The sequence below is a fragment of the Canis aureus genome, chromosome 5 (genome assembly GCF_053574225.1).
Source record: "Canis aureus isolate CA01 chromosome 5, VMU_Caureus_v.1.0, whole genome shotgun sequence".
Taxonomy (NCBI): Eukaryota; Metazoa; Chordata; class Mammalia; order Carnivora; family Canidae; genus Canis; species Canis aureus.
In genome coordinates this window covers 32,354,997-32,499,175 of record NC_135615.1, presented here as the reverse complement: position 1 = coordinate 32,499,175, position 144,179 = coordinate 32,354,997, and the positions used below count along the sequence as shown (strand labels likewise).

The following is a 144,179-nucleotide window of genomic DNA, read 5'->3' as shown; positions in this document are numbered from 1 at the left end:
ATGCTGAGTGAAGTAAGTCAGTCGGAGAAGGACAAACATTATATGTTCTCATTCATTTGGGGAATATAAATAATAGTGAAAGGGAATATAAGGGAAGGGAGAAGAAATGTGTGGGAAATATCAGAAAGGGAGACAGAACGTAAAGACTCCTAACTCTGGGAAACGAACTAGGGGTGGTAGAAGGGGAGTAGGGCGGGGGGTGGGAGTGAATGGGTGACGGGCACTGGGGGTTATTCTGTATGTTAGTAAATTGAACACCAATAAAAAATAAATTAAAATTTGCAAGTTTCACTATAAAAAAAAATAAAAAAAACTAAACACAAAATAAAGGCAGATAATGTGGAGTTTGATAAGAGTGAAGCTGGGGGAATACAAGAAAAATATAAAAAGATACAAGAAGTTTGCAATGGCAGGTGAGAATCAGGGCGACTTCTCTGGGAGAGAGAAGACTGTGGGTGTCATGGGCTTGCAGGTGGGTCTGCAGCTAGGGGCATCAATGTGGTGAGAGAAAGTGTAAGGCAAGGTGAAGGCACTTGGCTGCTGCAGCAGGAGGAGGTGAAGGTGGGCAGCAGAGGTACAGCATGTCACTCTCCCAAAGGCTCTGCCCGGAAGAGCCTCACAGGAGTGGGGTCTGCATCAAGGGGGCAGCATACCTTAGGATGGGGCGGTGGAGAGCAGACTGTGCAGGAATGACCCTCGGATGGAAGGGTAGACCAAGGGCAGGGAGACGATGGACTTCGGTTGTAGACACCAAGTGTGCACACTGGGAAGAAGCTGAGATCTAGTCCAGCCTGGCTGCCGCAGGAGCCCCCATCTCGTCCTTCTCAGCAGGAGGGCAGCACGCAGGCTGGGAGGGTCGTGGGAAGATGAGGATGTTCCTTTGTGGCCGCTTCATGCTGTGAGTCAAGGGGGATGTGCACTTGGGGATGAGACACAAAGCAGTGCTCTGTCTGCAGCTTTTTGGAAAATCTCTTTATTAAGTTTTTGGTATGTGTGGTATTTCCCTGGGTGTTCAATCAAGGTCTGACTTTCTTTTTCACTGAGGGACATCTATCCCTGTCCGTGGCTATGCAACATCCTGATGGCTGATGGCTCACAGTGGCTATATGCTCCCAGCTGGAAAATTCTTTCCCTGAGGCCTTGAAAGCCAGACTCGGGTCTTTCCCCCAGAATGTAAAGAATGGTCTTCCTGTTTCTCAGTAAAGATACCTGGAGTTGCTTCTGGAGAAACTCTGAGCAGAGCACTGGTGAGCAACAGTCAGCTCAGATCCATGGGCCTCAGGGAGTGTGGGAGCTCTGTGGAGTTCGGGCCAGCCTCTGCGGGGGCTGGGGGCCGTGTGTGCCTGTAGCAACAGCATTCTGTTTCTCAAGTCCAATGTACCTGCACAAGGTAAGTCTTTTCTTTCTTTCTTTCTTCTTCTTCTTCTTCTTCTTCTTCTTCTTCTTCTTCTTCTTCTTCTTCTTCTTCTTTAATAAAGAGGTAATATGGTTAAAAAAAAAAAAAAAAAGAGGTGACTTTGAAATATCCGAGTTCTGTCCCACTTGTATCACCTTCTGACCAAAACCTCTGGAACATGTTACCCACCCCTCCAAGTCTGTAATGTCTTCTTGTATAGAGAATGTACCTCTAAGCATTGATCCACACGAGGCAATGAGAAATAAGAGTTGTCTTCCTTTTTCCATCAGCTCTGCCTGTCAATAGAACATTGGTAAATTTGTTTAGAGACAAGTGCTTTTTAAATCTTAAATATAGTTCAGAAGACGTGAACAGACATTTCTCCAAAGAAGACATCCAAATGGCCAACAGACAAGTGAAAAGACACTCAACATCACACATCACCAGGGAAATGCAAATCAAAACTATGAGGAGGTACCACCTCAAACTTGTCAGAACAGCTCAAATCAACAACACAAGAAACAACAGATGTTGGGGAGGATGCGGAACAAAGAGAACCCTCGTGCACTGCTGGTGGGAATACAAACTGATGTAGCCACTTTGGAAAACAGTATGGAGGGGCCTCAAGAGGTTAAAAATTGAACTACTCTATGATCCAGGAGTTCGACTGTTAGATATTTACTCAGAGAAAATGAAAACACTAAATTGAAGGGATACATGTACCCCTATGTTTATTGCAGCATTATTTACAATAGTGAAATTATGGAAGCAGCCCAAGTGCCCACTGACTGATAAAGAAGATGGGGTATGTACACACAATGCAATATTACTTAGCCATAAAAAAGGAATGAAATCTTGCCATTAGTTCCATGGAGGGAGCCAGAGAGTGTTACGTTACGTGAAATGAGTCAGTCACTGAAAGACAAATACCATGTGATCTCATGCACATGTGGAATTTAAGAAACAAAACAAGCAAACAAAGGAAAAAGAGACAAACCAAGAAACAGACTCTTCAGCTCTAGATAGCAGAGGGGAGGGGGATGAAGGGTGGGTGAAACAGGTAATGGGGATTAATAGGACACCTATTCATGAACGGCGCTGAGTAATATATGGAAGTATTGAATCACTACGTTGTACACCTGAAACTAATATAACACTGCTGTTAACTATACTGGAATTAAAATAAAAATAAGAATAAAAATAAAAATAATCAAATACAGTGTAAATTAAGGAAAGAAGATTCATATTTCACCATGAACACACTTCAAACATGAAGTAATTAATGAGTTAAGTTAAAAGAATTGAACATACCTTCAACAAAGCATACAATCACAAGTGCAAGATTCTGTCCCCATTCCAATAACAATTTTCATTCCTGGAGGATAAACCATGGCTTATAGTTTCTTGCTTTGTCCACAGAGGAGGGAGATAATGTGTACATTTATTTATGCATCGGTTCATATATTATCTCCCTGTGCCAAAATAAGTACTGGTCTTCTAAATTTAAGAATATATGTGTTTGAAAAAAACAAATTTGCAAGACTCAGACTGCCTGATTTCTAGATGTATGAAGCTACCAAATCAACACAGCATGGTATTGGCAAAAGGTTAAAAAGTAGATTATAGAAACATAGTAGAAATTCCAGAAACAGACCCTCACAAAGGCAGCTTGACAGTGCAATGTGGAAAGAAAAATCTTTCAAGAAACAGTGCTGAGTAACTGGATCAGCACAATCATGGGAGAATGAACCTCAGATGTTAGCTCATCCCATGGAGAAAAACATACAAGCAAAAACCTAAAGCTTCTGGAAGAAAACATGAGAGAATAACTTCACAACTTTGGGATAGGCAAAGATTTCTTAGACGGGACACAGACGTACCAACTTTGAAAGAAAAAAATAATAAATTTCATCATAATTTTAATCTAGGTATCAAAGGTTAAGAAAATGAAAAAGTAAGAGGAGACTATATGGTGATACATATATCTGCAAAAGGACTTGGCTTCATATATATAGAGAGCTCTTCCATACTAGTAATAAGACCAAATAAATAATACCGAAAAAAACAAAACAAAAAAAAGGGGGGGGCAAATTTTTGAAAAAAATAAAAGCAAATATCTAACAAATGCTTTAAAAGGCTTTCTACATCATTAGCCAGCGGAGAAATGTAAAATAAAATTTATCGAGTTACGACCTTAGTAAAATAGAATGCTGCTCTCAAGAGCCAAGGCAGAGGATGAGGAACAGGGGATTCTTACAGTGACGATGAGTATGTCAAACGGTACAACCACTTTGGAAAAACGGCATTTTCTTACAAAATTAAACACGTTTCTACCTTATGACTCTGCAATTTCATTTGTAGGTATTAACTCAAGAGAAATGAAAACAATGTCCACAAAAACACTTGCACAAGACTGTTTTTAGAATTTTTCATTCCTAATAGCCCCAAACTGAGAACAATCCAAATTTCATAAACAGGGGAACAGATTAACTTTTCGTAATCATCTCATGGAACTCGGATCAGCAATAAAATGAGTAAATTGCTGATACATGCAACAACATGGATGAATCACAGAGACACATTGCCCTAGGAAGCTGGACACAAATGGAAATGTTCTGTGTGATCTCATTTATAGGAACTTCGAGAACAGACAAAACTAATTGTGATGATAGAAATCAAAATAGTTGTTGCCAAAAGGGAATGGGAATTTACTGGAAGGGGCCAGAGGAGGAGTTTCTGGGATGATGACAATGTCTCATATCTTGACTGAGTTACTGGCCCTGGGCATATGTATTCATCAAAATACGTGAAATAAGGGGCACCTGGCTGGCTCAGTCGACAGAGCAGGAGACTCTTGATCCTAGGTTGAGTCCACGACCCATATTGGGCATAGAGTTTACTTTAAAAATAGTACATAGAATTATACATTTAGGATCTGTGCATTTCTTTTTACATATTTTAAAAGTCAATTTAAAAAATACATCAGATAAATCTTTCCATATCCTGACAAATACATTGCACTTTTTTTAAGGGGTAGGGGGAGAGGAGCACGGGGAGAGACAGAGAATCTTAAGCAGGCTCCACGCCCAACACCGAGCCTGACTCAGGGCTCGATCTCATGACCCTGAGATCATGACCTGAACCGAAACCAAGAGTCAGGCACATACCTGACTGTGCCACCCGGGTGCCCCCGTTAAAACATGTTTTAAAGCACCGTCTAATATTAATAACAAGAGGTTGGCTTAGAATCAGGTTGGTACAAGTCCTCTCCAAATCTCATCCCATTACTTTCCATGTTATACTCCACTGATGCCTTCAGAGCATGTGATGGCCTCTGATTTCTGTGACCATACAGTAATACATCCTGCAAAGATACGCCTCAATTCTTAAATCGGTTGCCTCCATAGAATCTGGCAAATACACAGAAGGGAAATATGTAAATTCAATTTGTTTGCACATCCTTCATCTTATTTGATACTTCTGATTTGGCTTCAGGAAGGTACTGGAAGATTCATGCAAGTGTACATTAAGTATTCTTTCTAGAAAAAAATGTGATGTGATATGTAGGATGAAATGGACAGAAAACAACAAAATTAATTACTTGAGTAAGTTAGCCACCCAAATAAAAGGTTTTGGAGGAGGATGGCTGCTGGCCTGCCTTTCATGCTAAATTTTTAGGGGTAGAGATTTACTTAATTTCAGGTGGTTGAGGTGAAAAATGCATGAAAGACCCAGAGAAGACTTATAAAATTGAAAACAAAATAGAAAATGCAGAGTCAGGGCCAGATGCTTGCCAGTATGAATGGAATCACAGTAATCATTTGGATGAGTTGGGAGTCCAAAGATAAAAGCACAATAAATTCCCAGAAAACTAGATTACAGAAAGAACCATTCAAAATTAAAAAGCTACAGAAATCACAAATTGGGAATAAAGGGCATTTTATTTTATTAAACTTATACATTGCATCTATTGCATTTATTTTAAGGCCCTCACTTAAAGAAAAACAAGAAACTTTTATATATACACACATATGTGTGTGTGCATACATACATATATACACACATATAATTTTAAATTCTCGTAAAATTATGCTCAATTTTTTTTATTTTTCCAACTGTTTTCTCTCCCAGTGTGTTTAGTGGTTTTGTTGCCATGACAACATGTTGTAGGATAACTCCTGTTTATGTGTGCGAGGGAGAGAGACAGTGTTGTACTAAGGGTTTGTTGAGAAGCTATGGTGAAGCCCGTCTTCCATTTGGTTACACACATCCATTTCCCTTTAGGTCTCAGGGATTTTTCAAAGCCCATCACAGGTTAACGGGATTGCAGTGACAGGAACCTCACAGCTGTGTGACGTTTTTATTGATGCGGGAGCTTTCCTCGGAAACATTTCCTGAGTGAATGGATGACAAGGCCTTCGCTGCTAGCGAGTTAAAAATGCTGCAACTATCTCCTTTATGACAGAACGGTACCCGAAGGGAAAGAACACTTTTCAGTTGAGCCAGCAGATCAGCGTTTGGTACAAGTCGAGGACGTTTCTGGACAATTCCATTATCTGGGTGAGTGACAAAGGCAGCGGTTGAATAAAATGAGAGAATGATCATATTCTCACATCTCAATATCTTCTCTCTGAATCTGAGATATGATTCCATAAAGAAGAGGTGAAAAAAAAAACAGATTATTTAATGGGAGATGGCTATTTGCCAATTCATCCTGGAAAACAAAAAAACACTTCTATCTCCAATGCTGTCATTTTTCATAAGCCCCAGTGATGGATCAGAAGGCTGCAACTGGATTTAACTGACCAGTAATTATAAAATCAAAATGGCTGGCGATGCCTGGGTGGCCCAGCGGTTTAATGCCTCCCTTCAGCCCAGGGCGTGATCCTGGAGACCTGGGATCAAGGCCCACGTCAGGCTCCCTGCATGGAGCCTGCTTCGCCCTCTTCCTGTGTCTCTGCCTCTCTCTCTCTCTGTGTGTGTCTCTCAGGAATAAATAAATAAAATATTTTTAAAAAATCAAAATGGCTGAACTGGAGCATTTTAAGTCTTCCTACAGAAAGACCTCTAGACAACAGTAAATGGAACATTAAGATATACCACAAACAAAGAGTATCACCATGAAATCTCCGGTAGAAATGCAAATCCATTGAATCTGGCCTTGCCTCATGCTCTGTGTTATGAAGGTTTTACAGAATATCTTGGGAAACATTCCAAATTTGCCTTCAGTAAGTGCGATGTTAGGGAATTCATAATAACCATGTGCATTTCAACATTTTCCAAACTTGCAAAATGTGGTTTGTTTTATTACAAAAAGGAACATATCGCAGTTTATAATGCATCTCTTTTGCTAAAGTTCTGCTCCATGCTAATGAATCAAAATATACTCCAATATGTTTTGAAATTTAAAGTGCCAAGTTGCTGTGTTATATTCCCAAGTTCCAAAGATAGGAGAAAGTGAGTAAACACCAAACTCTAGTTAATGTACAGAACTAGTTTTTTACCTCTTATTGCTGCGGTTGGGTAAATCAGATCTTCTGATGGATCATGCTTTCTGCTACATGAAAAATACTTTAATATTTCCATAGGTTTGGTTTCATTAGGAAATGAAATCATTACATGATAACAATAAGAGGGAAAAATGCCACAGAGCCAGACTGAGATGCATCATGATAGAAACATTCCAGAAGTCCAAATGTCTTCCATTGTGTCACCTACCTCTGTTTGATCATAGGACACAAGGACATACAGCTTGGGAGGGTGAAGAAGACAATGCAGTCCTAGTGGATTTTGTGGGTATCTGAGAGAGGAAAACAGACCACAAAAGCCAGGGCCTTCAATGACAAATTGCCTCCTTTTCTTCACATCTAGGACCAGCACTGCCTTTGGATGACACATCAGTGGCAATCACCCCTTCCTTGCTGACCTCTGGGTATCATAAATCACCATCTAGTCATGCTATTAAAATCTACCCAAATATTTCAGGGACCCTACTTAAATATTTCCTCCTCTCCCTGCTCCCATTTCTTCTAGTCCAGAGCACTCAAACAACTGTGTATCTTGAAGGAAATGATTCTTAACCAGGCTATGAGGACAACGATGCCATCAGAGACGTGCTTAAACCATGGTCATATATGCCAATAAATCTCTGGGATCCGAGGGCTCTCCAATAGTTACTCCTTAGCTGGACTTCTTTATGTATGAATTTGCAAACGCAAACACAGGATACTGAATTTAATTCCTTATATTAAGCCTCATTTTCAACAAATAACAGAAACTCAATCTTGGCCAGTTCAGGATGATCTCAGCCAATTTTGGCTGGGTTTGTGCCCACATTTCAGGGACACAGGACTGCCAAAGTCTGGGGTGGGGAGGGAGGAATCTGGTCATGGGACAAGTCTTCCCATCCACACTAATACCTTATGAGATGCCTAAGATCCACTGTGTCTCCAGCCATTGGGTCCCACACATGGTTGTCCTTGTCCCTGCAAATGCAAAGTGTCTGCTTTATAAATATTTGCCTGTCCCTCCTGGATACCAAAGAAATACTGGCTGCTCTCTGCAGTTTACTGGGTACAGTGTATAATCTAGGATCTCCTTGGATGACCCTCACCTGAGACTCAGGCCAAGATCGGGGTGTGGGGTGAAGGCCCTATCTCTGGAACACCTACAAATATCTAACTCTCCTCCCTTCCCTCTCCCAATTCCTCCCTCTTCCCTCTCCTTCTCTTTCCTTCCCTGTGGAACAAGGAGGATTTAGAATCATTATTGAAACTGGTTCTAAATAACCAGGTACTCATATATCTTTTAAATGTCATAAATCTTGACTTCCTAACAATGTTTTCTTACTTTATTAAGATTTTTTTTAAAGATTTTATTTATTTGAGAGAGAGAGAGAGAGAGCACAGGCAGGGTGAGTGGGAGGCAGAGGAACAGGGAGAAGCAGGCTTCCTGTGGAGCAGGGAGCCTGATAGGGGGCTGGATCCCAGTGCCCTGAGATCATGACCTGAGCAGAAGGCAGACATTTAACCAACTGAGCCACCCAAGTGCCCTTATTTTATTAAATTTTACTAATATTTTAAGAGATAAATACACAGATGAGTAGGATACTGTGAAGAAAGTATTAAGGAGCCACTAAGATACTACCCAGGACTATCTCTAGTGATGCTCCTTATCTTTAATCCAGGGCCCCAGGTAATACTCAGTGCCTGCCACTGTCACCAAAGCAGTGAATCCCCACTGAATCTTGTCTAATAATGCACCAATAAAGGAGACTGTTTGCAAAACCCCCACTGAATCTTGTCTAATAATGCACCAATAAAGGAGACTGTTTGCAAAACCACTAGTGTATCCAAGCGTGGCCCCCTTCTGAGAATCCTCTGGTCTCCATCTTCAGAGATGCCCAGGCAAAATTTTAGCACGTGAGGTCTCTCCACGGGAGAGAATACTAGGTCTGGTTCACCCTTCCACACGGAGCAGGCCAGTGTCCTCACCTATGTCCAGGCCCTTTGCAAGCACCCCAGGCCTCCCCTGCTGGGACAGATTCGAGTGCCTGGGTTTGATGGCAGACAGTAGAGTCCCTCAGTAGGCTTGGTAGTCGTGTTTTCCTCTTGTGGAAATTCCTTTGTAGCAAAAGCTCAGTGGTACCGGTTACCCTCATGCACAGACCCTAAGAGGGCGTCCAGGCCAGCTTCTTGATCCTCCACAGAACACTCTTTAAATCTCAAAATGTAAAGCATCCAGCAGTATTTTTTGAGCTCACCTTCAGGTAGTCCCCTCATTTTTCTTCTGTGTCCCTGGTTGTGCAAGTGGTCATGAACACTGTCTGAATACTGACTCTAATTCTAGTCCAAGTTTTCATTAGCTACGGACCAACATGGTTCCAAAAAGAACCAGAGAGATCCCAGGTGACATGAGTAATAGGCCATTAAATTCAGGCATGGGAGAAATTTCTTATTTTTCCCTGAAATTAAGTTTAGTTTCTGTTTAGAGTCCCTGCTCCTTCAGAGATGGAAACCACCTCCAGCCTCGACTCATAGCATGCCCTAGGACTCCTATGACCTAGACGCAATGTGAGGGAAGGCATTCAGCAATCTCCACTATAGTTGGCGGAGAAACATACATAAGTCGGATAAAACTCTCCTGGAGAGGGGATCCCTGGGTGGCGCAGTGGTTTAGCGCCTGCCTTTGGCCCAGGGCGTGATTCTGGAGACCCGGGATCGAATCCCATGTCGGGCTCCCGGGGCATGGAGCCTGCCTATGTCTCTGCCTCTCTCTCTCTCTCCCTCTCTCTGTGACTATCATAAATAAATAATAATTTAAAAAAAACTCTCCTGGAGAAAAAATAAGGAAGAGAAATTTGTTTCCATTCTATTGACATGTAGTGAGCTACTTGAGATATTTTTTAAACAAAATGGGGATTAGACATGGGGGCGGTTCTGTCAACATGAGCTAATTCCCATGCCCGCTGAACAATCTGAAAGCTATATGTGGGGAAATCACGGAATATATTAAATACATAAGCTATGTGGAACATTTTAACCTCCTGGGTGAATGGTTATTAATAGGAAAATAGTAAATCATGACCAAAATAATTAGAATAGATTACTGCTATAACACGGATCATTATTGCATCGACAAATTCATAATGCAGGTCAAATCACAGAGCCTGAAGGATAACAGCTATGAATAGAAATAACCAAACATAATTCTGTGAAGCTATAAGTTGAGCGTTCAACTACCATAGTGCTGTAGAGGTCTTGTGAACCTGTATTTGCCGATGATGTTAGGCTATAGGGTACTAGAGGAACTAAGCCAGACATGGTCAGCACCTGCTGGGAACCGATAAAATCTATAGGCTCTATAGATAAAATCTATAGCTTCACCTGGAGGAGGCAGGGGATGAAGATGGAGACATTGTGAGGCTGCCTGGGTGACAGGTTGTTGAAAGCCAAGGGAGATACAAACATGGGATTACCTTCAACAGTCTCCACTAACCACATTATATATTTTTCCCCAAAGTATTTTCCTGTGTACAACTAAGCCCCGTAAGATTCCCCTTAGAAAGAGACTACATGGTCAAACCTACCCAGGAAGCACTGACGACAATGTCCCCATAACCCCAAGCAGAGCTGCTGGGCTGCATTGTTCAACCCAGTATTTGCCAGAGTGATGGGCACACACAGCCTTGCATGACCTTTTGCTCTTTTTGCTAGCATCCTGTACATGTGATATCCTGAGCACCACATCAGAAATGCTGGTCTTAATTCCTATCCCAGATGGATAGGCACATCTTTTCCTTTTTTTTTTTTCCAGCAAATTTACAGATTTGACCTCTACACAGCATGCAGTTTTATTTCTAAAATTTTGAGTGCAAAGAGGCCCAATGATGTGATATCACCAGGAGGTAGACTTCATCTCAACATCAGAAAATCCGCATAGCAATTTGAACACCCGATTCTGCTGTTATTCTGCTAGAAAGCTGCCAACTCTGGTTCTCGATTCTGTATTCCAGGTCCTTTATTCTGGTGTAGCTCTCAGGGACCAATCTGTCCTCACCTCCAGTTAATGTCCTTTGTGCTAGGGGCTTCTTGTGCGGAAAATAAAATTATTATTTAAAACCGTAGCTGCTTCTGCTTCCTAAGAAAACTGCAATATGTCAAGGGAGAGAGGAAACATCCATCCTGTTCCTTCCCCTGTTCTGACACTGGGTGGGACAGCAGGTTGAAGTGTGGGGCAGATACTCCCTTGCAGAGGTGAGTGCATCAGGCGCAGAAGAGCAGCAACCTGGAGCTGTTTGAGGTATGGAGTGCATGGGCACCATTTTCCAAATCTAGAAATACAGGAAGAAAATTATGGAGGGGAGATGAGAGATTTGAAAAGAGGGTGCTGACCAAGGAAAGTAATGAAGGGCTGAAAGGCCTTTTAGAACGGGGTGGCATGATATTCTCCTTAATTTGTTTATACTTTCACAGTGTAATGTCCTCCCCAGCTCTTCCTATGATGCTCTCCAAGCTACATCAACAGCCTGTGTGTACGCCTCAGAGAGCACACACATAGCTAGAGGTGGGATGCTCATTCCTCATTTGAGTTTGTGTGCATAGAACCCAAGAAATCCAAAGAGGCTGGAACTCGAGCCAGAAGTGAACAAGTTAAACACATGGACCTTCATGTCTAGGTGGCCTGGGTGAAGCTCTCTCCGTCCTGACTGAGGCCTCAAAGGACCAGCTGATGGTTCTCTGGTGTGAACAGGCCGATAAAAGTTGAACGTGGTCCTGACAATCAATGGAAGGTGCTAATAAAGTGAGATTTTATTTTTCACTTAACAAACTGGAGAACATTTTTTTAAAGTTTATTTATTTAGAGTAGTTCTAGGTTAACAGGAAAATAGAGGAAAGATACAGAGAGTTTCCATACAGAGACACCCTCTGACCCACATCCTTCACCAAATGGTACATTTGTTGTACCAAATGAACAATGGTACATTGTTCATCTAACCGATGAAGCTACACGGACGCACAGTGATCATTAAAAGCCCATAGTTTACATTAGAGTTCATTCTTAGTGATGTACATGCCATGGGTTTAGACAAATGTATAATGAATGACATGTGTCCATAATTTTGGTATCACACAGACTACTCTTCTCTCTATATAACACACAGGCTGTCATAAAAATCCTCTGTGCTCATCCTATCCATCCTTCCCTCCCTCCTATCCCCTTGGAATTACTGGTCCTTTCACTGTCTCCATAGTTGTGCCTTTTCTAGAGTGTCACAAAATTGGAGTCACACATGTATGTATGCAGCCTTTTCAGATCGGCTCCTTTCACTTAGTACTGCTTCCTGCATATTTTTTCATGGACTGATAGGTCCTTTCTTTTTAGTGCTGAATAATAGTCCATTGTCTGGATGTATCACAGTTTGTTTACCCATTCACCTACTGGAGGGCATCTTCATCTCTTCTTGTATGGCGAAAACATCCACATGCAGGTTTTTGGTGGATATAAATTCTCAGCTGCTTTGGGTAAATACCAAGAGCATGATTACTGGATCATATGATAGGAGTATATCTAGTTTTGTAAGAAAATTGCCAAACTTTCTTCCGAAGTGGGTACACCATTTTGCATTCCCAGCAGCAGAGAATGAGAGTTCCTGTTGCTCTACATTCTCACCAGCATCCGGTATTATCAGTGGTCAGATATTGGCCACCCAAATAGGTGTGTAAGAGAACATTTTTGATGATAATATCCAGGATGGGAGTGAGTAGTGAGTAGGAGGGGGAAAGAGCCTTTTCCTATTTGCCTGGTACAAGGGGACACTGGTACAGCCTTTGTACAAGGAATGTGGCAAGGTGCACCCAAACATGACTTACTCATATGTGTTGACTCAAGAACTCCATCCCTAGGAAATCAACTACAGGAACAGAGGTTCCTTGAAAATCTGGAGACATATATTTTACACAATTATTAATAAAAGCAAAAGATGAATATACTCTAAACTTTTAATAAAGGAGATTGACTTAAATATCTATTATACAATGACACAACAAAATTTGGACCGCCATTACGAGACACACTGTGGAAGGATGTTTAATCATATAGTTAACAGGATAGGTTCTCTTCTAGAATGGCTGTGAATATATTATAGGACATGATTATCTCCAGATGATGAGATAAGGAAGATTTTTGTTTTTCCCATCTTTTTTTCCTATATTTTCCAAATTTTCAACAACATGTATGAAATTAAACAAGCACATCGCTGAAGCCCACGCATCAGAAAGGATATACAACACTTTTGCTGATCTTACCGCCTACTTAACTGCTTAAACACACACACACACACACACACACACACACAATTCTTTTGATGGTTTTTGTCATGTTTAGAGGTCCATTTTTTATTCCCTGATGGAAGAATGGGTTACAAAGCTTGAAAGAAAAGTGACGTTTTGGTTTGGTCGGCCCAGTACAAGACCAGCTCAAACTCAGGTTTTGAGCTGATGTATCGTGTTTTAGGACAGTATATACAGTGTCAACAAGCAAAACAAAAACAAGAAGAATGCAAGTAAACTTTACTGTAGATACATTTCCTATTCCACATATAATGTGTTTGGGTCATACTAGCATCAGGCTGCATAATAAAAAAAGAAATACAAGAATATAAAGTAATCTCTATTTTTCTGTAATCAAAATAATCTCCATTTCATTTCAGCCTGCCATAACCCAGCTAAAATGCACAGCTTCCCATGGAAAACCCCGGAAACGGGAGAAGAGAAGAAGCAAGGCCTTCCTTAGGATTAAAGAATAAGGGAAACAAAAACAGAAACAAAAGTCTGTGCCTCTTCTTCCCCAGCAAGCGCCTCCTTCAGCTCTCAGCTAACATCTAACTACAAGTATGTAAAGGCAGGTGATCTCCATTTGATCCCTCCTCCCTCTAGAATGTTTCTCTTCTAGAATCTCATTAAATCACATGACCAGCAGCACCAAGTTGTTATGGCAACAGGAATTTTAAGAGTAAATTAATTTTGCTACAAGGTGTTATTAAGACCAGGTGAGGATGGCCTTGAATCACAATGGCTCCTCTCTGCCAGCAAGAGCACCATGGCTCCCAGGGGCTTGCCAGAGCTTCTCCCAGAAGGAAACACCCCAGATTTACGATCATCCCTAACAATTCTCACAGGAAAGGTGATCATAAATTGTGTTAGTTTTATTACAAATTTGTATATTCCATTTTAATCCTCCATAAAATGATAAAGGAAAGATAGATGAAACTCTGTTGAACTCAAACAGGAAAAGAAGGGATAGTTCAGACAGTTTCCCTTGGAGGAGGTTACAATATATTCTTAAAGGGAAAATGTTGACCTTCCAATTTCAGAGATAAGAGTTAGAAAATGTCTGGGACATAAATTAACATAGGGGCTGAGCTATCACACAGATGGGCACACAACACAGCACAGGCTTCCCGTTGCAGTCGGGGGAGACGGTTCTAGTGCTCCCCGCTACAAATCCCGTATAACCCTGGTAATTCTGGATTCTCCAGACTTCTGTTTCCCACAGTGGCATTTAAAAAAACCAAAAAACAAAACAAACAAACACTATTCCTAAAAAAGTATTCTGTGGTCAAATAATTATGAGTTATAGGTCCATAATAGAGCCCCCCACTCCCCCGCCTCAACCCTTAGAGAGTCATGAAGCAATCCAGCAGATTAGCAGTACTGCCAAGCCCTGCAGAAAAGAACCCATTTCATAAGGATTTTTTTTTTGTCATTGAAACTATTTTTAAATATTTCCTCAGTTTTTAGTTACATTAACATCAGGTAGACACACTTTGAGAAATGGTCCTTAGGGGCACATGGGTGGCTCAGTTGGTTAAGCGTTCCACTCTCGATTTCAGCTCAGGTCAGGATTTCAAGGCCTGCATTGGGCCTGTGCACTGGCATGGAGCCTGCTTTAAATTTTCCCTCTCCCTCTGCTCCTCCCTCCACCTTTCTCTGAAGAAAGAAGGAAAGAAAGAAAAGAAAGAAAGAAAGAAAGAAAAGAAAGAAAGAAAGAAAGAAAGAAAGAAAGAAAGAAAGAAAGAAAGAAAGAAAGAAAGAAAGAAAGAAAGAAAGATCCTCCTTAGATTAAAAATTTGAGGTGGAAATGAGTGATAACTATATAGGACTACTGCATTCAAAAGGCTACTCCAAATTTAGAAATGTTTCCTTTTATTAATTTCTAGTGCCAGTAGAACCATTACCTGTCCCTTTCTCCTTTTAAAAATATTTGTGATGTGCCAGACAGTGACCTTGTAGCTTCACGCTCTTCTGCGTTGGTACAGAATGCACATTCTATGTCCTCGAATGCACAGGGACACACACACGTGCACAGGCACCCATGTAATCACACTCGTGCACACACATACTTCATGAGAAGGCAAAGCAATCAAGGAAGGAGCCACCTGAAATTCCATTCTCAAGCATTATGTGTCAGGATAAAGACTGGAAGGTGGGTTTAGACAACAACAACCTGGATTTCTGAGTGACATTGCAAAAGAAAGAGTAGCAGAGGAATGGGGTGGCCGAGATGCGGAGCCCAGGAGGTGGACGGATGAAAGCCTACCGATCTCCTTTCTCTGCCAAGGACCCGCAAGGCACATGGAACTGGCTGGGAGAGACGATACACTTTACAGGTTTGTAAGCTGCCATAAAAGTATCAGCAGCAAGAATCTACCAAAAAAAAAAAAAAATAGAAAAGAAAAAGAAAAATGTATATGTGTGTGTAGACGCGCACGTGCGCAAGTGCCACTTTACTTCCCTAATGAATGTGCGGCTTCAAGTTTTCTCATCCGTTTTCCTACGAGTCTACCCTGGTCACCTGTCCTTGTTGAAATTTATACTCAGAACCGTATAAATCTGAAATCAAAGCTAATTTGAAATGACTTGAAAAAACACCAGACCGAGAGCAGAAAGAGAGATTTCCCACCCGCATCTGTGCGCATTTCATCAGTCCATACAATTATACTACTCTCCCCACACCCACTCCTTCTGAGGCCCCCGGGAAGCATTTAAAAACCGTCTAACAAGAGGCATAGAGAAGAGTGGCTTTGGGCTGGGATAGCCGGGCCGGGCTGCACCCTCTGGACGTGCCACGAGTGGCATCAGCATCGGGGATGCGGGCAGCATCGCGGCGTCCAGCAGGGAGGAGCAGCCCCGCAGGGCCAGGCCCATGGGCGTGGGGACAGAGTGTGAGCCAGGCAGGGGCCAGTCTCTGCAGCGCAGGGTCGCAGAAGGCCAGTGTCGGGGGGCTGGCTGTCCACAAGTCTGGCCGGAGTGGAAGGATGCACAGAGCTGGAAGGACAACTGCCTGGCCTACGGAAAGGACACCCGGCGACAGCCCCGCCGCAGCAGAGCCCCAGACACCCCGCTCATCTGCAGCAGCAGCTCAGAAGCCGAGAGGACGCTCTGCTGGGCAGGCAGGGGTGTTTTCTCCATCCTCTGCCAAACATCATCCAAGGAAGGGACCTTTACAATCTGAGTTAATGGATGGCATCGAGGATCTTGCTCACAGAGAGTTGGCCCAAGGCACCTACACGGATTGGGGGGCTGTCGTCAGAGGGGCAGCAAGGAGAGGGCAGGGTGGCGGGGTCTCGGGGCCCGGCCCAGCACGGCGCTGGTGCTGCTGGAAATGGCTCTTCTGGCCTTGTGGAGTTTATGCACAAAAGAAACTTATTGCTATCCCCCCTTCCTACAGTCCAATTTTTCTACTACATCACTGCTTGGGTTAGACATTATATGGCTTGTAATGAGAACGGTAAAATGCCTTGTTCTTATTATGGCAATTTGAATAACAAATATGGAATGACACAACAAAACAGCCCAGACGATAAAAATAATTGTTAACCCATTTTACCATAGCGCGGTGGCCAAATTATATTTTTATAAATTACAGTGCCGACGGAGGTAAATGTGCTCACAGGTTCCTTGCTAACAAGGTCACCGGTTTAATTTGAATATTTTCCACAGCTGTTGCTCTCACACCTAAAGAGGGAAGCAGCGCCAGCTATGTAGGGCAAGCGACCGGGAATGCTAATGAGTCTAACAGATGGGTTAAAATAGAAGCAAAACCCTTCAGTTCATGAGGACACGACGGTTACGAAACCAAAGCCGGGGAGAAGCGATCTGTGTTGAGGAATTCAACGCTGCGGCATTGCTGGAATTTTTGACATAGTTCCTGGGCCAGGCTTGGCAAACATGTGTGCACCATAAATAGAGGGACAGGGAGAAAGGTTACAAGACACCACACAATCCCATGAACATGAACGTCAGTCTCTGAAGACTCAACAAAGACCCCATTGAGCACATGCATCGGGTCCTCTCTCCCGGAGAGAAATCCTACGTAGAGAGTCCCCCGAGCAGCGCTACCACGTGTTCAAGGACACAGTTGACATTGGGAGTGGCAAGGACACGAGGGGCGTTGAGTAACGAGAACAACCCAAAGTCTAACTGGAGGGTAAGGATAAGCCATCCTAGTCTGTGTGTGTGTGTTTTCTGTGTGTCTAAGTAACTTCAATAACACTCCCAGGTGATAAACTCCACGCAGTTATGCTCTTGCCCTTCCCCGTGGGTTGAGGTACTGCTCATGAGAACTCGCACAGGGCACCCAATGGGATGGGCTGCAGCCCTGGGCACAGGAGGGCATCTCCACCACCACGGCTTCCGGGGGTGGTCCTGACATGGCGTGGAAGGCCAGGGGCTCTCAGGGCCAGACTTGAAAGCACGCGTCCCAGCGTGAGGAACACGCCACTGAACCCCCACAATCATGCAGTGTGCGCGTGTGCACGTGGTAGGGATGCGGGCATGGACTCTGTGCGCCTCCCTCAATGTCTAACCCTTGGGAATTGTTGCAAGATGCTGACTCTCCAACGATTCCCTGCTCTTCAGGGGAGGGAGGAAAGGGTTTTTCCAATCACTCCAGGGAACAGACTTGAGATGGTAAACGTCCTAGAGCCAGCTGTGACCCTTCACATGGGTTTCTCAGGACTCCTGGCTGGTGTGTGAGTCTACTTGAGGAAAGGCAGGTACTTAGATCCTGTCACTCTTTCAGACCACTAAATTTGCATTTTAAAAAATCAGCCTAGAGGCTTGTGAACGAGAATGAGAGGGACAAATGGAGATTATCCCTTAATGACCTAAGGGAAGCATAAAGAGATAAATTATTCTGAAATACAAGTGATGATTTACCTAATTAGTCTTTGACAGCTTGAAATGTGTCCTAAAGAAAAAGGTAATGCAGCAATCTGGGAGTAGTTTGTGCTTAAGAAAAGCGAGATTAATTAATTGTAAATACAAAAACAGCATCCATTGGATTATATGATTTCCTCTGAGTGATTTTAATTACTTGGTATTTCAGAACCTTCGGGAAATTCCTTAAGCTAAAATTCTTTTTATTTTTAAGAAAACTCACCTTGACTTTTGTATCATAAAAAATAATTGACTTATCAAGCCGCACCCCCCCTTTTTTTATTATAAGGCTTTTTTTTTTTCTTTCCTGATTTGGTAGCAGGGGTAAAGTCAGCTAAAAGAACATCGAGAAATCCTTTCACCATTTGTTTCAATTTAACACTCAACAAGGGAGAGATTTGTTTCCTCTGCAGATTTTAAGAGATTTAAATAGGGCCGTTTATGTTCAGCTCAATTAAGCTACTGATCATTCCACTCTTTAAGGAGCAAAGTGTCCTCAACCCATTATGACTTTAGAACAATAAAATAGCCTGGGCTGTCCAAGCCCTCCTCCTCCACCACGCAGGAGACCCCATGTCTACAGTTGGTGACTATTAATGGGATGATGAATGTGTACCTACAGTTCTGGCTCTGCTAGGTAATGGTGAGTGAGGCTGATGATCTGCAGACTTGCTCCTTGAGCAACACAAAGCCAGCCAGGTCACGAGGAGCAGAGAGGGAAAATCCACATAAGGAAAGAGACATCAAGAACTGAACAATTTCAGTCTTGGGACATAGAGAACGCTAGACAGAGCTGCTGGTGGCATCCTAGGAGAATCCTTCTACCCAGCTGAAGACGGTAGCTGACGTCCATCACTCGCCAGAATGATGAGTCTTGTCTTGCCATTTACCTGAGGTAGCAGCCCAGGTAAATGGCAGTGTGAGGTGGGTGTGCTTGGAGTCTGCAGTGGGTTATGCTTGGAGTCTGCAGTGGGTTAATTCATCTCCATCTGGCCAGTATTTATTCTGCTTCTTAGGACAAAGAAGGCAAGTGTGAAATGAGGCATGTCCAGTCCTCCAGAACTCTCAAGTTAGGACTTTCTGCCATGGGCGCCTGGGTGGCTCAGTCAGTTAAGCACCTGACTCTTGATTTTGGCTCAGGTCGTAATGGGGGGGGAGGTTGTGGTACGGAGCTCCGCGTTGGTGGCCACACTCAGCAGGGGCGGGGTCTGCTTGAGATTGTCTGCCCCTCCCCTTGCTCTCTCTCAATATACAAATGAATAAAATCTTTAAAAATATATTTATTTTTCTGCCAAAACAGTGAGAGTTCTTCTTCAGGCAATTACCCAACTATCTGGTTTCTGACCTGCCTTCCAACTCAAAACAATGAGGCACACTATGAAATATATATATATATATATATATATATATATATATATATATATATATATATAATAAAAAGCTAAAAAAATAATAAAAAAATAAAAAGCTGATGGAAGATATTGTAAATCTACCAAGGTAGGATCTCCCAATTTCACAAATAAAAATACAGGACATAGTTAAATTTGAGTTTCAGATAAGCAATGAGTACTTTAAAAAAAAATTATGTATTTAAGAGAGAGACAGTGATAGTGAAAGAAAGCACGAGCAGGGAGGACAGGGAGAAGCAGGCTCCTCATCGAGCAGGAAGCCAGGACCCCAGGATCACATCTCGAGCCAAAGGCAGCCGCCTAACTGACTGAGCCACAAGGTGCCCCAGCAACCAGCAATTTTTGATCAAAGTATGTCTCTGCAATCCTTAGGGCATACTTACACTAAACGTATTTATTGTTTCCCTGACATTCAGATGTCATGAGGCATCCTATGATATTATATATCTACATTTTTACCAGGATGCCTTTAAATAAGACACTGACAATAACAGGTGGAGGCCAGGATGAGAAGCAGCTGGAACTCTGCCTTTCGGATTGTAAATTGGTTCGAGTACTATGGGAAACATATTGGCGCTATCTGCAAGGTTCCAACACGCACATCCTGTGACCCAGCAATTCCACACTTGGGCATATACTCAGTAGAATGTGCACATATGTCACCAAAAGACAGATACAAGGATGCCTGCAGCAACATTTCTCATAACAGCCCCCAGATGGAGACAGCTCAAATGTCCATCAGGAACAGACACGTAGAACCCTACGCAGCCCTGAAGTGAACACGCTGCAAAAGCGCACGGCAATGTGAGAAACACGAGCATGATGCTGGGCGTGAGAAGCCAGATGGAAAGGTCTATGTGCTCTATGGTTCTGTTCACACAACTTCAAAATGGTAGCAACTAAAAACAGTGCTAGAGGTGGGAACAGAGGTCGCTTTGGGGACCCAGGGGAAGTGAATGGTGAGAAGGGGGCATTCGTCTCCTGTGGTTATGCTCTGTCTCAAGCCAGAAAGCAGCTATACTGGTTCACTCACATTGGGATCATTCATCAGCCTGTATGCGTAGGATTTGGGCATGTTTTTCTGTACATTTTGATGTTATTCATTTTAAAGAGTATTCTTAAGTGCTTAAAAATGAGTTTTAGGGGATCCCTGGGTGGCTCAATGGTTTAGCCCCTGTCTTCGGCCCAGGGTGTGATCCTGGAGTCCCCGGATGGAGTCCCACGTCGGGCTCCCTGCATGGAGCCTGCTTCTCCCTCTGCCTGTGTCTCTGCCTCTCTCTCTTTCTCTCTCTATGTCTCTCATGAATTAATAAATAAAATCTTTAAAAAAAAAAGAGTTTTACTTATCTGTTAAAAAAAAAACCCCACTTCTGAGAGATGCAGGAATTGTGAGGTATTACCACGGTATTAGGGTTCTCCAGAGAAACCAAACCAATAGGATCAATAAGATACAAATTTCATATGAATTATAAACTATTAAATATATGATTTGATACCTCATTGGTTATAAGGAATTGACTCACAGAATTATGGAGGCTGGCAAGTTCAAATCTGTAGTGTGAGTCAACGGGCAGAGAGACCTAGGAGAATAAGCGGTGCAGATTGAGGCCAAAGGCTGCCTGCTGACAGAGTTCCCTCTGGCCTGAGGATGCCCATCTTTTTAGTTTACTCAGATCTTCAACAGATTGGGTAAAGCCCACTCCCACTGGGGAGGGCAATCTGCTTACTCAGAGTCCACAGATTTAAAGGTCAATCCATCCATAAACACTCTCCAAGACGCCACGCACAGTTACCCATCACAATACACCATTAATAAAGAAAGAAAATAACCCGATGGTATGGTGGGCATCGGGAAGGACTGATGCTTACAGACTTCAAGATAATCTTCAGCAATAATCCGTCCAAACCAAGTCCTTCATAGAGATGCACAGCTTTCATATGCCAACCAGTAGTTCCCGAGTTCTGTTTACTGAAGTGAATGTAGTGGTCACCCCTCATTTGTCCATGCACAATATAGAAAGGTTAACTCACACCTACTGCACTGTGCAACACTGCAGCCCTGCCCGAATTCTGGTTTGACCCTACTAGACTGGGTCTCTTTGTTACGAGTCCACTGCACACACCGTAATCAGAACACTCTTTCCAAATCTAAGTCCACATTTTTCACGTTGGTTGTGAGTGGAAAGTCTCTCCTCAGCAACCCACTGCCCAGAGGCAAAAGCTCCCAAACTCCAGAGAGGATCCTTTAAATCCCTCCTTTTCCTTCATACCAGCTGCTCGCACACCACCTGCTCTACGTTCTGGGCTCACTTCCCTTCCCATTTTCATGTATTCTACATATTATGCTACCTGCTTCTTCCACTCAGTGGGTGCTGGGCATGCTCTCCGCTTTCCAATCTCCATGCTTGCAGTCATGGTGTTTCGGCTGTTTCCAAATCCTGAAACTAAGAATTCCTGGTCTGTCCCCCTCTCTGCCGGATGGTTGGTGTGGGGAAGAGGCCTAGACCGAGCATAAAGACCCCTCTCCAGCTCAGCAACTGAGCTACCTGACCCTGAGCAAACTACATCTCCTCCCAAGCCCTAAACATGTGCCTCAAAGGAGGGAACACACCGAGATGCGGTCATCGAACACTTCTCCTCATGGTCTGTCTGCTTCATAAAACTCTTGTCTTTAAAAATGCAAATGTGCATAAATATACACAATAAAAACTTCCCTTCTCCACCCTGTCCTCCTTTCCAGAAGCAACCAACATCAACAGATTCTCATTTAATGTTTCCAAGCCATATTATCCACATACAAGAAGACATGAGGTTTTTTTTTTTTTTCCTCCTCTTGCACAAGTGCAGACAGACCATGTGGACTACTTTGCATACTGCTTTTTTTTTTTTCACTTAACAGTATAAAGAGATAATTCCATCTTTTTACAAAAAGAGTCCTATCCGTTCTTGACAGCCACCTAACATCCCACTGTGTGGATTTTCATAACTTGTTTAACTACCAACCTAGTGATGGGCATTTATATTATTTCAGTGTTTTGCTATCAGTTATAATGCTGTAATAAGTGGCCCATTAGAAAATCTATTTTACACATATGTGGATTACATCTATGGGGTATATTCTTAAAAGAGAAAATGCCCGGAAAACGGCGTCCACACTCTGCAACTTCTATGCTCGTGGTAACTCTCACTTCCTAGAGGTGTATCCGTCTGATGTAAGGGACTTTCTATGATGTTACACGTTTGCCAACGGAATGTGCATTCCACCCTTTGTGCTCTAACAATAGGATTGGCAGAAAATAGCTCCGGGAGGTTTAAATCTGCACTTCTCACTTATTTAAAATCTATTTCTATTTCCTATCCTTCAACTGATCACAAAATGTGCCCTTTCATCTATTGAGTTCTAGGCATTTTCTTATTGATGTTAGGAGCTTTTCATATATTGATAGAAAGAGCCCTTTGTAATAGAAGTCGCAAATGTAGTTGACTATGGCAATTTTCCACATATAGTTTTGATTTATGGAGCACAATTTAACAGTCTTTCTTACCCCCTTTTTTTTCACAGCTTTTGGGTTATAGGCCATATTAAAAAGTCTTCCTTGTTCTAAGATTATTTACTTATTTATATAGAGACAGGGGACAGAGGGAGAGGGAAGGAGAGAGAATCTTAAGCCCCCTCCATACCCAGCACTGAGCCTGACACAGGGCTCAATCTTACAACCCTGAGATCATGACCCAAGCTGAAATCAAAAGTCAGTTGCCTATTGACTGAACCACTCAGGCGCCCCCAAGATTATTTTTAAAAATATTTTCCTCTGGCTTTTTATCATAGACTTACTTATATTTTACATTTAGGTCTTAGATTCATCTGAAATTTGTTCTGCTCCAAGGCATGAGATATGAATTCAAATTTACATGTCGAGGCTCAAAAATCTCATGGGCCGACTCATGAGAGCAGTTACATTTTTTTTGCAATTGTAATTGTCATTTGGAAAAAAAAATGTAATTTCCAAATTCAGCTATAAACTTTATACAGCACTTTTAAGTGTAAAGAGGAGAGGAATCCACACCTGTGAGATAATTATCACATATGGATTTGTGGTTTCCTGTTTATAACACAATGCACTCCCTTCTCCCCCCGGCCATTATTCCCTTATAACCACCAGGCATTTGGAACCCACAGGCTGGCGAACCCTGTCACAGCCTCTTGTACACCAAATTGTGATTCTAAATCTCTCCCTTCACTTGCCATCATCCTATCATCTTAAACACGATTTATGGTAATATAAAAGGCAACCCTCATTGTTATTTTATCCTGCATTTAGAATTAGAAGGTGAAAAGGTATTTGAAGCCAGATTATTCAAGAAAAGCATTGACCCAGTGGCATCATCAAACCTCCCGGAAGAAACTTAATTATATCCCATTAAAAAGCTCAATGCTCTCTTGTGATTTGAGCATATTAATGCAATTCAAGGTTCTTTATGCAAAACTCACCTCTAAAAACCCAAATGGAGCTCGTGGCCATTTCTTCACTTGGAATGCCCAATTGGCATAAATAACGTCTTCTGTTATTTTTGGAGAGGGGCTCTCACTGCAAAATTTTTACTCTCTTGATACAAATTGTCAGCGTTATACCCTTTCCACTTCAATCACCATGTATTATGGCTTTGTGAGTTTTCATTTCATTCCGCCTTAGTTTGACATACATTTTTTTTCTAAAAATTTCTAACACTTTCAGTGCATATAATCTTAATTTCTCCTTAAAGATATGTATATGGTGGTTGAAAGAAGATATGAAATCAAGGACACTTTGGCTTTTACTGTAGATAAGGGAAATGAAGAAAAATGCAGAAGTGATTTGGAGGCAGAGAATAGAAACTAAGAGTTGGAATATCATTCCTGAGATGTTTGTTAGTCATGGGAGAGGACGTGTCCAAAAGGAAGCCAGGAGTGCCCAGACTAGAGATAGAGACTGGGAGATCATCCGCACAGAGAAAACAGTATGAAATCCCTTAGAAAAAAAGTGAAGGCAGAAAAGAGGAAAGACCATGCTCTGGGGCTGGTAGAGGAGAACATCTCCAGGAGGGAGAGAAGAGCCAGGTGCTGTGGGACTCCAGATAGGGAGGTGGTGACCACAGTGGTCGATGTGGTGATGGCCCTAGTAAGTGAACATGGCATGGGGAGGTTTCAGGGATAACGACGGCACAGGGCTGATTGGACTGGAAGGTGATTTGGAGACATCAGCAAGAAATTGGAGACAGCAAGATCAGACAACCAATTCCCAAATAACCGAGTGATTGGGTGGGAAGAGGGATGGGCCAGAAGGAAGAAACAAGCAAGGAAAGGTCATGTGATTTGTAAGACCTTCTCGACTAGAAGGCAAATATTAGGAAAACAAACCAGGACTGCTAGTTGATAGGAAGTCCCCACTTGGGATTTGTGGGTGTAAATTTACACAGAAGCCTGGTGTGATTTTGTGCATCGGGGATCAGCTGCTGCTGGGCAGAGAAGGAGAAAGGCGATGATTGGCCTTACCCAGAAACACGGCTGCCCAGGTGAAGAGCCAATCTTCAGCGCGAGAGAGAAATGTTGTGGCAGATGGTGTCATGTACCTCAAAGAAACAGAGGGTTTTGAGGGAGAAAGAGGGATGGAGTCTCATGCCTTCCTCTTTCTTGCAAACAGGAACACATCTGAGGAAGGCGATGCTACGCCACCCTGAGTGGTGGGACCTCTCGTGCGCTTCCGCTCCCCATCCACCACACCTGATTCCCCTCTTGCCTATTCTGACAGCCTCTCAAATGTGAGTAAGGGAGACGCAGTTTCTACGTGAAGGTGGAATGGCAAATTCTGCGACCCAGCTGACGGTAAAAATTTCATCCTGAGTTTTCCAGACAGTCCTCTAGGTAAACTATCATTTGGAAGAAAGTAGATCATTAAATTCCCCAGTTTGGAAACTGCGATTGTACTATTCAAATGAGTCAGGTATGTGGTGGGCGTTGGTGGGAGGACCTTCCAAGATTTTGATACATGAAGTAACTGATTTACCTGATAACTCACACGCCTTAGAAATGAGCAGTTGAGCTCTCTGCCAAATTTCAGTCCTAAATCATGATCCAGTGATTCAATTGTGCATTTATAAAAGTGGAGGGAGACAGCATGATGCATTGGAGCCTGTTTATTGCCATGGGCGTTAAGACGCGAGAGGGAACAGGAAGAAAAAGAAAAAACCATCAGATCCTGGGAAGCATTCAAGCCAGAGGCTCCACTGAATATGCTTTCTATAAAAAAAAAAAAAAAAAAAAAAAAAAAAAAAAATCATAGTAAAAAACAAACAGAAAACAAAAGAAACCAATCTAAATCTTCTAAATCACCTCCTATTTGTTCAAGTGTCCTTTCTTCCACTTATGCAAAAGAGTGTTGCCTCCTAAATTCTGACCCCACCCTCCAGACTTTGAGGAGGATATTCTTGAAAGTTTTAGCCAATGTTTCCAAGGAATAATGTCAGGTTGGCTGCCTCAAAGTCTCCTCAGGAACTTTGGAAAAATAGAGATTCTAGAGTCCTGTCCCAAAAATCCCTATTCCGTGTGCTGTAGGTAGGGCCTGAGAGTCTGTAATTAAAAACAGACTTGCCCCACTGACTATGATAACCAGCCAGGCTGAAGAATCACTACTCTAGACTTCTTAATGAATAGTACCAACAGGTAATTTTAGGTTATGTGTGTAATAAAACAGATCAAATTAATAAAGTTAGAAATGCTAAACTTCTGTTCCTCCGGGCTGTGCTATTTCAAGGGTGGTTTCAAGGATGATGCATCCCATCAAGAGCGATGGCTGTACCATCCCTCGGACTCCAACAGGGAAGGCGGAATATTGAGTTTCAGGCAGCATGAGTCTGGGGGCCTTTCTCCATATTCCCGGAAAGAACAGGTTGTTCCACCTCCTGGCTGCCGAGAAATATATTTTGTACCTGTATTTTATAAAATGGTTCTTAAGGGTTAGGCCGTTCATGAGGATGCTCGACATCTATTTATCTTGAGCTAGAGTTTCTAACAGTATCTATGAAGGAAACTTCAAATTATCAGTGGAATTTCCACTGTCAATTACTGTTTGAATCATCACCACAATCAACAAAGGGACAATTATCTATTTAGGTCCTAAGCAGTTGAGATAAACATGAATTCTTGATCTTCTGGGTAAATCAAGAATCCCTGAAGATCAGGAAATCAATTTGTGCTACTAGCCACGCACCATCTTCATTCTGGAAAGAGAAAGGTGCTGGTGGGTCTGTTCTTTAAAAAATATTTCTTAAATTAATAAATCACCTTAAGTGATTTTATTTATTATTTTTTTACATAATTTTTATATTTTTAAAAATTTTATTGATTTATTCATGAGAGAGACATAGAGAGACAGTCTGGCAGACAGAGAGAGGCATAGACACAGGCAGAGGGAGAAGCAGGCATCATGCAGGGAACCTGATGTGGGATTCCATCCCGGGTCTCCAGGATCACGTCCTGGGCTGAAGGCGGCGCTAAACTGTTGAGCCACCCGGGCTGCCCTATGTCTTTTTTTAAGATTTTATTTATTTATTCATGAGAGACACACACAGTGAGAGGCAGAGACACAGGCAGAGGGAGAAGCAGGCTCCCTGCAGGGAGCCAGATGTGGGATTCGATCCCAGGACCCCGGGGTCACAACCTGAGCCAAAGCCAGATGTTCAACTGCTGGGCCACCCAGGCGTCCTTATTTAAGTGATTTTTAAATATTGGCGATCAAATTCATTAATCAAGGATTATGGGTATCTATTTGAGTGTATCATCTATCTTACAGAGCAAATGAATGGGTCACTTCACATTAGGCGTATCATCACATTCACTGCCCTACACTCAATGGGCAATCTCGGTGTGTCGATACCTAAGCTAATCAGGCATATAGATCCAATTGACTGAAGGATTTTGGAGGCTCTGCTGAAGCTCTATTTAGTTGTTCCTCAATATTTGTGCCTTCTTTTTTTAGTAATAGACCTTCTGATTTTCAAGGAACTCCAGAGCCACTTGGAATAAAGACCACATTCCAGCCAGGGGTAGGAGGCCAGGTGACCAAGGGCCACCCCCTTGGATGAGTTCCAGTGATTGCCTCAAGGGTGGGGGCTGAGCATCCCCCTTCCTTCCCCGTCTGCTTTTCAGCTGGAGGAGTTCCAGGGGTGGCAACCCAGGTGTCCAGCTAGCAGGGTGCAGGAGGGCATCTCCCGGTGTCCTGGTGTCCATATGTAGATAATTAATAGTTGTCTGGAGCAGGTAACCGAAGCCGGGTTGATAAAGCCAGAGGCGAGTTACCTCCACGGGGAACGTGTGTCTGCTGAGGAGCAAGGTGGAGTGGAAACCCTGATGTAGTTGATGAAAGGCACTCCGCAGGTCTAAAATATTATTACACACCATTACTAATGGGAATGGTTTGTAGCAAAGACAGTTTCTTGGAGGCGACTGCCTATAGACTCCCTTGTTTTTTAATAACATATGTGTCAGCCAAACAGACATATGCCTTAGCAGCTTTTAATTATTTCTACTGTTTGCTTCCTTCTCTGCATTAAACACGGCTTTGGTCGTTTGCATATTCATCCGAAATCGCCATGCCCTGATCCTCAGTAATCACTTGTTTAATAATCGCTGCCAGGTCTGTGGGGATTTTTGTGAAAACAATCAGCCTTTCTTTAAGCTGAAACCGTTCCATTTACCTTGAAGTTCTTCTTCTTCTCCTTCTCCTTCTTCTTCTTCTTCTTCTTTTTTTTTTTTCTACTCATAGTTTCTGCTGATCTTTCCTGGCAGAAGGGAAGTTTCGATTGCTCCCGCACTGACTTGTTTTCTTACCTGCGGTTCAAGTATAACCCTGTTTTACAGCCATCCCCCGGCAGCTTCACGTTGCAAGGTGTGTCTCTGGGCAAGAGGAAGTTGTCCCTGGGACAGGAGCTGTAACTCTGGTTATTTCATAGGGGATTTTGAAAAGGGCCTGTAGCGTTTACTATGACTCTGCTGGTTTGAATTTAATGGGAGGTATGTGTCACGGGGGGAAGGACGAGAGCTGGCTGATGTGGTTTCCCACTGAGTTACATCAGGATAACCCAGATGACCAATTCCAAAGCCACCCCCCAGCAACTACAGGCTCAGCCTAGTGTCGCCCACAAAACAAGCACTGATTTGAGCAGCAGAGGAAAAGTTGGCCTTGCTGCCTCGGCCAAAAATTGCCCTATATGGAAGCTCAGCCCTCTCCGTGAGTAATCCAGACGCGTGATGAGATGCGTAATGCATAAACCTGATACAGGGGCCCCTGAGTGAAGGGGACATGGCAATGACAGAGGAAGCATCTTGAGATTCTTTTTTCAGGACACCTGAGAGAATGGCAGGCGGGCTGCCAAGCAGCCAGGAGTGAGCAATCCCTTGCATATTTTTCAGAGTGCGTCAAATGCTTGTCCTACCCAGGCACATCTCTTCCCATCAGGCAGGGCCGTGTCTCATGTCCCTTGGGCTTCAGTGGATAATCTGGCAGTGCTGTGAGTGTGGCCACAGGACACTTGATCACATCCCTACACGTGCACACATGGCTGGGTCTTCCAGCCAGCCAGCTCCCCCTGCTCTGACTTCTCCCCGCTTTCCTTCTCTAGATGGGCACAGAACTAGCACTGGGTTCTGAGGGGTTTTATACAAATTAGAGATATCAGATAAAATTCAAGATTCCCAGTTAAAGCTGAATTTCAGGTACACCCCTATTTTTTTAGTGTTCTGTTTCACGTAGTCACTATTGCCTACTTACCTAAAGTTGAAGTTGAAGTGGACATGGTGTGTTATTTATTTGCCAAGTCTGGCAACCTTCATCCAAATTCAATTTCAGCCACTGACTCAAATGCAGCATTGAATGTCAGAGGCTCTCAGTTTCTTTGTGGCCAGAAGGCAGGGGGTGAGGCTTCCGTGAGGTGGGAAGAGATGGCACGCCCCTTACCTGGCTCCGTGCTCGTCGGTTCAACGTATGTTCGTTTGGCAGATTCTTATTTCATATCTCCCATGTGCCGAGCAATGTCTTCTGCAGAAGTCATCAAAGATGAATAAGACATGGGTCTCAGCAATTAACTGCAGCACCCCCTCTTACCTCTGTAGTAATCCTGCGACAAAACAGTTATTTCTATTCTACGCACGAGGAAAAGGAAACACAGGGAATTTGTCACAGAACAAGTTGCTAAGGGAGTTGGATATTGATGTGATTCCAAAGCTGAACACTTTCCCTTATTCCATTCTGCTTCCACACGGCTCTCGAATTACAAGGCAGAATGAAGTCTCAGCACTGAAAACACTTCGACTCTGCAACGGGTTCGCTCCGTGTTGCTTCATCTTCCCTGTGGATGCTTCACAGCTTGCTGCTATTCCATTTTAAGAGAGCTCTTTTTAATCATGCTGTGTCCAAATGCCACACTATGAAATGTCAGCAGAGAACATGTTATCAGTAAGACAACTGGATTCTTTTTTCTCTCGCTGACCTTCCCCCGGCAATCATCCTTAGATGGGATTCGGGGAGTTTTAGGAAGGGTTGAGCCCATGGGGAGAGGAGAGGATGTTTGTTGAGCACATTACGTGGAATAAAAATAGCTGAACGCTTAATGATATCTTTTTTAGGTCGTGTCAAAATGTCCCTGGGCTCAACGGTGGTAGCAAAAGAGTTGTATGAAAACATAATGTTCGCCCAGCTGAGGAGATGACAAGGGTATGCCTAATTGTTCATGCACCACCTTCTAAGAGAGGCCATAGCCTTCTGGGTGTGTTATGACCAGGAGCTGCAAAAGGGGCCAGAGCTCCCCCATGATCAACTGACCTATAGCTCCCCAAAGGGACTTCTATGATTGTGTGCAGTCTTACAAGTTGTCCACGTGATGCAAATGTTTTGCTGGTTTGGTTCCTATTTATATATTTTTAAAAATAGCTTATGGTTTAAAAATGTTTTAAAAATGATTCTTACAAAGTTTATCAGGAAAATAACAGTATCCCAACATCCTCCCCTATTTCTCAGAGTAACCAAACTCAATCTATTTTGTGTGTTTGTTTCCACTTTTTTAAAAAATAAGATGGTTATATTGCTACTAGCCACTCTGGAAACCAGGATTTAGCTTTCTTTCATCATACTGTTCGAGCATCAAAAGCACCCTAACTGTCCTCCCTCCTCCTAATATAGTGGATTTTGGTTTTATCAATCTTCTGTTTCTGTTGTTTTAACTATATGAACACTAGCCACAGGTGAGGCAAGTAGTATAACATGATGGCCTTTCTTTTCCTGTACATTTTATTATCTTTGTTTTAATAATTTTTTTAAATTTTTTTTTCATTTATTTATGATAGTCACAGAGAGAGAGAGAGGCAGAGACACAGGCAGAGGGAGAAGCAGGCTCCATGCCCCGGGAGCCTGACGTGGGATTCGATCCCGGGTCTCCAGGATCGCGCCCTGGGCCAAAGGCAGGCGCTAAACCGCTGCGCCACCCAGGGATCCCTTTGTTTTAATAATTAATCATTATCTCCACTTTCATTGCTTAGCTATCTATATTTTCCATAGATTTAACCCCAAACAGTCTGCTCATTGTCTAAATCTCCTCCCAACAGTGTCAGATGTATCAGGTATCTTGTCAGTTTGGGCTTTTTGAAGGACAGCTCCTGGAGCCCTCTGACCCAGCCCTGGCCATACTCTGGGTCTGGTCACTCTCTGGTTCCCTCACCAGCATCCTGGGAACCACTGATGCATTGGAAACCTTATTTTTGATTTATGCCTCCTTCTTTTTTGTGGGTAGTGTGCTCTTCAGTACCTCTTCAGAAAGGATTCTTGAAGATAAATACCAAGAACTTGCATATTTAAACATGAATATGTTTATTCTAACTTCATTCTTAATCAACAGTTGGGCTGGGTATAAAACTTTAGTTCAAGGTCACTTTCCTTTAGGATTTTGAAGGTATTTTCTATCATCATTCAGCTTCCACTGTTTTGGTTGAGAACTTTGAATATTTTCCACCTTGTTGCTTTATGTTGACCTGCTTGTTTTCTCTCTGGAAACTAGTCGGATTTTCTCTTTGTTCCTAGTGTGATGGCCATGTTAATATTATAATCATAGTTAAGATTTATTTGCTTAATAAATATGCAATTATATCAACTATTTGCTGGACATTGTGCTGGATGTCAGGAAGTCCCTTAAAACAGGACAGTCTCCAGGCAGCTCTTGGACTCAAAGAGGCAGAGTGTAGTGAGAACCAGAGATGCAGCTTTCTAACTCAGACATTTTTGTGGATTTAGACAAATACTAGGAATTTGCAGAGAATTTTGGCTCCTATAGCATCATACTTTGCATTTGCAAAAGCCATTTCCTGCTAACACATACACTTGGATTAAAACCAACGTGGAGTAGAGAAATATAGATCAGCTATGCCAGCCATAAAGCAAGGCTTGGCAACCAGATTACAAGACAGTTTCCTAATATCAAGAAGGGAAATGATTAAAAAAAAAAAAAACTTCTTGCCTTTATCTTATGACAACAAACTAAGACATAAATTTGCTACTGGTGAAAGCAAATAAAGGTAGGATCTAATTCTGTAAGGTCATTGCTCTTTTTAAATTGTTTACCGATGCTTTCTTCCAGAGTTGAATACAATTCTCAATAATAAGCAGGAATGCTGCTTCTTCATTACTTCATTAGTAGACTAAGCAACTGCTGATGCCAATAGGAAGCATAGTCATAAACACGTAGTTACATAGACAAAACCCCGTAGGCACCTCTGTCTCCACAGCCAAAGCTTCCAGACACATTAATAAACCCAGTAAGGGAGGTGATGCCAGAGCATTTAGCCCACCTTCTGACTCATCAGTTTGTCCACCAGAAGTAAATTTTTTACAGTTAAAAATAGGAGACACGTTTGAGGAATTATAAAGTTTGGAAATCAATGTGATAGAGGAAGAGTTAACCATGAAAATAAAAGTGTAAAAAGAGAAAACCTGAGGTTAACCTCAAACATTTAATCTTTGCATGGGATGAGCAGGTGTGAAATGCAGCATCAGAAGATGGCAAGGAATCCAGGCAATCCCCATAGCCTGGGTTTTTAAACTATTCAAATGTTCATACACATCTGAATCTCCAAAGGGGCTTGTTAAGGAAGATAAATGGTGGCTCCTATCCCAGACATACTCTATTAGAAATTGACATTTAGGGGGTTTTGGCTGGCTCAGTCAGTAGAGCATGTGATTCTTAATCTTGTGATCATGAGTTCAAGCCCCACGCTGGGCATAGAGCTTCAGAAAGCAAGAAAGCAAGAAAGCAAGAAAGAAATCTGCATTTTAATGTACTTCCCAGATGATCCAGATAAGTATGGAAGTTTCGGAATGACTGTTTGATCTTGACTTATGATGGGGGGGAACAGAGACAAATACACCACTTACCTGGAGGGGAAGAGAGTTTCCATATCACATCTGTGGCTCTTGTTCAAACAAGGTTAAGGGCCAGCATCTAGTCTTTTCCTTGTTTCCTATCCCCCCCATCCCCACAGATAGACTTTAGGATGCCATGCTCTTATTCTTCCCAATCTAAAGCTGCTTTCAACATTCATTTATAAAGACTTATTTATATGAGAGGGGGGAGGGAGATAAACTTCAAGGAGATTCCCCCCTTAGTGGGAAGCCTGACATGGAGCTCGATCTCACGACTCATGAGATCATGACCTGAGCTGAAACCAAGAGTCAGATGTTCAACTGACTGAGCCACCCAGGTGCCCTTCGAAGTTCATTTTAACCTGCTTCTATTGTTGTAGAGTTAAGAGAATGTGCACATGTGTCTCATGCATGCTTGCCTGCCTACATGTGTGCATGCATGTGTATGCTTGGTGAGGTACCAAAGTAACTGGGAGCAAATTATCTTAGTCTTGGTGAATAAGAAAAGAAATAAGAAATGAAACTTTTAAAAATATTTTATTTACTTATTTGAGAGACAGAGAGCAAGAGAGAGAGAGAGTATGGGTGGGGTGGAGAGCAAAAGAAGAAGCAGACTCCCTGCTGAGCAGGGAGCCTGATGCAGGTCTCAATCCCAGGACCCTGAGATTGTGACCTGAGCTGAAGGCCGATGTTCAACCACTGAGCCACGCAGGTGCCCCCCAAAAGACTTTTATTTCATGACAGGAGGTACATTTATTTTATTTATTTATTTATTTATTTATTTATTTATTTATTTATTTCATTTATAATTTTCTTTTAGAGAACTTGGAAGATTGACCTGGGGCTGGGATGGTAGGACAGGTTTGACCGACAACCATATAACAAGTTGAAAGATGTCCCTTTGTGGCTACCAGTGCTCTGGGCCAGATTGCAGGTGAGCCACTATGCTCCCTCCCCCAATGTCCAGGAAACTCTAGCCCACTAGGTGTGCTGGGTGCTGAAACTGGGTTCACAGTAACAGCTCTCACTTGTGCTTCCTCCACTAACTGTAGAGCTGTGCCTGAGAACCAAGACAAGAAGGTCACATTCCAACACCGCCCAGGGTCCAGCCAGGATGCTGACTGGAAGGGATAAAAATCCAACTCAAACTACATAACTAGTAATGGGATTTGATTTCTCTGTGGCTGAGATAACTAGACATGGAGCTGGCCTGGCTATTTAGGGAAAGAGGCACCTCTGGTCTTGTCTTCCCTCTTTTTGCAGCCCTGTGGCAGAAGAAGCCAGGCTCCTGCAGGCTTTGGGGTAGGACCCACTCTGTTTACCTTGCCTCAGCCTGACGACTCCACCAGAAAGAGAACACAGGCCTTTCTCAGTGGCTATTTCTACGATCCCAGGGAAGGCCTGTTTCACAGAGTGTTTCACTGGGCTCACTTATCCATCTTCAGACCAACTGCTATGTCTGGAAAGAACACAGAATTGGCCAGTCCTTGAGGCTATGCCCACCCATGGATTTGGGGTGGTCCCTTTATTCAGAAGCCCCACAGGGCTGACAGAGGCCATTCCCCACATTAAGAGATGACATTAGCAGAAGGTGAGGGAGAGAACAGGTACAAATATCCATCACTGTCATTCACTGACTTTGTGACTTCTGCAAATTAATGAATTCCTCTATGCTGCCTAGGGTTGTTATACGACTTAAAGGAGATAAATTATGTCAAACCCTTGGCAAAACCCTGTAGATAATCAATACACAGTTATTATTGCTGCCAACCATTTTCCTTCTTAAGAATTTACAAGCCATGTAAGTATATAAGCTTAATTAAACCCAACTTTATTTATATGATTGAAAATCCCCGAGAATTCTAATTTGATCGTTTTACAAGAAGGTGTTGGAGGCGAGACTGGCACCTCCCTTGCAAGCTAAACGGCAAGTAAATCAGTCCAATTGGCCTGTTGTCCAATAGAATTGCTATGTATCCGAGTCACAATGCAGATCGTTAAACAAATTAAATCTGGAGAAGATTCTTCGCACTCATCTAGTCTAATAGTTGTATATCACAGATTAGGACACCTGCTGGAGAGAGAGAGAGAGAGAGAGAGAGGTCTAAGAGCCCAGACTTTGTTAGAGGGAAATGGATCATCCTACCGGACTGCTGGCTCCCCACGACTCCTCCTTCTACATCCTGAACTGAGAGCAGGCAAAGGTACCAAGGGGCAGCCACTCAGGTCATTTCAGCACCTCAACCAGAGGACCACCAAGGTCAGCAGAAGAGGAGGTATCTGCAAGCTCCACACCCCTCAGCAGTTGCTGGCCTCAGGGCAGCTGGTTTTCCATGGAAGCCAATGTCTGCCTCACCGGCCCCCCGCTGCAGCACACCCTCCAGGACTCAGCACCACAGCCGGACACTGAGCAGGTGTCGGCACCTTCCCCTGCAGGTTCTCCCTGCCTGCTCCTCCTCCAAGGGCTCCACTCTGCGGCCAGGCCTACCCCAAGGCACTCGTGCCTCCCTCGCTTCTGAAAGGATGCAAAATGTGCCCTGTCTGCTGGTCTGCTGTTTGTCCCTAAAGCCTCATAAACTCCCACCCTGTTCCCTAAATCTACTGACCTCATTCACTTGATTCCTACAAACTATTTCCTCCCATAAAACCCTCCTGAATATTCTCTTGGATCAATACAACATACACAACAACAACAACAACAACAACAACAAAATATTAATTGTGCAGGCACAGCGTAGCAAAGACCTGGGGATGCAGAAAAGGAGATTGATTTGGGTCAACTGGTTCTAGAAATCTGTTACAGGTGCGCTGCCCCTGCCCTCCAAAAAGGACCGGCCTACTGCTATTCGGGTTTGCATGATTATTTCAGGATACCTGGCTTGCCTTTGTTGATAACGTGAAAGACTGTGGCTTCTCCGGCCCCTTAGCTTCTGATCTTAGAATACCTGAGGATGGCTTCCCCTTGAACACCCCCAGGCACTCAGGTGTGCCAACGTGCAGCCAAGTTTGAGAACCACTGTCATAAGACACATGCCCTCTCCATTGTTAAGGGTGATGATTTGCACACTCCTGACTTCTGCTTCCTGGCTCCAGCTCAGCAGTTTGCAAACTTAAGCATATACTGGAATTCACTGGGAGACCAGTTACGATGGATTTAGGGGCCTCACTCATGGGGTTCTGATTCTGTAGGCCAGGAACCAGAAGTTTGCATATCTATTAAGTTCCCAGAAGATGGGAGGCTGCTGTATGGGAGCTACGGTTTGGGACCTGCCACTCTAGCTGGCCCTGCTTTCTCAGTTTGGCCACAGAATAGCCTAGGAGGGAAGGTTCTAGTGCCGGAAAAGAGGTAAAACTGACCCCAACTTCCCTTGGCTCCCATAAGCATACACTACCATTATAGCTACCATGATAGCTGTAGCATTGGCTAAATTAGATGAGGTGTGTGTGTTGGAGAACGCCATCGATCATTCTCACGGACTCGAGAATCAGAACTACCAAGTCTGAATCCTGATTCTGGAACTACTAGTTACCTAGCCATAGGGACATAAGGCATGCCCCTCCCCACCACCCCCAAATCTGATTTCAGAATTATAAAGTAGGCATTAAAATGCATCCCAGGGACATTACCACATAAAGTTAAATGAGATAAATTGAGTGTCACGCACAGCACGTAAGAAGTGCCTTGTAAATGTGTGGCAGTAACTCCAATCAAGGAAAGAAAGGACGTGCGAGTTGCCAGGGGACACTTCGGAGGGCCCGCTCACGCTGCACCGGGCATTGCTGAATCAGGACCCAGAAGGATCTTAAAAAGTGAGTGCATCCTGCAAGACGTCAGAAGAGGCTTCCGGGCAGAGGCATCGAAGCCTGGAAGTTCATGTTCTAATACTATCGTAAAAATAGTGAACATACAGAAAATAAAGATAACGCAGTCGGGATGCTACCGGAGTGTTCGGGGAGGGACGGTGAGGTATGAGGCTGGGCCGGCAGGATTAGCGGCCTGGAGATGGGCCTTCTGCGTGATGGTGGGAATGTGGGCTTCATTATGTGAGCAGGTGGGACAGCCAAGGGGCCGCTTGGCCAACAATGACATGCCACAGTGCTCTTGAGTCCAGGTCTGTCCATAAACAGTAGAAGGAAGGAAGGCTTCTCTGTCTTCACGGTTTCCTTACATGGTGACACTTTGTTAAGTGTTCTTATTACAACCCCTGTGACGTAGCATGGATCCTTTGGTCTTTTTCTTCGATGAGCCTAGTTTTTCCTTTCCATCTGGGAAGTGTGTAACCGTAACACCTTGTGAGGGACCCTGCTCTGCCTTGGGGGTTCAACAAGAGCAGGAGATGACCACAGATACCTCCCCCAGGTATGACCTGGGGTCTCCGCAGGTTCAACCACTCACTGCTTTTCAGTATCTCCTGATGGCTGGGGACTTTGAATGTAGATTTGTTTGGATCTGAATCTTTTCACTGTCACATCTACCCTGTAGGAACTTGGACAGGTCACTTAACCACTCTGAGCCTAAGTCTCCTTTTATGAAAAGCTGTCCTACTAATGCCCATGTTTTAGGACTACTGTTAAATAAAGTTTTACATGCTCTGGATATATAACAAAAGGACAAGAAAGGGTGCTTTATATTATGCAAGCATCTTCCTTTTTTATTGTTGAGCACTGCATCCACCATGGTTCTCTTGGTAGAGAGTAAATGTCCTCACGATGAACCCCCTGCTGACATGTTCCATCACTGATAACTGGATAACGACCTGCTATGTTATGAAACAGGAGACTAGTTTTCAGGGACTAGAACCCAGGTAACATTTTAGAGGGGGATCTGTAGATGCTTTTCTGGAGGTCAGAGGACATCAGAACCCAGAGAAAGCAGAGTCCTGGAGGAATTTTCAAAGGGATGAAGGAGACCAAGGAGGAAGAGGTGGGCTAGTAGGGAGCTAACATAGGGGGGGTCAAGTGACCCTCAATGCCCTGGGTCATAGCCCACTCCTGGGACAGTCAGATAAACACAGTATGAGGGCCACAAAGGTGAAAAAGTAGAAACTTTAACTGTCTGTGCCAAATCCGTTCATCCTGGCCACTGGCCAGCCACTCTCCAAACCACTGCCACCTCCTGTTCTTTCCATCTTGTTAGAGGAGGAATCAGCGCTCCATTGTTACTAGAAGCTTCTTTTTATGCTGACAAGTATTATAGGCTCATGCACTTAAAATATTGATGGGCAGACAGGATATATGATAGTTGAGTGATGTTGCGATACTTGTCCTTCCAAGTATGGAAGACGCTAAGTTATGATATTATAAAGGAAGGGCTGAATTATTGGCTAGTCTTTAGGAAAGAAGGAAGTCATAAAATAATTTCTATATGAAAGAAAATTTATTTTCAAGAAGGAATAGTGTTTTCAGACTTCCAAAGAGGCTAATAATAAAGCCCTGAATCTGCTGATAAATGCACTTTTTTTTGGTAAGTTGTGCTATATCTCAATAGAAGGTTCACATCCAAAATCACTTATTAGGGGATCCCTGGTGGGTCAGCGGTTTGGCGCCTGCCTTTGGCCCAGGGCGTGATCCTGGAGACCTGGGATCGAGTCCTACGTTGGACTCCCTGCATGGAGCCTGCTTCTCCCTCTGCCTGTGTCTCTGCCTCTCTCTCTCTCTGTGTCTCTCATGAATAAATAAATAAAATCTTAAAAAAAAAAATCACCTAGTTAGATATCACATCATCTTCGTAAGAACACCCAGCCCTTTCTGTTACGAAAAAATTCTCTCTGAGGCGCGAGCAGCTCACCGCTGGAACTATTCTGGGGAACCCCCTGATTCCGACCCAGAGCTGAGGCATATGTAAAAATAACCTTGGCAAATTTAATTTTACTAAGTGGTTTCTGTACCAGAAGATTCACCTGCTCCTTCCAAGTTGCCTGTCCACACGAAGGCCTGTAAGTAGATCTTAGGATGCTCTTGAAATAGCACATCCTGCCGAGAGCAGGTGAGGAGTGGGGGAACACTCTCCCAGCGTGAAGCCTGTGTCCTACTTAATCAGATGTGATTAAAAAGAAATCCAAGTTTAGTTGCTGCTCTGCTTAGCCAGGAGAAAAAGGCTCATGGAAGTGCCCAGGTCCTCTTAAGACCGTGCTGTTGCAACCCTAAGCCAGGAGACTCAACGCCGGGCAGTGCCAATTCCCACCGCACCTCAGAGGAGTCGATCTTTGGGATTAAAGCCTGCCTGTGGAGCCAGCCTCAGTGTGCACACACTGTGCACATACACATGGACGCGTGCACGCACACGCGGGGGCATCAAGCGTCCACTGAGGCTACTGCATGGTGCCACGGCTAGAAGAACAAGTGCCACTCGCCGCCAGCAGCAGCATTGTGATCCCAGGACACATGAGCCCACGGGAAACTAGGTCAGCCACGGTTCTTAAGGGATTAACACTGGATCTTCCTACCAACTCTCCAGGATGAACATGACGCAACATTAAGGACCTGCAAGCTTCCATCTCTCCTGATTATTTTACTTGCTTCAACTTAACCACTTTATGGGGGAATACATTGCGATCATCTTTAATTTTATTCTATATCATACATTTGACTGCTGGGGGATCTAAATTCAGTGGACATAAGGCTCACGTTGTGGTTTAAATAAAAATAAAGAAATAGGATACTTTTCAGACTTTTTGCTCGCTTATTTTTTCCTTAAATTTGGAAACTAGCCTTTCTCCATGTTGCTGAATTCAAATCTACCTATCCCTAAATGACACCGTTACACACACACATAGACACACACACACACAGTCTTTCTTTCCCAAATTAATGACTGGTAAATACATTTATGGTCTTTATCTCCAGTTCTTAGAGTGCTGATCCTAAAACCCTTGGTATCTCATGAAGTGATGTGCATCTTTTGCATACTAATGAGATGACCGATAGCTGGGAAGCCCTTGATCATTTCAGAGGAGGGCTGGTCACCAGAAAGGCCTAATCACACCCACACGATCGGAACTTCCAACCCCCTACAGAGAGGAGGGGGGCTGGAGAGTTCAACCACCACTGGGCTGTGATTGAATCAATTGTGCCCATGTAAGGAAATCTCCATAAATACTCCTACAGGATGACAGTCAGACAGCTTCTGGTTGGTGAACACAGCCAGGTACCAGGAGGGTGGTGCAGAGGGCCTGGAAGCTCTGGGCCTCGTCCCCCCATTCCTTGGTGTAGATGTCACCTCCACTTGGCTCTTCCTGAGCTCTGCCCATTTATAATAAACCAGCAATAGTAAGTAAAGTGCTTTTGTGGAGTTTTGAGGGCCTTTCTAGCCAATTCAGGGACCTGAAAGAGGGGATGTTGTGGGCATGCCCGACTGGCAGCCATGTCGGATGGAAACGCATGGGCACCCAACACTTGACGACTGGCATCTGAGGTGGGGGACAGTCTTGCAGGGCTGAGTCCTTACCCTGTGGGGTCAGAGCTGAGTCCTGGTGATTAATGTCAGGATTGAATTGAATTACAGGACACATCGTTGGTGTCCAGACAGCTGGAGAATTGCTTGGTGTGGGAAACCCACACATTTGGGGTCAGAAGTGTTGTGAAGCATAAAAACACTTTCAATTCCTTCTCCCCTCCCCAGGGAGCCTTCCCCAGGCTGACTCTTCCAGGTCCCCAGCATCAGCAGTCATATCCTCCGCTCCCTTTTATACAGCATCTTTTTTTTAGTCCACTGTTAATTTTAGTAGTAACTAATGATAATGAAAATAGGAAAAAAAAAAACAAACAAACAGAAAACAGGGCACTGGGGTAGCTCTGTGGTTGAACATCTGCCTTTGGCTCAGAGCGTGATCTCGAGGTCCTGGGATCAAGTCCTGCATTGGGCTTCCCACGGGGAGCCTGCTTCTCCTCCTCTGCCTGTGTTTCTGCCTCTCCCCGTGTCTCTCATAAATAAAGAAATAAAATATTTAAAAAACCCAGAAAACTAATAAAAATAGAAACAGAAATGTATGACTTACTACCTACTGGGCACTTTATTATGTGTTTTATAAACACTACCTGGAGTTAAGCTTCACAAATGTCCCTGAAGCTGGATATAATCACCCCCCATTTATAAAAGAAAAACTCAGCTTTATTGTCAGTCTACCACCCAGAGTCTCCCTTCTCTCAGCCTGTTTTAGATCAGAGCTGGGTCTCCTTGTCCACTTTCCTCATCAGCCACTCACCCTTCAACCCCTCCCATTCTGTCTTCTTTCACAAAAGGTCGCCATCGATGTCGGAATTGTCAGTTCAACACCTTCTCTTTGATTGTCATCCTCTATAATTGTTTTTTCTTATTTCTAATTGTAACCCACTTCCACCCCCTTGAAACCCTTGTGCTCTTAGCCTTTGAGTCTCCACTTTCTCATTTCCCCCTGGCCTCTCAGATCTTCCTTCTGACTCTCACATTGTCTTCTATCCTCCCTTAGAGGGATGCCTTCCCCCACTTTCTGCCTTCTCTTTCTCTTTTTCAACCTTTCCTGAACATTCTCAACAACTTCTAAGGTGCTGAGAATCATCTGTGTTGCTAGGACTGAAGTCTCTCCTCAAACCCACACCATATTTTCATCTGCACACAAGATATGGCCCAATGGATATTCCACATGTGCCAGTTTTCCTTTCTGGTCTGTTTTAGCAAGGCACCAACCACCAAGTTACCAGGCATCTCCGTGGGATCATTTATTTATTCTTTTTGACAAATGTCCTAGTACAGCTCACCATCAAATCCCATCAATACCAGCTCATTCTGCTGTTCCCATTGCCATTTTTCCAACTCAAGCCTCCAACACCTCTGGCCAAAATAGCTCCTTGAATGCCCCAAAACTTTCTGCCACTTTGGTAAACCCTTATATCACCACCACCAAAGACTTCTCTATCTCATTTCTCCTATTTTAAAACTCCTGTATATTACCCTTACTCATCGAAGAAAATTGATGTGTCCCAATATGGCATTCAAGATTCACCTCATTTACCTCAAAGGTAAGATTTTTACCAACTTTTTGTGCCCCCTGCCCTCTTGACCCTATCATGTAGCTAAAATAGACTTAGGTGTTCTTGATCTCTCTTATTAGACTTCCTTGCTATTCACTCAACGGACTATAGGTATGGCTCTGAGATGAGAGTTCAAAACAATGATTTAACTTTAAAGCTGCTTAAGTGACTTATGAATATTAGCATCATTTTATTTCTTACTACAGCCTAGAAGAAACTAAAAGGAAGTCTTTTTAACACATACAGGTACACTCTACTTATATGATCCACTTAGCCTTGTTATCCGGTGCTGTTGTTGAATACCGTAGCCTTTGTTGTACTTGAGATAACTTACCTGAAGAGTACTGGCTCCTTGCTTCTAAGGGAAGAGGAGCCCAGCTGATTCTTAGAAGGCACCCCCTAAATGGTGAATGGTGGCATTAGAATGGGTTAATGAGGTCAATTTATGACCTTAATGGTATCTTTATATATATTTTTAAATTGCAATATAAAAAAAAAAAGTGTTTCGTGTCAATAATTCCATGTGTTTAAAGTGGTATCATCGTCACCGAAATACTGAGTTTCCTTGTGAGGAAACAGAAATAAAAATGGGGAGGGGGGGATATTATATTGTATATGTTATATATTAAACAAATATAAATATGTGTTGTATAATTACATAATATGTTGTTATAATTATATAGACACACACATACACAGATTTATTATAGGAATTTGCTGGCATAATTATGGAGGCCAGGAGGGCTCATGATCTTCTTCTGCATCTTGGATAGCCACCAAAGCCAGGGGTGTAATCTAATCTGAGTCCAAAGGCCTAAGCCCTAGGAACACTGATGTCTAAGTCAGGAGAAGACACATGCCCAAGTTCAGCTTGAGCAAGAAAAAAATAAAATAAATAATAATAAATTTGCCTATCCTTTCCCTTTCTGTTCTATTCAGGCCCTCAACTACTCAGATGAGGCCCACCCACACTGGGAAGGGCCATCTTCCTCATTAGTCTATTGATTCAAATGCTCATCTCTTTCAGAAACTCCCTCGCAGACACATCTAAACAGAATGTTTTACCAACTATAAGAGCATCCTTTAGCCCAGTCAAGCTGACACACAAAATTAACCATCACGGAAGTAACAAAGTACTCATGTCAAAAGGAATAAGGATCTATAAAACTTACCAAAAGTGCAACCAAACAGAAAGATTAAATTGACTTATTGAATTACTTTCATTCACCTAGAAAATTTACCAGTGTTACTCCTTTCACGTTAATAAGAAAATAATCATAAATTTGTTCTGACCAAATGACTGTGATTAGGTGATTCTTTGAAAAGATGTATTTCCACACAGTGGGAAGGAAGGCCTGATTGCTCAGTATTTCGTGATCAATAATTCTTTCAATATCTTCATCTGTGAAAGGGAAGTTCAACAAAATAAGCAGAGCTATAGAGTATGATGATGAGCTTGTAGCAGGAGCTGGGGAGGCAGAACACACAAAATTCCTCCAAAATAGACATTCACATTTTAATTTAATATGAGCATGCTGGTTGTTCACAGAAGCTATTTAAGAATTACTAAAGTAGACAGAAGACGGGAGGAGCTTCCTGAAGGCTGGTTCCCTCTGGCCCTCCATGTTGGCCTTAGACGGCGACATCATCTATAAATTAGGCAAACCAACTGACTTAACCAAGATCTGATGGGCATAACGTTGAGCAGATGGGGATGCGCAAGACCTGGAGGCCATCTAGCAAACAGGCATTTGGGGAAGGGGTTCAGGCAAACACAGTGACTCTTTGCTGAGAGGAGACTGGAGGAGGAAACGCAAGGTGTGCCACTGCAGTGAAGCTCAACTAAAACAGAGTTGCCAAGGCCCAAGATAGAGGCCAGGTGAGGGGGAAACAGAGCCTCAGTTGTTGGTATCCTTGGGACAGAGTCAAAGTGGGCACAACACAGGTAGATACATATGCACACCCATTCACCTGAGATGCTTTCCCTTGTAAAGCAGGTATGTCCTGAGTCCACAGATATGCTCTGAGTTTACAAGTTCAGTCCATCCTGGGATAGCCAAGGGCAGAAAGTCAAGCAGGTAGATGTAACACCACGGCTCTTAACAGAGACTTTCCTTTGCCTGTGGCTTCCCTGAAAATATAGGAAATATCATTAAGGGCTTTGGTTTAAAACCTCTTTCCTTTTATGTTTCACAAGTCTGAAAACTACATAGGAATAAAACAAAATGGTGACAATATCCACAATAAATAAATAAATAAATAAATAAATAAATAAATAAATAAATTCACAAAAAGGAGTAGATACCATCATCTGGAAGGCTAAAATGACATTTATGACAATCTCCAGGTCGCTCTTGGAGCTAATATAGGACTGTCCTCAGGTACCTACCACCCAAATATGGAGGATAGAGGGAAAGTTGCAGAATGCTTTAAGTTTTCCTCTGAAATATCATCTCACTACTACGATGATGTTTGCAGGGAAGATGTGAAGAGAGAGCTCTTTTGCTTTCTAACTGGAATTTATTTCCAATTCTAACTTCAAAGTTTCCGAGTGAAGCATTTGTTAGGAATAGTATTTTGCCATAAGGACTAACCCTTGAATCATAAGGGAAATTCAAGGAAGTGGAATACAGTGTTTTCCAACTGTTATTAATTTTTGCTTACTCATCCAGTCCTTCTCTTTGCTATGGAAGAAGTGACATTTCCCTGCTGGAATAAGGATCCTGCTGTGTAAGAGCCCTGAATCTAATTGTAATAGTTGGATTTGTTTTTGTTGTTGTTTTGTGTGTGTGTGTGTGTGTGTGTGTGTGTGTGTGTTTAGACTGTTGATCATTATTTTTGTATTTTTTTCTGCTGCCCTTATCACGGTGAAATACTCCTTTCTAGAATTCTCTCCCCCATATCTTTGCAACATGTATTACGTTTGGATTATTTCCCTTTGCTACTTATATTGCCAAATTCTTAGAGACCATCTACATGTCTTGGCAATGTAAGGAGTGGTTCAAACTGCCATTTGTTTTGCCCTAACTGGCCCGAGTCAGCTGATGGGAATTCTGATTATATGCACTTAGGCCAAGATGTGAAGTTGGTTTGGAAAACTTTTGGAAATATCAATCCAAGAACATTTCTTTCCTATTTATGTCTATCAGTCACTTTATTTCCTACTGAGACTTATTTATATCACTCAGAATTTCCAACTACAGAACATGACTTTGAAATCCCATAGTTTCCAGAAATCTCTTAGAAGTAAAAGGAGATGAAATGAACCCGTAATCACACAGATGAATTTCTTTCTCTGCTCTTTGAAAAGCAAACATTTTCTTTTCTTTCTTACAACCCTTCCTTCTCGCTTCTATCCTATTCATATTTTATATTTTATGATTCTTCTAAGTTTACATATGATCAGGATATTGATTGAAAGATGGTCTTAACATACCACACACACAAAATAGCCCAGGAAGTTGTCATGCAGTTATCTGCGTATGTGTGTGTGCATACACGTAAAGAGTGGGACAGATATGATAAATATGATCAAGCTAGGGATCATCTCTTTGACAAAAGCTGAACATCAGTGAAGTTTGTTCTTCTCTCTTACATTTAATCCAATCCAAGATTCCACTGAAACCGAAGAAATAGTCATTAATATATCTACTCCTCTATACCTGGATTGAGCCCCTAATAAGAATCGGACACTGTTCTAGACTCTAGGGATGCCACAATGAGTAAGCAGACAAGTCTATCTCAAGGAGCTTCCACCAGAAGGGAGAGAGTTGGACCACACACACAAATGAAACCTTTAACATCAGATGGAGAGGAGTGGCCTGATTACAACAAACCAGGGCAATGTGAGGATGATTCAGCAGGCTATGTAAGATTGTGTCCTCAGAAGGCACCTCTCTGAGAAGTGATGTTCATGCTAAGACGTGAAAGACAAGAGTGTGTGTGAAAATACGTAAAAAAAAAAGAAATTAAAAATTTTAAAAATCACTTAAAGAGGAGGAAGTGACTCATTTAAGGGCTCTAAGGCAGGAACAAGCTTGAGTTGTTTGGGAAACATCAGAAGTCCCAGGGTGATGGGGTAGGATGAACAATAAGGTAGGAAGGAGCAGTGGAAACACAGATGGGTGACAGTGGCCACCATACAGACCTCTCAGGTTAGGCAAGGAGAAGCAATTGCATGGTATGAAAGGAATCGATACTACCTCATTATAATTTTTCATGGCTCACCCCCTCTGCTTTGTGGAGAGTAATACAGGAGGCATAGGAATGGAGAAGGAAGACCACACAGGGAGCTGACCTGATGGTTCAGGCAGACGATGATGTGCTAGCAGAGCACAGATTTGAGACATGCTTTGGAAGCAGGCTTTGTAGCAGGAACTACAGATATGGATGCATTTTCTGAGATGGGACAACTGAGAGGCAATAATACTGTAGGGTTCAGATTGGCCACGTAGGCAACTGGATATAAGCATGTGGAGAAAAGGTTGGAGTAGAGATATCTGAGAATCGTAAACTCCTGGAGTACTTAAAACTATAGAATTAGATGCATTTATAAGTGGTGCATGGAGATAAATGCGGATCCCAGATCCATGACCTGTGATGCTCCAACATTTCCAGTCAGGGCGAGGAGGAAACAGGCACAGAGAAGGGGAGGCTTGCGTGGGAGCATGGCAGGAAGGGATACCAAAGAACACTGTTCTTTTTCTCAAACCTTTCAGAAGTCATTGAAATCAATACGTAATGAATGCTCCTCCCCCTTTTTTTGGGCAGGGGCCTAGGTGGAGATCATATGTGTATTTTGTTTAATTAATCCGGAAGGTAATACAGGCAGAAAAATTCAGCGAATTTAGGTAGCTGGGTAATATGCTTACAAAGTATTGGTGGAGTTATCTTCTCCTCTTTATAGTGAACTAAAAATTTTTTTCTGTTTTTTTTTTTTTCTTAGATCTTATTTATTTTGAGAGTGAGCGAGAGAGCAAGAGAGAGTGCAGACAGGGGGAGTGGGAGGGAGAGAAGCAGACTTCTCACTGAGCAGGGAGTCTGATGATGCAGAGCTCCATCCCAGGACCCTGAGATCATGACCTGAGGCAAAGGCAGATGCTCCATCCACTGAGCCACTTGGGCGGGGTGGGGGGGGGCGGGGGGGTGCCCTACCTAACACTTTTTCATGTACTAAAGTCTACAAAGATCTTGCCAGGAAAGGGACAATGGTGAACCCAGCCACAAGGAGGTGGAGGTGACGAGCAGAGTGGTGATAAGCAGGTCATCACCCACACTCTACAGGCACTCTGGACCTGTGGAAGTTTAAAATCCAGAGAACAATAAATAAATAAATAAATAAATAAATAAATAAATAAATAAATAAAATCCAAGGAACAAATGAAAAAATACAGTCGAAATTTAGAGGACAGGGAGTGGAAAACTGATTTTTATGGTAGTCCATGAGAATGCGTCTCCTTCTCTAAGAAAGAAATCGGCCCCGGGGCCAATGAACTACGATTAAAACACAGTCCAAACTACACAGGTGCTTGCATATAGAGTCACCCGTTAATTTAATTGCAGAATGCCAATTTGGTTTTCAAAAAATATATATAAAAAAATCATTTATTGACCGATGTGGTCTCACATCGGCTTTAGTCCAGAAGGTCATGCTGGTTGAGGACCGAAGTCATCTCTGGGAAGATGCTAAGACACCACACCTCAAAGCTGGGCTTCCACAAAGGTCTGGGTTTCTGTCCTGAAAACATTTTTCGAGACCGATATGTTATGTTCTTAGATTTAAAACTTTCCATTGACTGATTCCTTACGGAGAATCTTGAGTCTCCGTAGCTAGCTTGCAAAATGTGAAGATGTCATGCCTCCTTAGTGGTGACATGTCATGATCTTACCAAAATGGAATAAAATGGATACGTGATAATCTGGAACAGTTTCAAACTGCTTCACTTTTCCTGTCAGCAAAGTTTATCTGCAGTCATACACATTTGTGATTCTTTACTCGATGTAAATATTGAGCGAGCAGGACTGTGCACATGGGCTTGGGCCATGGTCTGGGCGATAGTGTTTAACAACCAGCTCTGGGGGCGCCCGGGTGGCTCAGTCGGTGAAGCACCTGCCTTCGGCTCAGGTCATGATCTCAGGGTCCTGGGATCGAGCCCCACGTTGGGCTCCCTGCTCAATGAGGAGTCTGCTTCTCCCTCTTCCTCTGCCCCTCCCCCTGCTTGTGCTGTTTCTCAAATAAATAAATAAAATATCTTCAAACAACCACCGGCTCTGGGAGTGATGATAGAGCCCTCGCTGTAGTGTTTGCCGATGTCTATGATGTGAAGCTCCCAACAGGGCCAGTTTCAGGCTCCCAATTCCACACTATTCCCCTGAACACAGATTTGCTCATCACACCCACACTGGGTCCTCCAGAGCCCATGGGGGCCAGTTCAGCCAGAGGCCAGAAGCTGGGCAGACAGGACAGGTCACTGAAGAAACCAGACCTGGTCTCCATGCTTCGCAAAGTCAAGAATAGCTTACTGAGCAAGATCGTTCGAACAATGCCTTGTTTTCTTTTAAAAACAAGGTTTTTATGATGATGGGTGTGCACACAGAAGTTCATCAAAAGAACGGAGAAAAAAAATGTGACCTACATGGACTGGAAAGCGTTTTTAGATGTGAATGAAAGCCGTGTGCATGTGTGTGTGCGATTAAGTAAATTTAGCATGAAAACAATTGATAATTCCTGGAATACTTATTTTTAGGTGTCGCACTTCTGCGGAACCCTTTCTTTGGCAGTAGGTCATTTCAATAGGACCTCCCTCTTCCTCACTTCAGAAAACGATGGTAATAAAATCACAAACCTGGAGCATCGGAGCCTGGACAGGCTCTGTAAGAGATTTTTCCATAGCCTGGGCCTCCATGGCACAAAAATCGACGAGGACCATCACACGTAGGCAGGGCTCATAAGCAGAGACCTGTTGGGATCAGAACCGGCCCTTGGGTGCAGTCCTGAATGTGAATCCACATTTGTAGAGACTTAACCCTTTCTCAGACCCAACCTCTGTGTCTCATTTTCTTGTGTTTAACTAATTCCCTTTGTCTTGCCTTAAATGAGGCAATTATCCTGCCACCTTTACAGATAATTAAAGATCCTGAAAAACCTGATGATTTCAGGCCCCACTAATTCACAAACTGTGATCAATCCCACAAGGCCTAGATGGCAAAAATAATTAGATGAGCCAACGTAGGGTAAACACATAGGATAATGGGTGCATTGCTGAGCCTGCGTGGGGGAAAGTGCATCCGAGGCCTTGTAAACCTGCCGGAAGGACAGGCCTCCTACAAAACAGGCCGGCGGCAGACCTCTGAATGGGCTCCACGAGCAGACCTCACAGGCAGAGGCCCTGTGAAGAGCCCCGGAGAACCTCGCTCAGGGATCATGAGGAGGGCTGGGGGCTCCAGGGGGCCGGGACACAGTGAAGGTAATCAGAGTGCATTGACCGAAATATTTCTCTAGAAGTCAAGCCTTTTGTGACTTATGCAATGACCTCCATTCCTTATCATGGTAACCCGCATTTTGTGGGCCTCCTTCATCCCCTTAGACGTCATCCACTGGCAGCCCACTGGGCTGCTCCCCAAAGAGAGGGTGAAAACTCAAACTATATGCAGTTCTTTTCATTCAACTTTTCAACAATTAAGTCACGTTTAGCACTAGCAGGCATGGTTTTGAGCCTGTTACAAATAGTGACTCATCCGGTAACGTTCCTCGGCGAGCTCACGGTTTGGTGCAGAAGACAGTTTATCACAAAGGAGATGCGAGGCAACGCCTCCTACCAGCAGCTTGGAGGGTCCGGGGTCCCAGCTGAAAGTGCCCTAAAGGATAAAGGGGAGAGTTTTTAACTGAAGCAGAGGGTAGGTGGGGGTTGGTGAGGTCAGAGATGCAGGCCGGGGTAGCCTGGCATCCTCAAGCTCCTCTGGAGGCACAAAGGATGAGAGGAAGATCTTGGTGGGTTTCCAGCCCCCATTTCAGGTGGCTGTGAGGAAGCTGGATCGAAGACCAGCATCAGCAAGCATTCGGTCAGCCGTCACTTATGGAAACCCAGGAGGGAGGAGATGGGTGTGCGCAACGTTTACACACTTAGGCCAATGATGCATGAGCAGGAGGGTGTTCGGCTTCAAGGGCTAACTCTTGCAGTATGAGAGCATTGGGCAGTCCCAAGGGTTACCTAAGAAATGATTGCAATATACTCCAGCATTTTGTTTTTTATGCAAGAGCAAGGTATCATTCATAAGGCTAGGTACTTGCTACGATTTACTCAGTAACTAGGTAGCACCTACTTTGTGCCAGGCCCTGCATGAGATTTGAGTGGAAATGAGAAGAAGTAAACAGGCATAAGAGCCCGGACTCAGGGGACAGGCCCAGGCTGTTGACAGGTGGCCTTCGTCAGTCCGGGACGGTACTGAAAGCTTGTGTTGTCCCAGGTCCTCACGCGGGCTTCCCTCCGGGCACACCTGTCTCCTAACCTGTTATAAACACAACGGTCACACCCCACGAGGACCCACCAGAGGACCTCGTTTAACTTAACTTCCTCCTTGAAGACCCTCTCTCCAAAGACAGGTCCTGCCCGAGAGCCTGGGCTTGGGGCTTCAGCAGGTGGATTTGGAGGGAACCTGCTTCAGCCCTAAGGGCCACCCACAGCCCAGCTGAAGTCCCGGCCAGCGGCCAGCATCCGCTAGGATCCGTGGGAAAGGCGTCGGGCCACGTCTCCCAGACCCTCACACTGAGGCCCAGAGGAGAGCTGGCCGCTCTGGCTACGTCATCCCCTGATCCACAGACTCCGTGGACCCCGGACGCGTGTTTTACTCACTGAGTTCTGGGGTCCCTCATGGCTCGTTCCTTAATAGTAGTGACTGAAGACGTCACGTACCATCTTGCTCTTTGCGTCTACCAGATGCACATCCTATGGTTTGCAAGCTGAGGCCTACAGGATCTCCAGCTGCAGGGTTCAAGTGCCCCAGCTGCAATGGGGCCCTTGAACCCAGGCGGACTGACCACCCGCTCCCCGCCGGCCTCCCTGGGGGCTGGTCTGGGAGGATGCACAGACCCTCAGTGCCAGTGGCTGGACTGGTTTTGTCAGGCCAGTCCTGGTCTTCCCTGGATTCAGTGCCCTGCACGCCTGGGCAGCTCACCAGATGCCTGACCAGCTCAGAGGATGCCCAGCAAGGTCGTGGCCCATGGCTGATGCGCACACGTGTGGCACACGCTGCGGCAGCAGCCAGAGCCCCCAGAACAGCGACACCTGAGCAGCTACGAGGCTTCCTGGGAGCCTGGCTGGCTCTCCACAGCTGTGTGCATGTTTGGAGAGGCCTGGGGAGCCCTGAGTGCAGGGGCCTGAGGATGCACTTAGGGACACGTGTGCAGCAGGGTGCAGGCGGGCACCCCCCCATGCAGCCCACACAGAGCCCCGACGTGGTCTCCTGACCTTATTTCCCAACCAGATGGGCCACGTACAGGGCTCACTGGTAAAAAGGAACAACGCCACTCCCTGGTCTTTTTATTCTAAAGGGTTGGTTTCTACTGACATGAGCAGCAGCAAGACACAGGGAGACCCCAGCTGAAGTTTATTTTTAACCACGCTAGCCTGCTGGCCCGGTTTGTTTTGTATTAAGAGAAATGGATCCAGCATCCTTCCCCTTTGCTCTCTCCCTCTCAAAAACATCCAAAGGCTACAAGACTTCTATTCCGGTGCTCCCTCTGGAGGAAAAAAAAAATCTTCATTTTCACCTCTTGCAGTGGTAAACCCGGGTTAGACGCACGGTGCCCCATCTCCACGCCGCTCACTGGGGGGCCCCTTCCCGGCAGGAACAGCACTGGGGGTTGGTGGGAGGCGGATGCTGTGGATTCTCTGTACATCGCTACCGAATGCTCCAGCAACCGCAGAGGTGATGTCCACTTAGGTGGGGAGCTTTCAGCTCCCTGCTCGGAGCCCCCCCCACTGCTGCTGCTTCCCTGGGCTCTGTATTTGGAACCCGTCCCTTGCAGGGGCAGGAGAGGACCACCTTCAATCACATAATCCTATATTGGACCCCATGTTCCTGGTCTAGAGCATTGGATCCGAGTTTGACCTACATTACGGAGCGAAACAGCCACCAGCGCACCCGGGATGGAGACGAATTGATTTTTCTGGCTCTCTTGATGTCAAGGGGGATCTACTGCAATGATTAATAATTTATCTGATAAAAGCTTTCGCTGTGGTCTTTGTTACACTGGAGATGCCAAGATTTTACTGTCCCAGGTTTGAGCACTAACCGGGGAGGAGTTCACACTTAGAGCTTGGATAAAAACCCGCAACAGAGGATCGTAGTTGTGTTTCTACGTGTCCCCAAAGAAGAGCAACAAAGGCTGGGGCTGGGGCATACAGCAAATCAGATATTTTTAAACTACCTTTTCACTTTATTTTTCGTATCTGGCTTCCCCACTATTTCACCACCCCTGCCACCTGCCTTTTTCCATTAAATGAGTAAGCGCTTTAGATCTTGAGCTGTTTCTCTGGGTGCAGGGAGTCGGAGAACCAGATAAAAGAAAGCACCAGCTTCCAGATGAGAGGGCTAGAATTTAGCTGGGATGTGTGCAACTCTACTCCCGGTCCTCCAATGGGCTTTGGTTCTAGAAGACAAATATGGCGGCATGAGATGACAATGCCCCATGCATTGCGTCCACTCCAGGAGAAACTTGACTAGATCAAGAATATTACAGAAGGAAAGATATTTTCACATGGTAAAGAGAAAAGAAATCTCACTTGTATCCTTTGAGCTTGTTGAAGATTTGTCAGTAAGCTGCACAACACTGTTTGGCATTTAGACGATGTATGACTGGGGGCCTGCCTTGAGGCTTTGCAAATCTGCACCCTTGACTGTGTTCTGCATCCTAGAGATGCAGCACCAGGACAGGCCTTCTGAAAGCAAAGCGCCGAGTTCAAGGAATGGAGGTGCCATACACAGCCGTACGAGCGTGCTCAGAGGCTCGGCGTGAGCCGGTGGTGATGCCAGGACTGGTTTCAGGTGATCTCATTTTCAGGTCACAGATCATGGCCAAACTATAACCTAGACATTAGTATGTTGATTTTGAGTCAAAAAAAGTTATGTCAATAAAGAACTAAATGGTCACCTACTGGAAACATCTCCAAAGATGGAAATAATACCTACTTGGGTGTAGCTGTATCAGATATATGTGCGGTCTCCTCCACAGGCGCTCCTTCCTCTTCTTGCCTCTATCAGAGAAACACATCTTGTATTGCTAAATTACAGCTTGAGAAACTAGCATGTTGTGTAAATAACCCATTGTGTATCAGCACATTCTGTCAAACCCTAACGTCGCCTGTGTTCCTTATTAGCTGTTCACAGCAACTGCACAAGGGAGAGTCCAAGTCCCGGCTTGACTGTGTCCTAATTATGTGACCTTGGGCAACTCACTTCGTCTCTGTGCTCCGGTACCTTCACGGCTAAACCGGAAAAACAATTTGATGTGCCTCAGAACATGAAGGTGAGGGACATGTGCCTGATGCTGGGGACCATATTGGGCACTCAGGGGGGTGCTGCGTGCACACTGCTTGTCACTGGCATCATTATGTAACAGGGGAAGACACTGAGGGTAGCTCCAAAGTCCTTTTCAATTCTTAGAACTTGACCTCAATCACGGAGAGGCTCTGTGAGCTCAGGGTTCACACAGCTAGTTAGTGAGAGAGGCTATTCTAGAGCACGATGCTCGTATCCCCTTAGTCCTGCTTTCTTTATGTGGTTTCCAAGCTGGAAGACTTGCCTTGACTGATTTTAAGACTTACGATAAAGCTGCAGTAATCAAGCAGCACAATGCTGATGCGAAGATGGAAATGTGGACAATGAAACAGAACAGAGAAGTTGGAAATAGAAATTATATATATATATATATATATATATATATATATATATATATTTGATTTTTTACAAAAGTGCTAAACTAATTCGATGGAAAAAGATGGTATTTTCAACAAATCGTTCCGGAATAGCTCTATAACCCAATGGAAAAGAAAACCTAACTCACTTCTCATTACACACAAATGAGCCATGGGACCAAACATAAAATCTGAAGTTATTGAACTCCTGAAAGCAAACATAGGAGAAAACCTTTGTTCTCATGCCATCCTATGCAAAGATCTCATGGGTAAGATACAAGAGAATAATCTATAAAATTTAAATATGGGTAAGTCGGACTTCACCAAAATTTTAAAATTCTGCATTAGTAACATCATGAAAGCACAAGCACAGATTGGGGGATGAATACTTAAAATCCAGATATCTGACATTTAGGGAAGAGATTTGATCAAACACTTTAGCCCAAGAAAGTTGGTCCAGAAACACATGACGATGCTCATTAATACCAGTAGTCATCAGACAAACCCAGATTAAAACCATAGGGGGTTGGGAGGCATCTAGGGGGCTCAGTCGGTGAAATGTCTGTCTTTGGCTCAGGTCATGATCTCGGGGTCCTGGGATCGAGCCTCACATCAGGCTCCCTGCTCAGCAGAGAATCTGCTTCTCCCTCTCCATCTACTCCCTGCTCGTGTGATATCTCTCGCTCTCTTAAAAAAATAAATAAAATTTTTAAAAATAAAGAAAATCACACCAGGATTCCACTTACCTACTAAACCATCTGTCAAATGAACACATAAGCAAGAACCTAAAATGTGCGGCAGAAGCATGGAACAAATGGACCCCTCCCACATCTGAAGGCACAGCCACTTTGGAAAACAGTGGGGACATTTCTTATAAAGTGAAACCTACACTTATCACTTAAGTTACACATACACTTTCTCAAGCATAATAGCCCCAAACTGGAAACAATTGAAATATCTATCACATTGTGAATGCGTGAACAAATTGGGATTTCTCTCTATCGTGGGATACCACCAACGTACTACTGATGATGTGCAGTGTCACGGATGGATCCCAGAACATTTAATTCAGTGAAAGAAGCCACACACAGGACACCACGCCCAAGGTAGGGTTTATTTTTGTGAAATCCCAGCTGAGGCCAGATTCATCTGCAATGACAGACAGCAGAGGGGTGGTTGCCAGGATCCATGCAGGGAAGAGGACAGACAATCTGCAAAGAAGCACAGGGCGCTTTGACAGGTGATGGAAATGTTCTAGATCTTGACCAGACTGGTGACCTGTAATGGATACATTTCATTGCATATAAACTACACATCAATAAAATCAATTTTTAAATTTGGAGGCTACGTCTGAGAGCTCTTAGGAGCAGGGAATTCTCATTCTTAGGGCTGATACTGCCTTGGATGTTTTGCATATGTTAAACCACCAATTGGTGGCAAGACAAATCAGTAGGTCTTGTTGTATTTATAACTATAGAGAAGTAGACTGAAGCCCAGCGAGTACAGAGCTTGTCCAGGGCCACCGGGCTAGGGTGTTTAGTAGCACAGAGATGTTTATATCTCTTGGTTCTGACTCCAAAGCTTCTCGGAGCTAAGCAGGGGCCATTTTCCGCTGGTGTTTGCAAAAGCACAGAGGTAGAAGCTCAGGTAGGAAGTTACCTGAGCATCAGCTATCACTCAGAGTTCTCTGAAGGACGTTATATGTGTGTGCGTATATACAGGCACTGATACTTATATATTATATAAATATATATGCTATTATTTCATTATTGGCAAACTCCAACAATCGAGTCAAGTAGAGAATTCTGTGAAGCAATTAAAACCTCCAACCACTCAATTTCCCAGGTAGATTTTTAGAATCCCTTAAGACATTCCTCTAGCCACATCGCCAGTACTGTCCTAGGTCAGCAGGGCAGACAGTACTTCAATCATACAGAACCTCAGAGCTGAAATGCTCTGTAGGGATATAATATTTTAAAAAATCAAAATATGAAAAGAATAAGAAAATGTTGAACACCGGGCATAAGGAACCCACAGGGGCCTATGAGCCAGACTGGCCACTTCCCAGAATGGCGCCACACTGGTTCAAACTCCTTACTTCCTTTCATTTTCTTTTCCGATGCGTTTTAGAGCAAATTGCAGACATCAGCATGTAGTTCCCTCCGTACATAAGTACACGTCTCTTAAAAGGAAAGCTTTTTGATGTAAACACAAAAAGCTAATACCTAACAAAATTATACCTAACAAAATTAACAATGCGAGCTAACGCAGAATCCTTATTCCAGGTTCAAGGGAGGCCTGGACAAGGTTGTATTAGGGGTTTCCCCCACACACAAGCCACATTCCAAAGAAGCCCACACGCTCACTGGTTGCTGTGGTTCTCTAGTTCCTTCCATCTTACCCCAGTCTCCCTTTCTTCTTCCCGTGGTGCTGACGTGCTGAAGAAACCAGGCTGCTGGCCTGGAGAAGCCCACGCTCTAGATTGCTCTGTTTGTTCCCTCCAGGGAGATTTCAATCGTCCCTTGGCCCCCACATTCCCATAAACTCAAGTCACTCTAAGGCCTTCATCAGACTCAGGTCCATTGTCTGGGTCACAGTATGCCACACCTGGAGCTACATGCTGTGTTTTGACTTTACGAGGAGTTACAGGGTCTGTGCTTTAAATACTAAGTTAGAAAATAAAAAAAAAAAAAAAATTAAAAAAAAATAAATACTAAGTTAGTTGGAAACCCTCTTTGCCAGTTGCTCCCACTCAGAGTGAGGTGCCAAGCTACTGAGACTTCAGGGCTTCGGTGTCCACTCAGCTCCCCAACAAGTGGAGCTGCCAGTGCTGGGAGCCCAGAATGAATTCCCCACCATGATGAAACACAAGGGCCTGTCCTCCACCAAGACGCCTTATACATGCTGCCTTTCATGCTTTTTGCACTGAGCTGTCCACCATGAAGGGCAGCCACTTCTCCTAATGAACAAGTGAAAAGACAAGCTGCGTAGTAATCATTTCTAATTGGATACGGATCCAACAGATTGATTCATTATTCCCAAGTACGGCTGTCAATGTTCTGCGTGGTGCTCCTATTAACCTAATATCCTAAATGTCTCTACTGCTGTAGCTGTCAGATTAGGTTAGCCCCAATTTAGCAGCCTCAGTCTCCTTCCCACAAAATCAGCTGGTGAGGTGGGGCGGGGTGATAAGTTAATGGCTAGATAACACTACCCATCTTCTCCCCCATTTGGGTGTCCCTGACCCAGGCCTCCTTCTACCCACACCTTAAGTTTGCAACAGAAGAAATACCCCCGTCTCTCCTGTCCCTATAATGGCCGTGTTTTCAGGATAGCCTCATCCGTGCTACTGGTAGGAGACCATGCTCTGCCCGAATCATTAAGACTAAAGTGTTAGGGACTGACCATGTAGTTTCCTTAACAGGGAAAGAGAGAAGACAGGAAGGAATGATATTAAGCAGCTGATTTTTCAGTCACCTGTAGGAAACATTGCTGGAGATGGGCTTTGTGGTAGACCTGCCTGTCACCCAACCGATGGCCATATTCCCTCCCCCTTTACTCACACAGGACATGGTTTATTTGGGGCAGCAAAGCACTCAACTCAAAGACTATATATTCAGGTTTGCCTGTAAGAGTATCTTTTCCAGCCTGATGAGCTGACACAATTATCAATAATGATCCACATGGTGCTTTCAAAAGTGTCTGAGTTTGCACAATTAAAATATTTGGCCACCCAACGTAGTAGTGACTAATGATGTAAGAGGAAGTCTTGGTGAGATGCTTCTGGAAAACTCATTACAGGTGTCCGATTCAAATTGGACGTGCGCTTTTGTGCACTCCCCACCCTCCTCCTCCCGCATCCTGCAGGAATGCAGAGAGAGAGGTGTGTGCTCCGGCCGGTCAGATCGTGCAGAGGGCTTGAGGATAGAGCGGAAGCCCAGAGCTGGGGCCTAATGAACTGACCTGCTGGTCAACTTTAGGATAATTATTCCTGAATGGCCGTCCCTTCTCTTCAGCCTGCTGCCAACTCATGCTCACCGTCTACAGTGGTGAGTAGACACAGGTCAACTCTAGGTGGCTTTCTTCTTCCTCTCTTTGTAGTTTTATGGTTTTATAAGCACAAATACGACATGCACACAAACCGTCTATTCATTTTCTTCCCTCTGCAGCCTGGCACTGGGACAGGTGACTTCAAATACTGTCTCTATGTTGACCCAACCTGGGACTGTCACAGGCAATGCAGGTGTAAGCCGTGGGCAAGCACACACCACTTGAGCCCCTCCTCACACACAGCACATCACTGTCTGTGCTCAGAACTAGGTTCTGAAAGATGAATTTCTTTGAATAAGGCTCAGTGTAGACCAACCTCCTCCTACATTCTATTCTTTTGCGAATGTGTTACTGTGATGGACAACACTTTTGTGTCCCTGCCAAGATCCGTGTGGAAACCTAGGCTGATGGTCTTCAGAGATGGGACTTTCCAGGGGTGATGAGGTCTGGAGGGTGCAGCCTGCATGATGGGGTCAGTGTCCTTATAAAACAGACCCTAGGGAGCCCCCTCATGCCTACCCACCCTGACTCCCTGAGATCACAGCAAGAAGACAGTGGTGTTTGAACCAGAGCATGAGCTTTCACCAGACACGAAATCTGCAGATGCTGGGACTGTGGAGCTGCAGCCCCCAGAGCTGCGACAGAGCAGTGCCTGCTGTCCACGAGCTACCCAGTCTACGGCACTTTGGCATGGAGTCTGCACAGAGCCGAACAATACGTAACTCCAGATGAACAGAGATTTATGATTATCCATGCGATGCCACACATTACACACTCAGCTCTATGTGAGCAGTCACAAATATGAGAACATCATAAATCACTTCAATTATCCACATACCTACATGCCTAGGAATAAATTAAACTAATATTGAATACCCAACTGTTCACACCCAGGGCAAAATCTAAATTTTGTTGCGAAGTAACATCCCTGCCTATCACCACAATCCATCCTTCCAGAATTATTTTTCCAGGTTAACTGGACACCTGAGTACTTTAAAGACTAAATCCTGGAGGCCACTGAAGATTTATCAAGAGTTGAGAAACCGCTCAGTGGTTTCCCTGAGTGCATTGCACATCTCAGGCCATGAACAGGGTTCTCCGTTGGTCTCCCAAGGATCCCAGGGTAGCTCTGAAGTCTACGCGGCTGTCACTGCTATGGCATCTTGGCTGTAGCGTGATCCAGCCCACCTTAACATCTTGAAGCCATGAAAATGCCAGTTACTAGACTGTCTGGTAACCTGGCTATTTTTTGACCTGGAATCCTCATCTCTGTGAGTACACCTTCCCACTAATGCACCAGGATCCCTGCTCTGAAAGAGCAGCTCACAGCTGATGCTCTCTGCCCCATGCCATGAAAATCACATCGAGGATAAGGAAAAAAATGTTCCTAAAAGCAGTATCAGGGGCACCCTGGTAGCTCAATGGTGAGTGTTTGCCTTTGGTTCAGGGCGTGATCCTGGGGTCCTGGAATCGAGTCCCACATTCTGTTCCCCACAGGGAGCCTGCTTCTCCCTCTGCCTGTGTCTCTGCCTCTCTCTGTGTCTCACATGAATAAATAATTTTTTTTTAAAAGAGCCATATCTACATTTCCTGTCTCAGCTTACTTGGAAAAAAAGAAGCTTTCCAAGCTTTCCTGCAATAAACACAATGGATTTGGGCAGGTTTTAGCAGAAGCAGGCAAAGAAGTGTTTTTGCCTGAACCACTGATGAGCCTGCAGGCCACTAACCCTCCCCATGGAAATCACTCTGAAGGACGAGAGAGAAGGGAGGGCTGGACGCCACAGGTCTCTGCTAATTGCTGTCCTCTTGGTTTTGTTCACTCTAAACTTTAAATCTGGGTGGTAACTCACAGGAGAAAAATCACAAGGTGGTTTGCATTTGTTACCTTTACATAAGAAGGATCTTAACACGTGAAAAAATTTTTAGGAAAACTGTAATTAGGGATGCGTGGCCTCGCGAAGAGAAAGAAAGAGCGCCCTGTCATTGGTAAAATGTCAAGCGGATTGGTTCTGCAGTAAAACAAGCTTTTGTCTCCAAAAGGCTCGGGGTATAATTAAGAGATTGGTGTGCCAGCTGGGGCCGCTGATTCAGCAAGCTGGGTCCCCCTCGCTATTACCCCGAATGGCACGTCGCTGCATCTATAAACAGAGTGCAAAGGGGCTGGCCATATTAGGAGTAATAATAGTGATAAAGTTAACAAGAGGGCCGTGAAGAAACGGATCAAGATAAATACTGCCTTCCTCTCCACCTCACACGGTCTCTCTCTCTCTCTCTCTCTCTCTCTCTGCTTCTTCTTGGCTCTGAGCTGCATTTCAGGACCCGGTCCTGCATTTGCACAGCAGCATCCACGTTTAGAGCAGTGACCCTGAGCAGCTGTGCTCTGTATTCGGCTGTACCAGCCACTGCGCAGTTACTGGGGTCAAAGCAATAAGGCATTTCTATATTTCCCACTTCTATTCTCTGGAAAAAAAAAAAAAAAGAAGAAGAAAGAAAGAAAAAAAAGAAAAAGATAGAAAAAGATAGGGAAGCACAAAAGGAAAGGCATATCTTGAAGCTTGAGGTTTTGTCACACAAAAAAAGAAACAAAAAAGCCCACAGTAAATATATATACAAAAAAGAAAAAGCCCACATGGTCACACAGCAGGTGGGGGCTGCAGATTTCCTCCGGAGTGTGCAGGCCCGACAGGCACAAAGCAGATCAATCCTCAGTGGCCTGTCTCATCGGCCAAGTGGTAACGATCTGCATGTTAACACACAGCCCCAGACGTGGATTCCGGCAGCACGGACGGTGGCATTTGGGCCCCAGCACTGAGAGCAAGGGTGAGTTTCCAGGGTAGACGAAGAAAGCCACACAAAATGCAAAATGGTACGACCACCCTGGAAGACAGTTTGGTGCTTGATCATTAAACTACACATTTTTGCCATATGATCCAGCAGTTGCACCCCTTGCCGTGTACCCAAAGAAGCTGAAAACTCAGGTCCACACAGAAAGCACGTGGATAATTATAGCAGGTTTATTCATAATTTCCAAATGGCAGAAGCAGCACGATGCCCTTCAGTAGGTGGATCGGCCAAGAACTATGACACGTCTATAATGGAGTATTACTCAGCACTGGAAAGAAATGAGCTATCAAGCCAAAAAGACATGGAGGGAACTTAAATGCGTATTCCTGAGGGGCCAAAGCCAGTATGAAAAGGCTCCATGCTGTGTGATCCCAATTCCATGACATTTCTGGAAAAAGCAGAACTATAGACAATAAAGAGCTCGGTGGGGACAATAAAGAGCTCGGTGGTCACCAGCAGTGGGAGGAAGGAGGGATGGACGGTGGAGCAGAAGGATTTTCAGGGCAGTGAAACTACTTGGATACTATGATACCCTAAGTACGGACACGTCACTCTACATTTTCTCCAAACCTGAAGAATGTCCAGCACCAAGAGTGAACCCGAATGTCAGGTATAGACTTTGGGTGATGATGATGGTGATGAGTCAATGTACGTTCATTGACTGTAACAAACGCACCACTCTGGTGGGCACGTGGAGAGTGAGGAAGGCTGTGCCTGTGTGCGGGTCAGGGGCGGAAGGGAAATCTCTGAACTTTTCCCCTTAATATTCCTGTGAACCTAAAATTACTCTGAAAGACTCAAGTCTTAAAAAAAAAAAAAAAAAACAAAAAAAAAAACAAAGCCATGTTGGAGCCAAATGCACCCAGCAAAGATTACGGAGGTGAAGTTCCTGAGACTCAAGTCCACCTGTGCTGAAGGGACTGAGTACATTACAAGTGAAACCAAAATCTGTGAACAGACTGGTTCTTACTGGTTAGCAAGAATGTTCCAATATATAAGCAGAATTAAAGGAAACCCTTTCTTGCGTTTCTTAGTGAGAAAACACCTGGCTGTATTAAAAATCATGGTTTTTGCCTTCACATATTTTAAGTACTCAAAAAGAAGATAAAATTTTAATTAAGTAGATCCTTCTAATGTATAGATTTTTAGCCGTAGCTCACATAGTTATGTCTTCCTGGGAAATATGATTTGTATTTGGTCATTGTTTTTTTTTTTCCCCCAAGATTTTATTTATTTATTTGACAGGGAGTGAGAGAGAGAGATCACAGAAGGAGGGGCAGAGGGAGAAGGAGACACCCCCCACCATGGATCAGGGAGCCCGATGCTGCGGGGACTCAAGCCCAAGACCCCAAGGTCATGACCTGAGCCCAAGTCAGATGCTTCATACCCTGAGCCACCCAGGTGCCCCATGCAGTCATTTCCAGCTTCCGATGTACCTGGTAAGTTCACACTCCAATTATATGTTTCAACAGAACTTCAGCGACTCAAAATAATTCACTAGGCATGTACCGCGTGTTTACCTTAACCAGTGAATCACTCCCCCTGGAACAATAATTGTCACGCCTTCCGTGTGTGGGGTGCAGGGGTGCAGCTCCGTAGACACCAGAAACAATGACTTTCCCTGCAGAAACTTGAGGTATTCTTAGCATGGGGTGATTTGACAACAGCAGACTGGCAGGATTTTAACCAGTTTTTCTTTGGACCGCTGTTGGATTGGCATTTCATATTTGAGACTGAAAATAAAAGCAAACTCCTTAAGGCGCGTTCGTCTAAACTCAATGTAGCCTAGTCGTTTATGGGAAAGAATACTGTTCCCTCCCTCCAAGTCGTTGGTTAAGTAGGGCCACCACTGAGCTGGCTTAGGATGGGGACACGTTAGAGTTCCCGGGTATCTGCAGTTCACAGCAGGCTGAGCCTGTGGCCCGTGCCAGACCAGCACTCACAGGAGACGACCCCCTGGCTCTGTCTGTGTCTCTGCGCATCTGTAGGTCAGGGTGGGTGGTGCGTCGGGGACAAACACCACCCAAACACCTGAAAAGAAGAAAGAAAAATATCTAAGGAACCAAAGATGCTCTTCTTCATGAAAGAAGTCATTCAGAGGACCATTGAGAAGAAACTTTGGACCAGTGTCTCTCTTAAAAGGCAGTTTTGGTAGCAGGTGCCTAGTAGCGGCTCAAGCAGCTTATAGTACAGTTTCCAAAGCTGTAAGATGCAGCAAACCACACCCTTAGGAATTGGGCCTCAGAGGTGCAATGCTCACTAGAAGTCACAGTGAGCGTTCCATGCATTTTTCAAACTTTTTTTTTTTTTTTTTTTTTGAGATTTGATTTATTTTTTCATGAGAGGCATACAGAGAGAGAGAGGGGCAGGGACACAGGCAGAGGCACAAGCAGGCCCCATGCAAAAAGCCTGAAGTGGAACTTGATCCCGGGACTCCAGGATCTTGCCCTGGGCCAAAGGCAGGAGCTAAACCAATGAGCCGCCCAGGGATTCCCTCCATGCATTTTTCAAGTGAAGAACCTCTGCTCTGATCTATCCTTGAACGATGTCAAGACAAAGTTGGGCTTAGGTGACATATTCCTGCTTCATCATGCGTCACCTCCAACCGCCTAGCTCTCTACCCACTGTTCTGCGGGGCTCTTTGGCTTCCCAAGATGATGCCTGGGGATGGTATGGGGACTTGCATGGAGGGAGGGGGCCGCTGGAGGGGAGAGGATGAGCTAGCCAGGTCCTGCTCACACCCCGCTCCCTCACCGACTCTGCTTTAATCAACGTGACCCCTCTCCTGTGTACTCCATGCACTATGCAGCTGGTAACTATGATGCGGTATAAGATGTCATACCTCGGAAAACTGTTCTCACCTTTAGCAGTTGTTGTGTCTCACACCTGGTCTCCCCCAGTCACTGGGATAGGATTCTGGTCCGTGTCAGATTACTTTGGGGAAGATTTTAATAATCCGATCAAGTTTATCCCGCCTCTTTCATTAAACTGATCACACTACGGGAGATGAATATAAAAGAAGGCCAGCCTGAGTTTATTTGAGGCCTGAATGGTAAGTTATTTAAAGAAACCCCATGCTACTATTTTCAGACACATACAGTAAATGTAACCAGTCTAAGCTATGAATGTCGGTGATTTTAAGGAACTGGCTCAGCCTGAAAATCACCAACCCACAGGAGAAAAAATAACTAAGATGCAAACACACGCAGTTTTTCTGAACTGTACTTACATATTAAATTAAGCTGAAGTTTAAAATCAAAGCAGACAATGTAAAATGTATCCGACCCACATAATGGATTTTATGTTCACTTTTGTTCCCTGCCTATTGTGCTTAAAAGCCGTTTAAGAGGAAATGGTAGAAGAAATAAATTGAGGACAGGAATGGGTAAGGAGAGGATTGATAGAAAAAGAGTGAAGGAAATTCAAGGCTCTGGAGGTCTGGAGATGGATGTGGTTTTCAATACCCTTTTGTTTCCCTGGGCATCGGCGCCGGAGCAACTGGTCACCTGTGACCTGGACCTTTACCAGGTCCATTCATCATCATCTTAACAAGCCTCCCTGACTTCTCGTAGAAGCTGTGGGAGGTTCTGCTCAAGGGGTGTGCCTGGAAAAACCCCGTCAGTGGGAGAAGTATATTCTCAGCAGCTACTTGGAAGAACTATGTCACATCATACGCCAGGTAAGAAGGAACAGAGGATGAAGTCTGATATCTGGGGACACAGAGATCCTTTATTCACATTTTAAGAAAAGACGGAGTTTCATCTTATGTAGCCTTTCAATTATTTCTAAACGGGTCACCTACAGCATTGTGTACTGGAGAACAGTTGGCTCTCTGAATAGTTGAAATATTAACTGGCTTTGATAGGTTTTTAACTCATTTAGGAAATCCTTTGGTTGCAGGTAATACACAGCTAAACTCAATTTAGCCCCAATTTCTGTTGCTGTAAATTCTCAGTTAATGCACTGAGAATCTTCCGACTTTTAAAGGCGTGGTCAATGGTCTTCTCTGGCTCACCATCTACGAGGTTGCCACCAGGATCTGTATGCACAGAACACATCCTCTTCCCTTGGACTTTTCTCTTTGTCAAGAAAGGCTGGTTTTAGGGTACCTTTCATTTTCCTTTTTGTGCTCATAGCCACTCTACCTGAACATAAAATTTTAAAAAATATGTCCGTAGGCTAGAAATTAACTTTTCCATAATACCTTGCATGGAGCAGAACCATCAGAAAAAACCATACTCTCCAAGGTAAAGGGGAAAAAAGCTTGAGGAATCCTGAACAGGGTCCAGGAAAGAAGGGAAACATTAAAGAGTTAAACGAGCAGATAAGATATAATTAAATGAGATTATCAGTTTTAGTTAAATCTGGAAGTCAAAGATGGAGTTCTGATTTCAAGTATTAGAATTTTTAACATAAAATGTGGGTAAAGATGAGAAGAGACTCTTGAATGTCGGGGCCAGTCGAATAATAAAGCTCATCCTTTCAAAAATTTTAAATTAGGATTAAAAACATCACACAGGGAAGTACATGACAGCCGCTTCTTTACTTCCCTTCCATTTCTGCCATGTTTATTATTCATCAGTTGTGTACAATTCTTTCCAAAGGGATGAGAGAAGTTTGTTCTTTGCCAAGGTAGTGATTTTGATGACTACAGGGTAAGTGGGATTAGTGGAATTCAAATTCTGGAAGAGTGCCACTATCCTGAGTGTCATTAATGCTTCTCTGTGGCACATCTGCTGGCGTGAGTTCCCAAGGATGAGGTCAAGACCTGCAGTGGTGTATGTGGCAGACATGCGTTGCTTCTGCCCTTATGAGCATTCATCCTCCCTTCTTCCAGAAATCAAAGCTACTCCTTCTGAACTTTCAATCCATGTGCTTGGAATTCATTTAAATTCATTTCCAAGAGTAGGCATGTGATTCAAGCCTCATTTTCTTGGGCAAATGACCCAGTCCACTGCAATTCAACTCAATCCCAGCTCCTTTACTGGAACTCATACGAAACAGGTGGTTTTTTCCTCTGGGGTTTGCCAAATGCCAGTCTCAGCCTCCTAGAAGCCCTTCTTTTTTACTCATTGGAGACAGCCTACATGAGAATCAATCTACACACAAAATACAAAGTCTGATCGATTCCTGACGACATCATTAGAGCACCTGGATTTACTCATGGCTGAAGACTGCTCCATTCTTGGATTCTGTAGCTTCATGAATCTATGTTATCTCCCACCTTGGTTTTTGTTTGGCTTTTATTTACTTTTATCAATTTGAATTGGGTTCCCATCATTTACATCTGATATTCTTAATTAACAGATTTCATTTTAAGAGGAATATTAGTAAGTTTAGAAGAACATATTGGGGTGCCTGGCTGACTTGGTCAGAAGAGCATGTGACTCTTGATCTCGGGGTCATGAGTTCGAGCTCCATGACTGTACAGATTTCTTAAGTAAATAAATAAACCTTAAAAATGACAAAAAAAGAACATATTAAAAATACTATGATGGCTAAAGAGAGTTATAAATGAAGTCACTAAACAAATAAGTTGAAGGAACTGGAGATATTTGGTTAGAGTAGACCTATCATCCTCAATACTTCGAAAGATGTTATTTAGAAGAGAGAGTGGGCACTCTGTGGGCCACATGATGCACATAATGCCCTCACTTGCTACTCAAATAGAACTTGTGGTAAGATTCCTTCCAGGGCAACAGTAAGGTCTAAGGAGGTATTCTGAACTCATAGAGTCTATGAGTCAATCATTTGAAATGGGCATTTCCTTGTTATTTTTCAATACAGCCTGCAATCAAATAGGATGGCATGCCAAGAAAGCTCGAAACTCACTCCATAGAGGTCTAGTTGAAGTGGGAGGAGAGGGAGCAGCCAATGAGAACAGACGGTATTTTTTTGTCTTTTTTTTTTTTTTTAAGTTTTCACTTTAATTCTAGTTAGTTAACATATTAGTCTTGTAGTCTCAGGTGTATGATATCGTGATTCAACACTTCCATACATCAGCCGGGGCTCATCACGTCGATAACTTTCTGAAATGCTGCCATGGAGCTTTAAGATATATCTGGCAGTCACTCACACTCAACCCCATTTCTCTTTGGTCTTAAAATCATTCTAGCAGGTCCACGTATCTGCTCACAAGCAGTTCCTGCTAAAATCAGAGAGGATGCTTCCTGAGAATTCCCCGATTATGTTATGTTAGCAGCTATGTAACACGAGGTAGCATCATTGTCCACATCCACTGGAGAGTTTACTGTTTAGGACAAATTTTTATCAAGACTCCAGAGCACAAACGATGCTGTCCTCACTGCTCCCACACTCCCTTCTCCATACCTGGATCCTGATATCTGCTGCAAGGTATCATTCTTGTTTCTTTAGATGTTATTCATCCACTCCTCCCCAGGAGACAGAGTTTTCCCGGAGGGCAAAGGCTGTGTGGATGTTATTTCTGAATTCCTAGGCCCTAAATCCATTCTGGAATATACCTGACAGCCAATATTTGTTGAATAAATGGTCGCTCAAGTATTATGGTTTGTGTGCAATGCTTTTTTTGTAGCTAACCTGAGGAAAGCTCACTGGAATTCAATTTTGTCGACACCTTCCTATTAGCCAGAAGTGGGAATAGATGTCATCAATACTGAGGACCTTGAGTGGAATACAAATCACTGCTTCTTGGCATGTCATTAGGGTATCACTGGATAGACTTAAACAGAACTCTAGTAAAGAATTCTCACATTTTTAAAAAAGAAATGAGGATAGTTGCTCAGTTGTTCTAAAAATACTTCATTAATGGTGACTTTGGAATATATTTGTTACGTTTAATTATCTCGTAACAAATTATATTTCTGGAATAAATATACTACAGGTTTATAACACAGTTTCATAACAAGAATAACAAAACTCAATTGCAGAGTCACATTCACAAATAGAAACAGAAGTCTATACCTACGGCATGCAACTGATGAATCTCCCCTCTGCAGTGAATTTTATTTGCAAATGAGGATGTATAACTAGGCAGTTCCTCATAGTTTTCAAAGCTTCACACATTTTTTTATTTGATTCTCAAAAAATTATGTGAGTTATTTTGGGTAGGAGGAGAAGTTTTCTTTCACTCTACCCCTAGAAAAGCCAGAAATGATAAGATAAACAATAGGGCCGGAGCTGAAATTCAGATTTCTAGCCCCAGTGCATTTTCATTTCTTATTCCCAAAGAACTGTGAGGCACAGGGGAAAAGTGCCCTTGCTTTAGAAGCAGGTTAAGCTCTTAAAGATAAAATTTATATACAGAAATTGAATGTTTTGGAAGATCAAAACACAAGTGGCTTCATTGTTAAAGACATGAAATGAAATAACTCCCTTGTTCAGAAAATAGACACCTAAAAGTTAGTTTTAATTAAATAAAGTCATGGGTGAAAATAAGAATCCTGAACTCTTGATTTACCATCATTTAAAGAAGAACTAAAGGGCAGCCAGGGTGGCTCAGCGGTTTAGCACCTGCCTTCAGCCTAGGGTGTGATCCTGGAGACCCGGGATCGAGTCCCACGTCGGGCTCCCTGCATGGAGCCTGTTCTCCGTCTGCCTGTGTCTCTGCCTCTCTCTCTCTCATGAATAAATAAAATAAAATAAAATAAAATAAAATAAAATAAAATAAAATAAAAAATAAAATAAAGAAGAACTAAAATGTTGACCAACAATGCCTTCATTTATTCGGTCATCAAACTGACATGTAATGAAGGGTACTGCACACCTGTGAAGATGCTCCTGGGAAATATGTCAGTATCCACCTATGTGCCAAAGTACAATGTTACAATGTGAGTAGGACCTGAGGCAAAATAAAGAGGAATAGTCCATATAATTTGCAAATAAGTCCAGACAGGCGTCCCATGCCTGATTTAAATAATTTCTAAGGAAAGAAAACACCTCTTAGGCAGAAGATAAAGCAAGTGAGTAATTAGGTGGAATGCTGTGAGTCAACTCCCTTCTTTGCCTATTTGCACTTCCTGTTCCCTGAGGATCTCTCCACCCCTAGACCAGTAGCAGCAGAAGCACAGCAAACATAGTCGTCCCAGTAAATAGCGTGGTCCCTGTACACATAAGGGCCCATGATAATGCAGGTTAGCTAAATCCCATACCTGACCACAGAAATGCACAGGACCACAGAAATCCACAATGCTTGTGCTTCTTAGAAAGACGAAGACAATAACTGTCTGCATGCCAGAAGGGCTACCAAAGTGCTTTGTACGAGCTGCTTCATTTCATCTCAAAAACTCCGTGAGGACAGGATAAAGGGAGGTGTGGATGGAAGTCAGAACTCACGTAGCTCATCATCCTATTCTAAACAAACAAACAAACAAACCCTGGTGAGAAGTGTAAGGTGACTTGTTCTGAGCACAGAGCAGATTGTGCCAGAGTCAATGTTCCAACACAAGACTCCTCATCCCAAGGTCATGCTGCTCCCCTGATGGAACACACATGCTTCCATGCGGGGTAGTGTGGTGACCACAGAGACAAGTGGCTCATGCCCTTAGAGGTATAGACGATCTGCACTGCTGGCTCTGTAGGCAGGTGGGGTACATGGTTTTGTCCTAAAAAGAATTAGTGGTAAAGCACAGAGGCCAACTTGGTATTTTACCATCTGGTCACCAAAGATGAAAATGTAGTAACATTCAGGGTTTTTATCGGCAACACTACTTTCCCTCCAAACTCAAGTATTTTGTCTACAATGACAAAATAAAGAATCAAATAATTTACTAGAATGATTTGTACAACCATCAAGAGCAGCAGCCCAAAAGCTCTCCATTCCTCAAAGAAAGGCACGAACACTTCTCAGCCCTGGGTAAACGCAGCCTACTGGATGCTTGAAGACCACTTGCTCTAGCCAATGTCCGCTCCTCACTCTTCTCAGACTTTGGGTCCAGGTCGCCTGTGTATTTATATTGGAGGGTGAAGTTCTACGTAACTAATAAAGGTCACTTTCAGCCAAGAAGACAGAAAACAAATGAGAGGAATGGAAATGAAAGGTGGCCAGCGCTTAGTCGTGACTGAAGCCTGCTTCGAAAGGCGTGGTGAGGTCAGAATATTCTGCAGAGAGGTTTCAATGCTTTCTTAAAAACTGGAGATAAATATTCACAAGGGACAAGGGTGATAAGAAATGTCACAGCAACTTTTGTGTTCAAGGGAGTTGCAAAACAAGCCAAAGAGCCCAATGATTCTCTCAAATGATGAATAAAAAGGCTTTGTCTCGCTTAGAAAGCAGCCTCCTGAACAGAAATTTTAGCTCCAAGGAGGTGCTGAAAGATCAGAACACTTTCAGTTTCTCTACAAATGACGGAAATTGAAGAAGGTGACTGAGGCTTAGGAGAGAAATCTCTCTCAAGAGAGAGAGTTCTTTATTATCTCAAACCACTGACTTTATTTTTTTTGTGTGATTTTCATTCTCAAAACAGTTGAGTAAAGGCAGCTTGCCCAGTTGAGTGACTAAGGATCTGACCATCTTTGTGACCTCTAGCATGTAGTTAATAAACTAAGCACATGTCTCGGGTACTTAATGTATTTTTTAAGCTGTAACGTCTAAAGCAATGCTTTGTGATTTTAGTCGGAGGAATCAGGAGTCAAATCCTTCCCTTTAGGAATATGTTCCGATATAACAGCCTTATTGAAATAGGAAGCACCGTGGCTTTACACAATCATTCAAATTGTTCCAATCACACAAAACGTTCTACGTGTGCCCATTGCACCATTGTAGCAATTCTGACCATTTCCAACGGACAGGGACTTGTGGGGCTAAAGACATTCAGAGCCTAACCCCCCCCCCCAGATCTGGTGTTTACAAGGTCTGTCTCTGGCCCTTTGCTCTGGAAATCACCCCCATTTTCCTCCCACGCTGGCTCTGTGTGGGGGGCTGTGGCCCAGCGCACCTGTGTGCTTATCTCCGCATTCACAGGTGCTGCCCAGAGCTGCTCCATCCAAGCTGCCTGACAAAAGGGAGTCCCTCAGAGGGCAGCTGGGACCAGTCACTCATTCCCTTCCCCGACGATCACAATTATTCTGGAGTTCTCACTGGCAAATAGACTTAGGAATCCTTACAATAAGCACACTCTACCTAGACGCAGAATTTTGTTGGCAGATCGGTTCCTAATCACAGAGGCACTTGCTTTGGATCAGATATCCTCACCCCGAACTCATTTAACATTTTGCCCTGTGGTGCCTAAAGCTTTATACATCAGAAAACTCCATCCTGAAACATCTGGTTGATAGGTCACTTAGACCAATGACATCCTGTCCTGACTTATGCACAGAGCCCAGGAAATGAAGGACAAGATGTGGCCGCCAGCATAAAAGCCCAACCAGACCCATCTGGGTCATTGGGTTTGTTTTTTAAACAGGACAGGATGGGGATTATAGACTTTCCAATTCATTCTTAACTTACTCTTCTTTGTCCTTCTGTCTTCATGTTCACTAATGGACATATGGAAAAGACCGGCCTGGTTTCACAGTCATTTCTGAGAAACCAGAGCTACCCTAAAGCATGGCAGGCAGAGCCGTGTGCTCCAGCCAACCTCCAGAACCTACTGCACAATCCACCTTCAGACTTCCCTTGAGATGATGCTCGTTCTTCCAGAGTGCCATCAGTGATGCCCGACATAACTGCTGGTCACAGTTCCCGTGGAACTTTTAAAAAGTATATATTACTGGCTGTCACTATCAGACACTCCAACCCAAAAGAGAATCTGTATTTTTATTATTAGACAGAGGGTGTATCATTGCAATAGTGTTCACTTGGTAACTCCTTAGAAAGACAGTGACTTACTTCTTTTGAGGAAAATCGCTTCCTTGCTCCCTCCTTGGAGCCCTCATCCCTTTCTTCCCTCACTCCCTCCATCTTTCCTTCCTTTCTTTTCCTCTATTTTTTCTTTATAAATAACATTAAGTGATATAATAAGAAGAAAATAGAGAACAACTAGCCGCGGATGTTCTACATGCATTTTTTTCTGTTTATCTACTCAATAGATACTTGAGATGAGCAAGATAAAGATAAGGAAGCAAATAAGAACACAGAAGCTCCGAGAAGTTCAATAACCTCTGACATCAGAGAGCTAAGGATTTGCTAAGTGGGGATTCAAGCTCTGGACTGTGTGATTTCAAAACCTTTGCTCTTTCTGCTCTATTAAGTTGCCTCGAATATGAAGAAATTGTGAAATACTTATTCTTCAAAAATGCAATGGCTATTAGCATTTTTTCTTTCCAAACTTTCTTTTATGTGTGGCTTTTTATGTATTATGTACACAATTTACAACCCGTTCCTCTTAATGGTATACCTTGCAGAGGGTCTCAGGTTATTACATAATCATTACAACCATCTTTGCATTGTATAAAGCCTGTGACTGTTATACATAGGTTAATAGGTTACTTACATACTCCCGGGTTGGTGGAAATTAGGTAACTTTCAGCTACCCAGCATATCTGATGGGCTTTGCTACAATGGGCTAAATGTGCCCTCAGGCTGTAGGGTGGTTTCAGGTCTGCTTTCTTTTTTTTTTTTTTTTTTAATTTTTATTTATTTATGATAGGCACACAGTGAGAGAGAGAGAGAGGCAGAGACACAGGTAGAGGGAGAAGCAGGCTCCATGCACCGGGAGCCTGACGTGGGATTCGATCCTGGGTCTCCAGGATCGCGCCCTGGGCCAAAGGCAGGCACTAAACCACTGCGCCACCCAGGGATCCCTCTTTTTTTTTTAATATTTTATTTATTTATTCATGAAATACAGAGAGAGAGAGAGAGAGAGAGGCAGAAGGAGAAGCAGGCTCCATGCAGGGAGCCCGACGTGGGACTTGATCCTGGATCTCCAGTATCACACCCTGGGCTGAAGGCAGCACTAAACCGCTGAGGCACCCGGGCTGCCCATCAGGTTTGCTTCTTATATGTAGCTCTCATTCTATAGCCCACTAGGGCTGGTTCCTCTCATCGGATGGCACAAGTGAATTTGGAGAGATCAAATCATAGGAGCACATTTAGCGTCTCCTCAAACATTACAGACTACAGCTCTCCACCCATCAAAGCAAAAGCCAATGAAGCAGGATGTGTTATTCTGTACATTCTATTGATAGCACTGCAAGGATGTGTAATGGTAACCCTGGAGAAGTGATGCTTTGGGAGCACTAACCATCTCCATACATGCTTGGGTTGGGAAGGTGATAAGAATAGAATGTGTCTTCAGCAGCAGTAGTAAGACTAGAGTTGAGGCTAATGTAGGAGTAGGTTGGTAACAATATAATTATGGACTGAACATCTGTGTCCTCCAAAACTTGTGTGTTGAAGCCTCATTGCATTGGTATTTGGAGGTGAAGACTTTGGGAGATGATTGGTTCTGATGAGGCCATGAGGGTGGAGCCCCATGATGGAAATAATGTCCTTATAGGAAAAGAAGGGTAGACCAGAACTCTCTCTCTCTCTCTCTCTCCATCATGCAAAGACAGTGAGAAGGTGGCCATCTGCAAGCCAGGAAGTGAGCTCTCGCCAAGAACCGAATCTGCCAGCACTTTGATCTCAGGTGTCCAGCCTCTAAAACAGTGAGATATAAGTCATCATGGTGTAAGCCACATGGGCTGTGGTGTCTTGTTGTAGCAGCCCAAGCTCACTGATGCAGGTAGAGATTGAGAAAAGTAGACAGGTTTAAGAGCTATTTATGCAGTATATCTGCCAGTGTCCTGGCTGGAAACAGATGGCACATTAACAAGAATTAATTGAGGACATTAATAAAAAGGGTATTTGCATCAGTATAGGGAATGTTAAGAAAACCAACAGTGAAGCAGTGAAAATAAGCAATGGTAGTTATGAGCTCTAGCCCTGAAGTGGGTTTTCCCGGCCCCATTGATGGCCACTTCCATGCACGAGTGTCTCCGTGGACAGCTGGAAGTAAAAGTTCACAAACACTGCTGAAGCCACGGGCCAGTGACAAGGGAATAGGATAATAGGATAACACCCCCACGCTCTTTCCTTCTATGCTTCTCCATGGCTATATTCACTAAGGAGGCCAAAAAGACCAGATGATACAGTCCATGGAGGTAACTGTCACAGAGCACAGGCAGGGCAGAAAGTGGCAGGCAATGGACTTGGAGGGGACATGAAGACAATCATCAGCATAAGCCACCCTTTTCACCACTTAACATACAATTTGTCCTTCTTTATGTTGGAAAATTTCACACACCCAACAAAAGGAAATTCATTTCTCATCAACCACTGACTCCCCATAGAATGATGTCCGTTTAATCAAACTTTCCCTAAGAACCAAATGATAATATTATCCATATCCAGAGTCCTTTGTGAAAAGTAGTGTGTGGGTAGGGGAAGGCATGGAGGGGGGAAGAAAGGGTAAACATACAACACAGGCGCTACCGACCCTCCATCCAAGGCCTAAATTCGCCATCCCAGCTTCCTTCTCTCACCAATCATGCACATCCCCCTTATCTTCAGCTGGCATGGCGTGTTGGCTCACAAAATGTTGTGCTTGTTTATTGGTTTCTGCCTAAATCCTATCAATAAAGGATATAAATCACTAGTGAACACGCATTTGTTTAGCTCCTATTGTTTCCCATTGACCATGATGATGGGACACAGCAGCAATAGGTGGCACCTCAGTGAATCTGGGGGTTTTACAACCTCCCGGCCCTCATTGTGTGAAATCAACCCAGTGTTCCCTTAGTGATTGAGATTAGCCATACTGAGTAGTACAGTGACCTCCTCTGCTTCTCCTTCTATGCCCCAAATGCTAAGGGGCAGCCTTAGCTTGTAACTTAACAAAACCATGGCAGTGTTCCCAGAAGTTTTCCTCCCTTGGATGCTATGTCTGCAGCTACAGGAAGCCCAAGACTGCAGACATGTGAGGCAAACTTCTGAAACTGGGTAATTAGATGTGACAGTGATACAGGATTCCTGCTTCCGCCCCGTGGCTCCTGGACCCACAGAATTTGGCGACTGCGGAAAAGAATATCATACCTTGGCCCTGGTGTAAAGGCTTGTATTATGCCTTGAAGGACAGTGTCTTAACCTTGCAGGATATTCCATCCTAATTGGTGCCATAATTTAGTATTCATCAAATTTACTACAGTATCATGCCACCTGCTTCTGAGTGGCAGGGAGACCACTGCCAAAATAGGAGTTCCTTAGTCTCAGGGAATGGTCTCTGCGGTGATACGCTTATTAGTTAAGGCATTCCGGAAGTCCACAAATGATGTTGGCACAAATTTTATGGGTAGGGTTAGCAGATGAGTATTTGAGTATCAAGGACAAATCACAGCCCCCTCCACAATGAAGCAGTTCTAGGACAATATCCAATATATGGCCAAGTCTCCCCCTGAGAAATGCCATATCAAGCATTCAAAGTTGGCCTCTTGTGTTGGGAGGTTGGCCCTTCAGGAGTGGCTGAAGCCGCACATGGTACCAGGAAGCCCATGTTCTTAGTCTCGCACAAGATCTTCATCCCTGCTGCCAGGTCACTTGCACTAGGTCCCGAGGGCAACACAGAGCATCTGCAGGGAAAGGTGGTCTCCATCACATGATAAGTCACATTGTCCACCAGTTGCTGAGGGCTTCCTGGGAAGGAGTGTCCTCTAGTTGGCATATCTGCAAGACATGGTATCTTTACCCTGTCACCATTCTGAATGGTTCTTCTGCACTCCTCTTTCCTGGCCTCCTGGTCACTAATCTTCCAAGCAGCTACTATCCAAGAATCAGATCTGGGCATCGGGCCATCTCCCTTCCATGAGCTGGACAACCAGCAGAGTGCTGGAGGTGTGTATACTAACTTTTTGGCCATCCTGAGAGGACTGTGGTAGAGCATCCATCTACTCTTAGCTGACGCAGATGAGCTGTGTTGGCCAACCTGTCAGCCAGGTAAACGCTTTTCTTCTTCCATTAGCTCATTACAGGGAACTCCCTATGAGGCCTCTTACTACATGATAAGGGGGTGGTGGCAAAGCCACAGGAGCAGGGCTTGTGGGAATCAATCCCAAGCGATTTGCTTGCACCTGGTACACCTGTTTGTGCCCAGTCTTGCATATACAATTTCCATGTTATAATAATGCCACTGTGGATATTCAAAATAAACTTTTATGACCCAGTGCTTCCTATAAACCACAATTTTGACAGGTTGTGTCATAGCATACCACATAGTTGCAGATATTCCTGGGTCAAGATGTTCAGTCTCTACCTGGGTCCAGGAGCAAACCAGAAGGGGCTTTCCAAACAGAATATTGTGATCAGGAGTGGACGTGGTCTTAAGCAAAGCCCCTAGGCCTGTGTGTCTATCCGCCACTGGAGCTTGCCAGACCTCCAACAGGCATCATCTCCCTCTACCACAGACACTTCCAGGTACTGCTGGGTCTACTGTGGATTAAGGTCCAAGTAATAAGACAGTTTTCACCACACCTCAGCTCTATGCACAGCCTTCTCTTACTCCAGACTCTTTCCAAATCTTAGAAATTGAAACCTACCCAGAGTCAGAGCAGCAAATCCAACATTATCTATGTTGGGCCCGAATCCAGAGGATATGGCCCTGCAACTGGCCTCTTACTTGGGAGGAGACATCTTTACATGTGAGACAAGTGGGCCCCGAGGAACTCCCCAACCTGGCAGACAGCTGGAAATCCAGAGTGATTATCCCCTCATGCTGGCAATTAGGTAGCTTGTAAAAATTGTCTCCCACGTCCACTCAGTATGAAGTTACTGGTATAATAGACCAGTGTGATAACAGTATGCAGTATAGTCAAGGCTCCTCCAGAATTGTGTCAAAAAGCAGGAGGCTGGGCACAGCGCTGTGGTATGGCAATAAAGGTTTATGGCTTCCCTGGCAGATGAAGGCAAACTTCCCCTGGTTATCTTTACTGATGGGCATTGCAATGAAAGTTTACTCCATCAATGGGTGCATGGATGTATCAGTGGCCAGAGGCTATGTTGATTTATTCCAATGAACATCCTACATCTGGTACAGCAGCTGTGATTGTTATCACTAATGATTAAGTTTGTGATAATCCAAGTCATTCTGCAAGATCCATCTGGCTTTCCTGTCAGCCAAAGGAGTGAGTTAGAGGAGGGTGTGATAGGAATCCCCACTTCTACATCTTGACATCTTGATGGAGACACAAATCTCCATTCCTCTCCCCTGTCAGTCCGTTCACTGTTTTGAAGATGAGGGCACTTTCAGGAATTTCCATTTGGGTCCTTGCTACCATAATAGTGCCTACTCTGATGGTAAGAAGACCTCTGTGGGGATTCTGGTGGTGGTTAAATATATTTATAGTCTCCAAGACTTTGTAAATAGCCACAGATAAGCTCATGGCCTAACTGGATCCTCTGTGAAATAGATTCATGTGGCATGTCTATCACCTGCTGCTTTTCTTTGGCCAACAGACCATCATGGTATTTTGTGTCTCGAGGGATTAACATCCTATCAGAGATTATTTTATAATCCCTAGAAAATCTGGATGGTTTCCATTCCCCAATGTACAGTTGTCCGGTTGACAGGTCACAGGTCTTTCTGGCGATGTATGGAGAAACAGGCATGGTCTGCCTTTTTGATAAGTGGTAAGGTTTTCCCAAACATCTGGTGAAGACAGGTAGATGAAGGAGCCCTTCACTGAGCTATGGGACTCTAAAGGGGGCACAGTAGGTGGGTGCAGGGGGAGGGAGCAAAAGAAACCCAGAGTGTTTAAAAGCATTAAAGATGCTTTGAAACATCCAAGAGGCAATGTCTAATAAACACTTGGATGCAGGAGCTTGGGCCAGAAATCCCAGATGGAAAGACAATAGCAGTCAGACAGTAATTGGGGCCATCAACCTGGATCAGAACTTAGTGGAGAGGCGACATTTAAGATTTAAGTAGAAAAGGGGTGCCTGGGTGGCTCAGGTGGTGAAGCGTCCGCCTTCAGCTCAGGTCATGATCTCAGGGTCCTGGGATGGAGCCCCACGTTGGGCTCCCTGCTCAGCAGGGAGTCTGCTTCTCCTCTACCCCTCCCCTCTGCTCAGGATCTCTCTCTCTCTTTCAAATAAATAATAAAACATTAAAAAAAAAGATTTATGTAGAAAAGAGGACCCAACAAAGAGATGTAAGATCATCCAGCACGGTACAAGAAAAATCAGAAAAATAGGATATTGTAGAGACCATGGAAATAAAGCGTTTCAAGAAGTAGGAAGTTGTCCGTTTATTGCATCAAATGTTGCTAGAAATTCAAAAAAGGAGGAAGATAAAATGCCTTTTTCGTTTGGTGACACGAAGATAACCAGTGACCTTTGCAAGAGCTGTTTCTGTCAAACTCTGAGGGCAGAAGCCAGGAGGGGGTTTCACCAATGCAACAAAACACTGCTTATATCAAATAATCCTGTCCTTCAAAAACCAAATGGCTTAACATTTTTTTGAGCTTTTTTTTTATGTGTGTTGATTTTGATTCCTCCTTTATTGCATTTTTATGATCCATATTCCAGAGGCAATTAGCCACTGACAATCCGTTCACTTAGCTTGTTCTGACATAAATTTGGCTCAAGCCTCATCCATAAACCTGTGAGGTCTGTTCAAAAGGGTTAAGCTTCCTGAGTTATGTATTTGTCTCGTATGCTTTTGTGAGGATTAAACAGAAGTGGCTGGGAGACAGTTGGGAGGCTCTCAGCATGCTAAAAGGGATGCTTTGTCATTAACACAGCATCATCTATCACAAAGAAAAATCAGCCTGGGATATTTCAAGCCTTTAATTCCTCTCACTAACTGTGGCCAGAAATTCAGAACTTTGCACGTTCCGTTACATTGAGCTTTCCCGTGCGCTTATTTGGCTTCTGAAACATTCACCCATGCGGGGTAATCTCGCTTCCCGTCTACGGGTTTGTGTGGTCTGGGATCTCTACACCTGCTGGTGCTCTGCATTGTGACTCAGGGGAATTCTACCGGGCATGAAATCGATGTATTAAGTTCCTTTGCGAATCTCATTATTCCAAAAAGATAGACAAAGCAGGGGCGACATGGGTGACACAAGGATGACAGAGTGGATGGGGTCTCAGTATTGACTCATAAAGAACGTTAATGCTAAGCAGGAAGAGTTTGGCTAACCAAGCATTAACTGGGGACGTAACCACCCGCGATCCTGTGATCTAGGTGAGCCCAGAACAGCCCCAGCCCTAGAAAACTAGACGCTGACCGACAGCACCAGGAGTCTATTAAAATTATTCTCTACGTGATGACGGAGGACCCTTAATAAAGAGACTCCTTCCCAGGGCTTCGGTCATTTAGACATAAACAGCCCCCCGCCCCCCCCTCCTTTTCTGCATCTCGCATTCGGTGCAGAGGTGGTTAGAGCCCTGCTGGGACCCCGGGTGGTTTCCACGCGACAAGAATTTACACACGATATAAATTCCCCTTGACTCGTCCCATGTTTTGACCCTGGGAATGTCGATGACTCAGTAGCAAGGTGGGTGAATCCATCAAATTGTTTGGCTGCCCCGGGGACCCAGCTCTTCATCCTAAGCAGGAACAGAAGCGCTCTTTGTCCCACGGAAGACAGTCTGAGAGACTCGGGTGACAGATTCGGAAGCGATGATGTAGGCTGGAACGCCACGGCGGGTGGCCAGCGAACTTGACACTGGCTCAGCGTCTGCTCCCCGCCCCCGGGTCCGCCAGGGTGCAAATGCTGGGGAGCTACTTATGCAGGACCGAGGAATGGTGACACCAGCGATGATACCTGCCACGTGGTGGGCCCACTGCTGGCAGGCAGGTCCTCATCTGATCCTTAGGCGGGCGCCGGGGTGGAGATCAGAGCCCTTGTTGGATGAGGAAGCACTAGCACCCAAAGGGGTGACCTAGGGAGGCCACTGAGCAGAGCGGTCACCTGAGCCCGGGGCGGGGACTCCAGAGGCCATACTTTCCATCACTGCCCCCCCATAATATATCATTTCTGCAGCGCCCTGCATTTCCCTCAACTGTCCAAATCCCTGACCTGCTTTCACAGATTCTTTTGGTATGGGGAAGATGACACGGAGGAACCAAAAATGGTCTCTGTTAAAAAATTACCTATATTGGGGGTCCCTGGGGGGGCTCAGCGGTTTAGTGCCCGCCTTCAGCCCAAGGCGTGATCCTGGAGACCCAGTATCGAGTCCCACGTCGGGCTCCCTGGCATGGAGCCTGCTTCTCCCTCTGCCTGTGTCTCTGCCTCTCTCTCTCTCTCTGTCTCTCATGAATAAATAAATAAAATCTTTAAAAAAAAACAATCACCTACATTACGATTGTAACTCTGTCAAATGACACGCGAAGGTGAACAAGTTCTAGATACATAGATGAATACATACGTACATACAAACACACACACATAAAATGAAAAACAACAAAGAAACCCCTCAAATAATGTTCACATGCAGGGAGACAGAAATTGAGTATAAAATAGTTTTCTTTTCTAAGAAAAGAAAAAAATATATATATATATACATATTTTACGTTTTCAGAAGTTTATGTGATTTTTTTTTCTAGATTAGAAAAGCCTGGAGTTTTAGACAAAAAAACAACCTCATCAGACAAAACTTCCCTTTGAGAACTTAATAATTAGCTCCGAGGGAGACAAGCCTGAGCTGGAGTCCAAGAAGAGGCAGCGTAAATCCTGAGCCAGACGCGCGGCGGGTGCTGCGGCCAGCTGCCTGCAGCTGTTTCTCAAGGTGAGCGAGATGCACCTGCCACAGACCCCAGCCAACCAAGAAGATGGCGCTGTGGGCGAAAAGTGAAAGGATGTGTTCTAGGAAAGCGACTGTCACTAGGGAAGGGAGGAGAACACCTTTTAAACCGTGGTGTCCAGGAATGTCCCACGCGGTAGAAAAGACCCAGACCAGCAGGATGGTGCAAGAGGGGATGGCCCAGGGTGGGGGCGGGGGTGTCTCTTATTCTCTGTTTCTGAAATGTGCAATTCTACACACGCGTGAATGTTTAAGAATACATTTTTAAGTCAAATTCTAAGTTGAAATGATTGCATGAAAAAGGCGAGGACAGTCGTGGGCCTCCTGACTGGCAAGCGCGTGGAAACCTGCCGTCTTCCCGAACGGGCTAGCGGTGCTCACTCACTTGGCGAGGCCCTCGGGTGTGCCAGCCTTCAGGTGTCCACCTGCTGCTCTCTGGAGCTGGCCTGTGAAGCGGCCCCCGTCACCTTCCCGGAGGAGGATGAGAGTGTCACCCGTGGGCAGACAAGTGACGTGTGCTTGGGCAGGTGCCCCGTCCCAGCTTGCACCCCAGAGCTTGGCCTGCACCATCATACCCCATGGCCTCCTTTGGACTGTGCGGTGATTTCTGGTTGCCCATCAATGTCTTTACCAGTATTGGATGCAAAACACTGCGAACAAAAATTAACTTATTTTTGAGAAACTAAAAATATTCAAAACACATAGCAGAGCAGTTCTGTGTCCTTGCTCTAGTGAACTATATGTTTCCCTTCACTGTTTTCACGTGAAGGTTTAATAATTGTTGACATCGATTTGCAGAGGAATACTGTTAAACAGGCCCAGAGATTTTTTTCTTTACTTACTTTTCAATACGTTGTCTTTTCTTAAGCTAGCCCTTTAAATATCTCAGTAATTGGAACTATAATGGAGATGATAAAAAAAAAAAACAAGCTGTCTCAAATTGGCAATGAGAAAACACTGCTCTATTCTTTCTCCTTTTTTCTTTTTCTTTTCTATTATGAATGATTTTTCCAAATGTCTGATGATGTGTTTTATTACGAACATTAGACATAATTATTAAACAAATTAGACATTGGCTAATGTTCACCGTTAATAATCTAGGACTTGGTTGGGGAGATGTTTTGTACAAAACACAGACAAATAATGAAAAGATAGTGAGGTCTAGACACAGGACGGTTATATATTTTTTTTCTTCTTTGGGATATATTTTTATATATTTTTTTCTTCTTTGGGATATATTTTACAAGACAGGAAAAGATCCACATGGAGTGGTCATGAAGAATCCTTGGCCCAGAGACAGCATTAGCTCGGCCAAGACTAGCTGTCTGACCCGTAAGATCATGATGATAATAACAGTAATGCCCTTCACAGAGCCCTGTGAGGCACAGGTAGGAGACGGCGCTACACGAGCACATAGTAAGTGCTCAGTAAGTACCGCTACGCGAGCACCGAAGCACTTTGTCAAGGAGCACATGGTGAGACCCATTGAAGTCCAAAGGGTGCCATTGATCTGAATGATAAAATGCCAACAATATTTAAAACGGAATACTGTATGCTAAATATCCATTCCTGGAAACATGCTACAACATTCATCGGAAAAGCTATTTTAAGGATAATCAGATGATTTCTGGGTAGTGCTTCAAAGTGGATTAAATAGGATGCAGTTTTCCATGTTCTCAGAGACCTAATGGGCTTCTTCACAAACCTCTAACTTCCACCCGGAAGTCTCCTGGCCTATCCTATCAATCCAAATCCAAAACAAGTAAGACCACAGGAAGGAGAAAACTGTGTTTGGCTCCCTGAGGACACACAGCGATCAGTCTTTATCCCCTGAACTGGCTCCTGGAACTGAACCCCTTCGGTGGCGTTTCAATAAACACAACAAAACACCACTAGTTTCCCCTCTTAACTGAAGCTGCTCCCCGAGTGGATTTCACCCGAGGGACCCACGTGGTCACTCACACTCTATGAAGCAGGATCAAAGTCTTTACTTGGCTCTTGGCTCTGACTTTCTCAGAGTGCACAGACCCAGGGAGGTCATGTAGTTTATCTTATGCCACAGGAAAACCCGCCTCCAGGGTCACCTCACTGATGAATGACATCATATGTTTTTTTTTTCTCATGGCCTCTTGGTCTGCTGGGGTTCCCCAGTATTTCCATGTTGGAACCCCTCAAGAGCTCAAGCGACCGGATCAGGCCTCTTGCATTAACTCCACAAACACAGCCTCCGACGTGTATTATGTCGGTTGTGCACATCATCCGAACACATTCACAGCTGGAAAGGAGAGTGCATAATGACAAAAGGGACCACAAAACCTGAATAATTCCGAAGACGACCTGGCCAGTCTGTAGAACTTCTAAGTATTTCTCTGGAGGGAGGATTCGAGAATGGCAGCTCAGCATTGTCCAGACTGTAATCTGTAACACGTGTGCTGAAGTATGCTTGCCGAAATGAGGCCGCGGTCCCGTAATCGTGTAAAAACGCGGTAATGATTTAAGATACAAAGCATGTTTCTGCTCAAGGAGTTCTCAGACTCTTGAACATGTTACTATACATCGTGAACAGGTAGGCAACTATTCAAAGCAACAGAAGAGCTTTGAGGATGGGAGGATGGAGGGAGGATGTGTTGAGCTTTTATAAAACTAGAGTTCTGAGGACGTTTTGGAAAATGCTGCTCCACAATATGAAATTGTTGTCTAGAACAGAGCTAGATGAAATGACGGATTCAGGTGCAGCCTGGTAGCTCCTTGGGGAGCCAATACAAAAGGTGCGAGGAAAGACTGGGGCCCTGAATCAGCCCTGGGAATGCAGTCAGAGAAAAACACGACACTCACTGGAGCTCTCCAGAAAGAGGACGTTCCATGGGGCCAGAAGGAATATCCCAAGACGCTTGAAGTGGGGGGGTGAGAGCCCCAGAGAGATGCTTGATTAACACCAAAAGGTCTTTGAACTGGGGACAGACTGATGAAGACCACCACCATCCTGCTGCAGAAATTTCTCTAAATAGATATTGACCCGATGTTACACCAGAGACCCAGTGACCACCCTGCTCTAAACCCACAGCCTTGACCTACTCCCTCTCAAAGCTAAGGACTAGGTGGAGTCTGGTTCTTCCTCTCTCTTTGTGTTTTCCTCTTTCCTACTTCAACCAGTCTCTTGACAGATGTATTTTATGTGAACAAAGTGATGGAATTATGAATGTTTCTAAATAATAACTAAGAGTTCATGCTTTTCTTAAAGATCCATTGACAACATTTTAACCCACAGCTGGATTATAATCCACTAAGTCTCCTACTAGTACAAGGATCTCTTCTTCCACTGCTGTAATTCTATGGAAGAAAGTCTATTCTTTCCAGGTATTCTTACTTTCACCATCACGTCGAATTTTAGTATTGTTAAATATCTCATTTGTAATTACATTTATAGGAAAAGAACCGAATAATATGTCTCCAAACTTAAATTAAGGAAAATGGGAATGGGAAAATGGTGGTCTATAAGGTAAGTGTTCATCTCCTCCCTTGACAAATAACATCTCATACTGTCATATTCTCTATGCCACATCTACTGCAAACATGCTTTTTTTATTAGGTTGGACTGCTTTGAGCACAGTTCCCTTTGTCTTCTTTTTTCCTTCTTTTACTCAGTGCCAAGCCCATAATCTGCATTCAATGCAGATTTCATGATCAGGAAGATAGAAAGTGATGATTTAAAATTTGCAAAACCTACTTGAAATTCTGAGAATTATTTTCATTTTCCAAAGTGTTTTTCATTTGAGTGAGTCAGAGAAAACATAAAAAAAAAAAAAGAGCATCTTTAGTCAGAGAAGAATTTTTCTCCCATTTATCGAGTTCAGCTGACTCATCATGAATACAGCGAAGCCCCTCTGAGGGTTAAAGAGATTTTTATTTGGCTGCGTCAAAATTGAAAAACTATTTCTTGTCCTTCTTTAGGTTTTTACTAAAGATATTTTATGGTTAGGGATTTATCTCATTCTTGGGAAGCTCATTTTTTTTGTTGTTTTTTGTTTTTTTCCAGTTGTATTCTAGAATTTTTAGACTTACTCACTGTGTCCTACGTAAAAGTGACTGGGTTTTGTCATAGTTTCTATTACTTCTTCTAAATGGTTTGCATGGAACTCTTTCACGGAGACTGTTTTTAACAGACGATTATAATTCTCGATTTCCTCATCTCTAAATTGGCTGCTGCTTTGCTGGTGAATCTACGAAGACAGCAACAAGTCCCATGAAGAACACTGCTAACGAATCTCTCAAAATTGGAGCCCGAGATGCTGCATTATCAAATTGCCTCCTGAAGAGTTCTTCAAAGCTCTTGCAGTCATCGCTGTAATCACCTTCTGATGTTATAAAAATGGACAAAAAAACAATTCAGTCACCCTCAGACTGTTAAGGGAATTAATAAGGCATGGCATGTGAAGTAAACACTCAATACAAGGGATCTATTCTGACTCTGGTGAAAGGCATGGATACATGTGACAAATCCATGTGTGAAATTTCAATGTGGTGAAACACCTGCCTCTCTTTTTCCAACTTACCTAAAGTCTATAAAACATGGCACAGCAAAACAAAACCGAAAGTATGGTTAAAAAATTATATTTCGGGGGATCCCTGGGTGGTGCAGCGGTTTGGCGCCTGCCTTTGGCCCAGGGTGCGATCCTGGAGACAAGGGATCGAATCCCACGTCGGGCTCCGGGTGCATGGAGCCTGCTTCTCCCTCTGCCTGTGTCTCTGCCTCTCTCTTTCTCTCTGTGTGACTATCATAAATAAATAAAAATAAAAAAAAAATTATATTTCGGGGCGCCTGGGTGGCTCAGTGGTAGACCATCTGCCTTCAGCTCAGAACATGATCCTGGAGTCTGGGTATCCAGTCCCATATCGGGCTCCCTACAGGGAGCCTGCTTCTCCCTCTGCCTGTGTCTCTGCCTCTCTCTCTGTGTCTCTCAGGAATAAACAAAATCTTTTTAAAAATTATATTTTAAGCATTTGAAGATATATTAATTCTGACAGACTGTGGGCAGGGTTTGGGGATGTAATTCACTGGCGGTCCAGCGCTCTCCTCTGTGTCCTGCATCACATCCTTCCTGGCTCTTCACAAGCATTTTCTCTATCACTGGCCACATGCTTTGAGCTTCATTCATTCTATTGTTTCTACCTGTTTTCTGTTTCATTATGTAATTTCTTTTGGATGCTTCTTTCTATTTCCATACTGAAATCTGGTAAGAAACCAAGTACTTCCTGATGTCCATGCTCTAACCATTCCTCACATTTGTTCTGGCCTTGTTGAATTTAAATACTGAGACTTTTCTAAGGCCCTATTTCCTCTTCTTGGTGTGTTGTTGTCTTGATGTATTTAATTGTTTTCTTCCATGACATAGCATGGGCCACAAAATTAGAGGTGTCCCTCTGGATAACTGCACAGTGCTGGGAATGCACAGGTGGGGCGATATATAAATCAGATTTCTCAAGTACAAAACAGCTAGTGGGGTGGGATGCCATGTTGGAAATCATCTTTAAGTAAAAATAAAATAAAATAAAATAAAATAAAGTAAAATAAAATAAAATAAAATAAAATAAATCATCTTTAAGGAAATGGAGAGCTTCTGTGCATTCTCGCATCGTGTGGTTCAGAGCCTTGTGGTATCGAAGTTTCTCCTTTTGGAAATCTCTCTTCCTCTTCCAGAAGTCTCTAAGTTCCACTATCTCCCCCACACACACACACTTTATTTATTTTTTTTCATATTGGGAAAGCTGAACGTAACTCGGTTGTTACTAATATACCTTGACTGGCTAGGTTTTTTTTTTTTTTAACATAAAATAAAATGCAACCTTTGGAAGGCTATTTATCTGTCTTCAGAAAAGGTCATGGGAAGAATGCCATAGAATTTTCGAATGGTTCATCCATCAAAAATGCAGCTCCCCATTGATTCTTCCTGAATTGTCCATTTCCAAAGCGCCTCAGGGACAAGCCTCAGTCTGTGAGAAGAAATCCTTGATAAGGAAGAGGATGAAGTGATAAATGATTTTTCTGGTGTTTTCCTTTGGGAAAGACAGCCAACTTGGTCTGAGCCTCGGGCAATAGTGTTTCTTGAACAGCCTGGACAAAAAAGAGCTTGTGGTGATAATGACAATGTGAATTCGACAACGTGGCTTAAGAGAAAAAAGTCACTGCCCAAATAAGAGACCCCTAATAAATGACCTGTTGGGGAAAACTAGCAAAGCCCAGAAATAAATGGTTTTAACCCAAACTGGATTGCCAAATACATTGTCTAATATTTCATTGGCTGAATCAAATATTTTTCAAAACAAACTGGAAATAAAATGGCAAAGTAAACCACTCATCTGGGTCATGAGACACAGGACCAAAATAGCCCTCAGTAAATCTCCTAGATTTAATCATTTCTAGCATTAAAAGAAGCATATTCAGTGAGAAAAGGTGATTAAGAAAAAAATGCAAAGGTCATTTTGCACAGAGTATCACTGACATTTTTGCAGACATTTATTGTACTGGGAAGTGTTTTGCCAGATAAAACTGCCCCTCCCTGTCCGCACTCTCTTTTTGACATCACCACCCAAGGGAACGTTAACATCGCTCAGCACTTGTGATTTGTTAAGTTTTGGCGGGTTCTAGATTCCAAATGGAATTATGTCTTGCCGAGCCTCATGGTGAGTAATGACAGCGTGAGGGTGCCACGTTCCACCTAAGACATCAAGCCTCGGGAGCAGTGATAAACATGATCCTACTGTCAAAGGGCGTGTGGTCTTGGGTGATACACGCACATGAACAGCATTTAAAGGGAGGTGTAAAAAAATAATAATAATTAATAAATAATAAATAATAAATAAAAATGAAATGAGATGTGATGGGGGATGCCTGGTGGCTCAGTGGTTGAGCATCTGACTTCAGCTTAGGGTGTGATCCTGGGATCCTGGGATAGAGTCTTATATCAGGCTCCCTGCAGGGAGCCTGTTCTTCCCTCTGCCTCCTCTCTGCTTCTCTCTCTCTCTGTCTCTCATGAATAAATAAATAAAATCTTTAAAAAAAAAAAAGAAAATAAAGAAAATTAAATAAGGTGTGATGAGCTCTGATCAATTAGAGAATGCTAAGACAGAACTGAAATTCTTGTGGAAAATGTGAGGCCCAAGATGAGCCCCAAGGAACCAACAGGAGCTAGCAGGGATATAACAGACACACATACACATCACACCACACCACACCACACCACACCTAGACCACCACACACACAACACATACACATAACACATGAACACGACACATACACCCATGTAGACACACAACACACAAAATAGCACATGTGCATACCCGCAACACACAATACATGTGTATGCCCCAGATGACTCATGGTACATGAGCACATGACACAGACGTGCATGTGTATACATGCAACACAATACATATGCACACATGCATGTGCATGCACACATGTACCCATCCAGCACAACACATGTGACACAGCATGTAACATGCATGTGTTCGTTGGCGCTCACACTATACATGCGTGCACACGTGTATACATCCAGCATATACATGCAGTGCAGCACACATGCATGCACACAGGACATACAGCACACACGAATGGCACACACATGCACCACTCACAGCACACAAGTGAGAGGAGGAATACTTTAATGTTCTAGACACGAAAACCTGCATGTCTAAAGAGAAGTGGAGAGAAAACATTGCCTGGAAAGAAGCTGAATACACTAGATTTCAAAGATGAGAAGAAATGAGAAGATTTCTTTTGCATCTATGGTTTATAGGATGTCACTCCTAAATGAATGACTGGCACTGCGGTGCTGGGCAGGCCTCGTTCACCCTCAAGAATAGAGCAGAGAACAATTGGTGGGGTTGCTGGGCCAGATTCTTTGAGAAGAAAGGATCTGCTGAAAGGCCAAAGGTTAATCTAGGAGAAATAGGATTTTTAGAGTCCAATTTGAGCCAATTTAGGTGTTCTGTGGATATCAGGACTTTTAGCCCGAGCTGAAAGATACAGAACTATCATGTCCCCACCTCTGCAGACTGGCTTCTAAATGCTGCTGTTTTTCATCCTTGGACCTTCCAATTAGATCTTTTTAAATCTTCTGACTCTTTCTTCATTATATCCATCTTTTTCTTTACATTATCTGACGTATTTTCAAGATTAATAATAACCGTTTTAAGGTTTTTCTGCTACTTCCATCATCTCTGCCATTTCCAGGTTTACTTTTCCTGATGACTTTTTATCATATAATGACTCATATTTTTTTTCTTCTTTTCATGCCTAGTAAGTTTTATGTGGTTGCTGGACATTGAGAACTGGATTCTGTTGTATTCCTTTAAAGAACATGGGCCTTAGATCTGGCGTGCAGGTGAGGGACTGCAGTTCTTTTCATCTTTATGAAATTGCTTTTGAGCCTGGATAGGCCAGGTCCAGAACAGCCTTTAGGCTAGAACAGTGAGCCCCACAGTTAAGGCGTGGCCCTTGTTAGGACTCTGACCCTGACTGATGGAACACACCCTCTTACCAGCATGGAGCAAGGTCCAGGGATGTTGGGTCTGTTGCTTCCTGGACGTGGTTTCTCCCAACTCAGGACTGTGTGAGTCCGTTCCCCACCAGAGGTTAGAGAAGACCCACTGAAGATCTCAGCAACTCACTCTGTGCAGCTCCTCTACGAAAACTCCGTCCCACAGATTTTAGCCACCTGGCTTCCTAAATTCCATTCTCAAGTCTCCTCAATTCAGCCCAACCTCCAGAGCTTGTTTCCATTTCCTCTCCCTGCATGGTAGGCTCTGGACACTGCCTCCAAAGTGTCATCTGAGGCAATTTGGGGGCTCACATTTTTGTTTCTCTTTTCTCAGGCTGCCTGTGGTCTAGTGTCTAGAAAGTAATGTTTTATATATTTTTTATATGTTTACACGAGGACATCCTATAGCCTAGAGGCTTCATCATTTTAATGCATGTAAATTTGAAATCAATTTCTGCCATAGATGATAGATGATAGATGATAGATGATAGATAGATAATAGATAGATAGATGATAGATAGATAGATAGATAGATAGATAGATAGATAGATGATTAGTTGATGGATAGATAGAGATTGATAGAGACAGATAAAGATATGTAAATGAAATACCCACATCCGTATATTAGCAAGCAGACACATGTAGCCATACAAAGTGTCTATAGTTCTGAGGGGCTCACTCTCTCTGACGTTAGGTACACCTATCAGCATCAGGTATAGAAGCCTTTTCCTCAAGCATATAGTGCAGGTTCTCACAACCAGCCCTATAGGAGACAGGATCTTCTCTTCCAAGAAATGCAGAAAAAAAAAAAAAAATGCAGAGGTAGGATGAAAGGTCTCCTGACCTCAAGGTACAACTTCAATGGTAGGGACAGTGGCTGAATTTAATGCCTTATTTATTACGGTGTCCCTATATGTCATTCTAAACAATAGCATAACTAAGGCTCCACGCATTTCAATAATCAAAAACTCCTGCCATATTCGTTATGTTAATAAAGCAGTGCTAAATTGTTAATACCCACTGGGATTCTTGTGTTCGTACTATAGCCGGATTAGCTAACCCTGCCATGCTTATGAACACAGTATCTGTAAGGAATATTTAATCTATGAGAGAAATTCAGTATAATAGGAATGAATTAAACTGAATGTATAGGTGTTTTTATTTAAGATCCAGGAAAATAAATATGTAGGAGGGAGCAAATAATCACTTTGCTGCTTTCCTTCTAACAACACGTAGCACTCTCCATCTTCCTTCTGATCCTGAGGCAGTTCAACATCAGCGTAACCGGTAAATGGGTATTTTGACCTCAAACTATCCAAAGTGAAAGATGGATGGATATTGCAAACCAGATCCTCAGAAGTGGTGGGACTCCTTCCCGGGGTGACTAATTTTAGCAGAAATGCAGAGGCTCCTGCAACCAGGAGGACCGAGCAGCACAGAGGCCGCGCAGGGGCTGCCCGGACCCCTGGTCATTGAGGGTGCTGCCGGGCTTTGCAGAGGGCTACCCTGGGGAGCACATGCCCCAGAACTGGATTAAAAGATCAGCATCTTCTTCCCTTAAAGATTCACCAAGTGCCACAATCCAACGAGGGAAATTCTAAAGCACATGAGAATGTGCATGCAGGTGTGGCGTGCGCTGCTCTTTGGCTTTCCTGCACCCACCCCCAGCCCCCGCATGGATAAAAGAGGGACCCATCTGAGAACGAGGAAAGCACCAAGGCTTTCTGTGAAGCTAGTTAGAGAATGCTGCGCGACACACCAGGAACTCCGGCACCTGGTGTAACCTGAATTCCTTCTGAGAAAACAAGATTCACCCAAGCGACGGCTTTGCAGCTCTGATAAAAGTTGTTTTCAGAAATGACAACTGGCACTAACCTAAAAAAGAATCCACAAGAACTCCCTCAACAATTATGTCTGAAAAACAACAACAACAACAACAACAGCTCTGTGATGGCCCGATCTGCTGCTGAATGGAAGAAACACAGGGAGGAGAAGGTAGGAAAGATGCCACCTCTGCTAAGGACAGACAGACGCTGTCTTCCCGGAGGGTCTGGGTGACGATGCTGGTTTGGACTCTGGGTTTTTCCCTGCAGCAAGCTTCTTCAAGAAGAGGAACTCCGCCTCTGACTTTGAGCCAAACCATATATAGAAGAGTCTCACCGGGAGACTTTTGAAGATTCTGAAGCAGAGCCTGGAAATGCCTATTAGTGGAGGTGTGTGGCGAGAAAGTGCACATACACCATTTCCCTTTTAAGGAAAAGAATCTCCTAAGAGTCTCATTCTTTTCCTAAATGTGCAATACATATATATATATATATATATATATATATATATATATATATATACACATTTTTTATTCAACAGCTCAGAGCACACTTGGAAGATACATTCATGCCAACTGACAGGTAAAAGGAGAGTGAAATATAAATATCATAGGCTTCCAGAAGAGAAGAAAAGAAGATTTAGACCAAGATTTCCTTTGTTTTATTTGAGGGACACAGGGAACGCCGTCTATGCCTAAGCATTGCTCAAATGTTTCTTCTGCAATTAAAATACTACCGGTTTCAGAATGTGTTCCTTTCTGGGCCTTTGGGGTGTGGCGCAGTTGGTGAAGGGTCTGCCTTGGACTCAGGTCATGATCTCGGGGTCCTGGGATCGAGTCCTGCATTGGGCTCCTTGCTCAGCATAGTCTGCTCTCTCTCTCTCTCTCTCTCTCTCTCTCCTGACAATTAAAAAAAAAAAAAAAACCTTTAAAAAAAATGTATGTATACCTTTCTTTCACCTTCCATAGACAGTGGTACCCTCTGTGACTGTGGTATCACTACCTTCCCCCTCTACTTCCTCCGAGGGAGAGATGCAAAGGAGAGCTCCCTGAAACAGCCTGCCAACGAACCCACCAATTATGTGAAAGCATTCAGACCACACTGGTACTTCATACCAAATTTTTCAAGATTAACTTATTTATAGCTTTTCTCCGTAGCTTCAGGAGGGAAGCTACACGTCTTTTTGGGAAGCCAAACAATTGCTTTTCGGCAGATAATGAAAATCATTAATAGTGTAAGCATGCCTGTCCCCTGAGCAAAGGCACAAGGACCCCAAAGACAGGACCCTGGTTAGCAGACAGAGAGGTCCCGAGTCGTCACTGTGTAAGAGCACGACTGTGGGACTTGGATGATTTTTTTAAAAACCTCTCTTATTATTTTTCCCTAGATTTTCTACAACGATTGTATATTACGGTTTCATATTTTTATAAAGGAGAGAATCATGCTGAGTTCGTAGGGGGCAATGTAAAACAAACAACCCATTTCACAGATTCAAAGAGGACAGCGGACAGCCACGGCAGAGAGCAGCTTCGATCCGAGAATTGCAGCCACCGTGATGGGTGAGCGTCAGAAACCCAGTGAGGAGACCCCAGGCAAGCCGGCCAGCAAAGCCGGGTCCGGCGAGGGTACCTGGTAAATACTCCTCTTAAAATCTGAAAACAGGTAAAAACAAAACAATATATCTCATGCCTTTACACACATCGAGATATGCACACTTGCAACTTCTGCGTGCTGGCTGTCAGAGGGTCCTGGGGGACACCCCAAACCCTGAAAACTGTGTCTGTGTCACGCAGAGGCCACGACCAGGGTGGAGAGAGTTCCGTGAGCATCTCTCCAGTGGGGCCCAGCACCCAGTCCCCAGGCCTCGGAGGAGAACCCCATCCTCCAAGACAAGTGAAACAGGATCACCCCCCACCGCCTTCATCAGGAACCCTGCACAATCACTTTCCTTATTAGATTTCCTTTTATGATGCTCAGAACCCAAGTGGCGGCATTTCCAGGTGGAATAGAACAGGCCTGGGGCTTGGGGGTGGGGAGAGATGTAAAAGATTCAATGCCACCTGCATTTGACTGCAAAGATTTTTAAAAATGAAAGAGATGTTTATAGCAGCTCTGTTCCTAATTGACAAAACTGGGAAGCAACCATAATATTCTTCAGTAAGTGGATGGGTAAATCCAGACAATGGAACCTTATTCAGCGAAATAATTGGAAGCCTGAAGCTGCTCAGACCTACGAAGCAGCGAGAGGAGGTACCCGCAGGAGCGAGAGAGAAGGAAAGTCAACTGATGCCTACCGACCCCCGCCCGATGTCCCATTGTGCCACACCTGCTCTCAAGACCTTCTTCGACCTCTGTGACAACCTCATTAATAGTTGATTGGGTTCAGTCTGCAGGTGATGGCTAGGCGCTCAGGGAAAGTGGGGCCCAGTCATGGGAAGTGGGCTTGGGGTCGGGACTCTGGTCTTCCGAAGGATGAGAGCAGGGAAGAGGAGCCAAACCCGAGGTTTGGAGACCAGACTGACCATAGGATAGGACCGAGCAGGGAAAGAAGAGCGGGCCCCACCAAGGAGTAGGGGCCATCTAGCAGGCATGGGCCACAGAGGGAGCCAGACACCCCTAGGCTCCTCTACTCAGAAGCTTCCATACGGGGTCTGGATGTGAAAGCACCACTGGCAACAGACGTCAAGAGACTGCAGGGAAGGGATCCAGGCCAGACATTAGGTTGTTGGCCACAAAAGGCCACGAGCATCTCAAATATCTCCTTCCTCCTGAGCAGCGACCTCACCCAGAGGAAGAAACAGCCAGCTCAGACTCCCAGATTTGCCCATGTACCATCTCCATCCTTGAAGATGTTATGGGGTGCCATTGGAAAGTCATATATCAGTTATCCTGCTGGCATGTGACCTTGCCCAGGAATCACTAAAGGGATAAAGAGAGGGACATCTGCAACCAGGGCAAGTCTTTTATGGGAAATGAGAACTACTGAGGCCTCAATAAGAAGCAATCTTAGTGAAAACACCACAGAACCACGTGGAGTTGGGGACAGGAAGGGGAATATGATAAAAGTGAATGATAAAAAGGACAGGGTAATAAATCCCGTAAGGGGGATCCCTGGGTGGCGCAGCGGTTTGGCGCCTGCCTTTGGCCCAGGGCGCGATCCTGGAGACCCGGGATCGAATCCCACGTCGGGCTCCCAGTGCATGGAGCCTGCTTCTCTCTCTGCCTGTGTCTCTGCCTCTCTCTCTCTCTGTGTGACTATCATAAATAAATCAAAAAAAAAAATCCCGTAAGGGGTGGGCAAATGTAAAGCAGAGAGAGCTTCTATTGGGTGTAGACCTACACCAGAGTGGACAGTCTCAGAAGTCAGGATTCGTTATATAAACCAGTATTTGTAGTCAGGAACAGAAGAAAGTGAGGTATGTTGTCTGGGATTCAGGTTTCCAAGGAGCATTTATGTAGTGAGTTTTAGGGAAAAAAAAAAAAAATCAGTAATGATTAAAATTACTACTCATCCCTGGGGCACATGGGTGACTCATTTGGTTGAGTGTATGCCTTGGGCTCAGGTCATGATCTCAAGGTTCTGGGATGGAGCCCCATGTCAGGATCCCTGCTGAGTGGGAAGTCTGTTCCTCCCTCCCCGTCTGCCCCTCCCCCAGCTTGTTCTCTCTCTCATAAGTAAATAAATAAATAAATACATAAAATCTTTTAAAAAATTACTACTTATCCCCCAAACCAATTTATTATTCTTGTCATTTAAAAAATTTGTTTAAAAAAAGACTAAAGTAGTCGTCATGGTATTATTAGCACAGGAAAGTGAGTACACCTAGAAGGAGGATTCCCTCTGTGGGTTCTGTAGGTTAAAGGTAAACTTCCAGTTACATCCAAACATGCCAAATGTTCATTCCAGTTCGTAAAAGCCTCCTCTGAAGCATATTTATTTTACATTAATCTGCTATTGTGTTCAACAGTGTAAGGGTGTGAGGAGCAGTTTACTTGATTCCGTCCTGAGATCTGGACTGCTGATTGGACTTATTAACACCACTTATTACCCCAGGTTCTTAGCTTGCAAAATAGATGAATCATGTTACCACATGGTTACCAAAATGGAATTAGGAAATATTACAGTGTGACTCTCCAAATGCAAGTCACATATTCGCCATTAGGTCCTGGAAGAGGGGTTGAGCTCTATTTCAGGAAGCAGAGAAAATGTCCCATGACAGACATGCACCAGTTTGAAAGACCCAAACTGGTGGATGTCTTCCTGTTTCACGTGCCCAGGGGTTTCTAAATAACACAAATGTCAGCAGCCCTTATGGGGATGAGTGGCCCCACCTCCCATCACGAGCACGCATCCACGTATCCCATGAAACTACGTGCAAAGATGAGAGTAGCTGACTAGGGAAGGGGGCCAAGTGCACTCGCTGGCTTTCAGGTTGGGATTGAGTTGGAAAGCAGATTTTGGAACTTCCAATGTCTGAGAGACTGGGACATATTGATGGAAATATGGAAATCATTTGGAAAATTGACAGGGGACTTGGTGGAGTGAGTCAGCATTCTAGTTAGATGGAGCCAGATGCAATCTGGCCCCTGTAGGACAGCCAAATTCGATGGTTCCTCTGCTCAGGCGGAGCTCTGGTCTCCTGATACAGAAGGAATACTCAGTCTATGAGCCTCAGGTAAGTCAAAAAGTCATCAGCTAAACCGAAAAGGAGATTAACTCATGGCAGCATATCCCCGAGGTCTAAAAGGGAGCCTCCACTTTCTCTGGAGGATAAAGTCAGCACTGCACTGTGCCTTCATTTCCTCTACTTTCATCACAACACTTTAAAAAAAAAAAGATTTTATGTATTTATTCATGAGAGACACACACAGAGAGGCAGAGACATAGGCAAAGGGAGAAGCAGGCTCCTTGTGGGGAACCCAGTGCAGGACTCGATCCCAGGACCCTGGAATCATGACCTGAGTCAAAGGTAGATGCTTGACCACTGAGCCACCCAGGCATCCCTCAACGCAACACTTGTATTATGTAGGACACAGTCAGATCCCGAAATCTGCAACTTGGGCACCCCGGAAATATCATTCCATGGTATTCGATGCGCCATCATCACATGACTAAAGAGATTTTAAATTCACACCTATTCTAGCTCACAGTTCCTATCCAACTAGTGAGTTTGGTAGGTCTGTTCAATTTCAACAAATTGAAAGACTAAAATTGTTGATCCGCACTGATTGTGAATAAATCATGTAAAGGGACAATGGCTTGATGGTTTAACAGAACATACGACCATCATGGTCTCAAAGGTGTTTGCTGCAGACTGAATATTTGTGTCCCTCAAAAGTCCTAAGTCGAAAAAAGCAATGTGATAGTATTTGGAGGTGGAGCCTTTGGGAGGTAATTAGGATTAGAAGCAGTCATAAGGATGGGCCTCAGGAATGGGATTAGTGCCCCTAAAACAGTCAGGAGAGACCTTGCTTCCTTCCTCTCACTGTTCTTCACTCATGTGAAGAAAGTGCTGTGAAATGAGAAGACGGCCCTCAGCAACCTACAGGAGGGTTCCCCTGGAATCCGGCTGTGCTGGCTCCCTGGTCTAGGACTTCCAGCCTCTAGAACCATGAGAAATGCATCTCTGCCCTTATAAGCTGCCCAGCCCATGGTACTTCTGTTATAGCAGCCTGAGCAAAGAGTGTTCCGCCTCCAAACCTGAGACCCTAGGAGAAAACAGGCCCGCTACATTGAATGCATCAGTTATGTGGTAACTGTGTGTGTGTGTGTGTGTGTGTGTGTGTGTGTGTGTGTGTGTGTGTGGAGAGTGAGCATCAGGCTCAGCCCCAGTATGAAAAAAAAGATTATAATCTTTAAGTCAGAAGTAGCTGCAGAGACTTAGGCCCGATACAGGATCTATATGATGGTAGGAATAGATGACTCGACATATGACTGGCAGAAGAATCTTCTCTTACTCATTTGATAATTGATGTGATGGAAATCGTGCTGTAGAACGTGACTCAGAGATGAAGAAGATAGAAAATAAAACGAGCGAGTTGAAGAGCAGTTCTTCTGCATTCTTTTCCGCACCATTGACTCTTGGAGGGCTCAAAATTCTCTATTTTGGAATACTTGGAAAGTGGCCACAGTGACAGTAAATACAACTGTACATTATAAAACACATCTAATATGTTAGTGCTGTATTTAACAACATATTTTGGGGCACCTGGGTGGCTCAGTCAGTGAAGTATTGGCCTTCGGTTCAGGTCGTGATCCCGGGGTCCTGGGATCGAGCCCTGTGTCAGGCTTCCTGCTCAGTGGGGAGTCTGCTTCTCCCTCTGGTCCTTTCCCTCACTCGTGCTCACTATCTCCTTCTCAAATAAATAAATAAAAACTCTAAAATTTTTAAAAATTACTTCAATAAAATATTTGATTAAATGTAGATTTGTTTTAAAATCCCCCATTTTGAATCAAAAAGGACCAGTAATTAACCTTTTCATACTCTAAGTAGGAGTATATTTATAATTTCATCAAATAAGGGATATGTGCCAGGGTGCCAGGAGGAGACTGAGCCCGTGACCTATGTTTGTGTGAATAACTAAACTTTTGCTTTGCCAGAGGATTCATTGGTAATTTAATTTCAGAGCAATTAAGAGAGATTTTGACAGTCTCAATTAACCTGATAATCAAGAATCCCCATGCAACAGAGATCTCACTTAAGAACTTTCTGAATGTGGGCAGTCGCTTTAATCAACACCTTGAGAAGATGTTCAGAAATCTAAAGTAATGGAATCAGTGACAATATTTCCCCAACCCCCAGAAATGTATGCTATCTTCAAATTTTCCATGTACAGAGTAAATGTTCCCATAAATGGTCAATTATTAAAGTATTTGATCGCCAACCTACAGATATGGGGAATTTACTGAGCTCCTAAAGCATTTGTTGGGAAATATTCTTTATATATGTAACTTATCTAGTGTGATTCTCACCAAGTTTCCCTAAAATGAGATCTTATTATCCTCCTAACTGAATGGAACCCAAGACCTAACACGCTCAAGGAATTGTCCAGAATGACTTGTGGGAAGAGGACTCCCATAGCCCGAACCCACAACCTGGTTCTCCCCACCAGCCTGTTTGAAGAGGCTAAGCAAAAACTCACTTATTTACTTAGTTAGTCCCTATTTTGTACCCCAAAATTATTTTAAAGTAGTTCCAGATAGATTTAACGGAGTGGACTTTTTAAAAACAATACCAATTCCAACCAATGTTCACAGGTGCCAAATAAATTTATGTTCCAAATTGGAACATATTACGAGCGCTTGGTGTTCTCCCAAAGCTCTTTAGATGGAAAATGATCTAGAATATTAAAATAGGCTAATCGGACGAAACTAGCTGTCAGGTTGTGACATATCCTTCCCTGGGTGTGCATAGTAATCACACAGGTAAGTGTCGGTGAAATATGCTATATATATTTATAGTTTGAGAAGAGGAAGGAGGTAGAGGTGATTTTATTCTTAAAAACTTTCAAAGCTCTGTCTACACTAGACCAGGATGATTGGTCCTCTCACCTCCTTTCAAGCAGGTGTCGGCCACTTAAGTGGAAACTAGAAACTGACAACTCGGGATCCCTGGGTGGTGCAGCGGTTTGGCGCCTGCCTTTGGCCCAGGGCGCGATCCTGGAGACCCGGGATCGAATCCCACGTCGGGCTCCCGATGCATGGAGCCTGCTTCTCCCTCTGCCTGTGTCTCTGCCTCTCTCTCTCTCTCTCTGTGACTATCATGAATAAATAAAAAAATTAAAAAAAAAAAAAAAAAGAAACTGACAACTCAATCATTCAAAACTCTAGACCTGCCTGCTCAACGGAAATCCCTGCAAACAATGGGGGTTGGTTAAATTCATATTAAAAAAGCAAAGGGAAAGAATTATAATTATTGTAAGTGATTAAGACTTTTAGAAATTTTAGTTAAGGCTAACATGCAAATTTGTTAACATGCGGCAAGAGCCTTTCATTTTTGTCAAGCGCCCAGTGAATTACTCTGGGGGGTTCAGGTTACAGATCGTTCCCTATTAATACTTCTAGTATTATGACAATATTTTCGATGCCTTGAAGAAGACTTCCCACGTTTTATAGGTGTGTACCAAACAAAAACAACTCATCAGAATTCCTTCGGGAGTCTCCAAGAATGCATGCTTAGAGCGGGTGCCAATACCAACTTTTCACATAAATCTACTCATGCTTAAGTTAGGATGTTGACCATATGGTTTGTGGAAATATTTGATGCATTTGCATACGATACACAAGTTTTGGAATAATCAGGCTGACTGAGATGAGAAGAGGGAGGTGTGACCATGTGTTTACCTTCATCTTGATTTTATTTAGCACCTGCAAAAAAATTAAATTTGAGCCACGAAGAACCTGTCTAGGAATGCCTCCTAGGTCCTCCTCAAGGAAAAGAAAGGTCAGTTACAAACTACACTCATATGCACAAGCTGTCTACACCCTGAAATCTAGAGTCTGTGGTTCTGCAGTTCATCCGATAACCGCGGGTCTTCATTGTAGGATTCCATCCATGGCTGAAACTGCTGAGAGCCATAAAGGCAAATACGGAAAATGTGAAACCATTATGTGGAGGAATGGGAGGTGGTCGTAGAACTTGCCAGTTCATAGGATGTTTACATAATGGTTTTCAGTGGATACACTCCCTTCCTGATGCAGGAGTATGTGTCTCTACATGAATATTAATGTGACATGAAAATAAGAGGATTAAACCCAAGTTGTATTTCAGAGCAGAAATAATGCCTAGAACTTAGTAGGTACCTCAATACATACCAACTGAATGAATGAAGAACATTCTCTAGTTTTGGGGAGGAGATATTTATTTATTTATTTATTTATTTATTTATTTATTTATTATTTTTTATTTTTTGCAGGAGCCTCCACCTGGGGAGGATTTCTTTTTAAGATTTTATTTATATATTCATGAGAGACACAGAGAGAGAGACAGAGACACAGGCAGAGGGAGAAGCAGGCTCCCTGCAGGGAACCCAATGCAGGACTCGATTCCAGGACCCCAGGATCACGCCCTGAGCCAAAGGCAGATGCTCAACACAAAGCCACCCAAGCGTCTCTGGGGAGGATTTTTAAATGATAAATAGATTTGAATATATTTTCTTCGTCTGTGGAAATGATACTGGGGCTCTCGTCCTGTAGTTCTTGAGATAAATTATTTGCTAGACTTTCTGAGGGTGAAATCTTTACAATTTCCTTGCATTCTTGGCTAAATATCCTTTTGTGACTGCAATTCTCTCTTTCTTGCTCTGAGCTTTTGTTTGCATTTTCTCTCTCTTCTCATCAGCTGGAGATTTAATTATTCGTCTTTACAGAGACTCAGCTTTTGTAGTGGTCCTATTTTATGGATTTCTGTCCTCATAGTTCCTTTCTTTCTTGTTTGATTTTGCTGATTTTTATTTTTTATTCCGGCTTTTTGAGTCGAAAATTCAGCTGGCTTTCAGGCTTCTCTGTGTACACAGGTACATGTATAACCTTCCACCTGAGCATCGTTTCCCACTGCCCCTCGCATTTTGCTACATAATGGTCTCTCGGTCATTCAATTTTCGGTACTATTCTTAGGATTTCCTCTTTAATCCTAGGAGTGTTTTGGTAATATGATTTTAAGTTTTTGAAACAAGGGGTTTTCTTTAGCTTCATTTATTAGTTAGGTCTAATTTGATTATATTTGCAGCAAGCTTAGACTGCTACTTTTTTCCTATAAATGTATTGAGATAAGCAGAGTAGCCTGCTACATAATCTTTTGGGTAAATGTTCCAGATGGGCTGCAGAGTATGGATTTCTATTTTTATATGTAAAGTTATATACAGTGCATATGTGTATGTGCATTTGCGCACACACACACATAACATATGCACAAACATGAAATTGCTGTATAGTGCATTATTAGTGTGCTTTGCACTTTTTTGTACACGTGAATGGAAAATTTCCCAACAAATGTATTAAAATCTCTAAATAAAATCTCTTTTCCCTGAAATTTTATCAATAGTTGCTTTCTGAATTTTTAAGCTATATAATTCATAAATATTCTATCTTTAATTAATTTTTCCAGTATATTACATTTTTCTTTGTCTGTTATGATTGTCTTGAATTAAATTGTATTTCCTTTTAAAATTGCCCTTTCAAAAAAAAAAAAAAATTGCCCTTTCATTCATTTGCTTTATTATATTTAAAGATTTTATTTATTTATTTGAGAGAGAGAGAGAACACGAGCAGAGGGAGAGAGAGGTAGATTACCAGCTGAGCAGAGAGCCCAATATGGGGCTTGATCCCAGGACTCTGAGATCATGACCAGAGCTGAAGGGAAAAGCTTAAACAACTGAGCCCCCCCAGGTGCCCCTATTTGCTTTATTTTTGCTCAATGTACCTCCATGTTTCCATACTGTAATTTTCAATCTGTCTGAATATTTTTATCAATTATAGGTCACATAATGCTAGATCTTTTTCCCTCATCAAATCTGTAAGCCAATAATTTTATTGAATGTGACACAAATACATGTATTATAATTGAAATTATATTAAAATTTATCTTTATCATTTTATTCATGTTTCCTATATTCAATATTAAATTTTTTTTCTCATTTCTTTTTGTTGGGCATAGTACATTTTCTTATTTCCCTTTCAAATAGATAAATTTGTTTTGCACACACACACACACACACACACACACAGAGTTTATAATCAAGCTCTCTTCATTTTCCTTTCTGCGCTTTCTGCTCATGGATCCTGTCCCAACACTTTAAAAAAAAATTTGCACTGGACAAAAAAAATGTATATCAATTTGATAAATTTGATTTCTCACATCTGTTTTTTTTTCATAAACTAAAAAAAGAAATCTCTCCTAACTTCGTATGTTTGGTTTAAATAATAATGGTAAAAGAATACCCAAGTATACTCTACCCAGAGGCACCAAGGAAACACTATTGAAGAATTTTGAAAAACCCTTCTTACCCTCCATCACATATACTCCCTATTCCCACAAGTAACCACCACCTCAAATTTTATTTATTATCGTAGTATTTGTACTTCGGGTTTTTCCAGATGTGGTATATACCTCTAAACAATATGTTGCTTCATTTGGATGTTATCAGAATTTATATAAATGGAATTTATTCTACGTAATTTATTTTGCCTAACATCAGGTGTTGGAGAACATCTGTGTGGATACATAAACAAGTAGTCCATTAACTTTCATTCATGTGTATATTTACAGTTTAAATAAACTACACATTATTTTACATTTGCCTAAAAGTAGAAGTTTGGACTCAGTTGTTTTTATCTTTTTTTCTACTACAAGCCATGCAGCTATCAACATTTGTATACATACACCCCTTTTCTAGGGCATGTATTGTCAAACTGGTTATTCTTGCCAATTTGGTCAGAAGAAAAAGCCATCCTCTTTTAATTTGCGTGTGTATCTCAGTAGTTACTAATGAGAGTGAACCTATTTTCACATGTGATGGTGTGGCCTTCATTTAATGACTCTCACTAGTCATTTACAGCCATGAAGCCACCACCACATTAAGATACAGAGCATCTCCCCTTTCCCAAAAGACCTCTCCCTCTGGATCGGTCGACGGTCCCTTCAACAATCACTACAGACTGGTTTGTGTTTTACCAAAGTGGAATCAAACACCACACACCTTTGGGTGCCTGGCTTCTTTCCGCCACAATGATCATTCTGAGATTGATTGAAGTTGTTGTGGGTTATCCATTCCTTTTTATTGCTGAGTAGTACTCCGTTTTGTGAATACATCACCACTTTTTGTTTATCCATTCATACGTTAATGGACATGGATTGTTTACAATTTTTGGTTATTGTGAATAAAGACATTATGAGTTTTGATATATATGCTTTCCTGTGGCCATGCGTTGTCTTTCTTTGGCGAATATCTAAATGTGAAAGCCTGGATTATATGGTAGATGGACACTTTTTTAATATAACTGAGAGGAAAATCTGTTTCTCCATACTCAGAATACTTCTCTACTCCATGTCTGTGGATACACGTGCTTCACACCCCACGCACGTCTGCAGGTGTCTGCAAGCACTGACGGCGTGTCCTACGCTTCAACTCCATTCTGACACTGCCTACCTAGAAAGAGCACCAGATCCCACAGGTGGAGGGCTCAGGCCCACAAGACTGCCCCACTTCAGACACCAATGTGAGTCTAGGTTGCCACCCATGCCTCTGACCTGTTATAGACTGTGGAGATCCCCCCAAAAGTTTTTTTTTTTTTTTATTCATGAGAGATACACAGAGAGAGGTAGAGACATAGGCAGAGGGAGAAGCAGGCTTCCTGTGGGACCTCAATATGGGACTCGATCCTAGAACTCCAGGATCACCCCCTGAACTGAAGGCAGACACCCAACTACTGAGCCACCTAGGTGTCCCATGATGATGATTTGCTAGCAATTCTCACAGAACTCAGGAAAAGTTTGCTTACTAAATTACCAGCTTATTATGAAATATACAACAGAAGACCAGCCAGGTGGAAAAGATGCTCAGAACAAGGTATGGGGATAGAGCGCAGTTTCCACATCCCTTCAGGGCACACCTTTCCACCCCAGCACTCCATGTTCACCAACCTGGAAGCTCTCCAAACCACATCCTTTGGGTATTTTGTGGAGGCTTCATTACACAAGCATGATTGATTAAATTATTGATCACTGATGGTTAACTCAACCTCCAGCCCCTCTCCCCACCCTGGAGTTTGGAGACTGGGGCTGGGAGTTCCAACCATCTAATCACACGGCTGGTTCCCCTGGAATTCAAGAAATGGGATGGGGTACTGAGACACAGTAGATATTTTTTATTTATAAATCACAATAACAGAGTAGCTTTATGGAGCTATAATTCACACAGCATATGATTCACCCTTTTAAAGTACACAATTCCACTATTTCTCATTCACAAAAATGGGCAAATCTATTTTATAATATTTTCATCACTCCAAAAAGGTGCTGTATCTATAAGAAGGCTATGCATTTTGCCAAACCCCCAACTCCAGGCAACCACCAGTCTACTTCCTGTCTCTATAGATAATGTGCCTATTTGGGATATCTCATATAAGTGGAATTATATGTGACCAATTTGTGATATTTTGTGACTGGCTTCCTTCATTTAACATAACATTTGCAAGGCTCATCCATGTTGTAGAATGGATCATTCCTCATTCCTTTTTATTGCCTAATAATGTTCCACTGTAGTGGCCGTACCATGTTTTATCTATCTATTCCTTAGTTGATAGATATTTCAGTTGTTTCTACTCTTGGCTATTCTGTATAATGCTGTATGAATATTTTGTGTGGAATTGTTTTCATTTTTCATGAGTATTTATGTAGGAGGGGAGCTGATGGATTTATTGCAGCTTTGTGTTTAACATTTTGAGGAAGTGACAAGATAGTTTTCAAATGCAGCTGTATCACTTTATACATTTCCCCTGGCTGTGCATGACAGTTCTGATTTCTCCACATACAGATGGATATTTGACTTTTAAGAAACTGCCAAATAATTTTCCGAAGTGACTGCCCCATTTTGCATTTGCACCAAGAGAGAATGAGTTCCACTTCCTCTACTACTTGACCAACATTTGATACACTCAGTGTTCTAAATTTTACCCATTCTAATGGGTGTATGGTGGTGGCCCACTGTACTTTGGGTTTTTTGTTTGTTTGTTTTTATAATTTTATTTGTTTATTCATGAGAGACACAGAGAGGCAGAGACACAGGCAAAGGGAGAAGCAGGATCCCTGCGGGGAGCCCAATGCAGGACTCCAACCCAGGATCCCAGGATCGTTGTGACCTAAGCCAAGACACTCAACCGCTGAGACACCCAGGTGCCCCTGGCCCACTGTACTTTAAATCCAATATCTCTCTGGTGAGTAATAATGTTCTCACATGTTTGTTTATTTGTTTTCCTATCTTCTTAAAGTGGAACCATGGGCCACTAAATCTAGAACTTTCTTCTTTTCTTAAATAAACATTTAGAGCTATAAATTTCCCTATAAACAGTGTGCATCCCACAAATACTAATGTCTTTTACTTATCATTCAGTTCAATATTTTCTCATTTCCTTTGTGATTTTTCCTTTGACTATGGATTATTTAGAAGTGTGGTGTTTTGAGGGGAACCTGACCGGTGGCATGTGACTCTTAATCTTGGGATTCTAAGTTTGAGCCCCATGTTTCATGGAGATTACTTAAAAATAAAAACTTTTAAAAAAAGTTTAAAAAGAGGAAGTGTAGTGTTATATTTTCCAAATATTCGGGAGTTTTCAAAATAACTTATCATCGACTTCTACTTTAATTCTGTTGTAGTCAGAGACCAAACTGTGTCTAGTTTCAAAACTTCTAAATTCCTCCAGACTGGTTTGGTGGCCCAATGTGTACAATTTACTTTGATAAACATACCACATGCACTTGAAGTATATTCTGTAGTTTTGGGATATAGTGTTCTGTATCAATTAGATCATGGAGAATAATAGATTTACTCAGAGTGTCCATGTCTTTATTAAATTTTGTCTAGTTGTTCTGTGAGTCGCTAAAAAAAGTTGTTTTTTTTTTTAATCTCCTACTATGTTTGTGGAATTCCCTGTTACTCTCTGTAATGCTGTGGGTACTTTCCCTTCATGTATTTTGAGGTTCTCTGAGTAGATACATACAGAGATAAATGTTTTCTGTGACGTACTGATGAATTGATCCTTTGATCAATTTGGAGTTACATCTGATAAAGATTTCAGTCTTGAAAATGCATGTATTAGCTATTAGCATAGCAATTCCAGCCCTGATATGCTTATTATTTAGATAGCATTCTTCTTTCTATCCATTTCCTTTCAACTACTGCGTGTATTTAAAGCAAATCATTTTTTACAGACAGCAAACAGTGGTTCTTCCTTCATTATCCATCCTGATCTCTGTCTTTTAAATGGAGTGTTTTAATCCACTACCATTTAATGTAATTATTGATATGGCCTAAGTCTACCATTTTATTAAGTTGTTTGTTATTCCCTCTGTTTTCTGTTTCTCTCTTCCCACTTTGTTCGTCTCTTTTAGATCCCGTAAATGTTTCAAACTCCTATTTTGAAAAAAAAAAAAAAAAAAGTTGGCTTTTTAGCTGTACAGATTTGCACTTTTAAATGGTTGCTCTAGGGATTACAGTATACATCTTTAACTTTTCAGGCTACTTGAGAGTGGTTTTGTACCCTTAACATAAAATACAGAAATATGCAACCATATTAACCACTTACCCTCTCCAACTACTTTTTTATACTCTACTTATTGTATGTATTACACGCATAATTAGAAGTTCCACAAGATTTTGTTATTTACTTTAAAAAAGCATATAAAAAGTAAAAAATATAAAATCATATGCTTTTAAAGAAACCGAGAAATAATGCCTTTCGTGGTTGCCCCCAAACTCCCCACTTGCAATGGTTTTCATTTATTCCTAAAGACCCAGGTTTCCTCTGGCAAGACTTTCCTTCAGTGGGAGCAACTCTTTAGTGATTCGTGGAGTGCAAGTCTCATGGTAATGAATTCCTTGGTTTATCTTTTTCTGAAAATTATCTTCATTTGTTCCTCTTTTTAAAAGGGTATTTTTACTGGACATTGAACACTGAGTTAATATGTCTATTGTTTCTTCTTTTACCAATGTAAAATGTTTTCCACATTTTCATGGCCTCCCTGGATTCTGATAAGAAATTCATGCTGATGGAGATCAACCCTCATGTAGGGCTTGTCATTTTTTTCTTGTGATATCAAGATATTTTCTCCTGATGTTTGAATTTCAGCAGTTTTACCATGATGTGCCTCATGATGATTCTCTTTTGATTTTATCCTATTTGGGGTTCACTGAGATTCCTGAATCTGTCAATTACATCTTTCACCAAATTTGGGAAGGCTCTGACCATCATCTCCTCCAATATTTTTGTCTCATTCTCATTCTCCTTTTGTTCTAAGATTCCTCTGGCCTTCCGTCACCTTTCCTTCTAACACTCCTATTACACAGTCCCCTAAGGTCTCATCAATTTTTTTCCCTCCCATCTTCAACCTTGATATTTTCTATGGGATCTATCTTCAAGCTTACAGATCTTTTTTCAGTTCTCTCTAGTTTGCAATTATGTTCTTCTGATGAATTTATTATCACAGGTATTTTATTTATCAGTTCTATATTTTCCATTTGGTCATCTTCATATTCTCTATTTCCTTATTGTCATTTTCTGACCTTTCATTTGCTGTGAGTGTATTTTCCTTAACACACCAAGCATAGTTTTAATATGACTTTAAAGTTCTTATATGATAGACTATTTTTTAATAATAAATTTATTTTTTATTGGAGTTCAAATTTTCCAACATACAGAATAACACCCAGTGTTCATCCCGTCAAGTGCCCCGCTCAGTGCCCATCACCCATTCACCCCCACCCCCTGCCCTCCTCCCCTTCCACCACCCTTAGTTCATTTCCCAGAGTTAGGAGTCTTTATGTTCTGTCTCCCTTTCTGATATTTCTCACACATTTCTTCTCCCTTCCCTTATATTCCCTTTCACTATTATTTATATTCCCCATATGAATGAGAACATATAATGCTTGTCCTTCTCCAACTGACTTACTTCACTCAGCATAATACCCTCCAGTTCCATCCACATTGAAGCAAATGGTGGGTATTTGTCATTTCTAATGGGAGAGATAATTGGGGATTTAGACTCTTAATTATAGAGAACAAACTGAGGCTTGCTGGAGGAGAGGTAGTGGGGGAGGGGAGGATGGATGAAATAGGTGATGCAGATGAAGGAAGAGCACTTCTGATGAGCACCTGCTATTTGTAAGTGATGAGTCACTAAATTCTACACCTGAAACTAGTATTACACTGTGTGTTAACTAACTGAAATTTAAATAAAAACTTGAAAAAATAAATAAACTTCTTATCTGATAATTCCAACCTGAGGTCATCTCAGAGCTGGCATCAATTAATTGTTTTTTCCTTTGAGATGAGGTCACATTTTCTTGGATCTTCGTAGATCAAGTAATTTGGAATTGTACCCACTAGGCTGCATATATTCTGAATACTTTTTCATTTTTCAGAACAGTGTAGACATTCCTGTCTTAGCAAGCCAGTAACTTCACCAGACTCTGGTGTGTAGAGTGTCACACTGGTGTCACCCCAGAGACACAAGATTGTACTTCAGTGTGTATTGTGGCTGCAATCAGGCTTCCCTGTGCAAATGGGGCTCAGAGTTGAGCTGGAGCCTTGGCTTAGAGTTACAATCAGATATCTCTTCTTTGTCACCCTCCTTCTGTTCTGTCCTTCTCCAGCTTGTATTAGCTACTCTAGGCTTCTTTCCCTGGGTCCCCAACCAGAGTCCTACTCGCCCAGGGTATCTGCTCCTCAATGGAATATTCCTTCATTGTAGAAGCTGGTAAAAAAAAGTGGAAATGTGCTCTGTACCCATCACTTGCCTCACATTCAACTCCAAAGCCTGCTTATTCTTGTCTCATCCCCAGAGCCTTCAGATGATAGGTTTTTAAATCTTCTCTTGTATTAAGTATTATTAGTGAATTTAAAGTTCACAGAAGACCCTAATGCAATCCTCTATGCAAGGCCTCTTTGTGTCTTTTATCCCCTTACTCCTTTGTCAGTTTTACACACACACACACACACACACACACACACGGAAAAATACACTATATATATATATATATATATATATATATGTCTATCCACTATATTATATATGTATATATATATGACTCTAAACACTTGTTGATTTCTTGTGTTTTGAATATTTTCTTGTAAATTATGACTTGTCTTAATTTTTTATGATAAGCAGCATTTTTTAAATTGAATATAGTCAAATGTCTCAATATTTTGCCTAATGGCATGCATTTTTTGTCTTTTTAAAAAATACTTCCCAAATCTCATCATTATGCCAATACTCCTTTCTGCATTGTTCTAAAATTTCAAGTTTTATTTTTTATATCTAAGACTTTAATCAATTCGGAATTGATTTTTGTATGTGATGTGAGGTGGGATCAAATTAGATGGGATTTTGGTTTTCTGGATGGATAACCAAAAGTCAAATATTATCATTTACTAAGAAGCCAGTCTTTCCCCTACTGGCCTACTGTGTCAACTCTCCATCGAGTGGTCTATAAATGAACAAGTCAATTTCTAATGGTCTATTTGTCTATCTTTTGTCAATACCGGAGTCTGCAGATGAGCCCAGTCCTAACAGAATACAGAAGTCTGTGGACACCCAAATGTTTCCAAAATCAACTCTGCCACCTTTAGGACTTTGCTTAGAGTTGGTTGGGTCTGCATAGGGTTGTTTGATCAAGAAACTCCAAGTGCCTCATAGCCTGATTAGGAGGCGCAAGGTAAAAATTTTCTTCTCTTGTTACAAGTAAGCAGAAGCAGAATGTAGGTAGCTTACATAGCCAGCACAGACCCTAAAATGAAATGGTCTGAGTTCAAAACTTGATTTTACAACTTACTAACTTATGTGGTTTTCCCTTAGGAAATGACTGGACCTCTTTCAGTGTTTTCTTATTTTTAAAATGCTAACAACAATGAATTCAAACTTCAAGAGTTTGGTATAGAATTTAACTGAGAAAATGGACATGAAACACACCTGACAGGACAACCAGCACAGCACCCACCCTACAGAGCAAGGACCAGGCTCACGAAGTAAAATAGCATCCCACAGGGCAGAACTACAACAATTTGCCCACTGGTTCCCATTCTGATCCCCTACCATCCTGACTTCAGTGATTCCAAAACCACATTTGCAGGTTTTCCTGCCACTAAAACTACTAGGGCCACCTGGCTTCTGCCAATTAGGTAAAATCCACCAAGAAGTGAGTGACTGACAGGACCTAAGAGCCACCACTTCATGGTTGATGGTGAAGATGTCTTCTCAGTGGGGACAGTGAAGAAGCAATTCCTGGTCCAAATCGTAGTTAGTAACTATGGCAGTGCTGCTGTGACAACAGTGGTTTGGGGACTTCCCCTACGAGTCCCAGCTGAATAGCTCTAAAACTACGTGTTCCATCTCTTCAGAAGACTGCCTGACCTATGTAAGGTTTTCCTTCATTCAACTAATATTTGCAGTGCACCTACGATGTGCTGAGTATCACTTACGTGTTTGAAATACATTGGTAGGTAGAACCCAACAGAGATCTTGCTCCCAGGTGCTTCCATTTTAGCAGGTGAAGACAAATATAAATATGCAACAGAAAGAGTCCAAAATTTTAACAGTACAGGAGAAAGTAGAAAGTGCTCCAGAAAAAGAAAAGGTAGAGTCAGAAAGAGGGACTGAGTGTGGCGAATGGCAGGAGGGCTGTAACAGTAAGCCAGGGGTTGGCTTGTGCATGTGGGATCTGAAAGGATGCATTTAGGAGGGAGAGAGTTCCCCGTGTGGATGTCTTGGGGAGGCTCCATACAAGAGGAAAGACCCCCTGCCAGCCTAGAAGGTGGGATGTGCGGTGGCGCAGGGGGAGCCTGGGGCGGGGAAGACAAGAGCTGGTCATGGTGCAGCTTCTCAGACCCGGCACCTGAGGCCCAGCCACAAGCAGTGGCCGGGTTCCTTGCCGCGCTCTTCCCTGGACCCCCTGATTTTCCCAACACCTGTTCATGGCAGTTCTGTGCTCACTCCTCTGGAAGCCTCCCCAGTCACTGCCCTCCACACCCTCAGCTACTCTCCAGGCTGCCTGCTCCCCACTCTTCCCTAGAACAGTCCTGACTCACTGCTGCCAGTGACCTGGGAAAGGGAGTGGGTCTTGTTGACCTCTGTGTCTTCAGCTCTTGGCTGGAAGACATTCAACCTGTAGAAATGGTTGCTGCAAAGGTGAGTAAGTGGATGGAAAAAAAAAAAAACAATGATAATCTCCATTTTCCACCCTAAGATCAGTTAATTGCTACAGTCCCCAAAATCCAGTGGTGTATATATGGCATGTGAAACTGTCCCATCAACTGTGTTCTTTACGCGGCCTTGCTAAAGTCTAAGCTCCCTTCCATGGTAGGGTGAGTAAGACATAAACGGCCTCAGCGAATTACCACCCAGAATGAGCCAGTATTTCTTGCACTTAACCCCAGCCGGGGTTAAACACTTGTGGGTGTGCTTCCAGACTGCCAGGGTGGCCAAATAGTGAATCAGTGCCCCAGTGCCTATGCCCTCTTGGTGTCTTCTTGGGTTCAAGAGAGCCTTATGTAATATTAAAATATAGTTCAAAAATTGAATACACTCTCTGCTTTCTTTGGGCTTTCACTTTAGAGACCGTGGTCAAGAAATCTGTATCGGGGCACCTGGGGGGTGCAGTTGGATAAGCACGTGTCTTTGGCTCCAGTCATGATCCCGGGGTCCTGGGATGGAGCCTCACGTCAGGCTCCCTGCTCAGTGGAGAGTCTGCTTCTCCTCCTTCTGCTGTCCCTCTTTGCTCATGTTCTTTCTCTCAAATAAATAAATAAAATCTTTAAAAAAACTCTATCAAACACCTTTATATATTAAAATGTGTACATCTATGGATGAAAAAAATTATAGCACTTACATGTTATTATTGTATTGTGTACGTATATGCAAACAGTTTGAAGGAAACCAGAGAAGCTTCAAGGCCAGACTGATCACACAGGGCCCTCCTGAGTACAACACATTCTCGAGAAGCTGCTGTACCTCACGAAGTTAGTACCTCGTTACCAAACTTGGTAGGACTGAACAGTTTACTCACTGACTCATTTTATTTGGGAAAGACTTAGTGGTAATTTTAAATACTTTATTGTTATGCTCCCATCCTCAAGAATGTGTTTACACAATGCTAATTACTCACAACTGAAAACTGTGCTTTCTTTTATACCAAATACCCCCACGATGAATGTGTCAGCATTGGGGTAGATTAAATCAAAGATTAGACCTTTCCATGGAAAAAGTACATTACATTTGGACTTGTTGCTAGAAAGATTTTTAAAAGGAAGGAGATTTTTTTTCTTTTTTTTACATGTACGAAGACTGATTTGGGAGTCATGCATTACATTAAGCCATACTATGCTAATTCTATGTAATATGTTACATTTTTGTCTAAACAGTCTTACAAAAGAACATTTTGTTGGGTGGTGGGCTGTATGTGTGTGTACATATGTATGCGCACGTGCTTGTGTGTGCATTCTGGTGGGTTAAATTCACTTTACTACTCTTCTTTTCAAAATTCGCAGATTTGCTTAGCTCTTTTGCCCACTTATCTCTAAGCTATATGTTAAAATAAATTTGTGAAATTTCTCAAAACAATTCATTCACATTTTGTTTGGAATTACATCAGAATTACAAATTAATATGGAAGGAAATAATGTTTTTGTAATTTTCAGTCTCCATCCTGGAATTTGTTTTATTTGTCATTTACTGAATCAGAGAACTCCTCTGTAAAATTTGAATTTCGTTCATCTAGTTTATTTACACTTCTTGTTGAATTATGCATAACATTAGGAAAGCTACCAAGTCCTAGAAAGACGGAACAAGAATCTGTCTTCTGAATCATTCCTACATCACTATGTCAGGGGATGGGATATCGGTCTTTATAATTTGTCCAAATGTTGGAATGGTCATTTATAAAGAAGCCATCTATGTATTTAGAGCAACCTCATTATCCGGCAGATGGTATAGCAGAAGTTCTCATAAATTTCACAGACTAGATACCATCACAACACAAACAATAAAAACAGCGTGATCATTGCTATATAACTGCACAGGAAACATTTTATTTGAGGCAAAAATTCAATAATAAAATCAACAAGGATTTTCTATGAATACTTTGTATCTTGTATTTCCTAAGAGTGAGTAAACAGCATTGCACCTTTTTAAAAAAGATTTTACTTATTTATTTGTCGGCAGTGGGGGAATGAGGAGGAGCAAAAGGAGAGAGAGAGAATCTCCAGCAGACTCTCCGCTGAGCATGGAACCTGACACAGGGCTCGATCTCACGACCCTGAGACATGACCTGAGCAGAAATCAAGAGTCAGGCGCTCAACCAACTGAGTCGCCCAGGCACCCCCAGCCTTACACTTTTTAGGAAAAAAAAAAAAAAAACACACACACACAAAGAATTGCTGCCCTAGCACAACATGGCATGATTCTAACTTTTCATAAACTAAACAATCATGACCATCTTTCTCTCATCATGGGTCCAGGTTGCAAGGAGAGATTAACTTTTTGAAAAAAAAATCACCATCTGGAAATTAACTTGATGGTTTCCAGTGAAAATATGGAGTTTCATTTAAGTAATCTTTTTAAATTACAGGATATTTTGTCAGCATTTTGAATCCTCTAGCATCACAGCCTTCGCTAGCTATCCTGGGACCAAGTCGTGCTGTGCCGCCACCTGGTTATCCACTAAATCTGACCCACGTTAACCTTCCAGGGAAACGTACACTTAGAATCCTGACAGGTTTGAGGGCGCCTGGGTAGCTCAGCCAATTGAGCATTCAACTCTTGGTTTCAGCTCAGGTCACCATCTGAGGGTTATGAGATGGAGCCCTGCGTTGGGCTCCTTGCTCAGAGCGCAGTCTGCTTGAGATTTTTGCTCTCTCTTTGCCCATCCCCCTACTCGTTCTCTGTCTAAATAAAGACATACACACATAGCTACCTACATAAAATCTTAAAAAAAAAAAAAAAAAGAAAAAAAAATGGCAGGCTTGAGATTTTTCTTTATGACCATTTTAGCTAGAAATACAGGGTTATTTTTTTCCCTAGATTGTGCTACCAAAAGTTTCAGATAAGAGAATCTGTAAAACATACAGCAATTTTATGTTGTGTGAAGTGAAATATTATCTATCATTTTTCAGCTCTGTGCACAAAGAATTATTCCAGTCAACGTCCTGAGAATTTTACAACACAGCTAAAAATGTTGGAGTTGGATGATATGGAATCTCAAGGTAATTCATTTCACTCGAATACATATTTGTCAAAGAGGCTTATGCATCACTACTTGTTTTGTCTGTTTGTTTGTTTACATGTAGTTTAGGGAAGAGAAATTGCAGGTGTCAGCGTGCCTCACCTAAATCCTGCTCGCGGAGCCTAGTCCCGGAGCTGTGGGAATGAGCAGCAGGCCCTGCAGTGGTCGGTCACCTCTGAGAAGCAGCCACCAATCGCCAGTCTTCGCTGAGTAGTGCCCCAGCTGAGATTTACTGCATGCTCGCCACGGGCCGGATGACACCAGGCACATTTGCAGGAGGACCTTATTCAATTCTCACCGCGGCCGTATGAGCTAACTGTGTCTCTATTTTTCAGAGGAGAAACCAGTGTTTCCAGCCCACAGTAGTGTATCGAGAAGGGAGCTCCAAAATTTGATCACCTGGCCCATCACCAGGCACCTTGATTCCCCTCACCTTGACTCCGGGCTCTGAGCCTGACAAATACAACGCAGAGGAACGGACGTCAGGCCCACCACAGAGAGGCTGGGGATTTACAACTTGGGGCACGAGCCTGATGCCATCAGGAGCTTTGTCTTCATGGCTCCATGCTGCTCCAGCCGCAGATGCTGGCAGGTGGGGGCAGAGGGACCCACAGCGACCCTGGAGACACAGCCCAGGACTTGGGTGGTCTGTCCCAGCTTGGGGACACCGGTGAAGGCCACAGGGTGCCATCCGTGTCCTGGCCCACCTCCCCTTCTCCTGCCTCTTCTGACCCTGTTCCCACCTTGTCCTTTCAAAGATGTTTCTTTCTGCAATCTCCACTCACTGGCTACGAGGCTGCCACAGACCACCTGTCTGCTCTAACAACGGGGTTCCTACCCACTTTTCTGCCTCTCCCACCTCATCTAATGACCTGTCCCGACCTATCCACTCATCTTTTTCATTTCAACACCTCTTTCAATATCCTCCCTATAGACCAGGAAACCAAATTTAATTGTAGTAAGGGACCAACTAGGTAACATTCATAGAAGTATCTGGGTGCCAATCACAAGCAGTCGGTCCTTTGGCAAATGTATTCACCATCTCAAAGATTTAGATTCAAAGATATTAAAACACCATGAACAAAGCGAGTCTAGAGAAATGGAATTGGGTTGCCTCATTTAGACCCATTCATAGACCTTGTCACTATGGCTAAATTACATTCTTGGTACTAATCAGTGAAACACCCTGGTTCTGAAATCATTATGATGACAAGAGATGGGGAAAGAAAGCTGGCCTGGACCAGCCAGGTACGCTACTGACTAACGTACAGGCACAACGCAGAAGAACCTTTTCTGCCTTGCTGTACCTCATGGCACAATAATCTTTAAAATAATTTTGGGGGCCCCTGGGGAGCTCAGTTGGTTTAGCCTCTGCCTTCGGCTCAGGTCATGATCCTGGGATCCTAGGAGGGAGCCTAATGTTGGGCTCCCTGCTCAGCGGGAAGACTGCTTCTCCCTCTTCCTCTGTTCCTCCCTCTGCTTGTGTTTGCTCTCTCTCTCTCTCTCTCTCTCTCTCTCTCTAATAAATAAATCAATAAAAACTCAAAAAAAAAAAATTGGGGGGTGCCTGGCTGGCTCAGTCAGTGAAGCATGTGACTCTTAACCTCTAGGTTGTAAGTTCATGTCCCAGGTTGTGTATAGAGATTACTTAAAAAAAAAAAAAAAATCTAGGGATCCCTGGGTGGCGCAGCAGTTTGGTGCCTGCCTTTGGCCCAGGGCGTGATCCTGGAGACCCAGGATCGAATCCCACGTCGGGCTCCCGGTGCATGGAGCCTACTTCTCCCTCTGCCTATGTCTCTGCCTCTCTCTCTCTCTCTCTCTGTGACTATGATAAATAAAAATAATAATAAAATAAAAAAAATAAAAAATAAAATAAAATAAAAAATCTAAAATAATTGTATTCATAATCCTGATACAGTGATCATGGAAATTATGATTAAAATAATTTTTAAAAAAGCTAGTTAGATACCAGGCACAGACATTTAGACATGCCATTAACCTGGGATTGTGTCCTGGCCTTTTGCAAACATTGTACTGACTTACACACACACACACACACACACACACACACACATACTCACAGTGTTAACGTCCACACCTACTGGGAGTCATCTAAATGGAAAAAGGAGACTCATTCTCTGAAAAGTGTGAGAGACACCCTATTGGAGATTTAACTGATTTAGGGGTGAGCCATGGAGAAAGGAGGTCATTCTATTAGCTAAAGCCAGGGGTGAGGCTCCCATTCAGTCAGAAACCACCCCTGCCATTCCCACATCAGAAAGGTTTATCTGATTTTTCTCACTTACAAATGTTGGCAGAGCATTAAAAGTCAAGACAGCAACAGAACCTCCAGCTGGGCACGCTGTTACTTGTCAATGACCTTTTCCACCTTTTTTTTTTTTTTTTTGAAAGATTAAAACAAAATCTTACCTTCCCCAGCTGCTTTTTTTCAAGCTCACTTATCAGAAGTAATAAGGGACATTAAAAAAATCAGTATTTCCTGGACCCTCAAGATCCCATAAATAAATAATTTAAAGGGCAAGTGAAAAGTTGAAGGAAATGTTCCCCACACATGCATAGGGCTACAAAGATCTAAATATGTCTATTATACAGCGGCTTGAAGAATTTGAAAAGAGAGAGACAAGTAAACTACCGTAATAGAGTAATGGGGAAAGGATATGAAGAGATCATTTGGGAGCAGAAAAATACATATGGTGTTCAAAGAAGCATGAAATAGCATGCACTGTTTCACCTATCAATTGCTCAAATATTAAAAATACGTTAGAGCACGCAGTGTTGTCCCAGACACGCAGATGTGGACCCTCTCGAATGTCATCGGTGAGAAAAACAAATCGATACCAACTTTGCACAAATCAGTTTGCTCATTCCTATGGAAAAGCTTAGAAACGACAAATCCTTCGGTCCAGTAATTCCACTTCGAAGGCTGTATTGTAATACAATCGTTCTGCGTATACTAAAAAAATTAACCTCAAATATTCCTTGTTAATCTCTGACCAAATATTTGAATAATCTGGTAACAGAATAGCATATAGTATAGACTCAGCTTTGTAAGAAATAATATTTATCGGTATATAACACATAGTTAAAAAAATGAAAATATGTGCAGCAAAGAGATCATTCCAGAATGGTGGAATTTTAGACAAGTCTATTTTTTTCTCTCTGATAACCTAAGAGGATTATGTTTTCTTTAATAATGATGCGTTATGACAATAGATTTTTGTTTTGTGAAATGAAAAGAAAGGTGGTTTTCCTTGCTTTGTGATGAAAATATAAATGCTTCTAGGAGAAGTCAGTGAAAGTGATATAATTATTTGGTATGGGAAGTGATTCTGTGATGTGTTGACTTGTAATACAATGACACCACTACAGAACAAAAATACTCATTTTCATGGAAAGAATGAGAATGTATAGAAAGTCATGAAAACAGTACTTTCCTGCCCACGTGATACAACAACGAGACTTGTAGGTTTTCTTCTTCATCCTTCACTGCCCAATTTCTGTATGAGAATGTTGATTACTTTCCAGGAAAACCTATTCTAAATCCAGCCCCTATGCCTTTTACAGGTACACTGAATAGCTTCTGGGAAGTGTTAAAATAAAACCGGACTATCCCATGATCTAATATGTTGAGGGGAAAAAAATCATCACCTGATTTGCATCCAAGTATTATAGATGTACAGACATAGACAGAAGCACAAAAAATCTAGAAAAGCCACCTGTGGATGGTAAGTTTTCGAGTAGTTTTATTTTTTTCTGTTTTTTTTTTTTTTTTTTCCCTAATTTACAACCTCCCCCCGCCAAAAAAAATGCATTATATGATCTGGAGAAAATGTTCAATGTACCCTCAAGGGATAAAAAAGAAAGTTTACAAACAGGTAGTTCTGCCCATGGTTGGCAACTTTCATATGAACACGAAACAGCATTAGCATAACGTATCAACAGACTAGTTTATAGAGTCTGTAATAATCCCACAGAAAGTGGTATCAATACATCACTTGAGAGCAGGGATGTCAATATACTTTTTTTTCCCAATTGGGTATTTGACAAATGGTTTTGTTTAAGAGCTCCTCCCTAGATAAATAGGAACACACCAAAATCTATGATAAGATAAAGATGGGAGTGGATTTGCCCTCCACCAAGGGCAGGGTGCTGAGAGATAAAGTTTTTGCTCCACCCTCAGCAACTCCCTCACCAACCAGTGTATTTGGAAAGAAAGAGCTCCCAGTGGAGGAAGAAGTGGAGCTAAGCTGTCTTTTGGCTGCTTCATTCCCACCTTGCCATCTTCAAATCCTCCAGGTTCTTACCTTTTCAAAGATTTCACACTGTCCAGCAAGGATGCACATCCCTAACAGAGAAGAGTCCATCGAGCAACACTTCAAAATAGACCAAGTGGAACAGGATCCGTAGGAACAGGATCCAAGGCTTCTGTTCCAGCAGGAGAGGGTGGCTTGCAAGCTGAGCTGGGGAACCTTCTCCCGGTGGCCCCTCCAGGCAGCATTTAGGGGAAAATGCACATGCTGGCTTTATGTCTTGCTGCCTGGGTGATCCCAGGCAAATGACCCGAGTTCTGTTCCCTCCTAATTTTTAATGCATTTACTTCCTAAGGCAGCGGTGAAGAGGTACGGGGGATGGGTGTTCAGCGCGGAAGCTGGCCCATGGCAGGCACCCAATCAGCTAGTCACCCATTCGGTTACCGACATGCTCCTGCTGCGGACGCAGCTTTGGAAAACCACAGGTAAAATTCCAGTGGTCCTCATCACGCCGGTATCACCCGGTCACCGGTAAGTAGGAACAGCAGTTTCCGATACAAGAAATTTGGATAAAAAATATCCTTTGGATAATCTAAGAGCCTTCAGGAAAAGATTCATAATAGGATCATCTCCTATGGCAACTTGTGCTTTTCACTCAATGCAACTATGATATCACCATATCATTAATCAACTCTTCAGAGAGACTCTTCTCTAGGGATTATTTCTTCAATACCATGTCCACATGCACTGCAATGCAGCCCCGGTCTTCTAGAGGCTCAAGGCTGCCCTGAGTTTGTCCTGGGCCATCTGTGGGCCTCCCTTGTCATTAACTCCTCTACACAGAATGGGGACACACAGTCTTAGCCACCGAGAGCAAAGCCTGAGCACCAAAAACATGAAAAGAGCCAAACCCCCCAGAACCAGGCCTGGAGAGGTCCTTGCCACCTGTCCCCTCCCGCTGCTGGTCAAGGTGCAGGGTGGCCACAGGGCTGGGACCAGGGACTGCGACCCGCTGTGTGCATTGGTTCCAGATGACCTGGGTGGATACCACCACAGGGGGTGCGACACACCTGGAACCTCACACCTGGTCGGGTGCCAGGAAGCAGGTAGCAGGTAGCAGGAGTCTATGTTAGAAGCAATTTGGATATTAAGAGCTCTGGATCCAGGGACTGGGGGACTCAGTCTGCTGAGTCTCTGCCTTCGGCTCAGGTCATGATCCCAGAGTCCTGGGATGGAGTCTGCATCGGGCTCCCTGCTCAGCGGGAGTCTGCTTCTCCCTCTGTCTCTTCCTCCTGCTTCCCTTCCCGCCCTCTTGTGCTCTGTTAAATAAATAAATAAATAAATAAATAAATAAATAAATAAAACCTTAAAAAAAAAAAAAAAAAAAGCTCTGGATCCTTCCCAAAGATTTTTCCATCTCACCACAATGAGTAAAAATTAGTACGTGGTGACACAATCTAACACCTAATTAAATAATGTGTTGTGTTGTTCTAAGAACTCATTGTTAATGAATGGAAGCAGAGTAGGTAGGTAGAGAGATGGATAGATAGATGATAGATAGATAGATAGATAGATAGATAGATAGATAGATAGATGAGGGGAGCCTGGGGGCCACAGTCTGTTAAGCGTTGACTCCTGGTTTCGGCTCAGGTCATGATCTCAGGTTGGTGAGATCCATCCCTCACTCAGCAGAATCTGCTTGAGATTCTTTCCCTCTCCCTCTGCCTTTCCTGCTCATGAGCTCTGTCTCTAAGAATAAATAAATGAATCTTTAAAAAAAGATAGAGATATATATCTAATACATATAAATATATAAATAGTATAGACATGTATATTAATATATAAAATATATATAAAATTATTTTATGCTAAATTGAATAATGTTTGCTAATTATCTCACAAGTCTTTGTAGTGTTGTTCGTTCCATTAAATACGAGAATTCTGTATCACTCTTTAGTATCATCTCTCCTCGGAGTCTAAGCGCACGCAAAGCACACAGTAGGCCTTCAGCGAACACACGACTGACTAAACGCGCCGTGGAGAACAAGCTGCTTTGGCACCTGGTATCTGGAGGCTTTCTCTGCTGGTAAAATAAAGAGATGGATACTAAGAAGACAGAACGACTTAGGAGATCCCAGAAAAAAAACGTAGAGTCATCTAAACTTCACTAGCTCAATAATGGAAGTGTACAGAATGAGACTCAAAAGGAAAGGAAGATAAGAGAAAGGAAGGAGGGAGAAGGAAGGGGGCCCAGATGAGCAGCGAAATAAAAATTCAAATATGATTTTATTGTTTCTTCCAGTAAGTGGCTGGGAATAATAGAACAGAGCAAAACTGGAAGAGGGGAGTAAAAGTAACTCAGCAAAATAAGAGTTGTTGGTTTTGTTCTGCTTTGTTTTTTTGTTTTTAATGGCAGTGTCTTAGATGAGGTCAGGGAAGGAGCTGATGGACGTATAGACATGAGGTGTCTTGCACACGGAGACGCGGGGCCAGATGCATTGCGACGCCAGCCTCCGCTTCAGCAACTTTGAGAGGTTTCGTATAATTTTGAGAGGTTTTGTATAATTTTGTCCAGAGGTCTGGACAAACAACCAAACAAGAACAAACAACCAAATAAGAATCAGGGAACAGCATCGCCCCCTCCCCACCAGGGGAGGAAAAATCTGGATGTGCAGCGTCCTCACTCACGCGTCTGGACAAAATGACTTCAACGTCAGACTCCATCGTCACACTTCCAAAAGCGAAAAAGTGAGGAAGGCTGCATCCTAAAACCTCTTACAACCTGTCTTCAAGCCCAGAATTGTTTACGGCAACTGTCTCTCCGTCTGGCTAAGGTCTCAATGATTTCTTCGTTGCAAAATACAACCGCAAAAAAAATCCTGTCGTTATCTTCACTCGTTTTTCTCTGCAAAATTAAACGCTGCTAGTCCGTCTCTTTGTTCTGAAACCCGCCTTCCTGTCTCCACATCCTTGAACTTGCCTCTCTCTCTGCTATTGCACGGTTTCCCTCTTTCTTGGAATCCTTTCCCCCTGCTCATCCTTAGGAGCGAGAGCTCCCTAGGTGATCTCCTCACACATTTTCCCAGGTGATCTTTCCCATCACCATAGTTTTGTCACCAGCGGTTTCCATGGAAACACTGAAGAACCAGGCTGGTCTATAAGGAATCCCACAGAAGAAGGCACACACGTTGATGCTGTATCGGGGTCACTTGCTCGGGCTGCATCGCTCTGTAGACACCGCTGTCTCAATAACCGGATGTGCTTTATGGGGAAAAGGATATTTCTGTTTCCATGTTTCTCCTTCTGTTGGTTCAGTAATAAATAGGGGATTTTTTGTTTGAAAAGGTAAATAAATGTGTCTCTCTACCCCAAAATTTACCCCTTAACCAGTGTCTATTTTTTTTTCAAAATCGTCCACCATCTACCCAACTGCTCATTCCAGAAAATCCAGAGTTGTTATTGCCCTCCGTATAACAATTGACCATAAAATCCTCTCAAAATGACCACTATAATATCTCTTGAATCCTCTATTTCTCTTTCCTGGTTTCTTTTTTTTTTTTTTTTAATTTTTTATTTATTTGTGATAGTCACACAGAGAGCAAGGCAGAGACACAGGCAGAGGGAGAAGCAGGCTCCATGCACCAGGAGCCTGACGTGGGATTCGATCCCGGGTCTCCAGGATCGCGCCCTGGGCCAAAGGCAGGCGCCAAACCGCTGCGCCACCCAGGGATCCCCCACTTTCCTGGTTTCATATCATAATTTATTCTTACATGATTCTTTTCCATTCCATGGAAATAGTCCAAGTGACCTACCTGCCTTCCACTTTACCCCAATGTTAAATATTCCACTCACCAGAGTATCTTTCTAATCAACCATACTTTTGATGATGCCTCTCTCCCCCATTAAAATATTTCAATCCTCCTGCGGTCTTCAAGATAAAGTCCAAATTACTTAGCATGTCAGTCAAGGTATTACTGGTCTAGCACCTGCCGATTTTCCCTCTTACCCATCTCTAACCAAGAGGAGGTCCTTAAACACCACAAGCCTCTCGCATCTGGACTTTGGATATGATGCTTCCTCTGTGTGGGAAGTTCCCCCAATTTCTTAGCTTCGTTTCAACCAGATATCTCCTTTTTAAAAAAAAAAAAAAATCCAGACTGCTCTACAATGTCAACACCTCTAGGAAGATTTCTCTGCAGTCCCTATTTCCAGTTTGAAATAGATCGCCATCCCATGAGCTTGTCGGCACTCTTTCCACATACCACTCTTATCTGTAAGTTGGATTTTCATTACGAATTTTCTTACTTGGCTCCGAGCAACTACTCCCACTCAGGTTATAGGTTATAAGCTCCATGAAGGCAAGAAATGCACTTAATTTGGCTTATGCACCAGCCGCCTATCACAATGGATGGTATATGGCGTGCCCTCCATAAATGCTTGTTCAGTAAATACACACATGAACGAGTAAAAATATTTTAACCTGAGGAAAGAAACCAGAAAATCGGCAAAGCTTTAAAGGAAGGCTGTCACTGGTTACTTAGTTAACAGATGGGTGGAAATTTGGCAGAGGAAAAAAATTTCCAGAGTTTGTGTCCACTTTACCCAAACCAACTTCAACTGATAATGAAGTTTTAAGAGAAAAGCAACATACGCATTCGCTCGGGATTTCTCTTCTAGTAGCTCAAAATACCTGAAATGGGTTGAGTAGCAAGAGTGTCTAAATGTGTTGCTTAATAAATTACCACTCTACAGAATAAGCGTCTTTAGCATAAGCACCTAAGACAGAGTAGCTATATCCAACAAATATTTCAATAATTTCCTGCCAATAATCTGACAGCTTTGCTCTATTGCATTTTGCATCCAATACTGCTGATGCTATTTATTTATTTATTTATTTATTTATTTTAATGATTTTTTTTTTTTTCAGTCTTGAACATTTTGGTAACTCCTTTTTAATCTTGAGTATGTAAAACTCACAAGCAGATGCTTAGGTGAGGGTCTTTTATTTGAATTGTTTGGTATTTCTGTAGATCTTTTGTTGGATTAAAAGCTCATTTCCTTAGATTTGAAAAATACTGTTTTATGCTTGTAATTTCTATTTACTTTTCTTTGGACAAAACTCTTACTCATTTTTTTTTTGTTTATCTTTCCCGGATTAGATGTCCATCTATTGTACCTTTCCCTGTCATTTTTCTCTACGTTCATATTTTTCTCAATGAGCTTCCAGACTCCTGTAAATATCTATCTTGACATTCTGAAATTCCCCCATCACTATCATATAAGAAGTAGGATTTATGAGAGGAGAGGAAGGTTGAAACAATGACAGTGCCTTGCATAATATCTTTATCAATAATGCTGATTGGATTAAATGTGCAGGAAGGAGAGCCATAAAACAGCTTCAAGGAAGAGGGAGGAAGAACAATTAATTATTCACACCAGGAACCTCCATGAACATTGATTGGGCCACTCACCGCCCAAGTCAGGTGTTGCAGATTTGGGATGAAAAAGGCTTTACCCTTGACCTCCAGCACTGATGCTTAACATTTCTGCCATCCTTTGTCATATTAAAACAATTCCAGGCTTTGAATAAAGCTCATTAAATTATGATGTAAAAATGTCATTTGACTCCTCAAAAATCTTCCCGTCACTACCCATCTTTATAATCCATCGGAACGCTTATCACCCACCAGTCGGGGACTTGTGTCCTTTCATTTACTAGTATTTCCACGAAATCTCATTCACAGATTTCTTCAAGCATGGGTCATTCACACACGCCCCATCGTTCTTCAGACATTCCAAGCTGCATGCTGCAAAATTCCTAACCTTCAGAGAAAAGTTAAATTATTTTCCAAAGTTCTTCATTCCTCGTCACAATCTTGTCCCTATTGCTTGAGAACAATTTACTCCAAAGGAGTAAATTAGAGGATGTGATTGGCTTTATTAAGTGAGTCACGACCAGGGCAGCAGCCCTTCTAGCGAGTGGAAGCGACGTCTAAAATACAAGGTTTTTACAGGAAGGAAGGACGGGCAAGAAGTTATGAGCAAAAAAAAAAAAAAAAGTTTCAGGTGAGATCACCCTCCCTGAGGGGGAACATTAGGAGGTCTTACATGCAGCTGACCTCATACTCCTTCAGGGGGACAGTAAGGGGCCGGGACAGGTGACCTCACCCTGCAGACCAGAAAGGTCCCGGCTGACCAGTTATGAGACATTCCTGGGGAGGCCGAAACTGCAGGGAGCTCAGCAGGAAGCCCCAGTTCAGTGACCTGACCTCCCATGAGTGCTCCGTTTGGGGCCTGTGGTTTTCTGCTTGATACTATACACATCTTTTCACTTTAGTTGCATTCTCAAGCAAATGATGGGGGTGAGAGAGAAAAGAAGAGGGTCCTTCCTCGAGCCCCTCGGAAGCCTGGTTCCTTATGTCAGTCACAAGGAAATAGAGCAAGAGCACTGGGTTCAAACACGAGCACCTAACGGCCAAGAGTACATCAATCAGCATCAAAAGGGCCTTAATATCAAACTCAGAAGGGTGCATGCACCCTTCCCCAAAGCATCCTTCTGCTTAAAAGTCTATTAGACTTGGAGGGTTGGGAGGGCAGGGTGGCTCAGTCGGTGAAGCATCTACCTTCCGCTCAGGTCATTATTATCTCAGGGTCCTGGGATCGAGTCCTGCATCGGGCTCCCTGCTCGATGAGGAGGCTGCTTCTCTCTCTCCCCTCCGTCATGCTCTCTCTCTCTCTCAAATAAATAAATAAAATCTTTTTTTTAAGTGTATTAGACTCAGAAACTAGCCCATGAAATAAATATGACATCACTACCACTCTCAGGACACCCGCATCCCAGAGATTCATTCACAAGTAGAAGGAGCATGGATATAAAATCACAAAGAAAATATTTACCTTAAAGGAATAATGAAGTTGCAAACAGTCTAATACCCCTCAACATGGAGATGATAAAATGCATTAGATTTCATGTGTTTGTCTGGTTGTGTGTGGGGGGCACAGGGTTCCCTCACTCCACCAAGCAAGGCTCCACGCCGGCTGGATGTGCAACAACTCAACTCAACTGTGACACCGTCTCCCTGGAGATGGGTCAGACGCACAGGCTGAGGGCTCGGCCCATAACTCTGCCCCCAGCGCACACACTTCAGATGCCAGTCGGAGGTCCAGGTTGTCGCCTGTGCTTCCGACCCTCAGACTGAAGACTGGAGGCTCCCACAGCCCCCTCCTTGGGTTCATTTGACTTCCCAGTGGCTCATGGAGCCCAAAGAAACCCTTCGCTTGCTGGATGAGCGGTTTATCCTGAAAGGATGCAGCTCAGGGGAAAGCACGAGGAGCTTTCATATCCTCTTGCGGGCGGCTTTCTCCCAGGATCTCCACGTGTTCGCCAACCCAGAACCTCTCCTAGCCCCTTCCTGTGGGGTTGTACAGAGGCCTCACTACAGAAGCATGACCGATTGATTAAATCTTTGACCATTGGTGATTGATTCAATCTGCAGCCCCTCTCCCGTCCAAGGAGGTCAGAGGGCTGTGATGGAGAGTTGCAGCCCTCTAATCACTGGGTTGGTTCCCCTGGCAACCGGCCCTGTCCTCAGGTGGGGTCCGAAAGTCATCTCATTAGCCTAACAAAAGACACCTTGATTGCCCTGATCGCTCGGGAAATTCTGAGGGTTTTCGGAGCCCTGTGCCAGAAACCGGGAACCAAAGACACAATTCTTACTGTAAATCGCGTTATCACAATATCCATTCTGCAGTGTCACATGTCACAGTCCCAAACGTGCTCCTGCGGAGTCTTATCCACGGATTTGAGAGGACGCTCCTGATATTTTACAAGACGCTCCAAAAAGGAAGTAAAATAAGACTTTCTGATAAAACTGGGAAAAGGAGAAAAAAAAAATGGAAACCCCGGCAGGATCCCCAAGTAGGGTTAATGTTGCGTGCTGAGTTGTTTTCTGTTCTTCCCCTTTATGTTTTTCACTGATATTTGGAATGAATATATACTTTGTCCAAAATATCTAAACATCTATAATTTACCCAATGAAGTGCAGAGACATTGGGGTTTGGGGGCACAGCCCTAGGCGGGACCCCGACACTCGGGTCCTACTTCTAGATCAGTGGCCAAGACATTTAGGAAAATCACTTAACCACGTGAGTCTGAGTTTCTCCACCTTAAAAATAAACAGGTTGTTGAGTTCGCTAATGGTTATAAAATTTGGATTGATGGAGGTTTGAAACTTGTACCTCCCCGTGGTATCTGCCCACCCAGGATGCAATGTCCAAAGAAACCATCAAATGCTCAAATGCACCCACATAGCAGAGGGGGGGGGGGAGGGCGGCAGCCATGTGATGCTGCTGCTTAGGAGCCTCTCAATCTTCACCAAGCTTGATTTGAAATAAAAGGACTTATTTTTATTTCGGAATGGATGCCCTTTTTTTTTTTTTTTTTTTGTATCTGGGAAGGGACACCCGATGACGCCAGCAGCTCCTGACGGCATCCACGGCCACCATGCGTGGCTGACTCTCTCAGTGCTGGTTTACGAACCCTGATGAGAACCACTGGGGTGATAGGGCACGTGTCTATGCGGGTGGAGAAGAGCAGTCGTGCTCACAAGACTGAGGACAAGGGAATCCCCTTGTGCTGATGCAAAGGCAAGGACGCCAGAGTGCCCATGACAGGAGATGGAGGAGCAGGCAGGGGTGCAAGGGCATCCAGCAGGCGCTGGGAGGCCCACACCAACCAGAGTGCGCCGCTCATCCCCGAAAAAATCCAAAGACAGAGAAACAACTGGCGGTGAAACCAGAAAGGAATTTGTTTCAGTGAGGCCAACACTGGGAAGCCAGCAGACCGAGATCCCAAAGATGGTCTCCAAAGGGCTGAAAACACTCCCAGGTTTATAAAGGAAAATGTGGGGCATGGATGGGTGGGCACACGTCCACGGATTGACAAGGTCAAGTCCATCACCGTCTTGGGGTCGATCCCGGGCTGGTCTTCCTGGCTCCGGGCAGTCCTGGCTGCTGTTTCGCTTCCCCCAGAGAATGCTTTGGGTCCAGGGTCTTCCACTGGAGCCCAGACCCAAGCTGGAAAGAACCCAGCTGACAAGTTTTGGGTCAGAATGGATCCCACTCTCAGAGTGCGGGTCCTGGAGACCAGCTGCCCTGGCGAGGGGGGTGCAGCCCCGGGAACCAGCTGGGACCCTGGGCCGAGGGGGAATCAGAACACATAGAGGACTGGCCTGGGGCTCAGCCAGGAGCCCACGCCGTAGCCTGGGCATGAAGGCCCAAGACCAGGCTGTGCCCACGGTGCCAGGCAGGATGCAGTCAGCGCTCGCTCGCTCCCAGCTGCAATGCTGGGTGCTCGGCGGCAGCAAGCCCATGGGAAGCCTGAAGACGTGCTTCTGAACCCCACGGGCACAACAGGTAACTTGTCCCCCCACCCCCACCCCAAATCCCCCATCCTGCTGCACACATCATGTTCCACTGTCTTCCTGCCTGGGAAGGAAGGGTCCCCGGATACACCCAGGCTGCGGGGGTGGGGGCCTGAATGAGTCAAAAATGGGGACCTGAGAATGTTCTCCAAGTGGGGCTCTGACTTTCACCCAGTTTGATTTTCAGGAATGACACTTGCTTTATTATGTAAACGAAAAGCGATTTTTTTTTGCATTCCCTCGGGGCATGATCCGTCTTCTGTCTTCTGCTTGCCCAGGAGCCATGGGAGTTCATAACCTGGAGGAGCCAGTGGGCAGTCTTGAATCTACGCACTCGCGTCCCAGGGCCGATGAAAACAAGGCCTTTTCCTGGGTATTGTTCCATGGGGTTAGCCGCAGTTTCCAAATTTATGTGTCTCATTGTTAGCACAATGTTCTACGTTCAACCCCTAGTAAATATTTTTGCAAGATAATATTTAACGATAAAGGCATTTTGCTCACTAGACCTTTCCCGGCCAACAACTGGAAGCTGACCTCTCACTTGCTGAAAGCTGAGCAAACAGTCGTGGTGGATATTCTCATCTGTCGCTTCTGAAGCGCCTTCCTTTTCCAATCTGCTAGGAGCGAGCTTCCTCCACCCAGCCCCCCCCCCCCCCCCCCGAAAACAAATGTGTCCCGAAGTGAAAGCTTCTTACCCAGCTCGGTTTTTGCTTCCTCTTCTGAAACGCTCCTCCGACCAGCAGAAAGCTGGTTTCCTCTGCACCAGGGGACGGTTGGCGTCGGAGGTGGACAGGGTGCCGTTTGGGATCCCTTCCTCTCCCACCGGCGTGAGGGGAGAGGAGATCCCCGAGCGCCCAGGGCTGTGACATGCCATCACAGAGGACCCCCTCGCCAGGGGGTCAGGAGTCCTCGGGCGCCCTCATGATGTGCCATGACTAGGCTCCCAGTCACCTCCCTTCTCTGGGCATCAGTAGCCCGGGTGTCGAACCAGGAGCCTGCCGTGACACGATTTAGGCAGGCACGGGTTGTAGGGTTGTACGCACACAGCCGGCAACCACTGCAGGCAGAGGTTTTACAAAAAGACCCAGCTTGCGTAGATTTGCATCACGGAGGCCAGTCCTGGGAGCTCACGTTCCGTCCTCCAGGGACGTGGACCTTTGGGAGACAAAAGTGCAGCCAAGAGCCCAACACACAACCGTGTGCTGATTGGGTGCAGCGCGGTTGTGTGTTCCCACAGCATAAAGACCCTGTGAGGGGCACGTGGCCGCCCCCATGCAGCCTGTTTGTTTACTAAACACCCCGAGAGGCCCCGGTGTGACCCAGTGAGTCCTTTACAGCTCCCACCCGGTAGAGGGGTAGAGACGTCAGCTGTGAGGACCATCTGCGGTTGGTTTCCTTCTATTTAGGGACCCGACTGACTGTTTAGAAGGGGCAGGCAAATTCCAGTGCCTATGCTATGGAGAAGGCACCGTTCCCAAAGTGGCTCCATGACTATTTTTAAAGTCACAGCTAATAATTTACCGTCTGACACCCTGGGGCTTGCCTGGGTCTAAAAATAGCTGTTCTTGAGCCTGCGGCCCGGGTCAGGGAGCGGGGTTGACAACAGGGGAGCTGCGCGGAGTCGAACCTGAACCATCAAGAGCACACGACAAAATCGAATCCAACCAGCCGAGATCTGATTTTTCAAAGATGGATGTGACAGTCGATTTTCCATTAATTAGATTTGGAAAGATAGTTTAAGGGTAGAAATAAATGACAGGCAACCGGACACGTCCTTTGGGCTTAAGACTGGGCCTGAAATCATGTTAGCTCACCTCTTTAGCAGGGGTCGAGCGACACCAGAGAACACGGTTAAGGCAAATGGCCCACTTAGGGCTGACAGCTGCCCCTCGCCCCAGCTGGCAGCCCAGGGATGAGGTCAGGGCCCCCCAGGGGACCAGCTCCGCCACAGGCAGACTTGAAATCCTGGCTTCTCCACGAGCAGGGCACTCTACTGAGGGAGTAATGCGGAAGGAAACAGAATGGCTGGCCTTCCTTTCTCCCTGGCGCAGAGCGTAGATTACCTGGCCCCGGGCCCGCGGAAAACAGCTCTGTCCAAGTACTTTTCTGAGAGCTGATATTTATTTAACAAAGGAGCTAAAATTTCTTTGTATGTTTGGGCTTGAATTTATAAGGAATATTTGAATAACATACGTATGCTGAGAACGTCCCGTGACCAGTACAGGAAAGACAGCTAGCTCAGAAGGGGGAGTTCAAGCCCTATGTTTTTTTGTTTTGGGTTTTGTTTGCTTTTGCTTTTGCTTTTGCTATTCTTCCTTTGGCAATTTTGTAGTCACATTTATTATGCTTTCTTGTGGGTACATCGAACCCCCTATCTACCCTTCTATCTAGCTACCTATCTATTTTGGGATGGAGAAATTAACTGGGGGTGCAGAGGTGGGCTCAGGTTGCAAGTAGATTGCTTCGCACACTTTCCTGTTAATATATTTTAAATTCTCAGCTATGTGCAGTGGAGTATTGAACCTACACATACAATGAATGTTCAGTCCTTCGGTGGCAAGATATTAAAAGGAGGGTGGGGATGGAAGAAAGACAGAGAGAGAGTGCGCACGAGCGAGCATGGGTGGTTTGATTGATGCAGCTAGACTGAATCTTCATCCCGAAACGAGAGAAAGAATGCCTCCTGTGCACCTGTTAATCCTCTGCCCTCACCTTAGCTCAGGCTGCAGGAACACACAGAAATCACCTTTGTACAGAGGAAACGGTCTCTGATAAAGAAGGCACACTTCATACACACACACACACACACACACACACACACACACACACGGACCACCTCCCTGCCACCCACCAGTGAATCACAGGCCTCGCCTTGGAATCCAGCCTCTCAGAACGGCGACCCGGTGACCTGGAAGGAGAGGGTGAGTGGGGCGCAGGCTGGCATGGTTTGTTTTGCTGGTCGGCTGAGGTGTACTTCCTGGAGTTGGGCTGCTTTCAACATCTGAGAACCATCCTAATAGGCAGGCTGCGGAGCTTTCAGATGGAGGCTCGTGGAATCCAGCAGGGTTTCCAGCATTTCTGTTTTTGCTCAAATGGAGAAAAATGGAGAGACATATTAGTGTGACCAGGCTGTATTGGTGCAAAAATGATGATGCCATATTGTTTGATTTTGTAAGGAAACCCTGCAAGAGTCTAATGTAGAAACTAAGCTTAAGTGCCAAGTGCTTTATTAGATCTTTTAGGACTAATACCGTATTTAGGACTAAGGAAAACAGGTACCATGCATTGTAAAATATTTTAAATGGTTTTGAGCAGGGGAGCTTGAATAGACTACAAAAAAGCAGTTATCACTGTGGAGGAAAATGTCTGGTAGCCCTGGTTTTCTCGTACAAGGACAAGTTTTCCATTGTTGTATATTCCAAGCACATTATTCCTTGATTTTTATTAATTGGTAATAGTTTGGTGCAAGTTAAGAGAATTTTAGGAGGTATTTTAGAACTTTTTTTTCCATTAAATTTACTCATATAGTCTTTTTTCATTAAAAAAAACATATTTCCAAAAAAAATAAAAAATAAAAAAAACATATTTCCCATTGTAAGATGCTATATATCTAATACCAGGACCTTTCTCTCACCCCAGTTAAAAATCACACGGACTATCTTACTTAAGATGAGTCCTCGTCGTGAAAGATTTCAGAAACATTAGAACATGCAAATGTTTTAGAAATACATCTTGTAAGATACAAGATCTGATTTGATCTCGTCCCTTCACCCCTCGTGTGAAGAGAGCCTCCTTCTAACCAAAAACAAACAGCAACAACAAAACCAAGGCACTTTGTCTGGCTAAGTTTAGGTTTCAGAAATTGGAATCTGCCAGTTTTCTCAAGAATATACCCCTGTGGTCTCAGACATACTCTCAACTGGAAAGAGACAAAAGCGGCCCAGAAAATTGCAGACTGTGAGGCAGGATGAAGAAGAGGAATCCCAACACTGTTCATCCATGTTATGCGGAAACAGGGGCTGGCGGTGAAGGGGAGATTGTAGCACAAGGGGAGCAGGTGCTTGGAGAGATTTCTGCTGAATCCCCTGAGCCTTAGAAAGGACGGGGGGGGGGGGGTTGCTCTGCTTCTCCAGGGGCCCAGTATTCTCTGGTCAGTGGGTATTCTGGGCTACCTGCTCCCCAGTGGCCTGATGCAGGACCATCCACCAGCAGCCACCCATGCAAGGGCCATGTTGAAATGTGCCAGCACCTATGTGTAGACGGTACTTATGGCATTTATATCATCATTTTCATCATTGGGCGGTCTGGATAATAAAAACCACTCTGAGGCCTCAAGAACACCATACTATTTTAAAGTCAATTTCTTGTGAGGATTTTTTTTTTCTTCCCTGAAGAAAGAAGAAGACTGCTGATAGAATAGTTCAGAGATGATTGGCAAGCCAACAAGAATGCTCCGGATTTTTTTTTTTTTTTTTTTTTTTTTTGACAGAGAAGAAGAAAAATCTAATCAGAAAGTAGTTTGAAGACTTAGAACAAAAGGTCACGCAACACGATCAGATCCTGGGAAAGACTAGACCTTTGATGGACAGAGTCCTGCGAGATACGGAGCAGGTGTCCAGGCTGGAGCCTGATGGAAAATCGGAAAAAAAAAAAATCTCTTGCATGATCTCAGAGAAGAGGGAAGAAAACTTTTTGGGAGGAGAAAGTTGCTCGGGCCAAAGAGTGGTGACCTGTGAAGATAGAAAACCATCCAATTTCCTCCCAACCAGCAGGCAACTGTTGGGATGTTGGCCACCAACGCGTTTTATGGTTCAGACTAAGACATGGGACCTCGAAAATAAGAGTGTCCTACAACACCCCAAGCAGTGGTTCTCAGCTGGGGACCATCTGGGGCTCCTCACTGCCCCCGCCGGGGGACGCTGCACAACGTCTGCAGACATCCTGGTTGGTGCAGCTCCAGCGCGGGTGCTGCTATCATCTCGGGGGGCAGGCCCGGGGGTGAGACCGACCCTGCCACAGCGCACAGGACAGCCCGCACGACGGAGAACTACATGGGCTGAAATGTCAATAGGTCGAGGCTGAGAAAACATGGTCTAAGTTATTTGGGATGACATGGGCCTGGTATCTTAAATCTATATATGTTGCATACTAATTATTTCTTGCATATAACATACGCGTGTGTACATTTATCTATGTGGCTCAGGGTTTTTAACGCATCTTGCCATTGTATGAACTCGCTCCCTGCTCTGGAGTCCACTCAGATCTTGCAAAGCAGGATTTTCTCGACTAAGTTGAAACGCTTCATTTTCAAGAAGACGAAGGCGAAGCTGGATTATAAAGATAACCTTTCGATGTGCGGAGAAAGACCGTTGGAGTGCAGCCAGCGGGCTAGTTCTGTGAGGCCCGTGCTGCTGTTTCCTCATCTGCAACCGTGTGAGAAAAACAGCATCTACCTCAGAGTCTCCCGGAGGATTAAATGATATAAAACACTCTCCTTGGTGTTTTGTGCACCGTAAACCCTGATGACGTATTTGCCATTGTTTCTGCGGCCTTTAGCATCGTACCTGAGTTGTCACACGGAGACAAATTTAAATTCAGAGTGATTGACCGACAAAAATTGATATATCAACCCAGGATATTTTGGGTTGATTCAAATAAATAAATAAATAAAATAAATTCGCAATAGGAGGTCCTTTTTCTTGGCCCTCTTCCCAAAGAGTGCCGTGAGCAAAGGTGGCATCTGTGGATAGAATGCCACGTGGAGGGGCAGGGGAGGTTGTGACAGTCGCTTTTCCCCTTGCGGAAGAACCCACTTCACATCGTAACAGGCGGGGATCTTCAGGAAAGACGGGCTGTGGGCAGCCAAGCGCAGCTTAACCCATGTTCACCAAGAAGTCAGTCCCTTCTCGAAGGATTCCCAGGACAGGGCCCACGCCTAGAGGAGGAGTCTGATTTTCTCCCTGGATCCCCGCCTGGAGTCTGAAATTTAAAAATGGTCTTGCCAGGTTTCCTTGGCTGTGATTTATGCAAGGATGTTGCTAGGACCTGAAGAATCCTCCTGGCTGCTTGAGTCATCGGCTCTGACGTCATGCATAACCTCCCCTCCTGTAGATAGATGCAAGGGACCACGAAGATGGGATGAGCCCTGGGTGTGAGATTGTATGTTGGCAAATTTAATTTAAATTAAAAAAAAAATTGGGGATCTCTGGGTGGCTCAGCAGTTTGGCACCTGCCTTCAGCCCAGGGCGTGATCCTGGAGTCCCGGGATCGAGTCCCACGTCGGGTCCCTGCATGGAGCCTGCTTCTCCCTCCGCCTGTGTGTCTGCCTCTCTCTCTCTCTCTCTCTCTCTCTCTCTCACTATGTCTATCATAAATAAATAAATAAATAAATAAATCTTTAAAAACAAAAACAAATTTTTAAAAAAATTTAAAAAGGGAGGGACCGCAATGCCATTGGCAGTGCCTGGCCCCCACCGTCCATCTGGAGCGGGACCCCCAGAGGCTGACCCAGGGGAGCTTCGCCCCACAGTATGAGCTCCGACCACGGTGCCACGGATTCAGTGGCTCAGGTGGCAGCCACAACCATCCGGATCTTCCCCTGGGGGTGGGTAGGGTCCGTGTCTGATGCATGAAAAGGGAGGGCATCCACTCTGCACACACAATGGGCTCGCTTATCCGTATTCCCTCCTGTGGACATATTTGGGGGATGGTTTTCTTGTCCCCAGGTCCCTGGACCGTGTCCCACCGGGGATGCTCTCAAACCGACAGCCGCGTGACAATGTCCCTAATGTAACAGATGTGACACACGTGTCTCTCACGAAGGGTCACAAGTCACACACAGTACAGCTGAGCTGCAGCGAGCCCGTGAAGAGCTCTGGAGCACCCGGCGATGGACGGGCCTCGGGCTGTTGGCCTGGATCACCTCCAGGTCCTGCTCTCTTGGAGACAGGGCGACGGACACACGGAGGGATGCACCGATCCGGTCACAGCTCCCCAGGCGCTGGCCGAGGCCCCGGGCTACTGTTCTGACCCAGAGGGCCTGCGGTTCCCAGGCAAGCATGTTTCTCCTGCAGCGACAGTCCCTCAGCCCCCTGGCCCGTTGGCATTTCAACAGCCGATGGTGTATTTGGGGAGGTAGGGATGTGGGACAGGAAAGCCTCAATGGCTACCAGGTGGCCACCACGGGACAGTTCTGACCTCCGGGCGCTGTTAGTGAGCACCTCGTGTAAGGTCCCCACTCGTGCCGCGGGGCAGCAGAGCAGAAATCGCCGGCGAAGAGGGAAGATCAAGTTAGAGACGAATATCACACACAGGCTGCAAGAGGGGAGCATCTTCTGGTGGACGCGGTGGCCTCAGGCCCGGGCCTGTTACCAGCAGACGTCGTTTCCCCTCAAGGGACCTAAAAGTGACGGCTGTCCTGAGGCAGGGGCCCCGGAGCCGGTGTCTCCCGCCCGCCCAGAGAAAGGCCCATTCCACGCGGAGCGGGGCCGCCTCCCCGCATCTGCCTGCTACTCGCTCGAGGACTCAGACTGAGCGCAAGGAGGCCTTTTTATTTTTCCGAAGAGAGAAACGTCCCCTAAAAAGGAGAGCATCCCGCATGAACAAAAAGACAGCCCTTCCCTAATGGGCAAACGTCACAGCCGGCAGGTGCCACCAGCCACTCACCTTACGTGCAAGTACGGGCGCCATCGAGTGGGGCCGCCCCGTCAAGGGCAAGGCTGGCTGGGCACCCCGCCTGGGGCCGGGCTGTGACAGGCCCCACTGACCCACCCGCCCTGTTCCCGGCACCGCAGGGCCACTCCCGGCTCGGACGCAGATTCGGGGGGCGGTGGCCAGTGTCCGGGCCGCGGCGACGGGAAGCAGTGGCTCACGGCCGCTCACGCTGTCTCTACGGGAACCATGTGTCCCGTTAGTTCCACCCACGGTGCTGTTCCGTGTCTTCTCGGAAACTCTGAGCAAACGGACTCGTGCAGAAAATGCGATAAATAAGTCAAATGCGATGAAGAGCCGAGACAGCGTGTTTGCAGGTGTCAGAACAACAGTGACGTCCTCGGGCACCTGTCCTGGCGGCACCGGCCCTGCTGGCTGGTGCGGCTGAAGCACCCGGCCAGCCAGTCGGTCGCCCGTGCCTGCCACCTGAGGCCAGGCGTCACATCCGCCCTGGGCCCCGCGCCGTCCTTTGGCTCCTGCCGGTGGCTCAGTGTCCCCCTGCAGCCCCTCTGTGCAAGCTGCCTCCACCTGCCAGGTGGCCGCTGGGAAGCCTCGCAGACAACAGCTGTGCCCACGCACGTGGGGACCGGCGCCTCGGCTGAGCGGTGGCCCTCCTGCGGCGTGCAGTGAAGAAGGACGCCCAGGGGCAGGCCGGCCCGGCCCGTTGGGGACGAGCGTCTGAGGACCCTGCTGGATTGTCCTCTGGGTCCTCCGTGAGCTGGAGCCTGACGGCCGAGGTGACAGTGTGACAGCAGGGCCTTCGGCAGGTGACGAGGTCCCGAGGGTGGGACCCCAAGAGGGATTTGCGTCTCCACGAAAGAGTCCCCGGGGAGCTCCCTGGCCCCTTCCCCTCGGGAGGACACGGCAAGAAGACCCGGCCGGGAACCAGGACGGAGGTTGTCACCAGACGCCAGGTGTACAGATTCCTGGATCTCAGACTCCGGAGCTGGGGGCTCCCCCAGGGCTGTTGTCCGGAACCCCCTTCCCGCCCCCCGCCTCCCGGTCTGGGGTTTGTTGCGGCCGCCGCGATGGGCGAAGAGGAAATTCCACGTGTGTTCGAAGGCGGGGTCCGTCCCATCTCATTTAAGGTCTGAGACCCTGGGAGTTTCCGGGGCACAATGCTGAGTGTGCCTGCACCCCTCCATCGTGCCGGCCCTGCTTGCAGGAGCTTAGATTTGGGGATGAGGGGGAAACGTGGCTTAGCCCCGAAGTTTCTGGTTTATCATCATCAGAAGCAAACGGCGATTCCAGGAAGCATTATAGTAAGTCCCCTGAGAGAATCTTCTCAGAAGTTCGGCGGCGAGATGACCCACTGCAGGGGACTCCCCTGCCCTTGCCCGGACGTCACGTGGCGCCAGGACAGGCCTCCTGCCTTGCCCTTCTCGGCGCGCCCACACCGTGGGCTTCAAACAGCAAACCAGGCTCATTGGAGCCTCCGGGGCACATTCGTATTATCTCAACTAATGGTCATTTATGAGAGATACGCGATTATTTCCAGATGAAAAGAGAGGCCGCAGAGGCCTGCCCAGGGTCGCGGGGACCCCAGCCCTGCCCCCCTTCCCCCCCAGCCAGTTTCCAAGCTCTGGAAACCACAGACATGGACATTCTCTCAAAAACATCAAGAACCTCTTGGAAGATGTGGCCGGAAGGAGGAGGGGGAACTCCGTGCAAGCCCGTTCCTGCCTCCCCCCACCCGCCCTGTGCCCCCACCCTCTCTGGGGCTCAGGAGTCGTGTGCATCGCATCCCCACGGGCCGCGGGAGACAAGGGCTGGGTGTTGGGGTGCTCCGTGGCTCCCTGGGTGCGGTGACCCCATGCCCCCCCCCCCCATGCATCAGACCCAGGGTGCGCCCTGCAGCCTTGAGACGGTTTCGAGATGCAGCTCTCAGGCAGAGCGAGGCTCTGCGGTGGTTGACAGAGTTAACATTTCATCAAGTTTTCTCCTGGCCTTTCTCCAAAATGAGATAATTGAGACACTGCGTTCATTGCTTGAAACAAAAATAGAAGTGGGGAGAAGGGGGGGCACCTGGCTGGAGCAGTCGGTTGAGTGTCCGACTTCTGATTTCAGCTCGGGTCCGACCTCAGGGTTCTGGGATCGAGGCCCACATCGGCCTCCGCGCTCAGCACAGGCTGCTGGAGATTCCCTCTCGCTCTCCCTCTGCCCCTGCCCATGCTCGCTCCCGCGCTCGCTCGCTTTCTTAAAATAAATACGTCTTTAAGAAATAAATATAAACAAAAAATAAACCAAAACGAAATAAATAAAACCAAAGAAATAAAGAAAAGGGGCTTTCTATTTCCTTTATTCAGTCACGTTCTGGATAATTCTCAGAACGCCCTGAGTGATCACAGATGACCTCTCGCACTCGGGACGTGTGCAAGGCCAGGGGACCCGGCGAATCACGACAAAACTATAGGGCAGGTGGCATTTCCCTCTCCCCACCTCTGCGCTCAGACCACTTTTCTTCTGAAACCGTTCGTTTCGTGCTTAACTAAGGACTTTGGGCTGAATTCTTAGCATCGAGGAGGAACCCGAAGGCGGGTAATGATGGGTCCGTCCTGTTCTCGACGGGCACCCAACATGCCTGTTGGTTTCTTTCTTCTTCGGTGCGTGGGGTCAGGATCTGTATGATATTTCGAGAGCAGCTACATTTTTCAGCTCTGAGCCAAAGGCTTTGGGGGACTTTCAAGTTCCCCCTGAATCTTCTGATTCTTACTCTGGTTGGAAACCACAGCTCCATGTGCAGTAGAAATGGCATTTGACTCCTGCCAGGGACTTCTGCATTTCGGGCCGAGCCTGGGCCCGTGCGCGGCTGTGGGAGGGAGCCCGCCTGGAGCCCCGGGGTCGCCTCTCCGCGGGGCCGGCTCCCCGCAGCCAAGCCGAGGCCTCCGTCCCCGCGGCCCCGCTCCTCTCGCGGCCAGATGCCGTTCCTCGTGGGGCCCTCGGTACAGGAAATGAAAGACGGAACCAACGGTTTCCATCAAGTTAGAGCAGAAGCGAAAGTCTGCAAATAAAAATTACGGATCCTGCATCACACCCCCGCCCCACCCCACGCGGCCTGAAAACACGCGATTCTGTAAGAGACTTGCCTTTTTTTTGGAGAGCTCTTGAGTCATCTCAGGTTCCATGTCCTCATTTAGATTTCACTTGGAAAACCATAAAATAAAATAGGAAAAGCTCGGCATTTACCCTGCTCTGATGTAAGGCTCTGCGAAGGTCTTTCTCCATGAAAACACCCCACTCTGGGACCCGACCTAACTCCGCTCGGCTTGGCCTTCCTTCCTGGCATTTTTGCAAAAGCAGAGAAGCACCTGAAACCCTAACCTTTGATTTTATTTCTGGGCCAGACACTTGGGGCTTTCTAAAAAAGTGTATTGAGATAAAGTCTGCACGGACTCGGTGGAAAAGAAGGTTAGGAAGAAAATAAGCTGTGCATGTTTATTAAAGACACGAGGGACTGCACAAGAGATGGTAAACCCAGGGAATCCGAGCAGGGTCTGTGCTCCAGGCCCATAAGCCCCTCATCCCTTCCATTCTTGGTTCTGATTTGCCGAATTCCCCAAAGTGAGCCAACAGGACATAGACAAAAAAACGATTTTTGCCTCCCCTGGGAGACTGGCTTTGGTCCGTGAAGCATTAGAAGGTCGGGCGTGCGTGTTTTTCTGCACTTTGGGGAAAAAAGGGAACCGACCATTATTACAGCCTTCAGAACTGGCCTAGATGCTAATAACGAAGCTCGCATCCCTTCCGCGTTCCGCTACGGCTCCAGCATCGGTTCTTGGGAGGCGCTGGCAGAGCTCCTCCCTCCACCTTGCACGCAACCTTCCCAGCGACCTGCACGTCGGAGCTGACGGTTCAGTCAAAATATGTTTGTGCATTTGCTTTTCTGTCCACAGAGGACGCGGCACAGGGGATTTCAGAGGAGGAGAGATTTGCAAACCCAGGCTTTCATGTTATGAAGGCACCGTGGAGAATATTACCAAGTCAACATATTTTAATAAGCCTTCATTACTTGTTGGGCCTTGGAGCGCTCATACAACACTCTTTTTTTTTTTTTTAATTTTTTTTTTTTTTAATTTATGATAGTCACACAGAGAGAGAGAGAGAGAGAGGCAGAGACACAGGCAGAGGGAGAAGCAGGCTCCATGCACCGGGAGCCCGACGTGGGATTTGATCCCGGGTCTCCAGGATCGCGCCCTGGGCCAAAGGCAGGCGCTAAACCGCTGCGCCACCCAGGGATCCCTACAACACTCCTTTAAGTGTGTTTGTAGATTTTATTGTCTTCAATGAAGCGTCCTTGAAGGCAAGGGTCCCAAGTGTCACTCAGGCCTTAGCAAAGGCACGTGTGTGGCAGTCAGATAGATGGAAGCCTCAGATTTCTTAGGCGCATCGCAAACTGTCTTGAAAATGAGAATGATAGTTTCTTCATCAGATTAACTATGGGGATAGAATAAAGCTCGTGAGTCCTACGTAAGCTATTATAAAACCACTCCCCAAAATAAGTGTCCTAAGTATAAATTCTTCCGGCCAGCCGTCATCAGTAAGGTGAAGACACCATCCTTGTCACTTCCTTCTTTTTTTTTTTTTAATTAAAGATTTTATTTATTTATTTGAGAAACAGAGAGAGAGAGAGAAGGGGGCAGAGGGAGACGGAGAAGCAGACTCCCCACTGAGCAGGGGCTCGATCCCAGGACCTGATCATGACCTGAGCCGAAGGCAGACGCTTCCCCAACTGAGCCCCCCGGGCGCCTCCGTCCTTATCACCTCTGCACCTGCAGCGTGCAGCCCACACGATTCTAAAGCACAGGTTGGGCATCCCGGGTGGCGCAGCGGTTTAGCGCCGCCTTCAGCCCAAGGCCTGACCCTAGAGACCCGGGATCAAGTCCCGCGTCGGGCTCCCTGCATGGAGCCTGCTTCTCCCTCTGCCTGTGTCTCTGCCTCTCTCTCTCTCTGTCTCTCATGAATAAATAAATAAAATCTTTAAAAAAATAAAATAAAATAAAGCACCACGTTAAGTCTATGACAGCAGGACACCTGTCCTGTGACAGTGTCCTTAACAGTCGTTCTCTGGCCATCCCTTTCTTTGTCCCTGGAAAACTAAAATCCCTACATTTGAAAGCAAAGGAAATTCGTATTTACCAAATACCAATTATATAAAATCCCCGTTTTATATAAGTTTTAAGAGGAAGATACTGTCTTTTTTTTTTTTTTTTTTTGAGCTGTTTGTTGTACCAAAGGCTCAGAGAGGTCGAGTGACTCGCCCACAGGCACACAGCTCAGACGTGGCAGGCAGGACTCAGGCTTGGCTCCCATACCCACCCCCTCCCATGACTCGCTGCTGCTGCTGCCGCCCACCCGATCAGTCATGCCCCAACAATCCGGTTTCACAAGGGCACACCTCACACCTCACATTTTTTCAGGGAGTCTCACCCGAGCCCTTCCTTTCTCTATAAGGTGAAGGGTGCAGCTCCTCTGTGTGCACATGCTTAGGAGATGAGGTCCCCAAGGGTGGGTGTCAGGCCGCTGTTCCGGGGTGGACAGACTTTCCCAGAACAGTACAGATAGGCAGGCCGAGTGCAGATTCCTGCTAGACTGCCCCACCTTGGGCGCCGGGGTTCTGAGTCACAGCTTTGTGTGTGGGTGCAAGCCAGGGCAGCCGAACCCCCTCAGCTTCATCCACGGCCCCTCCACCACACTGCTCCCCGTGGGCCCAATGACCTAGTCTTGCTGGGTCCCTATCTCTAGACAAGGCACTGAGGATAGGAGCCGGACATGAAGCCGAATACACTCATCAGCGCCTGGGGTTGAGCACTTGTCAAGAGGTGGATCCCTCCCTTCCCACCTCCCCAGCAGAGGCATCCTGGGCTCTGGGGTCTGGGAGGCACACCTGGGGATCTGGGAGGCACACCTGGGATCTGGGAGGCACACATGGGGATCTGGGAGGCACACCTGGGATCTGGGAGGCACACCAGGATCTGGGAAGCACACACGGTGATCTGAGAGGCACACCTGGGATCTGGGAGGCACACATGGGGATATGGGAGGCACACCTGGGATCTGGGAGCCACACCTGGGGATCTGGGAGCACACCTGGGATCTGGAAGGCACACATGGGGATCTGGGAGGCACACATGAGGATATGGGAGGCACACCTGGGATCTGGGAGGCACACCTGGCATCTGGGAGGCACACATGGGGATCTGAGAGGCACACCTGGGATCTGGGAGGCACACCAGGATCTGAGAGGCACACATGGGGATCTGAGAGGCACACTCAGAATCTGGGAGGCACACCTGGGATCTGGGAGGCACACGGCTCAGTCCCCATCTTACACATCCGAAGGTGGACGCTCCCAGAGTTTAAGTGACTTCGCCAGGTCTCATGGCCACAGCTTCCAGAGCTGGTGTTGCACTCCAGGTCTGCTGGATTCCATCTCCTAGTCTAGCTCCTGTCTGGAGATGTGTCCCCAGGGGCCCTGCGCCTGTCCTGCCCCTGATTTTGCTGCCCTTGCAGGAACGGGGTGGAGAGATGGAAGGCTGGCGCCGGGGCCACTGAGCTGGACGGGGGCATATAAGGAGGGTCTAGAATGTGCAAGGGGACCTTGGCCGAGGTACCGAGCGCCCGGTGGTGTTGGAGTGGTGAGCAGGGCCTGTGGCCTGTGACTGTGCCGTGGGTCTGCGGCCGCTGCCTGCAGGCTGGGTGAAGGAGGCGAAGGAGCCAGGTGCTCCTGTGAGGCCCTCCTGCATCCCATGTTTTCCCCGTCCTGGGACCGCGTGAACACGAGCCTCCGGGTGATGACGCAGCGTGTGGACACTGCACTCTGTCCTCCCGACTTACATGGATGGAGAGGATGGTCTGCAGGGCTCCCCCGGGGAGCCCCACTCGTGCTTTGTCATGACGTCATCTTAGGTGGGTCTAACACCTGGCCTCCCCCCTGCCAGTGGCCGGGGCAGCGCGGGTGAGTGGTAGGCTCCCGGCACGGGTGTGCAGCAGAGGTGCCCGTGTGGCGGGGGCAGGGCTGCCCCCCATCTCGGGCTGAGGTCCTCACCCCATGTGGTCACCGGAGGTCACCTGTAGGGCAGGGATGGCCGCGCAGGCACGTGCCGCCCGACGAGGACAGCAGTGTCTGCACCAGCCGATGCCCACCCCCTGGAGGTGTCTCTGTGCCCGAGGCCTCTGGACCCATCCCTCTCCTGGCGTCCAGAGGCTGCTTCCAAATGACTGTGCCTGGTTTGCAAAGAAGAGGCTGTAGCAATCACCCGACCCCGAGCGGTTTGGGTTCGGGCCCGGTGCCCGCTTGCTCGTCCCCAATGTCCTGTGCTGCGCCAGCAGCCCCCCATGCTGGCAGTCATGCCCCAAGACGTCCTGAAAGGCTGATTCCCGGTGGCCGATCCAACAACCGATGGAAGAGAGAAGGGTCACCAAAGGGAATCACGCAAGTGAGAGGAGGTTGTGCCCAAGGCCCTGAGACACAGACAATGCGCCCTTAGGTGAGCCGCCGGGAGGACGGCAGCCTCCTGGCACCGGGGAGCCTGGGGAGCCAGGGGAACCTGTGTCCCCCGCTGGCAGCTGCGCCCGGACCAAGGCAGATGGAGCTGCAGCGCCCGGTCCACGGGCGACACACGATCCCAGAGGCAGGAACTCGAGCTTGGTGCTCTCGTCTCCGACAGTCTGAATCCTGGAGCCTGGGCGGCGGGGGGGGGCGGCCAGCACGGGCCAGGTCCTGCCTGAACCGAGCAGGTGATGAGCAGCGGCCGCTCAGCGCCCCATGGCCTCGGAGAGGAGGGCCATGCGGTCGGGGACCAGTCGGCCACCTCAGGCGGCTGACGAGGAGCAAACGGGCGGCAAAGGCGCCTCGCTCCTGAGACAGGAGGTTGGGGTTTGCAGATGGGAGACGAACCGCCCGGGAACACGCAGCCGATCCCACAGTTTAAAAGGCTTTGTATTGAGTTCAGGAGTAATATGTCCAAACACTTGATTATTTCAATGTGAACAAGCACAGAACCAGCTCGAAGAAAGTTTCATTTTCGTTTTCCCCGGGGAGCTCCACTCCGAGGCATGGGGCCCTTTCCGGAGCGTTCAGTGCATTTGCAGGAGGGATAAGTCCTTTTAATTCATGTCAAGTTGAGGGAAGGGGAACCTGGGTAGGTAACGTCCCCACGAAGGGTGTGTTATTCGGGACCGAGATTTGGAGGCCTACGCATTTCCCTGACCATCTTCCTCTGGTCTTCTGCAGCTTCAAATTCTCCAGGAGGGGACACCTGGGTGCTCCGGGGTTGAGCGCCTGCCTTCAGCTCAGGGCGTGACCCCGGGGTCCTGGGATCCAGTCCCACTACAGGCTCCCCGCAGGGAGCCTGCTTCTCCCTCTGCCTGTGTCTCTGCCTCTCTCATCTCTCTTATGAATAAATAAATAAAATCTTAAAAAAAAATTCTCCAAGAGCTTCTGTATCTAGGGTGATGGGGAGAAGGAAGAGAATGAGCACAAGCTGGGTGAGTGACCTCCTTGGGCCCCTCTGGGCAAGGGCTTTATCAGAGATGCCTAATATTTTGGACCAGGTGAGTAGCCGGGCTCCATTGAGGAGTCTGCAGGCTGCTGGCTACAGGAGTGGGGCATTGGTTTGCTCATGCATGGGACCAGCAGGTGCAGCACGCCCACGTCGGGGCCGAGCCGGCAGAGGTATAGAGCTCTCCACTCACCGCCCAAAGGGACTCCTACTCTGGGGAGCAAGAGAGAAAGTGAAGAAACCCAGAGAAGAAGCAGGTGGTGGCCGTTCAGAAGAGCAAGGGGACGCGCAGGAGAGACTCGGGACGCCCTCCTCCATTTCTGAAATGCCATCGCGCCTTGGGAAGGATGGGCAGGGCCTTCTCATTATTAAAACGATCCAACCCCCTCCCAGTAGACGTGAAGACACATTCCAGAGCCATCCTCGGTGTTTGGTTG

At 44.6% G+C, this 144,179-nt stretch overlaps 1 long non-coding RNA gene across 1 annotated transcript; it reads right to left on the bottom strand.

Moving 5' to 3' along the window:
- Nucleotides 1–41,652: 41,652 nt before the first annotated feature.
- Nucleotides 41,653–128,919, bottom strand: LOC144313918 (uncharacterized). Its single transcript, XR_013379568.1, has 3 exons — nt 128,227–128,919; nt 48,823–49,834; nt 41,653–44,108 (listed from the first exon to the last, which is right to left on the bottom strand). It is a non-coding gene; the product is annotated as an uncharacterized LOC144313918 (long non-coding RNA).
- Nucleotides 128,920–144,179: the final 15,260 nt, after the last annotated feature.